The sequence below is a fragment of the Vicia villosa genome, linkage group LG1 (genome assembly GCF_029867415.1).
Source record: "Vicia villosa cultivar HV-30 ecotype Madison, WI linkage group LG1, Vvil1.0, whole genome shotgun sequence".
In the NCBI taxonomy this organism is placed as follows: domain Eukaryota; kingdom Viridiplantae; phylum Streptophyta; class Magnoliopsida; order Fabales; family Fabaceae; genus Vicia; species Vicia villosa.
The window spans coordinates 94,050,183-94,194,361 of record NC_081180.1 but is presented as its reverse complement, the minus strand read 5'-3'; the positions used below and the strand labels follow the sequence as shown (position 1 = coordinate 94,194,361).

At 34.7% G+C, this 144,179-nt stretch overlaps 11 protein-coding genes across 17 annotated transcripts; 5 read left to right on the top strand and 6 right to left on the bottom strand.

The window, feature by feature from the left end:
• The first annotated feature begins 48,909 nt into the window (after positions 1 to 48,909).
• On the top strand, positions 48,910 to 49,376 carry LOC131649468 (uncharacterized). Its single transcript, XM_058919231.1, has 2 exons — positions 48,910 to 49,059; positions 49,134 to 49,376. Exons 1-2 carry the CDS (start codon positions 48,910 to 48,912, stop codon positions 49,374 to 49,376), a joined length of 393 nt encoding a protein of 130 aa, XP_058775214.1.
• Positions 49,377 to 56,282: 6,906 nt separating this feature from the next.
• On the top strand, positions 56,283 to 59,124 carry LOC131612647 (protein DETOXIFICATION 35-like). The gene is made up of 7 exons (XM_058884413.1): positions 56,283 to 56,748; positions 56,904 to 57,529; positions 57,658 to 57,714; positions 57,934 to 58,172; positions 58,272 to 58,390; positions 58,571 to 58,657; positions 58,816 to 59,124. Exons 1-7 carry the CDS (start codon positions 56,461 to 56,463, stop codon positions 58,879 to 58,881), a joined length of 1,482 nt encoding a protein of 493 aa, XP_058740396.1. The 5' UTR covers positions 56,283 to 56,460; the 3' UTR covers positions 58,882 to 59,124.
• Positions 59,125 to 66,581: 7,457 nt separating this feature from the next.
• LOC131643577 (N6-adenosine-methyltransferase non-catalytic subunit MTB) lies at positions 66,582 to 75,377 on the top strand. Its single transcript, XM_058913837.1, has 7 exons — positions 66,582 to 66,703; positions 66,831 to 69,215; positions 69,313 to 69,396; positions 69,536 to 69,640; positions 69,768 to 69,876; positions 73,470 to 73,621; positions 74,846 to 75,377. The coding sequence occupies exons 2-7, from the start codon at positions 66,858 to 66,860 to the stop codon at positions 75,290 to 75,292; spliced, it is 3,255 nt and encodes a 1,084-aa protein (XP_058769820.1). The 5' UTR covers positions 66,582 to 66,703; positions 66,831 to 66,857; the 3' UTR covers positions 75,293 to 75,377.
• Positions 75,378 to 76,784: 1,407 nt separating this feature from the next.
• LOC131643578 (sec-independent protein translocase protein TATB, chloroplastic) lies at positions 76,785 to 79,819 on the bottom strand. The gene is made up of 6 exons (XM_058913838.1): positions 79,495 to 79,819; positions 79,278 to 79,399; positions 77,578 to 77,637; positions 77,285 to 77,477; positions 77,063 to 77,209; positions 76,785 to 76,968 (listed from the first exon to the last, which is right to left on the bottom strand). The coding sequence occupies exons 1-6, from the start codon at positions 79,715 to 79,717 to the stop codon at positions 76,898 to 76,900; spliced, it is 816 nt and encodes a 271-aa protein (XP_058769821.1). The 5' UTR covers positions 79,718 to 79,819; the 3' UTR covers positions 76,785 to 76,897.
• A 4,889-nt stretch (positions 79,820 to 84,708) lies between these two features.
• Positions 84,709 to 88,055, bottom strand: LOC131643576 (GPN-loop GTPase QQT2). Its single transcript, XM_058913836.1, has 6 exons — positions 87,814 to 88,055; positions 87,520 to 87,649; positions 87,187 to 87,413; positions 86,224 to 86,514; positions 85,217 to 85,422; positions 84,709 to 85,129 (listed from the first exon to the last, which is right to left on the bottom strand). The coding sequence occupies exons 1-6, from the start codon at positions 87,886 to 87,888 to the stop codon at positions 84,865 to 84,867; spliced, it is 1,194 nt and encodes a 397-aa protein (XP_058769819.1). The 5' UTR covers positions 87,889 to 88,055; the 3' UTR covers positions 84,709 to 84,864.
• A 4,932-nt stretch (positions 88,056 to 92,987) lies between these two features.
• LOC131643575 (mitogen-activated protein kinase kinase kinase YODA-like) lies at positions 92,988 to 98,989 on the top strand. Its single transcript, XM_058913835.1, has 12 exons — positions 92,988 to 93,282; positions 94,032 to 94,782; positions 94,917 to 95,657; positions 95,770 to 95,857; positions 95,977 to 96,039; positions 96,197 to 96,357; positions 96,473 to 96,548; positions 96,708 to 96,767; positions 96,863 to 96,970; positions 97,085 to 97,324; positions 97,556 to 97,647; positions 97,725 to 98,989. Exons 2-12 carry the CDS (start codon positions 94,229 to 94,231, stop codon positions 98,233 to 98,235), a joined length of 2,694 nt encoding a protein of 897 aa, XP_058769818.1. The 5' UTR covers positions 92,988 to 93,282; positions 94,032 to 94,228; the 3' UTR covers positions 98,236 to 98,989.
• Positions 98,990 to 101,506: 2,517 nt separating this feature from the next.
• LOC131649464 (uncharacterized) lies at positions 101,507 to 107,311 on the top strand. The gene is made up of 5 exons (XM_058919226.1): positions 101,507 to 101,594; positions 105,039 to 105,113; positions 105,176 to 105,708; positions 105,793 to 106,005; positions 106,919 to 107,311. The coding sequence occupies exons 1-5, from the start codon at positions 101,507 to 101,509 to the stop codon at positions 107,309 to 107,311; spliced, it is 1,302 nt and encodes a 433-aa protein (XP_058775209.1).
• Positions 107,312 to 110,794: 3,483 nt separating this feature from the next.
• On the bottom strand, positions 110,795 to 115,557 carry LOC131643572 (short-chain dehydrogenase TIC 32, chloroplastic). Of its 2 annotated transcripts, none has more exons than XM_058913831.1 (8): positions 115,315 to 115,557; positions 113,889 to 114,120; positions 113,585 to 113,664; positions 112,922 to 113,075; positions 112,739 to 112,817; positions 111,954 to 112,042; positions 111,464 to 111,510; positions 110,795 to 111,291 (listed from the first exon to the last, which is right to left on the bottom strand). In XM_058913831.1, exons 1-8 carry the CDS (start codon positions 115,421 to 115,423, stop codon positions 111,239 to 111,241), a joined length of 843 nt encoding a protein of 280 aa, XP_058769814.1. In that variant the 5' UTR covers positions 115,424 to 115,557; the 3' UTR covers positions 110,795 to 111,238. The 2 variants fall into 2 exon arrangements, with proteins under 2 accessions (XP_058769814.1, XP_058769813.1); XM_058913830.1 differs by having other exon boundaries at positions 111,958 to 112,042; positions 115,315 to 115,551.
• Positions 115,558 to 128,604: 13,047 nt separating this feature from the next.
• Positions 128,605 to 132,383, bottom strand: LOC131643573 (short-chain dehydrogenase TIC 32, chloroplastic-like). 2 transcript variants are annotated; one of them, XM_058913833.1, is made up of 8 exons: positions 132,223 to 132,383; positions 131,820 to 132,051; positions 131,578 to 131,657; positions 131,257 to 131,410; positions 130,573 to 130,651; positions 129,453 to 129,562; positions 129,199 to 129,239; positions 128,605 to 128,959 (listed from the first exon to the last, which is right to left on the bottom strand). In XM_058913833.1, the coding sequence occupies exons 1-8, from the start codon at positions 132,326 to 132,328 to the stop codon at positions 128,907 to 128,909; spliced, it is 855 nt and encodes a 284-aa protein (XP_058769816.1). In that variant the 5' UTR covers positions 132,329 to 132,383; the 3' UTR covers positions 128,605 to 128,906. The 2 variants fall into 2 exon arrangements, with proteins under 2 accessions (XP_058769816.1, XP_058769815.1); XM_058913832.1 differs by having other exon boundaries at positions 129,199 to 129,245; positions 129,478 to 129,562; positions 132,223 to 132,381.
• Positions 132,384 to 132,812: 429 nt separating this feature from the next.
• LOC131643574 (uncharacterized) lies at positions 132,813 to 133,942 on the bottom strand. The gene has a single exon (XM_058913834.1). It carries the CDS (start codon positions 133,719 to 133,721, stop codon positions 132,978 to 132,980), a length of 744 nt encoding a protein of 247 aa, XP_058769817.1. The 5' UTR covers positions 133,722 to 133,942; the 3' UTR covers positions 132,813 to 132,977.
• A 1,305-nt stretch (positions 133,943 to 135,247) lies between these two features.
• Positions 135,248 to 141,282, bottom strand: LOC131643571 (uncharacterized). 5 transcript variants are annotated; one of them, XM_058913826.1, is made up of 11 exons: positions 141,078 to 141,282; positions 140,906 to 140,962; positions 140,054 to 140,279; positions 139,681 to 139,817; positions 139,494 to 139,538; positions 139,353 to 139,406; positions 138,687 to 138,791; positions 138,384 to 138,587; positions 137,424 to 137,509; positions 135,890 to 136,932; positions 135,248 to 135,771 (listed from the first exon to the last, which is right to left on the bottom strand). In XM_058913826.1, exons 3-11 carry the CDS (start codon positions 140,235 to 140,237, stop codon positions 135,518 to 135,520), a joined length of 2,112 nt encoding a protein of 703 aa, XP_058769809.1. In that variant the 5' UTR covers positions 140,238 to 140,279; positions 140,906 to 140,962; positions 141,078 to 141,282; the 3' UTR covers positions 135,248 to 135,517. The 5 variants fall into 5 exon arrangements, with proteins under 5 accessions (XP_058769809.1, XP_058769808.1, XP_058769810.1 ...); XM_058913825.1 differs by lacking the exon at positions 140,906 to 140,962; XM_058913827.1 differs by lacking the exon at positions 140,906 to 140,962 and having other exon boundaries at positions 139,681 to 139,808.
• Between the last annotated feature and the right edge of the window lie 2,897 nt (positions 141,283 to 144,179).

Sequence of the window (144,179 nt, the reverse complement as noted above, 5' to 3'; positions counted from 1 at the left end):
ATATAAAAAGGTGTCCTTACAAACTCCGATTGATATCTGCTACTACATTACAAATCTCCTTATGCCACGGTGCCGATACCGGGTATCCTTAATCCCCAAAAGAAGTCTCATTTTCTCTCTCCAACAAGGATCGGATGCAATGTCTTTCTTCGTCAGAATCGTTGTCTCCGAGGTTATTTCCCGTGTGCTGCATGCAGATTAGAGCGTGAATGAGGGTGGGCATTCAACCCGTCTCATTTTTTCAATCGTTTGAATGATCATACTTGGTGTGTGGCAATTTGAACGATTGCCGCTCTTGAAGAGTTACACCCCGCCTTTGGCCCGAGGGATTAATGTAATTCTTATGCTTCGCAAGCATCAATATCTCCGTAATTCCCAGTGGTTACTTTCATCTTCTTGCCAAGTCTAGTCGTCACTAGTCTTGTCGTGGTTATTTCCCGTGTGCTGCGTGCAAATTAGAGTGCGAATGAGGGTGGGCATTCAACCCATCTCATTTTTCAATCGTTTGAATAACCATACTTGGTGTGTGGCAATTCGAACGATTGCCACTCTTGAAGAGTTACACCCCGCCTTTGGCCTGAGGGATTAATGTAATTCTTATGCTTCGCAAGCATCAACATCTTCGTGATTATGTCTTTTGATCGAGTCTAGTCGTTAACTAGTCTCCGTGGTCCCTTCCCCCGTACGGGAAAACTTTTCAGGTCCAACCCCCATGTTGTGAATCCTTTGCCTTCCAACCTTCGAACCTTTTCAAAGCCCAGTTTCCAACCTGGCAAACCTTTTCAAAGCCCAGTTTCCAACCTGGCAAACCCTTTTAAAGCCCAGTCCTAACCTGGCAAACCTTTTCAAAGCCCAGTTTCCAACCTGGCAAACCTTTTCAAAGCCCAGTTTCCAACCTGGCAAACCCTTTTAAACCCCAGTCCTAACCTGGCAAACCTTTTCAAAGCCCAGTTTCCAACCTGGCAAACCTTTTCAAAGCCCAGTTCCCAACCTGGCAAACCCTTTCAAAGCCCAGTTCCCAACCTGGCAAACCCTTTTAAAGCCCAGTTTCCAACCTGGCAAACCATTTCAAAACCAATTTCCTTCTCCAAACCCCGATGTTGAGTCGTAGATCGTAAGAGGTCTATTTCCTTTCTGTCCTGAAGATCGTACGAGATCCTCTCCTGGTGTCGAGTCGATGTTGATTCATAGATCGTAAGAGATCTTATTCTTTCAGTCCTGAAGATCATGCTTAGGTCTTCTCCTGGTGTCGAGTCGATGTTGAGTCATAGATCGTACAAGATCTTATTCTGTCAGTCCTGAAGATCATGCTTAGGTCTTCTCCTGGTGTCGAGTCGATGTTGAGTCATAGATCGTAAGAGATCTTATTCTTTCAGTCCTGAAGATCATGCTTAGGTCTTCTCCTGGTGTCGAGTCGATGTTGAGTCATAGATCGCTACGAGATCTTATCTTTTCAGTAATTGTTTCATACAACCATTCTCTTTGGAAACTCTGTATTGGCACCGTTACCACGTTACAAGCTATCACCATCCGACCACTACTCACTAGAAAAAGAAAAAACAATTCTCTTTCCCCAGCAGATATCAAAATAAAAAAATAAGGATAACATTTACACCATCTTCTCTTTGGGACAAATTTCTGGTACTGTGATATTTAATCTTCTTCTACCTTGAATGCTCGAAAGGCTAGCGCCAATCTCACCTTCAGGTTTAAGACGATTAAATAGGGGCAGCTGTCATACCCCAAATTTGTCCTACCCCTTTACTTCTAACTGGCTTAGGCTTTACATTCATGTACATACATCACTTAGGTCATAATCCATATCCATGCATTCATATCATTGGTACTATTCAAAAGACTAGCAAGAAAAAGCTTTCCTGGCAGAGGGTTTCCTACCAAATGTGTGGATCTGAGGTGTAATCATGTGGCTCTATGTTCATTGAAGACTTCTTGGATTAGGGTTTTCCCATTCTCAACTCGATGCATTGACGGGAGTGTACAAGCTTGTGATCCATCTGATCCTCTTAATCAGGGTTTCTTGGACCACAGTCAACCAGTTGACTTTCTGGTCAACATTCAATCAGGAGTGGACTCTATGAATGAGAAGCTCTCATACTGACTATGTGGATGTGTTTGTTTGACTGGATTTGACTGGAAGGGATTTAATCGGGAATTTCATCAATAGTCGGAAAAATCAGAACAGTTGACTTTTGGGTCAAAATCAGAAGAATTATTCAAATATTGACTTTTGGTGGAAAATTAATCAAGAAAAGTCGAAGAATGGATAAAATCGGGAGTTTGACAAAGAGTTGCCAAAATAGCAAAAAGACAAGTTTCCAACACTTAGAAAAATTTTTGGAACTTTAAATCTTGATGAGCAGTCCATTTCAGCACTAGATTACACGTGGCAAATGGCATTTTTTGAAGAAAATTCCAACATCAAAATTGTTCCTCTCATGGAGGAGAACAACTTTGTAGTTGGACACTTTTTCATTTGAAGCTTGTATGAAGAGGTAAAGTGGTGTGAAGTTTCTGAAAACTCATTCAAACCAAGTCATAATCCAGGTCACAAGTCAGGTCATGACCTGGCATTTTAACAAACACATGGCATGCCAAATCTCAAGCCAATTTTAGAGCTCTACAGAAGTGCCATGAGTTCAAACTTGGTATGCATCTCTTCCTTGCCATCTCCTCTATCCATTGAAACAAGAATTGAGTGAATTGGATGAATATTGAATAAATGGCAAGCCCCCAAAGTCATGTCCTCACACTGGCCAGAAGGCAGCATAAGGCTGGGCATAAAATTCCGGACACGCATGCATATCATCAAGCACATGGTGGGCTAGATTCAGATTCGATTTTCTTCCTCCACAAGTCTCCACATTGAACAAGCATGATCTCAAAGCACTCTTTGCTGTGTCCCCTATCCATTGAATCTAATCTCATCAATCTTGAGCATGTGTGGAGCTAGTAAGGGGCGTCCAAAGTCATGCACGCGAAGAGTATGTATTGGAGCTAGCAACTGGGCAGAAACCGAGTCACGTGCATGCAGCCATCATACATTTGTGTACCACCACATTTCAAGCATCATTGTCATCTGTCCAAGCATTATTTCAAGGGAGTTTCAACACATTAATTCATCACTTCCATCACCTCTCTACAAGGAGCTTAAATTTGAGCCAAATGGAGGTCTAGAATGATAGTTATGTGTCTGTAAAGTCGTGATCATGAGCTGTCTATCCCTGGCATAAAATGCTTTCCATGCAATGCTATATTGCCACATCAAGCCATGTAGCAGTGCTGATTCCAAAAAGCTCACAAAGAACCACACTACAAATAGCCCAAACTTGTGTATTAAGTGTTACCTCAAGTCCCACATCAAAGAAAATGAGAAATTTGTTGCCAATCACACTCCTAGGCTCCACACTCAAGAAATCATCATCATTCCTCAATCATTGGCTATATATAAGTGAGGCTACAGCGTCACTATTCAAGAACACACTTCACTCTTATTTTTTTCAGTTTCACATGTTCTCTTCCCCATTCTCTCATCTCTCTCCCCTCCCTCTTCACCCTCTTCTCTCTCTTCTTTCTCTCACCTCTATAACCTCCCTAACCACCACCTAACTAACTTTTCCGACCACCTCCAACCACCCTAACTAACTACCCCGATCCATAACTACCATTCTCAGTCACAGTTATCACCTTCCACTCTTCACTCTCCACTTCATCATCACCACTTTTCAATTCCATCATCATCATCATCAACCTCTAACCACCATTGCCACCATGTATGCGTCAACCTCACTCCCCTTCGATCATCCTCACCTTTAAGTATGGTTCAACACTAACAGCGACTCTACATCAGTTCTGCAACAACGCCATGGCCTCATCAATGATTTCATGAAGCAAGATTCCACCTCTATAGAGCTGCCGAGACCTGGACTAAAGCAAGATCCAAAGCTTCGCATCCTCGTTTTCAAGATCTTTAGCGCTGGTAGAAGTCTTTTTTGCTCTATCTCCTTGAATCAAGAAGCTAACAGGTAAGTCTCTGATTCCCTTGCATATTCTGATTGTATGTGGCATAATCAAATCTTGCATTCTTGTGATTCTCTGCTTCTGTGGTGCTATTTCCTCGGTCTGCGATTGTTTAACGCTTTTTACGCGAAGGCGAATAGTCTAGGAATGGTTGAATTCGTTTTAAGAGAGTTTGGTTATGTTAGGTTTTTTGCGTTTGGCTTCGGTTTGAGAGTTAGAGACAGAATCAGAAGAATCTAATGGCATATTCGAGCTCAGCTCAGAAATCCGAGTGTAATAGTGGTGGTTTGGCCGTTTTCTGGGCATTTCGTTCGTGGCGCCGGCGAGGGTGTATCGGGGAAGACGACCGGAGCACTGCTCCGGCGTCCGTGCATGGCCATGTGCTTCTCCACTGTTTGGCTTGCGTGTCGGCTCCTTATTGGCTCAGCTTCCCTACTCATTGGCTTTTTGGCTTTTACTAAATGATTGGATTGATGTGCTGGGAAGTTCTAATTGGCCCATGCATTGCGTTTTGTCCTATATGACTTAAAAATCACTTGCCCAATTGATATCTTACCCATACATTTTCATGTCACGTATATTTCACATGCAATAAACATTAATAAATGAAACAGAAAAAACATAAAATAAATAAATGAAATGAAAGTAGGAGAGTTGGTTAATGACTGGGCCACGCATTTGGGCTTTGCTTTATTTTTCAGAACTACACCCCTACTCTGCTGATACACCCTGCGCTACATGGATTGGGCTTTGACGCCCCAACTATCCCCACCCCCTGTATTAAGCCCTGTTTTTGCTGTTAACTTTTTTAGTTCACTTTTCAAATTACTTCTGCACCCCCCTGTTAATAACAAAAACAAATAATAAAATTGATGTTTCTCTTAGGTTTTTAATTCCTCTTTTTTGCAAATTAATATTTCCTTGTTCTTAAATAAAAGTGACAAAAAACATTTTTCCAACCAATTAGACTTTTAGAAATTTTATTTCCTTTGAGTGGATTTTTTTAATTGTTGTTTCTTTGATTTTTGATTGGTTGGTAAACCATGATAATAAAAATAAATAGTTTCTTTGTTAATTCAAATTAGTTTCTAACATGAATAAAAGTACAATTTTCTTGTGAATAATTTTCATGAATAGTTTAGACTTCAATTCTTTTCTTTTTGTGAATATTTTCCTATATTGTGAAATGCTTAAATAGATTTTTAGAATTAGAATAACATAGATTTAGAAATTAGGAATAGTTCCCTCTTTTCCATTCTTTTTCTTTTACAACATCAAAACACTTAATAAATACTCAAAATAAAATCCCATAAAAAATACAAAGAAAATACTTAAAACACTAATAATCAAAGTGAAAATCCTTAAAAAGGGAATGGAAGCTTGAACATCCCTTGCTTAAGGGAATGTTCGAGTGCTTGGATCTCCCTTGCTTAAGGGTCCCATTCAGGCGTAAGTCCCCAACTTCTAAAAGACACAAACCAAAGAGTAACTCGAGTTTCCCTTGCTTAAGGGATTTCCTCGAAACACTCAAACTCTCTCTCTTCTCTCTCCTTTCTTAAGGGCATTGTTATCTCCGCTCCATTGCATCCTAGGCTGTCCCCTTATGCAAGAGCGCGAGCGTTAACTCCGCCCAACTAAAAAACACAAAAACAAACAGAAAATATTGAGCCGAACTACGGCGCTCTGATTCCTGAAAAGGATACGTAGGCATCAAGTCGCGGGGCTTGAACGAGCACACTTGTAAATAATTCCTTCTTTTCCCCGTATTTCTTTTTCATTCATTCGCATTTAGGTTTAGACATAGATACACCCTTTAGATAGAAACAAACATAGGTGGATACCATCGAGTACGATGGGCGCGAGGGGTGCTAATACCTTCCCCTCGCGTAACCGACTCCCGTACCTAGATTCTCTGGTCGTAAGACCCTGTTCCTTCCCTTGTTAGGTTTCCTGATATTCCTTTCCCTTATGGGATAAATATATTGGTGGCGACTCTGTTCATTTTTCGCGAGCGTGCGACAAAGAGAAGTTTATCTCGTCCAATACGATCTCGTTTTCTATCAACAATAGATTAAGGGTGATCAAGTCCTCAATTTGTCAATAGACAGTCGAAAATCATAATGAAACATAAACCATCGTTACTAAACCATAATAGTGTTCCTTCACAACTCGCACTCGAAATTACTTAAAACCCCAAGATCCAAAATTCCTCTTAAGATTACAATTACTTGCTTCAACTCCAAACAATTTATACCAAAATTCTTATCAACTTGCTCTAACGAAAAAAAACAAATCAAATCAATTCCCAAAATCTCTACCAAAGATACTCAACAGACAATTCAAACACACATAAGAAGTAGAAACAAAACTCATAGCAGGCGTATCAATAGCCCTACTTCCACGCATATCAGATAACACAAGATTCAACCTCTTAGCACGGTTCAAAGAAATAAATGAATACATTGCAACACTATTAATAATAAAGCACGTACCTCATATTAGCTTATCCTTAGTAGTGGTCTTAGCACCAGACAACGTAAGTACTTTTCCCTTCGCTTGTTCCTTCTTCGGTTTGTCACACTTGGTACTAATGTGACCTTGCTCTCCACAATTGTAGCAAGTCACCCTCGAACCCGCTCTATAATTAGCAGCTATTTGGCCTGACCTGCTACATTTGAAACAAGTGGTAACGTCTTTCTTACACTCAGCAGTACAATGACCTTCAACACCACATCTGAAACACTTAAGTGGAGTAGGAGTCCCTCCCCCACTTAGCTTCTTGCCAAAACCAGATTGTTTCCTCTTGACATCATAAGGTCTCCCACTAGATTGTTCTCTTTCTCTTTTCAACTTTATAAACTCCACTTCTTTATTTTCACGCACATCTTCCGGAAAATAGTTTTCCAAAAATGTATCACGAAAAAGATTCCAAGTGACTTCAATACCTTCTCTTTCAAATCTCCGCACAGTATTACTCCACCAATCGTCAGCTCCTTTCGTCAGCATGTGAGTACCCAACTGCACCTTCTGTACATCCGTACAAATCATGAATTGAAAAATCTTTTCTATTTCTCTCATCCATGCATGTGCTTTGTCCGGTCCATACTTTCCTTCAAAAGTCGGCGGATTGCACCTTAGGAAGTCTCCAAAAGCACATAACTCATCTTTCCCTCCATAATCGGCATTCTCTTGCGGCACTTGTCCAATCGCACTAGTCCACCTCATCACCGCCTCAACATTAATGTCAACATTCCTTCCTGCAGCCATTGTCCTAAGACATCAAACGACCGACAAACAAACAGTATCGATCGTGTCAGATACACAAATCCAATACAAAAGGGATAGGAAAACATAAATGACATGGCCAACTGACCGACCAGGCTCTGATACCACTAATGTAACACCCCTTTTCTAACCCCAATATATCATACAATCAAACAGAGTAAGCATGCATAAAGGAAAAAGGGCGCCACATGTTGATTTTCACCAAAACGAAAATCCCAAAACAACATACATACAACATCCATAATACGCAAAGATCATATTGTAACACAATTGTAACCTCATGTTCTCATACATTATGCATAAACGCTTGCGGAAAACAATTCGAATTGCTATTAAAGATTTAAATGAATATATCCCATACTATATTCATCTACCAAATTCAAATAACATCAATATCTTTGTTACTTGAACATTACAATTCTAGGCTACAACGGCCTTTAATCAACATATCCAAAAGTTATCACATACATCCAATATTCAATAAAACATAGAAAATAGCAATATTCAAACATGAACATAAGTCTAAGAAAACCCCCAAGTGTTACATGATGAGAGCATATGACTCTCTACCTAATCAAAACGAAACCTTAGAGCTCTTCGGCTAAGCCACGAATCAAGCAACTACTCTTCTGAACCTGCACGTTATCAACCAAGGGTAACATTCAAACAGAAGGGAGAGAATTCAAATTCTAAATAGAAAATATAATAATGGGAAATATAAAATACAATAAGAATACATTTCAAGAATTCATCTCTCTTCCCATAAACATGCATCATATGCAATTAATAGAGATTCACATGTTCATGTCATACAACATAGCTCATTCAATTCTAAGTGATCAAACATGATTCACATATCCACATATATATACATATATCATTAATACATATAAATTCACATCTATATGACATATGTTCCAAATCACATATATCACATTCATAACACAACAACAATTCACATCAAATGAATCACCAAATCCACATATATGCATATCTATCAACATCATTCCACACAATTCATATCACATAAATCACACCAACAATAACATTTCACACCGACACGTGCGACTCAAGTGTGACTTAATGCGATATGCATGTGGATCCCTCCGTTATCATTTTTGGTCATGCCGATTGCCACTCTCTACGGACAAGATAACCACCTCAAAGCCCCATACTCGTTAAGCTTTCAAACCCCATACTCGTTAGGTTTGGGACAAGTAAATAACCTTCACGAGATTACCCAACATTTCCACTTTCAAAGACTCATGCTTGTGTACGTGTGCAACAAAACAAGACTCATGCATTTAAGACGATCTCTCTATCTCTTAAACTACACAATCACATCTTTACAACTTTGCATAACATTACACAACATGACTTCTCTTCCAAACAATGCATCAACTAACACACAACAATCAATCATATGTATTCAAGTATAGCATTATCATTTATTCAATCCACATCTCGATACATACACATTTAAATGATCATTATCAACAAGATACATTCAAATAGTACATATAAATGTATATTTATATTCATTCCAACATATCATGGATATCACATCACTTAACACATATATGAATATTAACCACAAGTCTTAATTCATGATACACACATAAGTAATCACATGTTATCCATATATTAACATCCAATTTAAACTATTCCACATCAACTAGCATTTAGAATTCAATCACATAATTCACGGTTATCATATCACATAATACATCCATGAACATTGACCATGCACAATTCATCCATAACATACACATATAGGTAAATGTTATTCCCAATTATCATCATAATTAATCAAACAAGTGTCAATCCATTCTATTCTATCATATAGACAATCTCATTAGCTTTCTAACGCTTCAAACGGCGCATAAAAAGGAGTTACGGATCAAAAGTTATGACATTTTAAAGTTTGGAAAATTCTGCCTACAGCAGGGTCCGCTCAGCGGCCATCTAGCGGGCTTAACAGTAACTTTCAGTCTTCGCAGCTCCGCTTAGCGGCCGTGCGATTATGCAGAAAAACTCAGCAACATACAGAACTGCGAAATCACACACCCACCACCTCCAATCACTTCCAAACATCAATAAACATCAAATACAACCAGTATTCATCATTATTGAACAACATATATCATCAAAATCATGTTTAATCATGTAAATCCATAGAAATAGCATAGAAATTAGGGTTCATACATTTCTCATGAAATAGCAAATAATGAAGAGATTCACACAACACAAACATTACCCAATCATAGATTCTACAAGAACTTGTATTCAAACCCTTACCTCTAACTCTTAAATCCACCCTCTTCAAGAAATCTACAATTCCTCTTCTCTTGTTCGTTCTCCTCTCTTCTCTTCTTTCTCTTCTTTTCCCCAAATTGTGTTATCTCTAAAACCCTAGTTTTCCTCTTCTTACTATCTTTCTCTTAATGGGCTTAGTTATGTTATTACCCACCCATCCAATTATTAATTAGGCCCAATACATAGTATACTACTAATAACCTAATTAAGCCATAAAACACAAATATGCCTATAATTAGATATTTCAATTAATTAGTAATACCACATAATAATTAAATAAACAAATAATTAATAAAACACAAATAATCTAATAAATAAAATATCTAATCAAATCGGGCTGTTACAACTCTCCCCCACTTAAAAGATTTTCGTCCTCGAAAATTCTCTTCAAGCACTAACCCCGAGTACAAATCCTTCATTCAACCTTCAAGTATCTTCTCCTCTAATCTCAAATCACTCCGCAAACCTCTTAAAAATTCAAAAGAAAACCTCGGAGTTTTATCCAAAACAATACTTGACGGAATACCATGCAAACACACAATCCTCTCGATGTACAACTTAGCAAGTCTTTCCATCAAATAATCCATCCTTATCAGAATAAAATGAACACATTTGTCTGTCTATCCATAATAATCCAAATCGCTTCACAATTACTCGACGTTCTCGGCAAACCTAAAACAAAATCCGTAGAAATATGATTCCTCTTCCACTCGGGAATAGATAACTGTTGTACCAACTAAATGGTTTCTGACAAGTCCAACTCAAATACACAATTCCGCTATATCCCCCTTCATACTTTACCACTAAACATTTTCCTCAAATCTTGTTACCTTTTAGTAGCATTATGATGTATACTCAAACCATTACGATGTCCTTCATTCAAAATTCTCTTTCTCAAATCCATAACTTCCGTAATACAAACTCGATCACGACATCTCAGGACTCTAATCTCGTCAATTCGAAAGTGATTACCTTTACCTTGATTAATCAATGTCATAATGTCAACCAATCTCAAATCCGATTTCTGACCTTCTCTAATCTCATCAAGAATACCACTCGTAAGCTCCAACATACCAAGCATAACACACGTAGTTGTCGCTTCACAAACCAAACTCAAATATCTAAATTGTTCCAACAATTCCAACTTTCGAATCATTAACATAGACATATGCAACGATTTCCTATTCAATGCATCGGCTACAACATTCACTTTTCCATGATGGTAGTTCAAACTAAAATCAGAATCTTTCAAGAATTCCAACCATCTTCGTTGCCTCATATTCAACTCTCTTTGATCAAACAAATACCTCAAACTCTTGTGATCACTATACACATCAAATCTTGATCCAAACAAGTAATGCCTCCAAAGTTTTCAAACAAACACAACGGCGGCCAACTCTAAATCATGCGTCGGATAATTCCTCTCATGAATTTTAAGTTGTCTTGAAGCATAAGCTACCACTTGCCCTTTTTGCATCAAAACGCCTCCCAAACCCAACAATGAAGCATCATAATACACAACAAACGGTTCCAACGGATCCGGCAAAATCAAAATAGGAGCAGAAGTCAACCCTCTCTTAAGCTCTTGAAAATTCGCTTCACATTGAGAAGTCCAAATGAAATCTTGACCCTTTCTAGTCAACAACGTCAACGGAAAAGATAACTTAGAAAATCCCTCAATGAACTTCCTATAATAACCAGCCAAACCAAGAAAACTTCTAATCACAGAAACAGACTTAGGAGCTTCCCATTGAGATATAGCTTCAATCTTCGACGGGTCAACAGAAATACCTCCACTAGAGATCACATGGCCAAGAAAACTCACTTCCTTTAACCAAAATTCTCACTTAGAAAGCTTATCAAACAACCTCATCTCTTTCAACACTGACAACAAAATTCTCAAATGCTCAGCATGATCATCGCCGCTCTTAGAATCAAAACATCCTAAAAACATTACCTCATGAGAACATTCCTTCTTCTTACTCGATAAAACAAGTGCAACTCTATGACCATACACTTAGACAAATGAACCTCTTCTCAACAACTCCTCAATTCGACTCTTCAACTTCTCCTTAGTTGCTTTACACAATACCAAGTTAGTAAGAGAAGTTTATCTCGTCCAATACGATCTCGTTTTCTATCAACAATAGATTAAGGGTGATCAAGTCCTCAATTTGTCAATAGACAGTCGAAAATCATAATGAAACATAAACCATCGTTACTAAACCATAATAGTTTTCCTTCAGAACTCGCACTCGAAATTACTTAAAACACCAAGATTCAAAATTCCTCTTAAGATTACAATTACTTGCTTCAACTCCAAACAATTTATACCAAAATTCTTATCAACTTGCTCTAACGAAAAAAAATAAATGAAATCAATTCCCAAAATCTCTACCAAAGATACTCAACAGACAATTCAAACACACATAAGAAGTAGAAACAAAACTCAGAGCAGGCATATCAATAACCATACTTCCACGCATATCAGATAACACAAGATTCAACCTCTTAGCACGATCCAAAGAAATAAATGAATACATTGCAACACTATCAATAATAAAGCACGTACCTCATAATAACTTATCCTTAGTAGTGGTCTTAGCACCAGACAACGTAAGTACTTTTCCCTTCGCTTGTTCCTTCTTCGGTTTGTCACACTTGGTACTAATGTGACCTTGCTCTCCACAATTGTAGCAAGTCACCCTCGAACCCGCTCTATAATTAGCAGCTATTTGGCCTGGCCTTCTACACTTGAAACAAGTGGTAACCTCTTTCTTACACTCAGCAGCACGATGACCTTCAACACCACATCTGAAACACTTAAGTGGAGTAGGAGTCCCTCCCCCACTTAGCTTCTTGCCAAAACCAGATTGTTTCCTCTTGACATCATAAGGTCTCCCACTAGATTGTTCTCTTTCTCGTTTCAACTTTATAAACTCCACTTCTTTATTTTCACGCACATCTTCTGGAAAATAGTTTTCCAAAAATGTATCACGAAAAAGATTCCAAGTGACTTCAATACCTTCTCTTTCAAATCTCCGCACAGTATTACTCCACCAATTGTCAGCTCCTTTCGTCAGCATGTGAGTACCCAACTGCACCTTCTGTACATCCGTACAAATCATGAATTGAAAAATCTTTTCTATTTCTCTCTCATCCATGCATGTGCTTTGTCCGGTCCATACTTTCCTTCAAAAGTCGGCGGATTGCACCTTAGGAAGTCTCCAAAAGCACATAACTCATCTTTCCCTCCATAACCGGCATTCTCTTGCGGCACTTGTCCAATCGCACCAGTCCACCTCATCACCGCCTCAACATTAATGTCAACATTCCTTCCTGCAGCCATTGTCCTAAGACATCAAACGACCGACAAACAAACAGTATCGATCGTGTCAGATACACAAATCCAATACAAAAGGGATAGGAAAACATAAATGACCTGGCCAACTGACCGACCAGGCTCTGATACCACTAATGTAACACCCCTTTTCTAACCCCAATATATCATACAATCAAACAGAGTAAGCATGCATAAAGGAAAAAGGGCGCCACATGTTGATTTTCACCAAAACGAAAATCCCAAAACAACATACATACAACATCCATAATACGCAAAGATCATATTGTAACACAATTGTAACCTCATGTTCTCATACATTATGCATAAACGCTTGCGGAAAACAATTCGAATTGCTATTAAAGATTTCAATGAATATATCCCATATTATACTCATCTACCAAATTCAAATAACATCAATATCTTTGTTACTTGAACAATACAATTCTAGGCTACAACGGCCTTTAATCAACATATCCAAAAGTTATCACATACATCCAATATTCAATAAAACATAGAAAATAGCAATATTCAAACATGAACATAAGTCTAAGAAAACCCTCAAGTGTTACATGATCAGAGCATATGACTCTCTACCTAATCAAAACGAAACCTCGGAGCTCTTCGGCTAAGCCACGAATCAAGCAACTACTCTTCTGAACCTGCACGTTACCAACCAAGGGTAACATTCAAACAGAAGGGAGAGAATTCAAATTCTAAATAGAAAATATAATAATGGGAAATGTAAAATACAATAAGAATACATTTCAAGAATTCATCTCTCTTCCCATAAACATGCATCATATGCAATTAATCAAGATTCACGTGTTCATGTCATACAACATAGCTCATTCAATTCTAAGTGATCAAACATGATTCACATATCCACATATATATACATATATCATTAATACATATAAATTCACATCTATATCACATATGTTCCAAATCACATATATCACATTCATAACACAACAACAATTCACATCAAATGAATCACCAAATCCACATATATGCATATCTATCAACATCATTCCACACAATTCATATCACATAAATCACACCAACAATAACATTTCACACCGACACGTGTGAATCAATTGTGACTTAATGCGATATGCATGTGGATCCCTCCGTTATCATTTTCGGTCATGCCAATTGCCACTCTCTACAGACAAGATAACCACCTCAAAGCCCCATACTCGTTAAGCTTTCAAACCCCATACTCGTTAGGTTTGGGACAAGTAAATAACCTTCGCGAGATTACCCAACATTGCCACTTTCAAAGACTCATGCTTGTGTACATGTGCAACAAAACAAGACTCATGCATTTAAGACGATCTCTCTATCTCTTAAACTACACAATCACATCTTTACAACTTTGCACAACATTCAACAACATGACTTCTCTTCCAAAGTTACGGATCAAAAGTTATGACATTTTAAAGTTTGGAAAATTCTACCTACAGCAGGGTCCGCTCAGCGGCCATCTAGCGGGCTTAACAGTAACTTTCAGTCTTCGCAGCTCCGCTTAGCGGCCGGGGTCCGCTTAGCGGCCGTGTGATTATGCAGAAAAACTCAGCAACATACAGAACTGCGAAATCACACACCCACCACCTCCAATCACTTCCAAACATCAATAAACATCAAATACAACCAGTATTCATCATTATTGAACAACATATATCATCAAAATCATGTTTAATCATGTAAATCCATAGAAATAGCATAGAAATTAAGGTTCATATATTTCTCATGAAATAGAAAACAATGAAGAGATTCACACAACACAAACATTACCCAATCATAGATTCTACAAGAACTTGTATTCAAACCCTTACCTCTAACTCTTAAATCCACCCTCTTCAAGAAATCTACAATTCCTCTTCTCTTGTTCTTTCTCCTCTCTTCTCTTCTTTCTCTTCTTTTCCCCAAATTGTGTTATCTCTAAAACCCTAGTTTTCCTCTTCTTACTATCTTTCTCTTAATGGGCTTAGTTATGTTATTACCCACCCATCCAATTATTAATTATGCCCAATACATAGTATACTACTAATAACCTAATTAAGCCATAAAACACAAATATGCCTATAATTAGATATTTAAATTAATTAGTAATACCACATAATAATTAAATCAACAAATAATTAATTAAACACAAATAAGCTAATAAATAAAATATCTAATAAAATCGGTCTGTTACATGGGTAGTCTATTTATTAAATGTATATCATGTTGAACACAGAAGTTCCACGTGGAAAAAGGTGTGTTAGAATGAAAATGAAGAGACCTATCAACATTGAGAATGTGCTGGTGTTTTCTCTCCACTACACCATTCTGTTGGGGGGTTTCAGGACATGATTTATGGTGTAGGATGCCTTTAGATTGGAGAAGGGGATAAGGATTAGGAATTAAGTCCCATTGTCAGATCTAAGGCATTTGAGAATTGTGTGAAATTGATTTTCAATGTAAGCTAAGAAGTTGGTAAGGCTGACTTTAGTTTGATCTTTTATTTTAAGGAAGACAACCCATGTGTATCGAGTAAAATCATCAACTAAAGTTAAGAAATATCTATGACTTAAAATGGAAGTAGTAGAGTATGGGCCCCATAAACTAGCATGTTGTGATTCAAACAGGGCTTGAGTAAAAGTATTGCTTAAAGGAAAAGATAAATGTTTTTGTTTTGGAGATTAGTTATACCAATCTTTAGCTTGGAATGATTCTACATAATATGACATGCATTAGCATGAAACAAGAGGTGACAATTAAAGTCAGTAGTTAATTTGGTGACAGACACAAGGTTAACAGTGAAGCGATGAATATATAACACATTGTGCTACTAGAAATGCAAGCAGTGATGTGTGATCCATTAGGTAGAGTAACATAAATGAGATTAATACTATGGTAAGTGATAAAACATGTGAGGCTATAAGTGATATGCTATGTGGCATCTATGTCAAGTATCCATAAAGTGGAAGACTTACCATTGGACATGGAAGAATTGGTGGTCATGGCAAGAGGTGTGATGGTGATGGAATTAGTTGCAGGTTGAATTTTGGACTGTTGGAAAAGCTTTATGATGTTGTTATAATGATCTTGTATATAACCAAAACTTGGAGTTGTTGAAGGATAGGGATGGCCCTGTGCAAGTGCAGGAAGTGCTAAAGCACATGGTCCCCAATTTTGAAAGGTCCAATTTTTTTCATAAATATTAATTTAAATAAACAAAATTTTATAATAAAAACCCAATAAATAAAAAAATATTACGATAAAAACTCAATATGTACAAAATTTGAAACAGATCAAAACGCAAAATAATTATAATTAAATATATTATTGATAAATATATAATTGTATTTTTATGTGTTTTTTTAATTATTATAATTTCATTTATTTTTTAAATTTGGGCCCGTTTTGAAATTATAACGAGGCTTCTTTATTGATTGGGCTGACCCTATTGAAGGAGGGGTCCCTTGTTCAGAAACATTGTTGGCAAATAAAGTATTTTTGGGCTTGTTCTTGAATCTAGGAGGGTACCCATGTTTGACAAAGCATGTGTGAGCAGTGTGGTTAGTGCGGCCACAGTTAGTGCATACCCGATTTGTCTTGGAGGAAGAAGATTTTCCTTTGAAATTAGGGTTCCAAGCTTCGTTATTTCCGTGAGATTGATTCGAATGAACCTGTAAAACAGTAGAAGAAGCAAGTGGATCTATAGAAGACAAGTCCAAAGAAAAGGGAGGATCCAGCTCACGTTCTTGTTGAATCACCAAAGCAAAAGCTTGGTCGATATCCAGTAATGGATGCATCATCATTATCTGGGATCTTGAAGTTGAGAATTTCTCATTAAGGCCTTTTAGAAAACGCATCACATAACCTTGTTCACAATACATTTTGACAGATAAAATTGCGTCATAGGTTCATGGAATCCCATACGAACAAGAGGGAATCGGACGATATAATTTCAATTCATCCCAAAATACTTTAAGCATAAAGAAGACTTGAATCTCATCTTATTCATTCAATGTGAATATGTTAGTACAAAAAATCTCAATATACTCTGCTATCTAAGGAACTTATATATCGTTTATTTAGGATCTTACATATAGATAACATAAAAGAAACAATATTAGCAAAGTATAATGGGTCTCACAATATGGGCCACAGAGAGGCCCAGATGACTTTGACAGTAACTCTCATATTTCAATATTTAAAATAATATTGAAGGACATGAAAAAATGTCTATTACTATATACTTGAGTTTAGTCATTTAAAATAAAAATAATAATTAATCTTGTAATAGCTATTATAAATATTTTTTTAGACTACAATCTTATAAAATACTCTATATTTTAATTATATATATTATTATTGTTAATTTAGTAATATAATTAAAAAATAAAAATTGAAAATTACAATTTTTAAAGTTTTAAAATATAGTTTACTTTTAATAGACTGAATGAAGGCATATGATGAATATTTTGATTAAACAAAATCTTTTTTTTTAACTTTAAACAATCAATGGATTTCATAATTTTTTTTAAGTTAATGTTTTATCACGCACACGCACATATATTATAGTCGAAAAACTTAAACACGTAAATTAATATAAAACATAAAGAAATTACATATAAGAAAGGAGGTGGGTACCGTAGAGAGAAAAGGCTATCCTAAATGTGTGAGCCCGTGTGAAAATTGCATAAAAATCCAACTCAACTAAGTATATGTTTGGTGACTTCGGTGGGTTACAGCCACCTTGCGTTTATGGGTCATTCTACCGTGATTTTCAAAATATAAGAATGCTAGCTTTTACCTAACGTGCGGCATCACGTAATTTCAAATTATTTGAACTCTTGGAATAATGAAACCTTAGAGTGGAGACTTGGAAGAATTCATTGATATTAAATTGGCAGTAAATAAAAACCAGTGTGAGCTAGAGTGTATACGGGTGAATTTGAAAAGTTCATTAAAGTCCCACATAAGTAGTGTTTATAAGTGGATAAATTGGGTTTCAAGTGGAAAAATTAGATTGGGCCTCAAGTGTACTCAATTTTGTGGATGGGTGAGAACACACAAGCATAAACCATAACACGCGTTCGCCCGCCGCCACCATTCGTCTTGCTGTATTGATGAAAATTAATTGTTAACTAATTAATTAGGTGGAAATTAATTATTATTAATTAATTAATTAAAAATAGTGGAAATTAATTACTCTCTCCGTTTCTTTTTAAGTGTCGTTTTAGCAAAAAGTTCTTCAACCAAGATAATAGATTGTTATAGTTATTTTTTCTATTATACTCTCTTTTATTTTCTCTTTTCAAATAAATTCTATCATACACTCTCTCTTTTTCCAATAATTAAATGAGAAAATAATTAATTTTATGGAAAATGTGAAGTGGAGTTATTGAAAAAGTAAGGGTATAATTGACAAATTATAACATTAAGCTATAAAAACAACACTTAAATATAAACAAAAAATTTCTTCTAAAACAACACTTAAAAAGAAACGGAGGGAGTAATATTTAATATTAATTAATTACAAAAATGGTGACGTGTCCGCCACACAAAAAAAACAATTCTTAACCTATTTTCTGACTAGTTTTCCTGCCCTCCAAGAGTCAAACTTATGACTTGCTGACCAAGTGAAAAACGGCTAGTTTTGACTTGGCCGGTTCCACTCTCTCCCACATTTTCCTCTCATTTGATTCAGATCAACGCTTATAAATAGAGGCTTCACAAACTCAGTTTTTCACTCCAAATTTCTGAACCTTTCAGAATCTCTCTTCTCCCTCTCATTCTCTTCATCTCAAACTATTTTTCTGTTCTATTTTCGAGTACCTTATTACGCCATTAACGATTGGATTATTTCTATATACAACTAGTGGTTTAAACACCATCTAGAGGTATATTTCTTCGAACAATTCATTGTAATGCAAGTGATAAACGTAACTTTGAATGGGTTATTGTATCCTGGAGACGTCGTCGAAACTCGACTACATTGCATAATTATTGGCAGTACGGAAAAACGTCCTAATGAAAGCAACCTAGTACGCGACTCGTCTCAATAATTTTCTTTGTGGCAATTTTTCAAATTTGAAAACAATAATTTAAAGACGTTTTTCCATGGCTAGGGAGGAAATTATCGGTACTATTGCGGCCACTGATGTCTCTAACAAACCGTTTAAGTTTGAGGGTTCTCACTTTAAACGTTTGCAAGCTAAGATGAAATTTTCTAACTTTAAAGAAGGTTGTCCATGTTCTGACTAAGGATATTATTGTTCCTCCTTTTGGATCAACCGAACAAACTAATGGTAACAACAATGTGAATTCAAATGAAGTTGTTAACTTAACTGAATTAGACTCTGCTGTAAAAGATAAAGCTGCAACAGATGAATTTGAAGGAGCGAAAAACACTTAGAAAGGGGGAGATTGAATAAGGGTTGTTTCTTTTTGACAGATAAAAATAATGAACATAATTATTTTTATCCTGGTTCGTTTGAACTCAAACTACCTCCAGTCCACCCTTACAGGTGATTTACCTCCACTGAGGATTTAATCCACTAATCAAAAATGATTACAATGGTTCTCCACTTAGATCAACCTCTAAGTCTACTTGGGTCTACAGATCACAACTTGATCACTCAAGGTGGTTTACAAAGTTATAATCAAATACAAGAGATTAAAGTTGCTTCTAATAAAGCTGTAATCACCAAGTGATTTTTCTCTTAAGCTTAAGTTCTAAATCTCACTAAGTATACAAAAGTATGTAAGCTTGAAAATGAAGATTGCTTCTTTGTTCTTGAGCTTTTAGCGTGAGAAAGGTTCAGAGTCAGATGATGAGAATGTGAAAAATGAACGTAGGCTTTCTAACATTTTTCCTTGCTGACATCTTCCTTTTATAGGCATGAGAATGTGACCGTTGAACAGTTCTGCATTTAATGCTTTGCATGTATAGTACAACGTTGCATTTAATGTTTCACACTTTTGTCAACTACCTCGAGCCTTGCAATAACTACTACTTCTAACGTTCCTTTTGTCAGACACACATACTAGTCTATTTAGTCTTTTCATCATTTGCTTTATTTTGGACTCAGACTTTATGTATAGCTTTGATCATCAGAGTTTCCAGCGTTTGGTGCATATCAGAACTTCAGCACTTCAGCCTTTGGAAGTTCTTCAGAGCGTGATACCTTTAGAGCTTCAGAACTTGCTTCTGCTTTTTGTGATCTGATGAGGCCATTCAGAACATCTGGGTCAGAGCATCTGAAGGATGAAATGTTGCATACTCTTTTATACTTTTCCTAAAATGGAAAACGCAATCTATTAGAGTATCACATTGCCTTATACAAAATTCATATCTAATGTTATCATCAAAACTAGAGAATATGATCAGAACATTTCATGTTCTAACAATCTCCCCCTTTTTGATGATGACAAAAACATATAGAATTGAAATGAATTTGTATCCAAAAAGAAGATGAAACAGATATAGCAATGTATACTAGTCAGAATGAATAGAATAATCTCCCCCTGAGATTAATAATCTCCCCCTGAAATTAATACCAGATGAATTTAATGTAGAAGACTTCCCTGAGTATTTTCCATTTCAGAAGAGACTTTGCAGTTGAGCTTTTTCTTAAGATGATTCAGAGCTTCCTTTCAGAGCTTCCTTTTGGACAGCATCAAAGCATTGAATTTTATTTAGAGAACCAGCGTACCAAAGCATCAACTTTTGTTTGCTTCAGATTTTTAGGATTTCATTCATTGCCCTTAAGATCTTAAGAACATCAAATTGCTTTTCTCCCTTAAACAAATAGAATATGTTTCTCCCTTTTTGAGATTTTCTGAGCATTATGTTCCTACAAAAACTTTCAGATACAGAGCTTTGCATTTCGTGTTAGAAAAAAATGTTGAGACTTAAGCCCAGCAACAGATATAATAAGATCAATTCAATTAATGCGTTTTCTCCCTCTTTTTTGTCAAGCATAAAAAAGAATAAAAAGATTCAGATGAACAAAAAAAACAAAAAATGAAAGGGAAAGAAAAAATTTCATTGATAAACAGAATGTTAACAAAACAGATGCAAGAAACGAAAGAAAACTCCTAAAGACATAAGACACAGACTAAGAAAGCTTATAAGCTAAGAGGGCTAGGATGTTCTTGATCTCAACGGTATCTTCTGCTTGCTTCTTAGAATTCTCCTCAGAATTCTGCATCCAAGTCTTGAACTCTTGGTTTGTATCATCTTGCTTAGCCAGACGATCAAAGACATCTTCTTAACTCTTCTGAAATTCCTTCAGAGTGTTCCACACTTCAGAAGATGAGGAACTAGCAACAAAAAAAGAAGGGGCTTGAACCATTGGTTGAGCAACTGAATTAGAGTCAAACCATGAGAACATAGTGTCCATGTCTCTAGTCAGAATTGCAAAATCCTTAGGAGCGAAAGGAAATTGTTGTGGCTTCCAGACCACCATGGGTAGAGGATTATCAAGATCCATTTCATCAGCCTCAAGCTCCATCTCATCAAACTCAGAGGTTGCAGCACCAGAAGATTCAGCTTGCAGAGTCTTCCATTTTCTGATTTCATGCAGAGTCTTCCAATGACCAAAGTCCAAAGCTAGACCAGCAGGACCAGGAGCTTCAGACACGCAGATATTCTGAAGATTCAGAACATCATCCTACAATTCTTTGGTGAATACATCCCAGAGTTTTCCAACAGCCACATGATCCAGCTTATTATCATGGACAGCCTTCAGAATTTCAAACCTATTATGTACCCTGTTGTTAAGTAACTGAAATTGAGTATCAACAGAGGGTAGAGTTGAGATGGGTCGGATGATGGTTATTGGCTCTTGGGGTTTGAGATGAGATAGGGTTCAGATGGTCTATCAGGAAGAAGATATGAACTGGTTGAGAGGGGTGAAGAGGTTTCTTCATGATCAGAGTCAACAATACTAATTTTTGGATTAGAAGAAGATGCTGGGTTACGAGGGTGTTGAAGGAGAGAATCAGAGGATGGAGAGGATGGGTCAGAAAAGTCACAGAAGACAGGAATGTCAACTGCTGGTTGGGGGTCAGATATTGGAGATGTTGGTTGAGGTTGAGGTTCAGAAGGTTGAGGTTGAGAGGTGGAGAAGATGTTTTCAGATGGAATTGTTGGGAATATAACAATGATAGGTGGAGGGTTCAAAATTTGTGGTTCAGAAGTTTGAACTGGTTGTTTTCCTTTTGAGGTGGTGGATGAAGAAGGAATTTCAGAAGATGGTTGGTTTTGTTGAGGGGGAAGTTCTGCATGAGAATCAGATTCTAGAAAAGAATCATCTACGCTATCTATATCATCTATCAACTTCCTAATGTCTTCAGATGATCTAGGGATTTTGAGAGAGAGAGAGGGAGAGAGAGAGAGAGTTTGGTGTTGATACTTTTTCAGGAATATTAACAGAGGAAGGTACAGAACTAGATATAGAAACACCTGAGCTTTTCTTCTTCTTCTTTAGAGAGTTGGAAGGGCCATCTACAGTAGACTTTCTCATGTTCTTCTACTTCTTCTTCTTTAAGTCATCCAGAGAGGGAAGACTTCTGCCTCGTAGCCAAGCTGGGTCAAACTCTGTGTTGTCTTTCAAGCATGACTCCAGATAGTAGAGGATAGACTGAGGATGTTCTTCCTTGAAGAACAGCTGAAAGTCATCAACTAGGTTTCTTCTGATCAGAATTTCATTGACCACTGTGGGTGGAGAAGTGACCTTGTTGATCAGCTTCATTTTCTTCAGACTATGGGCAGTCAGAGTACTCCCATAGATAGCTACCAGATCTTGAGCTGCGCCAGCTTCCTTCAGAGCATCTATTAGACCACTCTCTGTCAGAATGTCTGATATGAGCCTACCCATAGGGATGGTGTTCCTCTTGACCTTTGGATATTTTATCCTTTCCGGATCTCTTGAATCCTTCACATGGTTCCACAGATGATTGAACAGAATGTGAGGTAAATCAATCCTCTGACCCTTGCCAATGCAGTACAGAAGGAGCTGATGGTCTTGATTGATGTAGGTTGCAGAAACTGAAGATTTTCTATGGTTGATGCATCCTAGAATAATCTTTGCCCAAACTCTGTAGGGAGGCTTCAGATATTTGGCGTTGGCTGAACCTTGACTAAATGTAAAGATTTCTGGGTAAACTGCTTCCTAGTTTGTTCTTCCTGCAATTGCACCAGTTACTCCAATCCAATGAGACGATCAAAGTAGTTTGTCCATCCTTGAACCAACATATTTGCTTTGATGTTGAATCCATGTTCTTGGAGATTGTTGAAATCCACCATTAGCTCACAGAGAACTTCCAAATCTGCACACAGAATTAGACAAGTTCTTGTTGGTGGTATGTATGTTGGTTGTTGTTGTAGTTGAGATGATGAAGGGTTTGATGTTGAAGAAGCCATTGTTGAAGAGAAGTTGAGAATTCTGGGTTGTTTGGGTTTAGGGTTTTGATAGAGACGAAAGAGAGAACAAAAATACATAAACAAATAAGATAATGAAGGAGTTAAAAGAGAGAAAGTGAAGATGAAATGAAGTTATATAGACACGGATTTGAAATAAAATGCAATGAAGTTCTGAATGCAACAGTTACAGAAAATGCATTAATGATGAATGACGTTAATGAGGAGTAACATAAGATTTGAAAAGATTTGCATAGTTACCTAGGGCGGCGTCTCATCAACTGCACGCAGGCTTGTCCCTTCAGATTAGATGAACACGTGGTCATCATCTTGGGGTAGCTGGTGACAGCTGTTTTGCTTTAAAAGAAGTTATGAATCATACTAGGCACATGAAACGTCAGAGATAACAATTTCAGAGTGTCCTTATGAACAAACACAATCAGAACATCTGATAGTAAGAGTAAATAAATAAACTCATATTTTTCAGACTAAAGACATATCAGAGCTTCACAAACACTTCACTCTGGGCATAAGTTGTAACACCCTTCTAAACCCCGCGGAAATTAATAAAATAATTCAGAGTAAAACATGAAAACAAGGGTGCCACAATTCCAATTAAAACAAATTTATCATAACTTCATTTTCATGCTTTCACTAAGGAACAATTCATCATAATACATAAACATCTCATGTTAACACAGCGGAAAATTCATCATACGGATAAGCATAACATCATCTATGCAATATCCCACAGAATTAATACAATAACAACACGATAGAGTATCATCATAAACTCTAAACTAGCGTTCCCCCAGTGTTACAATATCAGAGCATGAAACCTGACGCTACACTAATACACTGACTTATGAGCTAATCCTCACCAAGTCGAAAGCAGCTATCCTCAATCTGAAAATGTCAACAGTAAGGGTGAGTCTCATCACAGTTAACAAATGTTATTGCATCTTAAATAACAACACACCATAGTTATATCATTCACCCAATTTCATCATATTCAGATTATCAGGAACGTCCATCATTTACACAAATGCCAACAGAACACATCTTTCAAACGAACAATCATACTTAACATTAATTCAACAAAACACGCAACCAACACATCATCAATATTTATAACACTGGAATACTTCCAATCATGTTATAAAAGTATGCATATGTATGAACTAACACTATGCATGTGGTACCAACCTCATCAAATGGGAATAACCCATGACCGATCCAACATCATCAAGATACGGCCCTGCCAGCACAGATTCCACACAATGGGAATCATGCCCTTCACTGATCCAACACACCCTTATGGATACAATATCATCAATGAACATGAATGAATGCAAACATACATGAACATACTTATACCATCGTCAAGTCTAATGAGTAACATCGTCAAATACTCATTTCATCATCATCATCAACATCATCATCATCAAAGTATGTTTATATACATTAGCATCATTCAAATACAATCAATCATCATCATCATCATTAAAGGACATACATGTGTCCACATCAATCATCATCATCAATAAGAAGAACACACATGTATCCACATCATTCCACAATAATCAATCATCATCATATAATTCTCAACAAATCATCACATCATAATGTTTTTCAAAACAACATCTTATATTGTCACATTTCATCATATATGTCAACAATACATCATCCAATTAAACAAGTCATCACATGATTAATATTTCAACATAGCATGTATTTAACACATCTCATCACATATATGTACAATACATCATTCACCAATAAATAAAAATCATATTTAAAAATATTTGGATTCACACTTCATTCCATCATTTAAACACGTAGACCATCTCGTAAGATTCATCGTGCTCGAAACGACACTAAAAACAGACCTACGGTTCGAAAGTTACACATCATTTAACTTTTCCAAGAAAACAACCATCGCTACAGCACGCGGCGCAACCAAGGTTCGCGGCGCGACCTGAACCATACAAACGAGTTCGCAGCGCAACATATGCACGCGGCGCGAAACGAGAAAATAAGTACGCCTTCGCGGCGCCAACACTGGAACGCGGCGCGAACTAGCGATTTCACATACTTTCGGGTCTGCGTCAAATCCTGCGATCTCGCCCAATTTGAGTCCAAAACTAACTCCAAACATCATATACAGGCAGTTAATCATAAATTGCATCATTATTCATCATCACACATCAAAACAACACATAAATCAATCAATAATCCATGCAATTTTCATTAATTCATAACCTCCCCAAACCTAACATATAATCCAATTGACTCAACAACATTCCTAATCAATATTATTATCTAAGAACACGATAATAGATGATAACCAGAGAGTCCCCCCTTACCTTAGCCAAAGATTCCTGATTGGTTCTTTTCCTCTTTGTTCCTCTTCACGTACCAGCTTTCCAGTCTCTCATCTCCTCTGCTCTGCTTTTCACGTTCCTTTTTCCTTTCTCCCAATTTTCCTTATTATTTATGAAAAATAACATTTTAATTAGTAAAGGGCTTTACTAACATAGCACCCCCTCTTTACTAACACCACACTTGGCCCAATAGCCCATCTCATAATTCTTTCTAAATAATTCCACAAAATACCGATTAATTCCAAATAATAATTTAATTTCTGATTAAATTAAAATTAGAAAATATGGGGTGTTACATAAGTCCATACCAATATTTTTCAGAACGAACTTAAACCTATCTTCAGCAAAGGGTTTTGTAAAGATATCAGCCCATTGATGGTCTGTATCTACAAAGTTTAAAGAAAGAACACCCTTCTGGATATAGTCCCTAATAAAATAATGTTTAATCTCTATATGCTTAGCTTTAGAATGTAAGATAAGATTTTTAGAAAGACAAATAGCAGAAGTATTGTCACAGAATATAGGAATGTTACTCTCATATATCTGATAGTCTTCTAGCTGACTTTTCATCCAGAGCATATGTGTACTATATCCAGCAGAGGCTACATATTCTGCTTCAGTTGTAGACAATGCAATTGTGGTTTGTTTCTTGCTGTACCAGGAGATCAGATTTCTTCCCAGAAACTGACAGCTTGCAGAAGTACTTTTTCTTTCAACTCTATCTCTAGCATAATCAGCATCACAATAACCTACTAAGTTGAATTCTTCAGACCTTCTTTAATAAAAACCAACATTAGTAGTACCTTTCAGATACCTAAGAATTCTCTTAACAGCAGTTAAGTGAGATTCTCTAGGATCTGATTGGAATCTAGCACACAAACCGACACTGAATAAAATGTCAGGCCTAGAAGCAGTCAGATAGAGAAGAGATCCTATCATGCCTCTGTAGATCTTCTGATCTACTTTCTTACTTACCTCATCCTTACCTAAAATGCATGTTGGGTGCATTGGGGTTTTTGCTTCCTTACTGTCTGATAATTTAAACTTCTTCAGAAGTTCTTTGACATACTTAGTCTGATGTATGTAAGTTCCTTCAGAGGTTTGGTTTATTTGAGTGCCTATAAAGTATTTTAGCTCTCCCATCATGCTTATTTTAAACTCTGACTGCATAGACTTAGCAAAATCCTTTCCTAGAGAGGCATTAGATGTTCCAAAAATAATATCATCAACAGAAATTTGACAAATTAAAATATCCTTTTTGAATGTTTTACAGAAGAGAGTTGTGTCTACTTTTCCTCTTGTGAAACCATTGTCTAGAAGGAAAGAACTTAATCTTTCATACCAAGCTCTGGGAGTTTGCTTTAGACCATATAATGATTTCTTAAGCTTGAAAACATGTTCTGGAGACTTAGAGTCTTCAAAACCAGGAGGTTGGTGAACATAAACTTCTACATCTATATAACCATTTAAAAAGGCACTCTTAACATCCATCTGATACAGAGTGGTGTTATTCTGAGTGGCAAAAGAGATTAATAATCTAATAGATTCTAACCTGGCAACCGGTGCAAAAGGTTCATTATAATCAATATCTTCTTGTTGACTATAACCTTGAGCAACCATATGGCCTTGTTTCTGGCTACTTCACCTTTTTCATTTAGCTTGTTTCTGAACACCCACTTTGTTCCAATAATGTTAAATCCTTTAGGTCTTGGAACCAGATCCCACACATCATTTCTTGTAAACTAATTTAGCTCTTCTTGCATAGCAATAATCCAATCAGTATCTTCTAGAGCTTAATCAATAGATGTTGGCTCAATCAGAGACATTAATCCAAATAGAGGCTCTGTGTTGTTCTTTAGAAATGATCTTGTTATGATGGGATCATCTTTCTTTCCAATAATGACATCCTCTGGATGAGCTGAGATGATTCTTAAGGATCTTCTGACTGTTGGTTCTTCAAATATTTTGAGGTTCTCTAAAGAAGTAACAACTTGATCTTCTGAATCATCATTTCCTCTGGTATCTTCATGATCTGGATCAGTGATCTCTATATATGCAATATTCTCATTCTGCTTTGGCTTTTCAATGCCAAGCTTATCATCAAATCTGACATGGATTGATTCCTCAACTATCAGAATTTCAGTATTGTATACTCTGTAGCCCTTAGAGCGTTCAGAATATCCAAGAAGGAAACACTTCTGAGCTTTGGAATCAAACTTGTTCAGATGATCCTTAGTATTCAGAATATAACAAATACATCCAAAAGGATGGAAATATGAAATGTTGGGTTTTCTGTTCTTCCACAATTCATAAGGAGTCTTATTTAGAATAGGTCTTATGGAGATTCTATTCTGAATATAACATGTTGTGTTAATTGCTTCTGCCCAGAAATGTTTAGCCATATTAGTCTCATTGATCATGGTTCTGGCCATTTCCTGAAGAGTCCTATTCTTTTGTTCTACAACTCCATTTTGTTGTGGAGTTCTAGGACAAGAGAAATCATGGGCAATACCATTTTCTTTGAAATAAATTTCAAATAATCTGTTCTCAAATTCACCACCATGATCACTTCTGACTTTTATGATTTCACATTCCTTTTCAAATTGAATTTGTTTGCAGAAATCAAAGAACACAGAATGTGACTCATCCTTGTGTTCTAAGAACTTTACCCATGTCCATCTGCTGTAATCATCTACAATGACCAATCCATATTTCTTGCCTCTGATTGATGCTATTTTGACTGGACCAAACATATCAATATGCAGAAGTTCTAAAGGCCTTGAAGAAGAAACAACGTTTTTAGACTTAAAAGCATATTTTGAAAACTTTCCTTTCTGACATGCTTCACAAAGAGCATCTAATTTATATTTCAGATTAGAGAGTCCTCTGACCAGATTGATTTTGTTAATCTGAGAAATTTTTCTCATGCTAACATGCCCCAGTCTTTGATGCCAAACCCACTACTCTTTGTTAACAAAAAGAAGGCAAGTAACCTGCTGGTTTTTAAGATCTGAAAGATCAATCTTATAAATGTTGTTCTTTCTTTTTCCTATAAATAGGATTGAGCCATCCTTTTTACTAACAACTCTACAAGACTTTTGATTAAAGATTATGTCATAACCATTGTCACTTAATTGACTTATGGACAATAAGTTATGAGCTAATCCATCTACTAGCAGAACATTAGTTATAGAGGGAGAGTTACCAATACCGATGGTTCCAGAGCCTATGATCTTGCCCTTCTGGTTCCCTCCAAACTTTACGTCTCCTCCAAATTTAACTTCCAGACTTTGGAACATAGACCTTTTTCCCGTCATGTGTCGTGAGCATCCAGAGTCCAGGTACCATGACATGTTTGTCTTTTGTGCTGTTAAGGAGATTTGCAACATGGATAATTTTATTCTTAGGTACCAACATTCTTTTGGGTCCTTTGAGGTTAGTTTTTCTCATGTTCTGATTGAACTGAGATTTAGCATGGGGAGTATCAGAATATGCAACATGATATTTCCTAGTGTGTGACATGGAAATTCTTAGGATGTGATGTGTATTTAATATCATATGAATGACCATACTTAAATTGTTTATATAGAGGTTTATATTCAATAACCATCTTGTCAACATTTCTAGTTTATATGGGATATCTCCCTTATATCCTATACCTATTCTCTTGTTTCCACTAACTCCATATATCATAGATGCCATCTGGCTTCTACCTATACTTCTGGATAGGAACTTTCTAAAACTCAAATCATATTCTTTAATAATATTATTAGTGCTTGGAATAGAAGCATCTGGACTAGAAGATGTTTTTAGACTTTCAACATCTTTTGTTAATTTTAAAACTTTTTCCTTGAGTCCAGAGTTTTCTATCTCAAGTTTCTTAGTTTCAAATGCAAAGGTCTTTTTGAGACTTTTGTATTTGATACTAAGTTTACTTTTGATTTCCAGAAGTTTTGAGAGACTAGAAACAAGTTCTTCTCTAGATAGTTCAGAAAATACCTCCTCAGAATTTGAGTCAGAGGTAGATTCTTCTTTACCATCTACAGTTGCCATGAATGATATATTTGCTTACTCATCTTCAGAGTCTAACTCTTGATCAGAGGAATCTGAGTCATCCCAAGTGGCCATCATACCTTTCTTCTTCTCAAATCTTTTCTTGGGCTTTTCTCTTTGAAGCTTAGGACATTCATTCTTGAAGTGTCCTAGTTTTTTGCATTCATAGCAGACTATGCTTTTCTTTCCAGATCTTCTGGGTCCAGAAGATTCTCCCTTTTCAGGTTTCTTGAAGCTTTTAAGTCTTCTTTTCTTGTTTTTCCAAAGTTGACTTACTCTTCTAGAAATAAGAGATAACTCATCTTCTTCTTCAGATTCTGAGTCATCAGATCTTTCTTCTCTAGCCTGAAAAACGTTAGTATGGTTTTTATTATTAGACTTTAAAGTAATAGATTTACCTTTCTTCTGAGGTTCATTTGCATCCAGTTCAATTTCATGACTTCTTAGAGCACTTATGAGCTCTTCAAGGGATACTTCATTCAGATTCTTGGCTATCTTGAAATCTGTAACCATTGGTCCCCATCTTCTGGGTAAACTTCTGATTATCTTCTTGACATGATCAACTTTAGTGTATCCTTTGTCTAGAACTCTCAGTCCAGCTGTCAGAGTCTGGAATCTAGAAAACATTGCTTCAATGTTTTCATCATCTTCCATCTTGAACGCTTCATACTTCTGGATTAGAGCCAGAGCTTTGGTTTCCTTGACTTGAGCATTCCCTTCATGAGTCATTTTCAATGATTCAAAAATATCATGAGCTGTTTCCCTGTTAGTTATCTTCTCATACTCAGTGTAATGCGGTGGGAGAACTGACTTTTTTAAATGTTGCGGATAGCAAGAGTCGCCACTGACTTTTATTTTATCCAATTGGAAAGGCTAAAAGAACAGAAAAAGACCTTTTAAAAGACTTTGAGTTCGGGGGGTAAGTTATACAAAGGGAAGGTGTAAGCACCCTTTGTATCCATGGTTATCCATGAGCTCTTAATTGCTTAGCTCACTTTTGTTTTCAAAATGTTTGAAGTGTAGTGTGTGAATAAGAAAATGTTTGAATAAGAACTTTAGCTTGTAAATAAGCGTAGCCTTTTTGAAAAGATTCTTTGGAAAGAAGTGGGAAAAGATTTTGAATTTTGAATTTGAATTTAAATAGAGCAAGCAATCAGGAGCACCTACCCTAAGTTTAAAATTTCTGTTCTTTCAGACTTCAATGGGAAAGGGCTATCCATACCATAAAGAGGGCAGGTAGTCTTTTCATTGGATTTAAAGGGTCATCGAGAAAAGTATCGTTCACCATAAAACTGTCCCTACCACATAGAGGGTAGGTAGTCTTTAGGGAAGGATAGAATAGTCATTTAGGCAACAGGAGAAGATACCTTAGCAATTGGGACAATCATCATTTACCGAGGCAACTTCGAGGGACAAGATCATTTACTGTTAAGGCAACTTCGAAGGGACTATGATCTTATGATGATGAATTGAGAGTAAAATTTGTTTTGCTTAGGTATCCTCGGAATCGAGGGACTTGACTATTTTAGAATCGTAATTAAAAAGGCAACGGGTAGCATAAGAAGGGTTACCCTAAAGGTGTGTGTGTGGCACAATCATGTGGTTCAATTCGAATATTTATCTTATAATTAGTGGGCTAATTTATTTTAAACAAGGCTTGCACTCCCTAGGATTACTAACCACGGCAATTAATATCATACAGAAATTAAAGGCAGAGAATATAAGTTCCTACGATATTACAATAAACACTTGTGGGCAGAAAAATAAAGGTGGAAAAGAAAACCTAAACTATTACAATAAAACCCTGAGGGTAACAGAAATTAAAGGCAAAAAAGTGGAAAACTTTTTACAAGGCTTTGGAGCAGATACATTATAGATCAAAAATTAAAATTGTAAATTGACAAGGCAAACAAAAAAAAACATATTGAAAAGGGATAAACCCTGATTTTTCTAAAAAAAAACTAAATTATATTATTAATCTAAAAACCTAAATTATATTATTAATCTAAAAACCTAAATTATAATATTAATCTAAAACCTAAATTATATTATTATATTATTAACCTAAGTTGAATTATATATAAAAAAAAGGTTTTAATAAGAAATACATAAAAACAAACAAACTAAATAAAGAACAAATAAATAAATAATAGAAAAAAAAAACCAGGGCTTTGATCAAGTGTGGCGAGGCTGAGGAATTAAGATATGCTCTCCTTGCTTTGGATTCGTATGATCCTGGAAGGTTACCATCCAACGGCGCTAGGGTCAGGGTGCATGATGTTCCTCCAAGACTAAGGCGCATGAGATCTGCAAGGAAAAATAATGAAAAAAATTGCAAGGGCCAGGGATCGAGCCCTCGACCCTTGGGTGAAACACCAAACGCCTTTTCCATCCCAGCCAGACACGCTTATTCATTAAACCAATACCACAATTAATTTATAAAAGAAACAAATAAATCAATGGAGAAGGGCGCGCGAAATTTGAATGGGCCTATGACATGAAGACATCACATCGTCTTCTTCATTACAACCTGCAAACACCTCTTTTTACACCGCTTTTTACCAGTAAGCTGTAAAAGCTCATAGTTATTACACCTGTCAATTGCTAAAACCTCATACAAGCATAGAAAATTAAAAGTGAGACCATGGCTACGCCCGTCTCGTCATCACGAACACGCCTGTACCAAAATCGAACCCTAATTCGAGCTAAAACGTAAAGCCCCAATTTCAAGAGCATCAACCCTAACATGGTGGATCCTCACACACACGCATAATAATCAAATTAAACACCCAGAACAGTGTTTTAAAAACCGGACCGGACCGGCCGGTTGGACCGGTCGAACTGGGAACCGGCCAGGTAACCGGTCTGGTTCAATAGTCGGATCGGGTATGCCATCAAACCGGTGGGAACCGGTGAAAACCGGAAAACCGACGGTTTAATTGGTTTTTTTTTTTTAACTTTTTTTTTTAATTTTTTTTTTAAACTTTTTTTTTTAACATTTCTTTTAAACTTTTTTTTAAATATATTTAGTAGTGTATTACTTAAATAGTATTCTCACATAGTTTTTTTCGTTAGTGGCAAATTAAAAACTTTATTGTCTATTTGTTATCTTTGCTAATAAATTTTCTTAAATAGCATAAACATATTGAATTTTATTTGATTTTCTTTTTAGGAGGATCCTATTTTGAATTAAATTTGGTACATATTGGAGTTATTTTGTTATAAACTATTCAATTAGATTATGTTGTAATTAGACTTTGTTTAGATTATGTTATAATTAGACTTTCTTTGCAATTAGACTTTGGTACCTTTGTTTAAAATTTGAATTTAAGTTATGAAATTGTGAATATATGATATGATATTTTTTAAAAATTTAAAAGCTAGTTATATTTTTTTAGAGACTGAATCATCCGGTTCGACCAGTTTTATACCTATATAATGACAGGTCTATTCAACCGAGTTATCCGGTTTAATCCGGTTTAGTGGTGTGGTTCGATCAGTGACCCAGTGGTTCGACCGATAAACCAGTGACCCAGTACCCTCACCGGTTCGATGACCGGTCCGGTTTTAAAAACACTGACCCAGAATCATTCAAGACATTGTAACAAACAAAAATATGCAATCAAAGCATGTAAATGATGCGTGAATTAGTGAAATCGAAGTTTAAAAAAAATGCAAACCGTAGGGGTTTTGTGAGCGTGTTCTTGATGCTTCAAGACTTGGCGAGGATCTGAACACGTTCAGTGATGCTCCAGGAATATGTTTGGATCTTCAAAACTCCTTGAATCGATCCCAAACACCAAGAACGAATTTAATTTTTTCTTGAATTTGTGAGCTCGGATTAGGGTTCTTGAGGCAGTGAAAACATGTGAAATGCATTTGAATAAGTTCACTACTTATAATAGTGTGAATTAGGTTAATAAAATTGAACAAAATCCACTTGAATCTTGGATTGCAAGTTATAAAAATTTGATTCATGAAATCTTTCAAAAACTAGCCAAATTTTGTTCCACTCATATCTATTCCAATTTGCACGAATTTCCTTTATTTATGGGGCATTGATGATGATTGGATTTGGTTATAAGTGAATCCCCAATCATATCTTTGATTTTTCTCCTTGATTTCCATGGTTTTCATTACTTTTTAAATGAATAAAAATTCATATAAAATTAAATAAATCATATAATTTCGTGGCAATTGAATTTTGAATCTTGGATATCATGAGGATGAAGATTGGATCTTGAAAACTTGGGCTCATTTGTAAAGAAATCCATTTTGAAGCCTTTTTGTTTCACATTTTTCTCTCAAAATTGTCCAACTTTGATAAGGCATATCTCTCTCAATTTTTAAGATATGGAATAGTTATAGGACTTTTTGGAAAGCCCAATATGTCTTCTACATGCCACTTTGGAACATTTTTTTCATTTGGAGATTTTATCGTGATGATATGGGCTTTGACAAAAAACTGCTTTTGGTTGACTTTCAAAAATGACCTATAATATTTTGATCCATATCTCTCAAATAAAGCATATTTAGCCTTGGCATGTGAGAGACAAATTTGTAGAGAATTAAATTTCCTTCAAGATAGGCTTTGGATGGAGAATTTATGATGTTCCATGTGAAAGTTATGGCTGGTCAAAATTTAGTTGACTTTTAAGTCAAAAACCCTAATTTATAAACTTTGAGTTTTGTTGATTTCCGAACTTTCCTTGATGAATCATGATCAATCCTTGATCAAATGATGAATGGTACTTAAAAATGAGGATATTGACCAAAAATCAGGAATTTTGACTGTACTTTGACCATAGTTGACTTTTAGGTCAAACTAGTCGACTGTTGACTATCTGAGCAATTGACTGAGCAATCATGGGACTTGGGGCTTGCATTTTGTCACAGGGATAGTTTGGAACATCATAAGTCATATGAAACCCTTTGGAGGCCTTTATTCATCAATTTCCTTCAGAGAATGCAAATCCCTAATTCAGGAAGTCCTTGATTAGGAGAGTATGCCTTAACTTAACCTTTGAGTCTTGCACCTATACATGAGCTTTGCAGATGAAATGAGATGGGAAAATTTTGGGGTATGACACTCAGCATGAGATATAGCATTTAACAATATGGTTCTTGCTTTATGATGATTTTTGAAATCTTTCTTTTGAGCATCACTCATAGCTTGTCTACTGGTTTTGACTCCACTAGTTTCTGGATGTTTGTAACCATCCAACACCAAGTCCCATAGGTCACCATCTTGACATAGAAAGTAGCTCTCTAGCCTATCTTTCCAATATTCAAAATTTTTACCATCAAATATTGGTGGTCTGTTGTATCCATTGAAACTATTACTACCATTGTTGTTTTGTTCATTAGGAGGTGGTATTGCAGCTGCCATTTGCGTGTTTTTCTCCTGAACCTTTTGTCTAACATTGTTAAGTTCTTGCACCTAGAACCAAGGCGCTCTGATGCCAATTGAAGGAGCGAAAAATACTTAGAAAGGGGGGGATTGAATAAGGGTTGTTTCTTTTTGGCGGATAAAAATAATGAACACAATTATTTTTATCCTGGTTCGTTTGAACTCAAACTACCTCCAGTCCACCCTCACAGGTGATTTACCTCTACTGAGGATTTAATCCACTAATCAAAAATGATTATAATGGTTCTCCACTTAGATCAACCTCTAAGTCTTCTTGAGTCTACAGATCACAACTTGATCACTCAAGGAATTTTGGTTTACAAAGTTATAATCAAATACAAGAGATTAAAGTTGCTTATAATAAAGCTGTAATAATCAAGTGATTTTTCTCTTAAGCTTAAGTTCTAAATCTCACTAAGTATACAAAAGTATGTGAGCTTGAATATGAAGATTGCTTCTTTGTTCTTGAGCTTTTAGCGTGAGAAAGGTTCAGAGTCAGATGATGAGAATGTGAAAAATGAACGTAGGCTTTCTAACATTTTTCTTTGCTCACATCTTCCTTTTATAGGCATGAGAATATGACCATTGAACAGTTCTGCATTTAATGCTTTGCGTGTACAGTACAATGTTGCATTTAATGTTTCACACTTTTGTCAACTACCTCGAGCCTTGCAATAACTGCTACTTCTGACTTTGCTTTTTGTAGCCACATTTCTAATGTTCCTTTTGTCAGACACACAGACTAGTCTATTTAGTCTTTTCATCATTTGCTTTCTTCTGGACTCAGACTTTATGTATAGCTTTGATCATCAGAGTTTCTAGCGTTGAGTGCATATCAGAACTTCAGCGCTTCAGCCTTTGGAAGTTCTTCAGAGCGTGATACCTTTAGAGCTTCAGAACTTGCTTCTGCTTTTTATGATCTGATGAGGCCATCCAGAACATCTGGGTCAGAGCATCTGAAGGATGAAATGTTGCATACTCTTTTATACTTTTCCTGAAATGGAAAACGTAATATATTAGAGTACCACATTGTCTTATACAAAATTCATATCTAATGTTATCCTCAAAACTAGAGAATATGATCAGAACATTTCATGTTCTAACAGAATTACAGCTCAGGAAAAAACCACCATATGGCAAGAGCATGACTATCTATACAAAAATCACATTTTGAACAATCTCGATGATGATCCGTATGATTGTTATAATAACTGTAAGACTGCTAAACAGGTATAGGAAGCTCTGTAGAAGAAATGTGATACTGAAGAAGTAGGTGCAAAGAAATATGATGTCATATGCTACTTGAACTATAAGATTGTGGATGAAAGGTCTATGGAAGCTCAAAGCCAATAATTTCAAAAAAAACTGCTCATGGAATCATAACTGAAGGTATGCCCCTTGATGAACAATTTCAAATTTTTATTATAATTGACAAACTGCCCCCGGGTTGGAGAGACTTCAAAAATTTGCTTCGACATAAAACTAAAGAATTTTCAATTGAGAGTCTGATTACTCGCCTCTGAATTGAAGAGGAATCTCAAAGACAAGATCTGAGGATGAAATCTTAGTTGTTGCAAACAACAAAAAGAAACCTGGTGCAGTTTGAAGCATACATGTAAACCATTAAATAATAAGAACCGTAATGTTGTGAACCAAATTAAGAATGAGAATCCCTCTAGGACCCCATCTGCTTCGATTCCTAGACATAAACCACCCCCCTAAGAAATGATGCTCTGGAATTCATCTATTATAATTGTGAAAAGTCGGTTCATGTGGCTAAGAGATGTAAGAGCAGGCCTAAACCTGCGGTTGGGTCTAATGCACAGGTTAACCTGATTGATGAGCAATTCATTGTTATGATCACCAAAGTCAACATGGTTGGTGGAACTGATGGTTGGTGGATAGACATTGGCGCATCCCATCATGTCAACTATGATCGTGCTATGTTCAAGACATACATGAATGCTGCAGATAAGAAAGTCATGTTGGGAGATGCTCACACCACTAATGTTTTTGGGATTAGAGACGTGGAGCTAAAATTTACCTCTAGAAAGACTTTGATCCTAAAGGATGTCATGCGCGTTCCTGAAATTAGGAAGAATCTTGTTTCTGGTTTTATTTTAAATAAGGCAGGGTTTACTTAAATTATAGGGGCAAATTTGTACACCATCACTAAGAATGGCACTTTTGCTGGGAAAGGGTACGCCACTGATGGCATGTTTACGTTGAATGTTTATTTGAATAAAATTTCTCCTTCTGTTTACTTTATGTGTGATTTTAATATTTGGCATGCTAGACTTTGCACATCTGCAAGCAACTTAGGCCTAATCCCTAAATTAAATGTCAATGATTCAAATGAATATGAATATTATAGTCAATCTAAAATAACTAAGAATTCACATAAATAAATTATTAAAGAATCTGATCCCCTAGATCTTATACATTCTGATATATGTGAATTAGATGGAACTTTAACTAGAAACAATAAACGTTATTTTATCACTTTTATTGATGATTGTTCTGATTATACTTATGTATACTTAATGAAGAATAAAAGTGAAATGCTTGACATGCTTAAGATATATGTAATTGAAATTAAGAATCAACTTAGTAAGAAGATTAAGAGACTTCATAGTGATAGGGGACTTGAATACGATTTTGGATTATATAGTGATTTTTATAAATAAAAAACATGGAATTGTACATGAAACAGATGCTCCATATTCTCCTAGAATGAATGGTAAAGCAGAAATAAAGAATAAGACTCTTATTGAACTTGTTCTTACAATTATGATGAATTATGGTTTTACAACTCAATATTGGGGGGAATTTTATTGACTGTTTGCTATGTCCTTAATAGAGTTCCCAAGTGAAAAAGCAAGATATCTCCTTATGAGATATGAAATAAAAGACAACCAAACTTGTCTTATTTGAGAACTTGAGGTTGTTTGGGTTATGTCAGAATTACGAATCCGAAACGAGTTAAACTCGCTAGTAGAGCATATGAATGTGTATTCATTAGGTATGTATCAAACAGTAAGGCATATAGGTTTTATGACCTAAATGCAAAAGTGATCATAGAATCAAAAGATGTCGAATTCTATGAAGACGAATTTCCTTTCAAATCGAGAAATAGTGGGGGCACTGAATTGAGTCACATTTCTTTGATAAGAAGCATAGAAAACAACGACAATGTAGAAATAGAACTTTGATGAAGTAAAAGAGTAAGAGTTGCTAAAGATAATGGACCCAATTATGCAGCTTATAATGTAGAAGAAGATCCAATAAATCTTCAAGAAGCCTTGTCATTTATGGATGCAAATTTAAGGCAAGAAGCTATTAATGATTAGATAGAATCTCTAGAATCTAACAAGAACTGGAACTTAGTAGACTTGCCTCTTGGTTGCAAATCAATTGGTTGTAAATGAGTTTTGAAAAAGAAACTAAAACCTGATGGAACTATTGAAAAATACAAGGCTCGCCTTGTAGCCAAGGGTTTTAGACAAAGAGAAAATATAGATTTCTTCGACACCTTCTCTCCACTCTCTATAATTACATCCATTGGGGTGCTTTTTCAATAGATGATATTTATAACTTAATAGTACTACATATGGATATAAAAAAAACTTTTTAAAAATGGTGACTTAGTAGAAGAAATCTATATGGAACAACTAGAAGGGTTTCTGATCCATGGACAAAAAAAAAGGTTTGTAAGTTACACAAATTTTTGTATGGACTAAAGCAAGCTCCTAAGCAATGACATGAAAAGTTTGATAACTTAATGATATGGAATGGGTACAAAGTGAATGAAAGTGACAAATGTGTTTATTACAAATATTAGAATCACATATGTACTATCATATGTCTCTATGTAGACGATCTACTCATATTTGAATCAAACATTTAGACCATTAATGGTATGAAATCATTATTGTGCAACAACTTTGATATGAAAGATCTTAGAGAAACAAGTTTGATCCTTGGTATCAAGATCACGAGATCTGAACAAGAAATTTCTTTAGATCGATCACACTTTGTGGCGATTGTACTGTTCAGAAACAAAGTCCATTCCCTCAATGCAAAACAATAAGCAAAGCAATACCAAATATAAACCAATCAAACAAACTCTCCAAAAGTAAACATCACCCCAACAGTTTGGAACAACACACGATTTCAAATAACAACATAAACATGAAGAAGTAAGATACATAATCAATGAAGAACTAAAGAAAAAGTGACGGATGTCGATACTAAAAGATGAAATGAGGCCAGAGTTTGGTGTTTCTATGTGAGTGTGAGTTATGTATGTGGCAGATCCGGCATTGTTTGGTTACTTATGCAATCGACTAGATTGATCCTAGGACGTATGTGTATAGTTTTTGTTTTAGGTTTTCTCAATACTAAGTTTTTTGATGGTACTAGTAAACTTAAAGATAATATAAAGACTATTTATCAAAGTAAAAGGCAAAGAATGTAACTTCGAGTGGAATGTAAATGGAATACAAAAATGACTTTAATGCAAGTAAATTGACATTGAAATAAAAGATGGTGTTTCATACGTACATATTCTCAAAAAGGCAAAATACTCTTTTTAGTCCCTTATGTTAACCTCGGGGTTCATTTTGGTCCCTTAACTTCAAAAAGTGTCATATTGGTCCCTTAACTCTTAAAAAAGTGTCATTTTAGTCCTTTTTGTCATATTAGCGACTGATTTAGCGACCGATTTTTGAGTTTTTTTGTCGCTAATGTGACAAAAAGGACTAAAATGACACATTTTGAAGAGTTAAGGGACCAATATGACACTTTTTGAAGTTAAGGGACCAAAATGAACCCCGAGGTTAACATAAGGGACTAAAAAAAGTATTTTGCCTCTCAAAAACTATTTTCTCAACAACACTTAGATACTTTGAGTGATTTTGAGTTTGGTACAACATTAAACTCACATAAATCTAATGTTAAGATCCCTATTTATACCATTTCGACAGTAACGGTAATGAACGGTCACTTCTCTAGAGGATGACACGTTCTCGTCTACATGTGTTTCGCCTTTCAAAAGTCTCCACGTGTCCTTTTAATAAACAGATAAGGCTAAAATACAGGTATCAACCTTATTTCAAATTCTCTTCGTCGAACTTATATTCGAATTATCCAAAAATCTTCTAAGTCCATAATTTCGCCAATAGGACCATCCTTTCGCTAGATTGTCCCCCTTTTTGCCAAGTCTAAGTCAAACTCATTCCAAATTTTTGTCGAAGTCAGCTTATTTACCTCAAATATTTTCTTAAGTTCTATTAGGACATCTCACATCTCCTTCTCCTTGAGCTTCAAAGTTTCGCAATTACAGCCGACACATAGATAATAGAAAATTTAGATGCACTATTTTATACAATTGATTGCATTCTCCTCTAAATTTTCTTAGTTTTGATTAATTTTTTGTTGGGATTTTGATGTAATTGGGTTGGAGTACATCTTGTACTTCTATTAATAAAATATTGTTTATAAAAAAATCATTAATTACTATTATAAATTATATATAAGGATGATTATTTTTTATACTACTGCTGCAATTTACAATTTAAATAAAATAAGTTATTTTAGAAAAAGAGTTGTGTTATTTATAGGAACCATTTTAATATTAGAAAAGAGTCTCATATTATATGATACCATCTGATTAAATTCTATATAAATTTCAGCTAATGAAAAATATGTATTAAAATGTGTAAGAGAGATGAGAGATCCATAACTTTCTAATGCTGGTGTTAAACTGTGTTCTAGTACTGCTTGGTCAAATTGTGAAAATTGGCAAGGCGGAGGTGTTCTTAATTCAAGAGTCCAAACTGGAAAATGTTGATTCAGGCATCATTAATAGCCTATGGCCTAAGGAAAAGGTGGGGTGGTCATTCTCTGGGTCCATGGGAGCCTCAGGGGGCATGATAACCATGTGGAAGGTTGACGTGTGTGAGGTTTTATTTTCTTTCAAAGGAGACGGATTTCTTGGGATCAAGGTTGTGTGGAAGGGGAGGAATTACTTCATCCTGAATGTTTATTCTCCCTGTTCGTTGCGGCTTAAGAGGAAGCTTTGGAAGGACCTTCTCGACTGCAAGCTGACATATAGAGGTGGGGAGTGGTGCCTGGGAGGAGATTTCAACGCTGTATCTAATGTTAGGGAGAGACATGGGCATGGTTCCAGAAGCAGAGCTTCAGAGATGAGGGAATTTAATTTATTCATTTCCGAGTCTAAGTTAATTGATGTGCAGTGTAAAGGAAAGCGTTTTAGTTGGTTTAGCGGGGATGGCAAGTCCATGAGCAGAATTGACTGGTTTTTGATTTCAGAGTGGGGCATCATTGGTCAGTTTATTGATAACCGCGAAATTTCCGACCACTGTCCAATTTGGTTGATTTCCAGTTTTGCTGACTGGGGCCCTAAGCCGTTCAGGATCAATGATAGCTGGTTTGAAGATAAGTCTTTTTTGCCGTTTGTTGAGAGGGAGTGGGGAAAGATGGAGATAGAGGGCAGGGGAGATTTTGTGATGAAAGAGAAGATGAAAATTCTGAAATCTTGTATCAGGGCTTGGAGTAAGGAACATTTCTGCTATTTAGATCTTGACATAGGAGAGGGGGTTCAGAAGATTAACTTTGCTGATGATTTGTTAGCTGTTTGTGGGGAGGACGTGCCGATCGAAGTCGTATCCAAAAGAAGCGCTGAGATCAGTAATTTGTGGAGGAACTTGTGCTTGAAAGAGAACCTTTTAAGGCAGAAGAGTAGGTTGAAATAGGACAATTATGGTGACCTGAACAGTAAGTTCTTTCACAGTGTCATGAAGGAGAGGTTCTTGAGGAATCACATTAGTCACTTAGTGGTGGGGGATCGCATGGTGGATTCTGTTAGGGACATGAAGGAGGAGACAAGGAATTTCTTTTCAACTTTGTACGAGGAACCAAATAACGATCGTCCTATTCTTTCTGGGATTCAATTCAGTGCTCTTCCCGCTTCTGACGCCGACTCTCTAGAATTACCGTTTAATGAGATGGAGATCAAGGAGGCAGTATGGGATTGTGAGGGATCAAAAAGCCCTGGTCCGGACGGATTGAACTTTAATTTTATTAAGAGATGCTGGAACTTTTTGAAGGAAGATTTCTTTAGATTATTCAGGGATTTTTTTCAGATATAGAGTGCTCTCTAAGGCTATTACGTCTTCCTTTCTCACCCTTATTCCGAAGAGAGAAAACCCGTTGGGCCTCGACGATTATAGACCTATTTGTCTTGTAGGATGTATCTACAAGGTTGTGGCGAAACTTTTAGCCTCGAGACTGAGAAAAGGTTATCGGTTCCATTGTTTCGGAGAATCAGAGTGCTTTTATCCCCGGAAGACAGATGCTTGACGGAATCCTTATTGCAAATGAGATAGTGGACCTTGCGAAGAAATCAAAGAGGAGCTGTTTTCTGTTTAAGGTGGACTTCGAGAAGGCATACGATTCCGTTAGTTGGAACTACCTTTCATACGTGATGAAAAGTATGGGTTTTGGTGACCGGTGGATGAGGTGGATGAAGGCAACAGTGTTTTCAAGTTGGATGTCTATCCTGGTGAATGGTAGCGCTACAGACGAGTTCAAGGTTGGCCGCGGTTTACTTCAGGGAGACCCATTGTCTCCTTTTCTGTTTGTTTTGGCCTCTGAGGGTTTAACTAGGTCATGAAGAAAGCTTCTTGCGAAGGTGTTTTCAGTGGATTTAAGGTGGGTGGGGATTGTGAGGTGGAGTTAATTCAGTTTGCAGATGATACGCTAATGGTGGGTACTGCCGCTTGGAATAACATTTGGGCAACAAAGGCTATTCTTCGTGCTTTTGAGGCAGCCTCGGGTCTTAGGGTGAATTATGAAAAGTGTAGGCTAATCGGGATCAACGTGGGGGATCATTTTGTCGCTGCCGCTGGCTGTTTTCTTTCGTGCAGGATCGATAAGTATCCTTTTATCTTTCTAGGAATTCCGATAGGTTGTAATCCCAGCATCTGTTCTACTTGGGCTCCTTTGGTTTCGAAGATGAAAGCTAAACTTTCAAACTGGAAGAATAGGACTTTAAGCATGGGGGCAGAATCACTTTGTTAAAATCTGTTTTGTCGAGTCTGGCTATTTTTCAGTTCTCCTTCTATCTGGCCCCTGCGCAGATCTGTAAGGAATTTCAGAGAATTCAGTCGAGTTTTCTGTGGGGAGAGAAGGATTTTAAGCGGAAGATCCATTGGGTTTCGTGGAAGTCGGTTTGTAGGCCTATGGAACAAGGTGGTTTAGGAATAAAAAACATAGGTGTTTTTAACAAATCTCTGCTGTTAAAATGGTGCTGGAGAATTCTTTTAGGAGGCAATGCGTTATGGTTGAAAGTTTTGGAAGCGAAGTACGGTAATTTGGCTCGGTGCTTAATCGAAGAAGGAGGTGGGAGGAATAATCGGTTTAAGTCAAAGTGGTGGAAAGACATTACGAATTTGGACGGAGGTAACACGAGTAAAGTCCTATCAGGTAACATTCGATACAACCTAGGGAGAGGGAACTTAATTCTATTATAGGAATCCTTATGGCTAGGCGATTCTGTTTTAAAGGAGGTTTATCCGGTGTTATATGAGGGCAGCACGAAGAAGGGGGCTAAGGTGTTCGGCATGGGTGCTTGGGAGGATGATATTTGGCGATGGGACGGTTTAGGGATTCAGCCGGTTTTGGCTCATCAGCATTTAATTTCTTTTCAGTCTCTGTTTGTTCAGTTAGGGACAGCAGCTCCGGTTCGGGATGTGGAGGACAGAGTGCGTTGGAGACTCAACAGGGATGAGGTATATACGACCAAAGGAGGGTATGATTGCGTGCTTGAACAACAAGAAGCAGTGGTTATTGATGCTAATTTCTCGAAGGCTTTAAAGACTCTTTGGTCTTCTGCAGTTCCCTTCAGCATCAAGGTTTTTATATGGCGTTGCTTTTTGAATAGACTTCCTACGATTGACCAACTAGCTCGAAGAGGTTTGATTTTTTCTAATACTGTTTCGAACTGTGTTCTCTGTTTTGGTGTTGCTGAATCTGTAGCACATGTCCTATTCATATGTCCGGTTTCTAAACTAGTTTGGAAAAACATTGCTAATTGGATCGGAGTTGATTCGGTTTTCAGAGGCAATGTTTGGGAAGATTTTCTGTTTTGGAGTGAGCATGGGAGAAAATCAAAAGTTAAAAGAAGGAAGGAAAACATCTTTTGGACGGCGGTGACAAGAGGTTTATGGTTAAAGAGGAATGAAATCATTTTCGATAACGGGGCTTGCAATGTCAATGATATCACATGGAACATTAAGATTAATGTGTAGAGATGGTTATCCATTGGCGAAATTACTCACTCCAAGTGTAACTTCTACGACTTTTATAAGAATCCTTTGGATTTTTTAGTGTAGATTTCAGTTGGTGTGTAATTTTCCGTTTCGAGCTTATTTAGCTCGTCTTTTGTAAGCGGGTTAGAGTACCCCTAGTACTCTTTTTTTATAAATCCTTGCTTATAAAAAAAAAAAAAAAGTACTGCTCAAGTTGGTTGGTGCTTCTGGGCAAACTAAAGTCTACTAGTACGTGTTACTTAGAAGTACTCTATATGTATGGCTGTTAACCTCATTCCTCGATCTCTCCGCATCATAGAGAATGGTTGCTGTTGAACGTTACGTAAAGAAAGTACAAAGGACATGCTAAATTGCCAAATGCAATAAATGAGATGAGATCATTACAACTTTGTTCTCACTCACCTCTGACCAGCTTCAAAGTCGTCGGATGCAAACAAAACATTTTAATAGTGTTTTCTGGGATTTTTTTACCCATATGTCACAAAAATGAAACAAATATACTAATATGTTACAAATTGAAAAAATAAAATTTTAATATGTCATCTTTTGAAGTAGGGGTTCGGCCAATAATTGGTTCACAATAGTTGGTTGAACACATGTATACATTTTTTCTACGTAAGGATCGGCCAACGGTTGATTGAATTTCATAGTTTTTTTTTCGTTTTCAAATTTGCATGAATTAATTTTTAATGTTTTTGATTTATTAATTAAATATTTTAATCATTAATTTAATTTAATGTAATATTTAATTCAAGTATTCAACATAATTAAGAGAACACAACCAACAAGATAAACAACATCGGAAGAATATCTACGTTATTTTTCACAGGTTTTTAAGAACGTTATACTACATTAAGATTAGACACTGTAACTTGCCTATCAATTCTCTTGATTTTTTCACCGTCCAAAATGTCTCCTTCTAACCAGCAGATCAAATATTTCTGAAATTGCTCAAAAGTTAACATATTCCAAAGTTTGATCTTCATCTAAGTTTTGTTGACAAAAAAATAGTAAAGAATCTCTCTTGATAAGTGAAAACGTTGGAAGGTGATTGAAGACATTTTTAAGAATGACCAAAGAATTTCAGTGGTAACTGATATGAGTATCAAAAAATCATGGACAATCTTTTTTATATTAAATATTTATTTTTATTAAATAATTAAAATATATATTAAATAATTAATTATTTAATAAATTAAAAAATATATATTTATAATATGAGAAGGAGGAAATAATAAATATGAAAAAGTTAGTGTTAGATTCACTTTTATTTCTTTACGATGAAATGGCACACAAAAAATAAGCATAATGTCGGTGTCATACTCCATTTCTTTATGAGAGGTAATGGCAAGATTTTTAAAAATACACAATCTAACTTATTCTTTTTTTTTTAAGTTAAAATTTATATAAAATCTACATAATTTAATTAGTTATATAGTAAATTTCAACAAACAAAAAATGAAGTATTAATTATGTTAATTCAAGAATGTCTTTTGAACAATGATATTTAGGCAACACAACACAAGAAAGCACGACAGCACATGGCAACAAAAAGTTACTAATTACACATTCTCAAAAAAGGAAGAAACAATACTAGTAGTGGGATCCCAATGGGAGTAGTAACCAACTTTTCATTACATTATACTCCATAAATTTCATATTATTTGTCATAATTAATCATTTTACATAAATTAAAAAATAGTAATAAATAAAAGAAAGAATAACGATTTTATCAAATTATTTTGATTAATTATTAGTATATTTAAATTAACATTAATGTTAAGTGAGAAAACAATAAATTAAAAGTATTTATTAGAGGTTAAAAGATTAAATATAAAATTATATTAACAGTCTAAAATGACAAGTATTTTGAAATAATTTTTTTATTTTAAATGTGTCACTTATTTTAAAATGGAGAGAGTATCATATATCACTGTTCTTTGTATTTTGATGAGAAAAAAAAAATGAATGTTTACCTATATTTGTCACTAAAGAGAAGATAAATTTTAAGTATGTGCTAATCTTCTTTGGAGAAATTTTCTAGTAATAAGAGTATTGTTAGGAAGTGTACCAAATAAAAAAAAAGTATTGTTAGGAAGTTCTATGCTAATTGAATTGTTTATATCTTTAGCTCTAAAATAGTAAGTAAAGGTTTCCTTTCTTTGCTTTTTTTCATGATTAATAATCAATTACAAAGTTTTTTTTTTGTTGATAAAAACACAAAAGTTTTAATCTAAATAATTATGTAACTTAATTTTTTTAATAAGTGTAATTTTTATTTTTATTTTATATATAATAGAACGATGGGAGTATGTAATAGCTATTTGCATTTTGGTTTTAATCTAAAATTTATATAAATATTACTACATTTATATAAAATATACATAATTAAATAGAAACGAAAAATAAAAAATAATGAATACGATCAATCTTTGTTTATATTATTCATTTAATAGTAGATATCTCCGGAACTATAAAGCAACTACAATTTTGTCTAATCATTAGAATTCGGTAGGATTATAGTGTTACAAGCTGTGTATGTAATATTGAGGCTTAATTTACAATAATATCCTTGACGTTCCTACACCCTCCACTCCAGTTACTTATCCACAATAATCTCCACAATATGAGTCTTACTCAACAATCTCCACCTTCGCGAATATCAAACTCTTATGAAGACTCCCTGCAAGATGATCACATCCTGAAAACTAGAAAGCTACACTTTCTGCTTAACACTAAAAAATTTGTAACAGGTTTAAGCAATGTATGAACTTGTCATTGATGACTGACTTGGTCAACATATCAGTTGTGTTCTTTGTAGTATGAACTTTTTCAAGCAATATATCTACAAATGCAAGTAACTTTTTAATCTAGTAAAACCTCACATCAATATGATTGGTCCTAGAATGACACACCTAATTTTTTTTCCAAATAAATGACACTTTGGCTATCACGATGCAACAGAAATCCACTTTGCTCAACACCCAATTCTCTCACAAATCCTGTAAGTCGTAAGGCTTCTTTGGCATCTTCACTTTATGTCAAGAACTCTGCTTTAGTTATCGACATGACAATTGTAGACCGAACCGATGATTTTTAACAAATATGTCTTCCTACTAAAGTAAATACATACTTTGTTGTAGGCCTTATATCGTCCATATCACCAACATAGTCTAAACAACATATCACACAACTGAAAGATCACAATGTTCACTGCTACATGATACCGTAATTCGTTGTACCCTTCAAGTACCTTAAAAACCACTTGACTACTTACCAATGACGTTTTTGTATTTGGACATAAACTTATAAAGTTGACTTACAACTTATGCAAAATCTAGTCTAGTGCAGACCATAACATTCATTAAAAAATCAACAACACTGACAGAGAAACCTTTGAGAGTTTAGAGCGATTCTCCAATGGAGTACTCACAACTTTCGAATTACTTATGTCAAACTTGTCTAACACCTTTTCGACATAGTTTTTCTAGTTGAGCCATAATTTTCTAGCACTCGCATCTAGGGGTGTAGGTGGGCTAATTTGGGTTGGGTTTGACTAAACCCAATACTCAATCCACATAGGAAACTTCGGTTTTTGTGAGGTAAAATAACCACACATAACACCAATGGACCGGTTTGGACAAACCCACTAAATTTCAGATTAAGTTGGGTTTAGTAGTGGGTTGCCTAAATAGTTTTTTTGTTTTATTACTTTTCAATGACTAAATGACGAGTCATCATATTTTTCATAAAAATTACTAAACATTTTCATCTTCTTAAAAAAATTAAATAACTTATTTTTACTATTTTTTAGCATCATAAAATAATATATGATAACATCAACTAATAAAAATTACGATAAAATACTAGCAACAAATTAAAGTTGCATGACATAAAACAGTATTAACATCAAAGTAACTAAAGAGAAAAACATCCAAAATTAGTTAAAATCAAGGTTCACTAAAATATTAAGGGTTAAATGCAATTCACCCCCTCTGCCATTAGGGTGTGTTTCAAATTTGCCCCCCTGTACCTTTTTTTTTTAAGAAGACACCCTTATAAAAGTGTAAAGCCAGTTTCACCACACCCTTTTACTACTAATGCTGACTGGGCTTTGACTGATTGGCTTACGTGGCAAAGGAATAATTGCTGACCGTGTCATCTTCTTAAAAATAAATAGAATTCTAGGGTTTTCCTTCTCCCCCAAACTGAATAATTGCTCGTACCATTCAATTCCATCCTCGTACCATACCCTGTGCTTACCCTGTTCTTCCTCGTCCATTCAATTCATTCCTCGCGGACTCATGGCTGGATGCAGTTCACGCGCGAGCACAGATGGTTCAGTATCATCGCATGATTTGCCCATATGTGGGTGTGGTACAACGATGAAGTTGTGGAGAGCCAACACAGTGCAAAACCCCAACCGAAAATTTTGGAAATGTCGAAGCGCTGGGGTGAGTATGTTTATCTCAGCATCTAATTTTGATTTTTCTATATGCTAACTCAGGTTGCAAATCATTTTGTGTAGACTGAGAATAGCTGTGAACTATTTCTATGGGATGATGAAATTGTTGAATTCAACAAAGGAGAAACTGTCATTTCACCATGTTGTAAGAAGTATGATATACTACAAATGAAACTGGAATCAATGTCAAACAAATTGGATAAAGTGAAGATGAAGGTTGAAGTTCAGAAAAGGAAAAATATGCAGCTTAAGATAGCACTTGTCTTGTGTTGTTTGATTCTTGGTTTTATTTACAATTTCATGTAATTTGTCTAATTTAGTTTGGGTTGAATGATGTAATTTTCGATGATGTGTAATATACTTGGAAACATGTTTTTAATGGAAGGAGTTTGATGATTTTGTCTAAAATTTGGAAAGAGTTTGCTGATTTTGTTAACAGTTTAATTTGGTTCAATTTGCTGAGGAACATGTATTGAGAAACACTACTGCATAATTGAGAAATAACCAAAAGCACAAATGTGCATAAATCAAAATCATATATAAATAACACTAATTCATACTTGATTCATTACCAATAGCACAAATGTGCATAATTCAGTTAATACAAAAAGCACAAATATGCATAATTCAGAAAACCACTTAAGCACCAAATGTGCATAACTCAGAAAACCACTTAAAGCACAAATGTGCATAATTCAGTCAATACAAAAAGCACCAAAGTGCATAATTCAGAAAACCATCAAAAGCACAAATGTGCATAACTAGTTTATTACAAAAAGCACCAGTGCAACAGACATAGTAACCTAGTAACACCAAATTACAAGTCATTGATAGACTTCTTTTTTGGGGTCTTCTTCAAATTCTTCTTAGGAGTAGTCTTCACCTTCCTTTGTGATGCATTGTTATCTTCTTCTTCTGTCAAGCATAATGGCTGTTCTGATGCAGACCCAGGACCTATGTAAGGTTTTGGTTTTTTAAACCAATTTTCCTTAATTCTCTCACTGACCCTCTTTCTCACTGGTTTCACCTGAGCCTTTACTTTGTTTTTGGCACTGACTTCAGCTGGAGTTGGTTTGGCTTTACTTGTCTTCACTTCACTTGGTTTGAATTTACTGATTTTGACTTCTCTTGGCTTGCCTTCACTTGGATTGCCCTGATCTCTTGCATTGCCTTCACTTGTGTTGACCTCACTTTTCTTGACCTCGTTTGGATTGACCTCATTTGTTTTGACCTCATTGACTTCATTTGTGTTGACTGCACTAGCACTTTGAGTGTCTGCACTTGCATTAGTAGCAGTTTTCAATTGTCCTTTTTTCTGCAACATAATTACATTATCAGTATATAATTTAAAGTAAAAAGCAATATCAATATCCATTAATGACATACCTTTCTTTTCAAGGCACTTGGATCTTGCACCTTGCTCTTGCATGACTTAATATTATGCCCAATCTTGTCACATTTAGTGCACCTGTAAGACACACCAGGTAGCCTCCTCCTAGCACCTTCCTCTCCAGTCTCCCTAATCCTCAATTTCCTTGGTCTACCAAGACCCTTTTTGAAGTCAGGAGGCAAGAGATCCTCACTTTCAACCATAGGCTACATGTCTTATCCATTTATAGGACTAATAGGAAAACCATAGCATAAAGCATATTTTTCCCTGCTATAACATTCATGAATAAACATTTCTGGATTTTGCTGTCTAAAGCCTAGGGCAACAACAACATGCCTACAGGGAATACCAACTAGCTGCCAAAAATTACATGAGCATGACCTTTTAGCTATGTCAACTATAAATTCTTGGCTGTTATAAGAATGTGTGACTTGAAATTTTTCCCCTATTGCCCAAGTTGGTAACCACTGCCCACTCATAGCTACCTCAGCATCTAATCTCCTCCTAGGGATTGGCATGATTTTGTGTGGCCATTTATCAAGTTTCAAAGTAGATTGGCTACACCTATTCATTAGATATTTCCTAATCCACTCACACATTGTCAATATGGGTTTATCTCTAGCACATAAGATTGTTTCATTAAAGGACACAGAGATATTATTCATCAAAATATCACACCTAGGATAAAAGCTAAAAGCATGCTTACACCAAGATTTAGTAGGCACTCCTATTAGCCGTGTCCAAGCTTGTGGATCTACTGCCTTTAATGCAGTCATCTTCTGCAAGAATGCTTGATGGTATGTTGCCTTGGCTGCTCCCATCATTAGATCTCTTATAAGTGCTCCTCCACCAAACTTTTTCTTGAAATTTGCATACAAATGCCTCAAGCAAAGTCTGTGCTCAATTCTCTCAAACATTTCTTCAAATACTGCCACAAAACCCTACAACAATGATAAATAACACATAATTAGTTTAAAAACAAAACTAAAAGTATATAATTAAATGTTGGAGACAATACATTTTGCTGGTCTAAGATAAATACATATATATTCTCTATTCCAATATCTTCCATTAACAGCTGTATAAACCACTTCCAAGATTCTTTTGTCTCTGTTTCAACAACCCCAAAGGCCAGTGGAAAATATTGATCATTGGGGTCCCTCCCCACTGCTATCAACAACTGACCTCCATATTTAGTCTTTAGATGACAGCCATCCACCCCAATAAAATGTCTACAACCATTTATGAACCCTTTTTTACATCCCTCAAAACAGAAATAGAAAGAACCAAACCTTGGTTGGATGGAAGGTGATGGTCTCTCAATATAGTGTTTCCAGCACTCACCCTATGCAATTCAGCTGCATACCTCCACAAATTTGAATATTGCTTGTCTGCATCCCCTTCTATCATTTGTCTTGCTATCATTTTTGCTTTCCATGCCCTGCCCACAGTGATACCCACTCCATAATTTTGCCTCATATCTTGAATAATATCACAGATCCTCGAGTTGTCACAAGTCTGCATTTTCTTTACCACAGCCTTGGCCACCCACGTTGAATTTGCAGTTTTGTTATCCAAAACCCTAGCACGTGTGTGGGTGTCCTTTATAGTCTTAATTGCATAAGTGTGCTTGTGGCCCACTTTGGAACAAAGCATTAAAAAACCACACTTGGCCTTACATTCAACTCTCACCCTATATCCCTCATTTTTTACAAATGTTATTTCCCTTCCATTTAAAACTGTCCACTCACGTATAGCCACCCTAAAGTCATCTAGGGAAGTGAACTCCATACCCCACTTAAACTTAAAATCCTTTGTAAGTTGTTCTTTCTTAAACTTTTCAAACTTGGGCTTTTTGTCATCTTCTGAGTTATCAGGGTCAGAACTATTAAGCTCTTCACTAAGGTACTCCTCCTCACCATCATCACATTTCTTCTTCTTTGGACATGGTAACAAACCTGCAATGACTGGATCCTCCCTGATTGGTACAGTGACATCAATACCATCAAGCTCATCAAACCCATCAACAATGGCAGTTGTCCTTTCATCCTCACTATAATTAAAACCTTCAACAACCTCTTCATCACTAACCTCTAAATCAGACACAAACTTAGGGGTGCTACCAACTACACTTGGATCATGTTCCACAAAAATTTCCCCATCCACTTGCATCGCACAACCATAGGCAGCAAAATCATAGGCATCCCCATCATTTCTAATCTGAAAGTAATTAGGGTCTATATCAACTATTTTGGTCCACAACCTAAAAGACCCTTCTAAGTACCCCCACCTAGTTACTAAGTTAAGAACATGATGCATTGTCCACTCATCTATATGTTCCCCAGAAATCAGAGTAGAAACACCACCCTTGTAAATCGTTTCACCATCATTATTATCAATAAACTCTCCTCCATGTCAAAACACAACATTAAACAGTACATTATTCTGAAATGTTAAACGTAATGTAAGAAAAAAGTTTACAAAACCATGGTAGAATCAAGTTACAGACAACGATTAAGGGAACTAACCTTTGAACATTCGACGTTGCCGTCCATTGATTCGTCTTCCTCCACTGCGTTGTGCTTTCAAGTCGTCTTCTCCAACCCAGAACTATGAAACCTAGCTTTTCAAATTCACGGGGGGTAAACCTAACATAAAGGATTCTTCACGAATTTTATTTTTAAAAATTATGCCTTTTCCACGTAAGCCAATCAGTCAAAGCCCAGTCAGCATTAGTTTACACTTTTATAAGGGTGTCTTCTTAAAAAAAAGGTTCAGGGGGGCAAATCTGAAACACGCCCTAATGGCAAGGGGTGAATTGCATTTGACCCAAATATTAAATGTTCAAGAGACTAAAATTGTAACAACTAAATTAATATTCATCAAAATCAATAAAATTTTAATAATAAATATTTGATTAGTGGGTCAATCGATTTTCTGGGTTCGAATCCAATTTTACCCAAAACCCGCATTTTTAGTGGGTTTTTTAGTTTTTAAACACATATCCATCCAATTACTTGACCCAATCCATTTTTTTGTGAGTTTGACTGAGTTTTGTGGGTTGACCCAACCCATGTACACTCCTACTCACATCCCCATAAATTTTCATACTAAGAATCTTCTTAGTAGCGCCTAGGTTTTTCATGTCAAAATCCTTTATCAACTTGATTTTTTGTTTATTTACAGCATATAAATTATTAACAACAATCAACATATCATTAAAATAAAAGAGACGCTACTACGGAAAACCCATTTAATAACAGTTAGCAAGTACATATAACCACGTGGGTTCAGTCGTTGTTATGTAGAGTGTTGTCGTAAATGTGTTACTTACAATCACGGTCCTGGGACCGTTGTTGTATTATAGAAAGCGCGCGCGATATCACAATGGTTAGCTATTCTAACCATTGTGATAGCCCTAATTGTCCCAGGTTCGATTCTCAACAACGACATTTTTTGAACATAAATTGTTATTCATCACGGTTATATTAGATAACCGTTGTGGTAAGTACCCATAATTTATTATATACTACGTAGATTGCTTGTTTTTTCATACACCTCATTAAAGAAATACAACCATTCAAATTGATGAAGAAGTATTTAATATGAAAATTAAACTATTCTTGAAAACCAGCTTAAAACAAACCATTGTCTTCCGAATTGCATGCCTCTCATCATTCATTTCCCGCTCTTTAACACATAAAATATGATTCAATAGTATGATTCATTTATTGCATTGATTCCTTCAATTCTAGTTTAATTTGAACAACATCAATATATTGGTTGGATCTACCTCATTGTCGTCACTTATCATCGTGATTGTTATAATGATAATATATCAATGTAATGAAGGAATCAGGTTATTGAATCACATTCTAAATGCTAAAGAGCGTGAAATAAATGATGAGAAGGATGCAATGCGGAGAACATTGATTTATATAAGTTAGTTTTCAAATACAACTTAATTTTCATATTATAAGTTTCTATGTTTCAATTTAAATGAATGTATTTTCAATGAAAGTTTAATGAAACAAACAATCTACATAGCATATAATAAACTATATTTCATCTACTGTCAATTTGTATAAGAATATATAGAACAAAATATTGGTAAGTCACAAGAAGTCTCTTTCTTGTGACTTAGCAATGTTTTATTCTTGTTTTGAGAACAATTGTCAACAACAATAACATACAACAACACAACAAATACACGCAACAACATAAAAAAAAACATTTCAGAAACAAAACACTAACATCATACAACACCATAAATATTAAATTGTTTCAAGAACGCACCTTTTATTGAAAATGATTGTGGAATTATTATAAATTATGAAGTTCATCTAGTTTGTGATGTTATGTAAAAAATACAAGGTGGATGAAGTTTCCACAATAATTTCATACTTCTTGTATTTTTTCCATAGCAACGCAAACCATATGTACAATAGCTACGCACGCGCTTTGTTAAGGTGGTGAAGACGAATATGAAAAAATCATGTCAACAAACATTTATCAACAACAATAGTAAAGCTAATGACGACGAAGAAGAGAAAAATCTTATGAAAATCATGTGAAACATAACAACAGCATTCACGAATACGAGAGTATAAGGAAGAAGAAGAATATCTCCATGTATGAAGAACAAGATCGATGGTTATTCTGTAGAATAGGAAAGCTAATGATGAAGAAGAGAAAAAATGGGTGCTAAGGTTTTGCTGTCAAGGATACGGTGATACTGTCCAGAAGCGAGAGTTTATTCGCTTATATATAGGTAAAATTGTCACAACGGTTTTGAGTACCAAGAGTTGTGATATCCTTTTATTTAATTTTTTAAAACTGAATAAAAAAGAAAAAGCGCGCCTTAACAGGAGTAAAAAATTTATGACGCTGAGGTTCGAACCCATGAAAGGTGAATTTTATCACCACGGTGAGCATAACAACCGTTATTATATCCTAACAAATTTTAATTTAAAAATAAAAACAAATGTTAATGCCTGAGAGTTGAGATGTCACTGCAGTGTTTGGAAGAACCGTGGTGACTTGGGCGTTGTTGTTTGCGCGTTTTGTAGTAGTGAGACATCACCAATGCTCTTAATATAAATGCAACACTCAGACTCACACCTTATATAGTTAATCTGAAACATGTATAAATTAAATTATTTGTACATTTGCTTCGGAGACTCCTTTAAATCATACAAAAACCTATTCAATTTACAAACTAGTCTTATGTGTTTAGTGTCACTGAATCCCTATGCCTGCTACATGTAAATTTGTAATCTTGATTATCGTGGAGAAATATTATCTTCACATCTATCTGCTCTAAATGCATGTCTCGGAAGACTACCAAGTCTAACATAGTCCTGATAAAAACATGACTGGAGAGAAAATCTCATCATACTCAATCTCCTTCTACTGTGAGTACCTATTTCCCTCAAGAAATCGAATAAGTGCCCATGTCTATTTTTTCTTCAAAGACTCCATCTCGTCCACCATTGTATTCATCCACTTATCTTTCTCTTGACTAGGAGAATACTCAAACAACTATAGGTGGATGAAGACCTAAAAAAATAAAAGAAAATATTAAAAAAGATTTCGAAATTAATAAATTGGATAAAAACACAATGTTGTATAGAACATTATGGCAAAATTTGATCATGTAATTAGCTGATGCCAAAATCTTAACCTCTTTTTAAAATACAATAAATAAATCTTGAAATTCTCTTAGATATTCTAACGAGAGTGCCGAAATAATCTCACTTAACAAAAAAGTAACCCACATTTTTCGCGTTTGTTTAAACGGAATACAAATTTTCTCTTACCTACCTCTACCCTAATAACTCCTGCATTAGTGCATGGAGTCTTTCAAAACAACACCAACAAAAAGCAAGTGTTATTAAATGATTCTTTTACGAACTTTCATTTCGTGACTACTGCAAAGCACCCACTCTCTACCTTCTACACCACCGTCAATCACCGCCATCCACGTGTCCGGTGATTGACATGGACGCTCACACTCCTCTCCTCAACGGCGCCGCCTCCTCGTCTCCGGCGTTGTTGGAGGAAGACGGCGATTACGCCGAAGTGAAAGGCTTTAAACAAGCCAGAAAGGTTTTCGCGATTGAAACAACGCGAATATGGACAATTGCACTGCCGATAGTTTTCAATATTCTGTGCCAGTACGGTGTTAACTCCATCACTAATATCTTCGTTGGTCATCTCGGTAATATTGAACTCTCTGCTATTTCGCTTATTAACTCTGTCATTGGCACTTTCGCTTTTGGCTTCATGGTTAGTCCTTTTTTTTTTCATTCACAATGCTTTTCAATAATAATCTATGAAGCACAGACACCAGAAACACTACTCATACACCAGAAACACGACACTGACAGGAAGATAACAATACCTTCATTAATATAATCAAGATTATTCTGTTAAACCTGTAGTTAGGTATGGGGAGTGCGACGGAGACGCTCTGTGGTCAAGCTTTTGGAGCTGGACAAGTTCAAATGCTTGGTGTTTACATGCAACGCTCGTGGATAATTTTATTTGTGACGAGTTTATTTTTGTTGCCGATATACATATTTGCTGCTCCGATTTTGAAACTTCTTGGCCAACAGAAAGATATGGCTGATCTTGCTGGAAGTTTTGCGCTTTTAGTAATTCCTCAGTTTCTCTCACTTTCCTTTAATTTTCCAACACAAAAGTTTCTTCAGTCTCAGAGTAAGGTTAGTGTGATTGCGTGGATTGGGTTGGTTGCTCTAATTTTGCATATTGGCTTGCTCTGGCTCTTGATTTATGTGTTAGAGTTAGGATTAACCGGTGCAGCGATTGCATTTGATGTTACGAGTTGGGGAATTACGTTGGCTCAACTTGTTTATGTGGTGGGTTGGTGTAAGGATGGATGGAATGGATTGTCGTGGTTGGCTTTTAAGGATATATGGTCCTTTGTTAGGCTATCGATTGCATCCGCTGTTATGCTTTGCCTTGAAGTTTGGTATATGATGAGTCTCATTGTTCTTGCTGGTCACCTTGATAATGCAGTGATTGCTGTCGATTCCATCTCTATATGGTAAGATCATGCTTTCGGGTCTTGTTTGGATAAACAGCTTAATGAAGCCATTGTAGTATAACTGCTTAAGTTCTTTTGTATAAGCGCTTATAGCATCTTTTGTTTATGCATTCAATGATGTTTTGTAGCATGAATTACAATGGATGGGAAGGCATGATCTTCATTGGAGTAAATGCAGCTATAAGGTATGCAGCCGGAAGTTATGTCTTACTCTTGTTAGTTATTCCAATTTATGATTGATCTAATTCCAAGGCACCTAGATGTCAAGTTCCTTGTTATGAGTCTAATCATGTTATGCGTCTACTTGTTAAATATGCATAACAACTTCACATTATTAGCAATGGATGCGTAACGTTTTTCTGTAGTCATGTTTGTTTCACCTTTGTAATTTTTCTTGTTTGCAGTGTCCGAGTTTCCAACGAACTTGGACTTCGACATCCAAGAGCTGCCAAATACTCCGTCTATGTGACGGTCATTCAATCTCTTTTCATGGGAATATTCTTCATGGGTGTTATTTTGCTAACCAAGGACTATTTCGCCATCATTTTTACCAATAGCGAGCCTTTGCAAGTGGCGGTTGCAAAACTAGGAGGCCTCCTTGCTGTGACAATGGTTCTAAACAGCGTTCAACCAGTGATTTCGGGTATGAATCTGTTGCCATTTTCGCTGTCTACTTCATGAAGGGTAATAGATCATCTCCTTGGTTTATCTCCAATTCACAAATTTGAAAATTTTCTTACAGGCGTTGCTGTTGGAGGTGGATGGCAGGCCTTGGTGGCTTACATCAACATAGGTTGTTATTACTTGTTTGGGCTTCCATTAGGGTACCTTCTTGGTTATGTTGCAGAATTGGGGGTTAAGGTAATGTATTAACTATTCATTATTCTATTTATATTTGTTTCTAAAAACTTCATAAATTTTGTAAAACATACACTTTTTCGATTTGGATCTGCAAAAACGAGAAATAAAGGAAAATATTAGAACCCGTTTCCTTCTAATTGTGTCCTGTTTCTAATGATTCTGATTTTTTTTTCTGTTTAGGGACTTTGGGGAGGTATGATATGTGGAATTCTCCTCCAGACATTGCTGCTATTGGGGATACTTTACAAAACCAATTGGAACAAAGAGGTAGGCATTACTTCTCATTCTAAGACTCATGTTGATATTGATCAGTTTTGAACTTCAAGGCAACATAGTCACCCTTTTTGTTTCTTATATCCATAACTAGCTTGATTGAATTTAGAGGCTTTCGTTGCTTTAAATTTCTTAACTCTTCTCAAATGTAGGTCGACGACACATCTGCACGCGTGCAGCAATGGGGTGGACAATCCGCTGAAGTTGACAAGACATAGCTTCTGCATAAAGTTGCATATATCTCCCACTTCCTATGTGTTCTAAGTAAAATTAGGAACAATGGTCTCAAAAGTCTTTTCTGACCATTTTGCACTGTAATCTAGTAGTTGATTTCTTTCAATTAGTTACATGACAATATCTGTCTTATGTTTTGTGTTGTTGCTGAGAAATGGTGAAGACATAAAAGAAAAGCATTCATATTTTTGCTGATTTATTTTCCATATTTAAGTTATATATCATCTTAGTGAAAAATTGGAACCATCAGGGCTTTTCTTTTACTCTTGCATGTCTATCTTATTATAATGTATGTGTATGCTTAGTTTTGATTAATATGGTGTAGGGTAAAGCTATTTTTTCAGTCAATAGGGAAAAAAACAGACCAAGAGGAAACTTAGTTCCAAGCCTGATACTCTTAAAACATCAACAATAATACAAACTGAGGAGGATAGTCACTCTGAATTTCATGTAAATAATCTGAAGAAGCACCTTGCTTGGCGAACCCATTGGGAGGATGCATGGATGGAAGCACCATCTTTGATTCCAAGATCTTTACACTAACATTCCAAGTATGAGATAAGCCATTGGTGATAACCAGTAACTCAGTAACAAGATTACCATCAATGCCACATAAGTCTGAAATCTATTCTCCATTATGATTTCAAAGCAATCCTCCATTGCTCAAACATGACCAATTTACCATGAATATTAACTTCGATTACTCCATTGAGAGGGGGATGCCAAGTGACCTCCCACACGTAAGATGAATAAGCATCAATGTCCAAGGTATGAAATGAATGATAGAATAGAATCATAGCTATGAAATGAAACTCTAAATTAAGGGTGTGTTAAGTTCATCATATATTTAAATTGCATATTACAAATAATTCAGTTAATTAAATTTAAATTAAAAATTGTTTAATTAATTATTTTAAAATATTATTTTAATTCTTTTTAGAAAATAAAATTATTCGGAAAATATATATATATATATATATATATATATATATATATATATCTTTTGAATAACAGGAAAAAAATTCATATATTTTTTAAACTAACTTTCAACCAAACAACAAACCAAGCTTAGAGCGCTTAGTCTCCAAACCAAGCATAGATTTTGCACTGACCGATCTCAAACCAAGACGAAGTTTTGAGTTTGCTATCCTCCGAATTGAAATAGATTTTTATACAAGCTAACCGTGAATTGAACCGAAATTTATTTGTGTTGATCTCGAACCTACTAAGTTTTTACACCAGGCTGAACTCAGAAATCAAGAGAGATTTTAACCGAGTTGGTCTCAGATTGATAAAGCTTTTAACTGGGCTGAGGTCAAGAACCATTATAGAGATTTTCATTGGCTGATCTTCACGAACGAAAAGAGAGATTTTTCTTCAATGGAGATACTCACGAACCAAACGAAGACTTCCTAATAAATCCCCTAATAGAAACAATAGCTTTTAAATGGTAATCTCACACCCAAAAATATCAACTTTCTATGAAAGAATCATTTACAAAAGAGAAAATACACTTTGGGTAAATTTACAACGTCGCCCTTTCCCTGGACAAATATCATCACTTAGACTCAAGAACACTCTCTAAACACTATGGCTAAAATATGTGAGAAAATATAAGAGATTTAGAGAGGTAGCGGAAGAAATGAAAAGTGAGGTTTTTCACGTTTCCTGGATATGAAAAAGGGATATAAAAGCTCTCTATTTATAGGCCAATACATGGTATAAATTTGGAAATAATCCATGGGCCTATTCAATCGATCAGGCTAATCCATTAGACAACCTAAATAATTGATTGTTAAGGCCACAAATAAAATGTTTTGATATAGAGTCATTACTAATCATTAATAGATTGTCCCAATCGATTTTAAACTTAACCAAGCATGATTTAATCAATTAGGTTTATGGTCTAATCAATTAAAGTCCCCAAATCAATTAGACATTCTCCTAATCAACAAACTAAGCCTTAAAAACAATTTTGTGGTGATTTAATTAAAACATAAGAGGCTTCTTAAGAGTTTTTTGCTTCAAGAATTTGGAAGGGCTAGTCTCGGTGAGGGCGTTCCCTTTGACACCCCTCTTGCCTCCTTTTGTGATTAGGCCGCCTTGGTAGCTTTTTGAACTATTAGTCTATTGCTCTTGACTTTCTGCCTTTTTTCTAGCACGACGGGCTTTCCTCTTAAATACTAAAACAAACACTACCTTTTTTGCACACAAAAAAAAAAAAGAAAAAAGAAAAAAGAAAAAGAATGCTATGAGTAACGGGGCAGGTAAATAATCCTAACATTTTGAGAATAATTGTGGATCTATGCGCTTACAGGTATGAAGAAGATGATCCTGCTGTAAAACCTTCCTAATATTTTGATGACGAAAACCTAATGATTGATGAAGTTGGTGGTGATAACTTTAAAAATTGTTGATGATGGAGATTAACTTGAAAACATATCAAGCCTCGTCAAGTGGAGACTCAAGGTTCCATTAACGTGTTTATATGATCGGTGTATCTAGAAAAGGAACTTCAAAGCCTCAGAGTTGTGAAAGAGAGGAAGTGTGAAAGCTTGTGTGGTCATGTCTGTCTGAATGACTAGAATCTTGTGAAAGTATGAGAGTAACTCCTAATACACTAAGGTCTCGCTCTCTCTCTCTCTCTCTCTCTCTCTCTCTCTCTCTCTCTCTCTCTCTCTCACACACACACACACAAAACATTTTAAAAACCTCATTCTTAACTAATAAAACACGTAAAAATACTTTAAAGCCTTAGCTTATTTATTAGAAAAGTTTCAGTTTCATTAAGAAAAATTGAACTACCTAACAGATTAAATGATTAGTTTGGGTCATGGATATTTTCCTTTTTTTAGCCAATTCTTCTCCTATATAAAGGAGGCGTTTCTTTTTCTTATTACACACCAGAATTCTGAATTTCTCTATTTCTCTGGAACTTCTCTCTCTCTCTCTCTCTGTATATATATATATATATATATATATATATATATATATATATATATATATATATATATATATATATATATATATATATATATATATATATATATATATATATATATATATATATATATCACCAAAGTTGCCTTAGTGTCTTGCGAGTGAAAAATACCTGTGAGGAATAATTTATATTGGTTTCATGCCATTGTTACTATTCTCTAAAGTGTGATACTCTTAGAAAATTGAGTTTGATTCTTGAGATTAACCAGTCTTAAAAATATTGTTTGGTTACAACTTAGCCTGAAAAAGTTCTATTTGGTTATTGAAATTAGCTTGGAAAATCTCTAATCACTTTGTTAGCTCAACCTGGATAAAAGATTTATTTTGGTTGGGGGACAAGCCATTGTAAAATATCTAGATTTTATCATTTCAAAGGTTCGTGTCATAACCTATAAAAGCTTAATTTTATGGTCAAAATCTCAAGAAGAACTTTTGGGGATAGGAGTGGGCCAGCATTCGACCGAACCTGGATAAATAAACAGTGTCATTTGTAACACCCTTCTAAACCCACATAAATTTTACAAATAATTTTATTTAAAATCACCACACAAGGGTGTCACACTTCATAAAAACATACACAGTTCTATCATGTTCCGTAACACGGGTTACATCAATAATAATAACTCTTCGTAGCCATACATATTCATGGTATTCATGCCACTTCAATAATTATTTAAAACATCGCAGCGGAATCATCATCATTTAAAATCCTCAAACTTTCAAACTCATGACATTTAGTCTCATAAAAGAGTTGAAAATAAAATTAATCCAACAATTAAATTCTTGCAAAATCATCACATAATAATGATATAAAAACTCAATCAAGTGTTCCCAACATGATGTTACATATCAGAGCAAGACACCTCTAAATTAACGGAAAACTAATAAATATTCCAAGGAGTTATCTTCCTTACTTCCGCAGCTACTCCTGAGTATCTGCGCGTTACCCACGTGGAGGCAAAATTCAAACAGAATGGGTGAGTAATCATAATTAATTATAAAAGATATAAGAGAAAAGTAAAATTTCACAAGTATAGTCTACAATTCAACAACATCAATACAAAGTATACTCACACATCCATTCATCATAAATAACACACATACAACTATCATCATAGAATTCATCATGTAAGCACTTAGCGGCTTAATATTCAGCACAACTCACATCATCAACAAGATTATGCTATGTCACATAAAATGTTATGCAATGACACTGACTCAATGCATGTGGTGCCAATTATGAACACCCGATTCATTTTCCTTCATGAACTCCACCACAATATCGATTCCTTCTTGGAACAGGAGCACATCACTAATCGCTACCATCGCCATAGTAACGCTTCACTAAAATCCCCTGACAAGAAATTCTAGTTACTCGCACTCGATCCATCACCATAGAAACAAGGCCACATCATAAAAAGAACCGAAGTTCCCTTATTATATATGTTTGGAATCTCAACATACAACAACAGCAACACACATATATTCGACCGCGGCTAGTCAAGTGTGTCCTCAACATCATATTCATCATTAATAATATTATATATATATATATATATATATATATATATATATATATATATTTAAAACATGTATCATCATCAAGGTATCATCTTAATATCATCGTAATAACATCATCGCAACATCATCAATTCGTCATAAAACAAGTTATCAAAAACACATATAACACACAACTGGGGATGGCAACGGGTCGGTGCGGGTTTTACACTATCCGAATCCTCACCCGAAATTGGCACCCGAACTCGTACACAAACCCAAAAGCTATTCGGGTGGCAAAATGACACCCACACCCACACCCACACCCGTTGGGTTCGGGTTTTTTCACCCAAACCCGAACCCGCAATAAAATATATAAAATACATTTTCCTACAATTTTTCTACATCTTTCCACAATTTATATATATATATATATATATATATATATATATATATAAACAAGTGTGATTTCGGGTTTCGGGTGCGGATTTTACACTACCCAAACCCGCACCCGAACCCAAACCCAGTCAACTCGGGTTTTCACCCGTTAACTCGGGTTCGGGTGGGCCCCGCGGGTTTAGGTTTGCTTGCCATCCCAAACACAACAATCCACATCCCTAAACAAATTAGGTACTGGAATAATACTCAAATAGTTAATCTAATTATATCATGGTATAGTTCTGTGTGTCGGCTTCCCAACTCTTTGAACGGTGCATCAAACAGAGTCACAAAACTCCAGTTACGATGTGTTCTGCCTTCGCTGCCTTCGCTACCAGTCTGCTCGCCCAACCATCGCCTTGAAAAGTTCGTCCTTTTGACCCTCTCTCGCCTGGAGACATAGTGGCAAAATCCTCACCTGGAACTCGCCCCAAGCTCGTTCGGCAAAATTCACGATTGTACTCCTTTCGCTGCTTTATTCGCTCGGTGAAGTGTCAGCCAAATCCTTGCCTCATGCCCGCCCGATGAATACGCGAGTCAACAACCTTTCAGGTGTGATTCGCTTCTGTCTCAGACCCCTAAGTCTCACCGCCTCACACTCTCCTGGCGACACACCGGCAAAATCATTGCCTCTGGCTCGCCCGACGAATCTGCTCGATTAGCAACTTCACAGTTAATTCGCCGCAGTTCCCGATCATTCCAGGGTCGATTTTCAGGTATCAAATTCACCAATTATACATCATAACCATCATAAATCACTGTTTAACACAAATTTATCGACACATACATATGCAGTTCAACTCATGGCATATCAACATCATTATCAACAATTATTCATACGCAATCATCATGAATCAATAGAATCAACAAAACATACATATACCACAATTACTCATCCTTTCCCTATTATTCCTAGCAATCGATCTCTCAAGGTCGAATGGTTGAACGTTATGCTTTGCCTTCTCTTGCCCTAGCACTCCTCTTAGGGTTCCTCCAATTTCACGTATGCTGTAAACTGATCACTCTTTTCCTTATTCTGGTTAAAATATTATTCCAATTTAGACTTTTTCTAATATGCCCTTCACATCTCTACTCTTCTAACTATTTCATTAGTAAACCACTTAAAAACTATTATTTAATAATTTTTAAATAATTGTCTAACAATCTCTAATTACTTTATTCACCTCACCACGTGGCCACACACCCCTACTCCCAAATTTATCTAATTTAATAATCAAATATAGTTAAATAAACACTAGAGAAATGTAATTAAATTAAGTAAAATAATTTCTAGAAAATGGAGTGTTACATCATCTTTCTAACCCTCATCTTTTATCTTTTTTTTTACTGCCTTAATGTTCTGTTTCTTTTTCACTCTAATATTAGTATTGACACTATTTACTTAATAAGTAACAAAAAGTAAAACTTAATAACGAATTTTGAATACCACAATTCATCCCCTCTTGTGCTTGAATTCACTTGTTCAACAAGTGGCATCAAAGCGTAACTCATGTTAAAGACTAATGTCTTGGGAGGAAAGATTACTTCAATCTATTCACTAAACAAACTCCATCCTTTAGTGGAGAAATGTACAGTTCATGGAAAGAGAAAATAAAGTTTTTTTAACATAGGAGAAAATGTCCATTTGCCACCCCCTAGGCAAAGAGCTAAAAAGTTTGAAAGGAGGAAAATAACTTTTTTCTGCAGAAAATGAATAAGAAGGAAGTGGAAAAGGTAGTCTGGCACAAGATATGGAAGTAAAGTGTCCGAAGATGCATATATGTACCACCCAGAATTGTTTGAATAAATGATATAACAAGAGATGCATCTTCGAACGCACCTGCAACTATTTGAATGAATGGTATATCCAGAGAAGCATATTCAGTCGCTTTTTTGTGTATACGAAGATGCATCTCCAGATTGATGTTTGGCCTAATAGAAGTGTCTCTTTAATTTGGTATGAGAAATGACTAAAATAGATGCATCAATGGATTGTATGGACAATCTAGACTTTTTATAACAACGTGGGATAAGACATAAAGGTGGAAAGAGCCATTCCCATCTCATAAGTTGGAGAAATTTCTCTTTCCACCCCGTCACCTTCTCCCACACCCTTGAGAATTCGAAAATAATGTCGGTAATTTTTGAAGATTCATCTTCGAACACACCTTTCATAAATCAAGCAGCAAATTAGTTCGAAGATGCATATTTGAAAGTTTCTAGAGTAAATTCGAAGATGCACATTCGAAAACACTCTTGAACCTATTTACTATGCATTTCATTGAAATTGGTGCCATTGTCGGGGACTCTCTTTGAATTTTAACCAATATTAAAGTTATAGAAATTGCATCCTCGCGTTCTGGCTCATGCGTCGCAACCTAACTTAAAAAACTCGGTTTTTGGAAAATCAACATGGATATTTTTGGATATGCTGTGCATATCCAAAAATACATTTTTTCGTAAAAAAAAGGTTTATTCGGAGATGCATATTCAAAAATATATTTTTAAAAAAAAGATTTATCTTGATATGCATCTTCGAAATAAAATTTTTCGTAAAAAATGAATGAGATATATCTCTGAAAATTAAGAGACATTTTTTATTTTTTTGTCAAAGACGAAGAAGAAATTAAATATTTTCTGAAAAATAAATTTGTTTGAAATATTTTATTTTTCGTCAAAGAATCTGAGGGAAGGTGACATGGTGCAAAGAGAAATTCTCTAAATCGGAGGAACCGGCCCAAAATATAGAATACACGGTTATAGGCCCAATTATATTTCGTAATTTTGGGATTGTGAAGCAGAGAAAAACCTCTCTTCTTCCTTCCCTCTCCGCCTGCGACACTGAGAGAACAACTCCATTTCTCTTTCCCGGTAAGCCTCCATCTCAATTTCACTTACAAAAAATCATTTTCATTATCGCTATTTATTTTCTTCTTAAATTATACATATTGCAAATCTACTGAGTGAGTAGTTTCTGTGAATTCGTGTTCGTCATAAGCAAACACATTTAGGTCTAACTTCCGATATGGATTCGGTCGAAAAGAGGGACGAAGAGGATTGGGAGTTTACCGATAAGAGGAAACAGAGGTCAAGGAAGCATGTGAACGGCGATGAGGCTGAAGGTGAGGTGGACGGTGAAGGCTCTGACGGAAGCGGAAGAAGGAAGCGTTCTGGGAAGGGGGATGGGGATGATTACGATTCACGGTCAAAGGCGGCGAAGAAGAGACTAGAGGAGAATACATTGGAGAAGTTGAGTAGTTTTTATGAGGATGGTGAGATGGATGGTGGAGAGAAGGGGAGGAATGCTCATAGAGGGAAGGAGGATTTTAGGTTATCGGAGAAGAGTGAAAGCGGAAGAGAGTCAAGAGAGTCGAGAGAGAAGAGCCGTGGGTCTTCTGAACAGGGTAAGAGTTCTAGAAGGAAGTGGGATGAAGTTGATGTTGTTAGTGTGAAGAAAGTACAGGATAGTGTTTCTGAGAAGAGTGATTTGAAGAGTTCTAAGGTTTCTGACGGTAAGCGAAGTGAGTCTAGGGAGAGGAGTGGATCTGGTAGAAATGAACATGGGGAGAGTAAAGTTTCTGGTAGTGATAGCAAGGTTGTTAAATCTGGGGGGAAAGAAGATAGAAGAAGTGATACTGAGAGAAGTAAGAGTAAAGGGAAGTTGGAAACGCCTGATGAAAGGATTGAGAAGCCTAGGCGTCATAGGACGCCGACTGGTTTTGATGTGGCTGAAACTGGGGACAAATTGGGGAATGCAGATGAAGATGGCAATGTGCGGGTTAGGGATAAAACTGTTAAAGAAACTGGGAATTCGACTAGATCTAGGACGCCTGAGAAGAGTGGAAAACGCCATCAAGATTCGGAGAGTTCGGAGATGGATTATGAAAAAAGTGGTAGTTTTAAAAGGAAAGAAATTGAGAGTGATAGTTATAAAGATGATAGGTCCAAAGGAAAAGATGAAAATTGGAGTGATAGGAGGAAAGATAGGGAAAGTTCGAAAGATAATTGGAAAAGGAGGCAGCAGGGTAATACTGACAGAGATTCAAAGAATGAGGATGGTGCTTTTGATCACAGCAGAGAATGGGAGTTGCCCAGACACGGTTATGATAGGATGGACAACGAAAGGCCTCACGGCCGGTTAGGTGGTAGAAAAGATGCACTCAGGGGGGAAGCTGTGAAAACAACAACTAAGTTTGGAATTTCAAATGATAATTATGATGTGATAGAGATACAGCCAAAGTTTGTTGACTACGGAAAAACAGACTCTGCATCCAACCTTAGCAAGAGAACTGAAGCTAATCAACAGTACAGTTCTAAATCAGGAGGTAATCATGAAGAACGGTCACATCATCCGGAAGAAAGAGGAAGAAAGAGTGATTTATCTGGTTCTGGGACACCTGGTGAAGATCAGAAGGAAAGATATGCTGATGATGACTATGATTCTTATGGGGGAAGAGGAAGAGGTCAGAAAAGTGTTGCAACTAATCGCAGTACCGGTGGCTCGCAGTCTCAATATGGAAATCTGGATTCTGGATCATTTAACAGAGGTGGTCCACAAGGAATAAAAGGGAACAGGGTTGGTAGAGGAGGAAGGATGAGACCTCTCGGGAGAGACAACCAGCAGGTTGGAATGCCATTGCCAATGATGGGATCACCCTATGGACCTCTTGGCATGCCTCCGCCTATGCAGACTCTTGCCCATGGTATGTCACCCGGTCCTCCAATGTCCCCTGGAGTCTTCATGTCACCATTTAACCCGGCTGGTTGGCCTGGACCCCGAGGTGTTGACATGAATATAATGGGTGTTCCACCTGCAGTGTCTCCTGTGCCTCCAGGCCCAAGATTTAATACTGCTAATATGGGGAACCCAACGAATTCTGCAATGTATTATAACCAATCAGGCCATGGAAGGGGGATTCCCCCAAGCATTTCCAGTCCTGGTTTCAATCATTCAGGACCAATGGGGAGAGGGGCACCACCTGACAAAACTCAAGGGGGATGGGCTCCACCTAAAAGTAGCGGAACTATGGGTAAAGCTCCTTCCAGAGGTGAGCAGAATGATTATTCTCAAAACTTTGTTGACACTGGTATGCGGCCTCAGAATTTCATCAGGGAGCTTGAGCTGACAAATGTTGTAGAGGACTATCCTAAGCTTAGGGAGCTTATACAGAAAAAGGATGAGATTGTGGAAAAATCTGCATCCACTCCCATGTATTACAAGTGTAATCTGAAAGAGTTTGAACTGGCTCCAGAGTTCTTTGGGACCAAGTTTGATGTCATTCTTGTGGATCCCCCATGGGAGGAGTATGCACATCGAGCCCCTGGTGTTGCTGAACACACAGAGTGCTGGACATTTGAAGAAATAATGAATCTCAAGATTGAGGTAAGCTATTATAATATTTTCACAACATTTTATTTTCTTAGTCTTATTATATTTTGAATTAGATTAGATATCTTATTTGTTCTGTTAATTTCTTAAGGCTATAGCAGATACTCCTTCTTTCATCTTCCTTTGGGTTGGTGACGGTGTAGGCCTTGAACAAGGCCGTCAATGTTTAAAAAAGGTACACTATCTGGTGCAATTGTTAATGGCATTTGACTTTAATAATTGGTTATGATTCATATATCCTATTTATTGTTTCTACTGATTCATCTCTATATATTTTGTTTTTCTTAACTGGGATTGGGACTGGGTTTCTACAGTGGGGATTTCGTAGGTGTGAAGATATATGTTGGGTGAAGACAAATAAAAGTACTGCAACTCCAGGGCTGCGGCATGATTCACATACTTTATTTCAACATTCAAAGGTTAGTTTAAATTTATTTTTTGTTGTTGTACACCCACAGGTCCCAGCTTCATTTCATCATTTGAGATTTTTGTTTTGACGTCAAATATAGTAGTATTCCTAAACTGTTTGATTTTGTTGTGGTCAAGGAACACTGCTTGATGGGCATTAAAGGAACAGTTCGTCGAAGTACTGATGGGCACATTATTCATGCCAACATTGACACGGATGTAATTATTGCCGAAGAACCTCCTTATGGTTAGTTTATCAACAGTGCCTAACTGATACCTTGCATGACTAAACCATGTTAGGCAATATTCTATCATCTTTTCCTCAGTAGGTGCTATTCCAAAATTAGTAGAAGCTCCAAAGCAATAAAATAAATATATTGCAAGATTCAAGAAATAAACAGCGAATACTTGTTATATATTACACTGTTTTGATCTGGTTTAATGATCAAATCTGAGTACAGGATCAACAGCACTCTCGCTCTAAGCTAAATAGAACAATTTGTAGTCTATGATAGCTCCTATACAACACACACCCTATTAATAGCAAATAGTAACTTCCACATATAAAAACATATTTGTCTCATAATTCTGTCTGCTTATGTGGCACTGTTAGATTAAGCCCACCTTTTTTTATTATTTATTATTATTATTATTATTATTATTATTATTACTATTATTATTATTAATTATTATTATTAATATAAACCCTTTTGACAGTTATAATTATAAACCTTTTCCACCTCCAAACACATCATAACTCTATCACTGTCAGCACAGAAGCAACCTTGTTCTCAAGGTTGAAATGTTTAAGCAAGCCCTTGTTGATCATCATTTGAACCATAGTTGTGAATCCCGGCCGAAAGCGACGCTATCCCAGGAGAGCAGAGTGGTGTTGAGGCTGGCCTCTATGAGAGCTGCCATAGCGACGCAGTTCAGCGCCCCAGCGTTCTAGGGCTTATCGAGGGTCGCGGGAGCAGAGCGGCTTCCTGGACCGGAGCGGGTTTTAACCCGCTTTTGTTAGTGTCAGAAAAACCCAAAACACCCTTAAAAATTAAACAGTTTTGAGGGTATTTTTGCCATTTTCTCTCTCTGAGCCCTAATTGCAGATGTGTCTTCCCCTCTCTCAGTGATTGTGCAGCTTGAAATAAACTTAGTTCTTCCACTTTCTTTCGTTTGATGTTCTCTTCCTCCCAACTCTATTGCCACCTTCTCTTCCTCCCAACGCCATTGTCATTCCTCCTTCTCTACGCCGTTCCAAGTTTCATCTTCCTCTTCTTTTTCCATCTTTCCCAATCCCCAGCCCAGCTTCATTTCTTTTCTTTCGTTTTCCTTTTTTTAATCATTTCGTTTCTCCCCATTTTTTCCCTTTATTTTTTCTCTATTTTCTCAGTTTCATTTCCTTTTCACTCTGGTCTTCTTCTTAAGACTTGTGGGATTTTGAAAGTTATTTTATTAAATCTTTTGCACAGATTTAGCGCACTGCTCAACATTACTAAAGAGTTTCACTAGATTATACTAGTGTGTATGCTGGTGTAAATCATGGTGTGTATGCTGGTGTGAATCAATGCAGGATATCAAGTCCTATGTTTCATTTATTTATTTATTTATTTTTACTTCAGGAAAATTATACTTAGATTTATGAGTGTTTTTGTGGGTTCTGACTTTAGTAAACTATAGTGGTATTTATATAATTTATCAAAAAAAATAAAATCAAGTATGCTATCGTACATTTAGAGTCGACCGCTCCGCTACGCTAATCGGGATTGACTGCTCTGCTTTGAACTTTATTCTGCCAATCCAGCTCTATCAATTTTCTTCGTGTCCTCAATCATCATCTCCATAATTTTAACACCCTCAATTTTCTCTTGTGAGACCTATGGAGTGGCCCTAGCCTCTAAATTGTTTTCCACATTGAAGATATTTTTCCTCTTCTTTCTTCCTATGTCTTAACATACTTAGTGACAGTGTAAGGTAGATGTTATTTTCCCCTATTCCTGAATTGTGAATTTGGTGTGTTGTTGACAACAGAACATATGCTAGAGGCAGCGGAATTTTTAATATTTTTTAAGAATTGAGTTGGGCCAGGTTGTGGGTCCTCTAGGTTTGTGCAAACCTGAAATGACTGGGGTATTCCCATAAACAATAACTGAGTAGATCCTATACACTCATGCCCAGAACTTGGCTTTTGAGCTTGATCTGAAACTGTCTCTCCATCCCTGTGCCAGAAGCAGGTCTTTGAATTATCCCTGGAAAAGAACCCCATGCTTTTTCCATATTCCTTCTGAACTAACCTAACCAAATGAATGGCCCTAGGTACAAATTGAAAGCCATGGATTATCACACGGTCCTTTTGATCACATCATTCAAGCCATTAATCCCAAAGCTAACACAACTGGTTATTCATTGAATTCCTTTTGATCACATCATTCAAACCATTAATCCCAAAGCAAACACATCTGGCTATTCATTTAATTGCGCCAATAATATTTAGAATTTTCCACCAGTGGGATTTCTCTTCGATAATTCTGCCTTTAAGTCTTCCTGTCTCATCTCTGGCCGTCCCTTCTTCAGATACCTAAACCAATGAACAATCATTGCTTTCATACAGATGAAAGTTGAAAGCTACTCTGGTTTGATATTTTGGATCTTCTGAAGAGCCACCCAGAAAAAACCTTGTCAAAAAACCAGCAAGGCCTCAGCTAGCCACCCAGCAGTATCACTTCCATCAGAGTTGGGCAATCCAACTTCCTGAATAGCCATTTTATGCTTATTTGAAACCTATATTTGATGAATGTACATTAAATTTAAAATCCCTTTATCACGTGGTTGATTAGTTCTATCATGATTAGAACCTTTTGCAGGGAAGCCTGCATTAACTGTCCCCCTTTGCTTATAGCCAATTCCTTCAACAAGAGTAGACTGGTGGTATCTAATCTGTAAGGGATTTCTTCCCATTTCTCTTACAAACAACTCTTAACTGTATAGCATCTCCCATTATTCATATTTTGTCCTTATGGTGAGAATTGGATGTCTACATGTTAGCAACATCTATGTCCTTATGGTGAGAAGTGGTGAGTCTTCTCCTTCCACTGCATTTATAAAACAACAATCCACAATTTCTGATAGCTTCTATTCTATGAAAAATCCTGTTGCCTATCTGGCGCTATTTTATCAACCTTTTTAAAAAAACTAAAACCATCAATGCTTTTTGGGCCATCTCTCTACAGACCCATCATAATTCAACCTATAAGAAGAAGCTCAGAGCAAGAACTGATGACAAATCTGATGATCTCATATTTCAACAACTTGAGATTAGTAAGGTGCAAGCATATAATTCATGTTATCATAGGGTTGAAATGAGGACTTTTAGATCCCACCGCTCTATTCATGCTGGACTAAACATACTCTCATTTCACAATCTAATATATTGCATTCATAAAACTAGTCATTACAGGACATTGTAGCCGGTTGACCCATTATACTTGTTGGCTGATAGCTTGGTTCAATGGATCAGCTTTTTCTTTGGCCTATGGAATCTTAGGAAATCCGATAGATAGCTCACTTCAAGCAACTCTGATTTCTTGTTCTTTCCTAGGCAATTTTTCATAAATCTTGTTTTCTTTGATCTTTAAGACAGACCAGAGCCACACCTTCTTTTGGCAAGGGTGCAAGCACCTTACTTAGCTTAAAAGGTTTTAAAATGATATACTTCAGTTCAGTTAGATGTTTATCATAAAATGCTTGTTTTTGTAATACACGCCTCAATGATTGCAATGTTTTTGCATGGAGGAATAAAATGGGCACCTGTTTAATTTCTTGCTCAATGCTCATATACTGCAGGTTCAACACAAAAGCCTGAAGATATGTATAGGATTGTTGAACACTTTGCTCTTGGAAGGAGAAGACTTGAACTATTTGGTGAAGACCATAATATCCGGTCCGGCTGGCTGACTCTTGGTAAAGAACTGTCGTCTTCAAATTTTAGTAAGGAGGTAAGAAATTTGAATGCTATACATCTGAACTGGGGCATCCTATCTACCGTTATTAATTAATTTTTGTTTCTTTAGAAGTCGGGTAAAATCTGCAGCCATTACTTGTTAGATGCAGTAAAATAAGCTAAAATTCATATATACTTCAAACATGCTTCTAGCCTCTGGCAATAGTTTCTTGATCTGATATAGAAGTTTTTGAAACCTATCTAACTCTTTTATTTATATATGTACAAATAAATTTGTTTTATCCAGAGATGTCATTCCCGGCCGCTATGGCCGCTATAGCGGCGCCCCGGAGCGGCGCGGCCCCCACCCGCGCGAGATGCAGGGTGCGGTGGCGGAGATGGTGTAGCGTCCGCTACAGCCGAGATCCCGGGTCGCGGATCGCGGGTCGTTCCCGGGCGGAGCGGCTTATCATGTTTTCTGTTTTTTTTTTTTGTTTTTTCTTCTGTATTTTGATAAGAAGAGGAGAAGAAATACAAGAAACAAGGTGAAAAAGTACAGGAAGCGGTGGCCAAAGAAAGAAGATGAAGGAGATACACACTTTCCAAAAAAAAGTTGAAAAGTAAAAAAGATAAATAATTTATTAAATATTGTACAGTACTACCAACAGCTATTTACAGCTGTAAAAGCTTGATGGACACTTTATTAAGCACTAGTCACAATCACAAGGCTGCGTAACTTTCCCTCACCTCTCTCTCATCTTTATTTTTCTTTTTCTTTAATTTTTAATTTCACAAACATAGGCTTAAAAATAACTAAAGTTACAAAGTCAGAGCAACTACTTCTAATACTTCTAATATAGCTGTAACTAATACCATTAATAATAAAAATAATAATAAAAAATAATAATAACAAATATCAGTTTATTCCATTATTATTTTATTAATTAGATTTTTATAAAAAATTTATGGAGTTGTGTAATTTGTATATATTATTTATTATAGATTATTATATAATTATTAATATATAAAAAAATTATCCCGCTATCCGGGATACCGCTATTCCCACTATTCCCATTCCCGGAGGTCGGCCGCTCCGCTCCGCTATCCGGGATTAACAACTCTGGTTTTATCTTCATTTTCTCCAACATCGAGATTTTCTTTTATCTTGTTTAGATAGGCACAACAGAGTTAGTGCTCATTAGTATCTTTGTTTCTTGATGCTGATCATCTGTGTTGTGTGGCTTGATTAATCACATTGAATGGATTTGGATAAATTTAGGCATATGTCAAGAACTTCGGTGACAAAGATGGGAAGGTTTGGCAGGGTGGTGGAGGAAGAAATCCACCTCCAGAGGCACCTCATTTGGTGGTGACTACTCCTGATATAGAGGCTCTTAGGCCAAAGTCCCCAATGAAGAACCAGCAACAAATGCAGCAGCAGCAGCAATCAGTATCCATTTCTTTGACGCCGGGTAACGCATCAAACAGAAGGCCCGGGAATTCACCGCAGAATCCAACTGCACTTGGTGTCAATCAAGACGCCTCTAGTTCAAACCCATCTACACCAGCTCCTTGGGCTTCTTCTCCTATGGAGAACTTTAAGGGACGTGAAGGCTCTGTATTGCCTTCAGATGATAAAGTATTTGATATGTATGGGGGGTTTAACGGACCACCACCACCAGGCTATCTAGATTTTGAATCATTCAGACAAATGAATATGTTGTAGCATAACTTTAAAGATAATGTTGCGTTATTATGTTTTGTACAATTTTTTTCCCTAAATATAAATGGGAAGAAAATTATTCGCTAAATGTCTGTTCATTCTTTTGGTAGCGCGCCCGCCATTGTGTTTTGTTAGGAGAATAAAGGAAAGCGATGGATTACTGTAAAATTGGTTACATTTTTATGTATTATTTTATCAAATGTTCTAAAGCAATAAGTTTAATAATCTACGGCCAAACCGGTAAATTGATTAAACAAATAAACATTGTTTAGGTAAAAAAAAAATACTATTCGGACATGAAAATTGAAACTATTTCATAATACATCAATAAAAAGTCATATATACCAAGATTAACTATGTAGTCACTTTGCAGAGAATCAAAACCTAATTTCTTGCATGTTGAATTTTGATTTTATTTTTATAAGTGATCGTATCTGATCAGACTGGATCATCAATGATCTTCAATAGTTGGGTTTCGAATGAATGGGGGATGTACCTGCAAGGTACTCCGATAGTTGGGCTTCGAATGAATGGGGGATGTGCCTGTAAGGTACTCCGATGCTAAAGTGAGAAGAGAGAACAATCAGTTATCTGACCGTCTAGTGAGAGAGAGTATTTATATCCCTGGTGTTGGGCCAAGATCTCCACTTCAGATTGACTGCTCAAGCCCAAAGTGGAGACTGCCAGAATTTACGTGAGTAATTGAGACCAGCACGTGGCCTTAGTCTTGGACCAACTACTCCGAAATATCAGGAGGGACGCGGTCTTTTCGAAAGTGCAAAGCTCCGTATTATTGAGTGTTGGGAGGTGGAGAACCCTACAGGAGGAGGGTCCTCGTTTACAACAGGCAAGTGGGGTAGCTTCCCTGCTGCTCCTGCCCGACACACTGCTCGGTGCGACGGTCACGACTTCATTGTTCCGAGTCAGGAATGACCTTGTCCTTTGTCGGGCAGGTGAGTATACAAAAGCGGGTTTTAAACACGTCTTTCCTTTGTCTTATGCTCGATTGGGCCTTCCAGTGTATTTGGGCTGAGTGTCGGCCCAGTACATAACAAGCTTAATGAAGAAAAGTATCCAATACTCCATAATTACAAGATGAGTTTAACATTTCTATCACCCCATTGGCATCATAATCTTTTTTCAGTGGTGGATGACATATGTTGCCAAATACAAAAGTTTCAATCTTCTAAAACACATCCAAGCGCCTATTTATACTCAAAACTGGCTGTATGAAATGTATGAATTTTCGAGAAATTTGAATGATAATAATATTTTGTATTCTAATTTTTCTAATTTGTTAATGTAACCATTATGTTGCAACTGCAAATCAGTATATTACTCTCTTTAACAAGCTTTGTCGATTAGTTAAGCAATGGTAATTCTTACAAACAAAAAGTGGTTCATTATTATTTTTTGATTTGGAGGCTCATAACTTTTGGAGTTTTGTAGTCCAGTTTTATTCTCATTATCAATAAGGAATAGAGAGGATCTCAACTTTAAACAAGTGATTAAACTACAATAAATTCATAAGCACACTACATGTTAAAAGCTTTCTTCTTTACTTTTTACACAATTTAAGTGACTATGAGGCAACAAAATTGGTTACACCTATGAATCCGAAGGTAACGATTCACTTTCTGGCTTCTGTGGTGATGACAGAGTTGCAGCAGTTTCATTAGCTGCATACAAAACATGTTCAAAGATGAAGATAAGAAACTAGCATGAAAAGATGGAAAGAAAGAAAAAGAGAGAAAGTGGTACAAAAAGACCAACCAGGAGGCTGAATTTGCTGTTCAATTTTTTCTTCTTTAGGAGAGGGTGTTTGCTCCTGCTGTTGTGCAGCAATTGCCTTTAGTTGCTCCTCTGTAATCTTAAGATACTCCTCAGAACTGTATGCTTTACTTTCATCTAGCTTCCCATCTGCATTTTCAGAAATATAATCATATTCGTGTGTTTCTTATGCGTAAAAGTCGAATTCTGTACTAGATAACTCACTAGGGTCAACCGCAGTCTGAGAACTATTGGTTATTTCAGTGGCTGACGGAGGAGAACTATTGGTAATTTCAGTGGCTGATGGAGTTGACGTGGTGTTGCGTACATTGGAAGAGTATGTGCTTTGTAATGGGTTTGTAATGTCATCAATACCAATCTCCCGTTCGAGCGTACTCTTAAATTCCCTTGAAACATCCTAAAGAAACAAAAATGGCAAGCACTGACATCAACACATCTAACGAGTGGCATATGCGTAACAAGTTTAATTTATTGACTCGATAGTATTTTGCACCAACCTGGATCTCTCTAATGGTGGGTTGAAATTCACGCAATGTTTTTCCCAGATTTCGAGCAACCTGCATTCAAAGAATACCATCATTCCCAATCACAACAACAACAAAAATTTTAGGCTACCTGCATCATAGTTCACATGGTATCACTATTCTCAACAAAGATTTAGACCAAGTATATCTATCTCTGATAAATTAATCCTGGTGATGTTTAAAATAGGATAAAACTAAGGTAGATCATGCACGTGAATTTATCTGTTGCTTAGCAGTAAAGAAGAGAAAATCTGAAGCAGAAGAGTTCCAATCCAAAAATGAAAAATATTAATTTTGCAGCAGATGGCTACATATTACAGGTAATCATCAACATCTGGCATTATTTTGCTTCTCGGAGGTTTTGCTTTTTATTAAAGATTTGACTATTTAGAATAGAGCAAGAATTATAGATCACTTCAAAACCCGTCTTTTGCAAACCACAGAACTAGTAAATATCAACAATGAAAACAACGACAGCCAAGTCTTATCCCACTAAGTGGGGTTGGCTACATGGATCAAATTCGGCCATAGTGTTCTATCCAATACCATGTTTTCATCCAATTCGTTTATCTTGAGATCTTTTTTAATAGTCTCTCTTATAGTTTTTCTAAGTTTTCTTCTACCTCTAGTTGTTTGACTCCTCTCCATCTGATATACTCTCCTTACAACAGAATTTGCAGGTCTTCTCTCTATATACCCAAATCACCTAAGTCTATTTCCACCATCTTTTCTGTTATAGGTTATAGGTGCTACCCCAATACTCTTTAATATTGTCATTTCCAATCTTATCCAGTCTAGTCTCACCACGCATCCAACGCAACATCCTAATCCCTGCTACACTTATTTTATTCTCGTGTTGATTCTTAACAACCCAACATTTTGTCCCATACAACATCACAGGTTTTATTGTTGTCCGGTAAAATCTGAATAAACGAAAGCAATTTATTATTTCTTTAGCATAAGAATGCAACATTGATACACAAACAAGCTATGAGAAAATTAATAGCTCTTCGTGTCTATGTTCATTGAAGGTGGGTAATGACATTTGATCAGCCATTCTTTCAAACATTCACCAACTGTTAATGTCTAGTCAATTGGAAGTTTACTTTACACAATCTATGATTGTTGGCATTTCTAATATCAATTTCATGAAATATCATGAGCCTTATATCCATCTTTTCCTTGCAAAGAAGGCGGAGGAACAAGTTGTCAAGAGTGTTAGAGATAAAATCATGAAACCACCCTTGGACCTCCCCTAGTTACTTAAGCTGTTAGATGACTGGCTCCTTGACTAGGTAATAAACTATGCAGCACCAACGCTTCAGGTTGAAGGTCCCGTGTCGAATGCTCACACATGAGTTTACATTCAATTGCTGATTTTTTCAAGCTACTAATAATGCGAATTGTGTCATTGTCATGTCTAGCGTTCATGTTTCGGGAATCATACTATCAAACCACTAAACAAATCAAGCTTTTAGAATAACCAAATCCTTAAAAAAGCGAAATACCATGCATTAACAGAATCGAAAGTCATCAAATATTCTTAAATTATTCACCATAAACATAATAAGCAAACTTCATTCAATCTAATATGAATTGCATAGAAAAAAGCATTCAAAATTGTAGTAAAGTAAACAACCAGAAGAAATGATGCCAAAGAAGATTAAACTAACCTCAGCAAGACCTTTAGGACCAAAAACCAACAAAGCCACAACCCCAATTACCAAAGCTTCAGGTGCTCCAACACCAAACAAAGACGCATAAACAACCTTACCCTTACACCGACCCTTTCTACCTACAAAAAGATTAAACAACAGTAAAGTAAAACAAAGTACAATTCATGAAAAACAAAACCGATAACAAAAGTTAATCGTTGATATTATATTATACCTATAAAATGAAAAAGGGGTTTTTTGGGATCAGTTGAGAAACCCAGTTGCTTCAAACCATTCCAAGGTGTGAAAAGGCGTTTACCCAATGAATAGAGATGAAAATGTTGGATTTTTGAATGTGAAGTTGGTGTACAAGTGGACAGAGACATTGAACATGTTCCTAGTTTGGGACATAACAACATGGTTGAAGATGAAGAAGCAATTGCCAGAGATGGTATCATTGGAGTTTATGAATGTTTGTGTTAGTCGAATGATGGTTGGATTTTGGTTCGGTCCTACAATCCTATCTCTAATCTAATCTAATGGCTAAACCGAAACTCTTCCCAAAATTTCAATTGGGTCTATAAATATAACCACTTTTTTTTTTAATTTAATTTTTCCATTTTTAAGTTTAAGCTTTTGAATAAAATAAGGCAATATCTCAACTAAATCCCCATGTTTTCGGAGATACACAACAAGAAGGATTTTTTTTTTTGTCTAAATTTAATTTTTTTTTGGAGCTACATTTACGAAAGTAGTTTAAAATGGTAAACGTTGAAAAAATTTAAATTAATTCAGTTTAGCGAATCTTCCGTAGATATAGTTTTCAAAAATCTTTAAAACAGAATGTTCCGTAGATGTACATAGGGGATATTATATTATATTATATTTTAAATCAACTATGTTTCACTCCAAAACTCCAATTTTTTTGTTCGACAGAATAATACAGCAAAAAAGAGTATATAAACTAGTGTAATGTCAAATCAATGTTATATAGTACATGAAATAATACATCATATACATCATTCAACGGGTGATATGTCATATACATAATCAAAATAAAGTACATCAATATAATAAAACTACAGACATCAAAATAATCAGCACGATCATTACTGTGTGTGCTGGACAACATCTGCATCTTCTCCTCTGCCTCTCGCGCCTAAGGGAAGAAAACACCCTTTATGCCTGCCTGCGCTATATCAACTATCTGACAACAGCGAGGAAGCACAACCTGAGTGTGGTCCAACTGAGACTGTTGCTCCTACAATAGCTCCTAATGTGCTGGTTTGGATGGTGATATTGAGAGACATGAAAAGGTAAGGTATGTATACCCTTGAGGCTGAGGTTATAAGTGGTTCAGCCGATGTGGTGTCCATAAAAAATGTGTCGAAGACTAAGCTATGGCACAAGAGACTTGGCTATGCCAGTGAAAGAGGCATGGTCGAATTGTCTAAACAAAATCAGCTACGTGGTGACAAGATCGAAAAGCTGGAGTTTTGCGAACCTTGTGTATTTGGTAAATCTTGTAAGGTGAAGTTTAACAAAGGTAAACAAAAAACACATGGATCTCTTGATTATATTCAGGATGATCTTTGGGGGTCTGCAAGGTGTTCTTCACATTCTGGTGCAAGGTATTTTCTATTCATAGTTGATGATTATTCAAGAAAGTTATGGGTATTCATTTAGAAAGCTAACGATGAAACTTTTGAAACTTTCAAAAGTTGGAAGACTCTGATTGAAAACCGAACTGGAAAGAAAGTCAAAAGGTAAAGAATAAACATTGGTATTGAATTTTGCAATGAGGTGTTCGACAGCTATTGTGTTATGTCAAATATTGCAAGGGACAAAACTACTACAAGTACTCCCCAGCAAAATGGTCTAGCTGAAAGGTTTAATCAAACCATTTTGAAAAGAATTAGATGCATGTTGGTTAGTGATGGAGGAAGAAGGTGTTTTGGGATGAGGCTGTTTCGACAGTAACGTATCTGATAAATAGATGTCCCTCGAATGCCTTAGGGGTGAAGACACCCGAAGAAGTTTGGTCGAGACATCCATATAATCTCGACAGACTTAAAGTATTTGGTTGTGTAGCCTCTGCTCACATTAGGTAAGATAATATCGAACCTAGAGCTCTAAGATGCATGTTCATGGAGTACCATGATAGTGTCAAAGCTTATAGGTTGTGATGCCTATAGCCAGGTAGCAGGAGGTGTGTCACAAGTTGAGATGTAGTTTTCAATGAAGCAGAAATGACGTTCAAGAAAATTAATAATGTTGGTCGAAATGTAGAAATATATGAAGAGGAGCTGGAACAGGAAGAGGTTCCTGTTGAGGTGGAGCAAAATGATACTGAATTGCATGACCCATATGAAGTCGAAGAAGAAGCAGAAGTTGTTGATGAAGATGAGAAAGCTGAATGACTACTTGTTGGCTAGATACTGGTCGAGAAGCGTCATTAAGCCACCTCAGAGACTTGGTTATGCAGATCTCATAGCTTTTTCCTTAATCTCTGCAAGTGAGATTCTTGATGAAGAACCTAGAGACGACAAGGAAGCTATAAGAAGTCGAAATAAGAATAAATGGTTAAAGGACATGGATGATGAGATGAAATCTCTTCATGATAACCACACTTGGTAGATGATTAAAAAACCTACAAGAGCCATGTTAGTCAATTGTAAGTGGATTTTCAAGGTTAAGGAAGGAATCGAATGAGTGATGTCGAAGAGTTACAAGGAAGGATTGGTTGGTATGGGTTCACTCAGAAAGAATGAGTCGACTTCAATGATGCGCTCTCACTTGTTGTGAAACATAGATCCATTAGAATATTGTTAGCCATGGGGGCAAAGTTTGACCTAGAACTTGAACAAATGGATGCGAAGACCGCTTTCTTGTATGGTGATCTAGATGAAACAATCTTGCTGAGGAAACCTGAAGGGTATGCAGAAAAGGAAAAGGAAGATTATATGTGCAAGCGTAATAGATCTTTATATGGACTGACACAATCTCCTAGACAATGGAATAGGAGATTCGACAAGTTCATGGCACACATAAGTTTCACTAGGAGCTAGTTCGACCACTGTGTGTATTTTATATTTCGATCTGGAAATTCACTTGTTATTTTGTTGCTTTATGTGGATGATATTCTCATAGCAAGCAACAATGTCGAGGATGTAATAAAGGTGAAACTTGAACTCAATAAGGAGTTCGACATGAAGGATCTGGTAGTTGCTTCTAGGATTCTTGGGATTAACATCCAGAGAGATTGAAAGCAGTCAAGATTATGCTTATCTCAAGAGACATACCTGAAGAAGATTCTCGATAAATTTGGTATGTCAAATTCAAAGTCTGTGTTGTAACACCAATTAATCCTCAGTTCAAGCTAAGTACGACTCAAAGTCCTGGTACTGAAACCGAAAGAGCCTATAGGAATAGCATTTCATATACTAGTATAGTAGGTTCTGTGATGTATGTTATGGTCTGTACAAGGCTAGACATAGCCTACGGAGTAAGCCTTGTAAGCAAGTATGTGGCCAATCCTGAGAAGGCATATTAGCAAGTGTTGAGATAGGTCTCTGAACAGAGTCCTAATTTATGTTAGAGCTTGTGATGATAGTAACAAAGTAAAAATCGAAGGATTTGTCGACTATGATTATGCAAGTTGTATGGATTCTAGAAAATCTATTTCTGAATATGTTTTCACTATGTTTGGCACAACAATCAGTTGGAAAGCGACACTTCAAAAGGTTGTCGCCTTATCAACCACTGAAGTGGAATATATTACCCTCGGTGAAGCTATGAAAGAAGCATTGTGGATTGAAGATTTTGCTAAGGAGCTGAAACTTCAAGGTCGAGTTATCACTATTAAATGTGATAGTCAAAGTGTCATAAATCTGTCGAAGAATTCAACCAATCTTGAACGAACCAAACACATCGATGCAAGGCTACATTTCGTCAGAGAGATAATCGAGCATGAAAAAGTCCAAGTGCTTAAGGTTTCGACAAATCCAATGTTGTTGATCTGATCACCAAGACATTGTCAAGCAGCAAGTTTTTCCACTGTATGTAGTTGATAAAGTTACATGAAGAATGCTAGTTTGTTTCCTTGATGTTGTAGAGTTTGTTCCAAGGTGAAGATTTGTAAGATTTTGGATCAAACTCTAGTGTAGACAGGGATAGCTTTTTTATTCAACAGAGTGTAAGTATGTTGTCGAAGTTTGTTCACATGTTGATGTTGAAGTCGTGTGTTGTAGTCGAATTATGTTCTAGCATGTAGTAGTCGATAATGCTAGATTTGTTAGCATGTCGAATTTAGTCTGTTTGTTTAACCAAATTGTTTAAGTTAGCTTAGTAGTCTATAAATAGACTAATTCTGTCAGGTTGTTGAGAGAAGTTGATTGTTGTTATTTACTTGTAATCAGTAAACTCTAATAGAGAAAATGAATAGAAAAAATAGTTACAACCAATCTTTATATTTTTCTTCTTCTCTTACATTCTCATTTGGTCTGACCATACCAATGACACCTACTCTACTAAGAATGGATATTCTTAGCTCCCACAAAACAAAGATGGACAACTTTTGATAACACATCACCTCGGCCTTGTGCTCCCATTATGGTCTAAAAGATGAGACCTGGTTTGTAGAATTGTTCATAAATCTATATAGCCAAACCACGAAATCTAAGTTACTGAACTGGACCAATTTATTAACTAAGCTTATTGAAATATCCGTATCTTTTTAACGCTGAAAAGCTAAATCTATACTGGCTAGAATTTCTCCACTGAGGAAATCCTTCGAATTATAGTTAGCTGCAATTTTACTGTTATTTTTAGTCTCCAATGAATCAAATCAACCCAAAAACAAATGGTATAAACATAAAAACAAACTAACACTTTTAATTACATTTATAAATCTTCAAAAGAAAAAATACTTGTTTATTGTATTTATTAAATGACTTGCATTTTTAACCTGCTTATTAGGATTACATCACTGTCACCTCCAGGGAACTAAAAATCTCAAGAATGATTAAAAAGACCAAAAGATTGAATTTAAAACCAAAAAAAAAAAACTCAAACTATCAAAACTAAAATAGGAAACCCAAGTGTATTTAAACATTAAAAAGTTGAATTAAAACATGTTTTGATATATTTGTAAGAACCAATATCGTATTTTAACTCTAATTTATATTGATAAAATGTTACTCAATTTGAGTGTGAGTATTGAAGTTACTATGCTAACAAATAGTCCAGAACATTTTTCAGATTGTGGATATGGATATGGATACTGTAGTATCTTACTTAGCCCTTAATCAAGCAAAACATAATATAATAGATATGCAGCTAACAAGTCCTCATATTAATCACTAGCCCTCAATTTGCACAAAAATTAAACTAGTAATAGTATAAATAGCATCAGGGAAAAACCTAGATAGGATAATGCTTTTAGAGTGTATGAAAATAAACTGGGCAATTAATTGGTAGTAAAACTATGACGGTCATTATGCATGTACCAAATGAAGTCAAGGTCTAGCTAGTCATCAAAAAATATGAAGTCAAGGTCCTATACAAGAGCTCGTTCCGATGCAATCCAAATGCTGATAAAATCACATCAGAAGGAAAACCTACCAACCTCTTCATCTTCGTCCTCATCTATAACATCCTCATCTTCGGAATATATCACTTCATCATCATCATCATCCATTTCCTCATCCTCTTCATCATCCTCATCTTCCTTTTTGTCTTTCAAACCAGTGCTCAAGACTACAGTTTCTCCTCCAGATTTCTCCATCTCCCTCCTCAGTTTATCCATGTTCTCCTTCCTGCGATTTTCCTCCAATCGCAGTTTCTCTTCACGCCTTTTATCAAGATCGGCCCTAAACATCGCATAAAAGAAGTTAATCACTAAGCCATTAATAAGAAGCTAGCTAACAAATGAAAAGTATGTCAAGAGTAGATAATACTTATAGCTTTCCATGTATTCCTCTGCACTGGCATCAACAGCTTTGAAGAAGCCTTCAATTCCTTCACCAGTAACTGCAGAAACTCCAGCTGATCTTAAATTACTGTAAAATTCATCTAGAGCCAAAGAAAGGCTCTGAGTTAAATTTGATGTGTATGACTGATCTGAACTTGCTGCTGCTTGGAACACCTCAAAATCTTTCATCCACTAGACAAATTCAACAAAAGGAAAAAAAAAAGAATATGAATTCAGTGCCAGATGTAAAAACAAGACAGAACACAAGTGCTGTCCCACAGAATTGACGGGGAATTGAACTGCGGATAGAATAATGTTTTAGTTTTCAGGGCAGAAACAAATACATTCAGCTCCAATATGCAAAAGAAGGAGCCCTTAAAACCCTGAATACCTCTAGAATAATAACTCCAATGTTTTAGTTTTCAGGGCAGAAACAAATACATTCAGCTCCAACATGCAAAAGAAGGAGCCCTTAAAACCCTGAATATCTCTAGAATAATAACTCCAACGTGGAAGGGGAAACTATTAACTAACGCAAATACTGCTTAAGGTGTTAGAGAAATCTTAACGACACATAAGAGAGAAATAAAAGGGAGGCATAAAAGCATACCTACGGGAGAAATAAATTATTTAAAACAGAACAATCAGGTCCAACTCTTAATTCGCAAGACAATTGAATGCCATGAACTTGAATGATGTTTTTAAGGTATTGGAGAAATCTTTGTGTAAGACAAAACCCCGTTACAGATACAGCCCAAATGTCATTATTAGCCACTTTAAAAATAGTTCAAAAAGGTACTTCAAAGGTAACACTAATTTGTAGTTTAAACAATTTCCGAGCTAAAACTATCAAACAGATCTTCCAGGTTTACCTCACCTGCTGACAGTGAGTTGGAAAACAAACACGTCCTATCATTTTTTTAAGCTTGCAAGGAGGTAATCTCAACAGCACATAACATAAAATTGAAGCTGAAGAAAGTTGATCAAAAATACCTCCAAGGCAAACTCATGTTTTGCTACATCGACCTTGTTGAATGCCAAGATGAGAGGTAATCTTGTCTTATAGAGGATACTGCAAGCATAAAGCATGTTGCTCATAAAAGTGGTGGGATTTTCCGCACGAGGTGTATCCACTACATAGGCAACTACAGTGGGAAATGTGGAGGCAAAAGCTTCTGTGATGATAGCACCAGAAGCAGACCAGGTGAATATCTCAATCTGACCAGGGGTATCCACGAGAACATAGTCAAGTTGATCTGCTCGCTTCTCAATAACAGAAACTACCTGAAATTGAAGAGGATAAATATTAGTTAAATTGCAATGGAATTAATGTGGGTGGGGACAGAACATATGGGCGGACAATCAAAAATATTGTTAGACAAACAACAAATAAGGACCTAAAGATGGGTCATTGACAATGAAAACCTACGAAACAACAGTATTATCTCAAATATTACAGCTATAGCTTAATTGGATGGGGAAAACATAAATCAAACAAGCCCAAGGAAAGCTCCCTGTCATAAGCATGTATAAAGGTTTGAAACTTTCTTCTTATTTGAATCTTTATGATAGGACCCAACCAAAATAAACATGAAACAGCGATCATGTTACTGGTATTAGTGATATTAATATGATTGAACACCCAGTGCATGCAAATATGTCCTTAATAGTAAAACTTAATTCAACCAAAATAAACACGAAACAGCGATCTTGTTACTGGTATTAGTGATATTAATATGACTGAACACCCACTGCAAACAAATATGTCCTTAATAGTAAAACTTAATTCAACCAAAATAAACACGAAACAGCGATCATGTTACTGGTATTAGTGATATTAATATGATTGAACACCCACTGCAAACAAATATGTACTTAATAGTTAATAGTAAGACTTAATTCAAAAGGCAATCAGTTGATATACTAGCAATACGTGTTGTAATAAGAAAAGTTTACCTCATCGAACTTGGTTGCAAACAAGTTAAGAGAAGTCAAAATTCCACCATTAGGGCCGAGGTTGAACTGCTTCATGACTTCTTTATACTTAACAGTATCTCTTATATCAATATTAGCACCATACGGAAGTGTCAAAACAGCGGGGTCGAGATTCATCACATAACCCCTAATGTTCGATACATGCGTATGCGCAACCAACCTATGAAGGAATGTAGTTTTCCCACTCCCTAAACACAGGTGAGTTAATTCCAACTCTTCATTCATAAAAACACAATCTTTACAAAGAAAACTAAGCTATTTCCTATACAGTATGAAAGTAAATACAATTCTTACCTGCCATTCCCACAACTATGATGATGACAGGTTTCCTTTTGAAGTTAGGTGATCCATTCCCAGAAGAAGAACCTTCAATGCCCAATTTCTTCATAGACTCGCTGAGCTCTTCTTTTTGTTCGTCTTTTTCCTTCAAAACAAAACCACACCATGATTCAGAATTTCAAATTAAACTCGCAAAAATACAAATAAAGACGTTTTTAGGGTTTGACATTTTCAGAAACAGTTAAACTATCATGGATTGTGATTAGGGTTATGAAAGTAGAAAGAGGGAAGCGAGTTTAGAGTGAGTACTTGAGAGTCATCGGTTTCCGTTTCCATGAGAGTGCTATTGACGTTAGGATCCTTTGAAGCGTTATCGATGTCCATTTGTGGATGAAAAAACCCTCGGAGAGTATTGTGGTGGGTGTTTGGAAAGAAGAAGAAGAGAATAAAATGAGAATGTAAAGAAAATATATTAGACGGAGGTGCGTTCGGAGAAAGATGAAAGAGTCATTTTGTTGGTTTTAAACGAAAGGGATGGGTCTAGTAGGGTTTTGTCAACAAAACAATATTAGGTTTAAGCATGCCACTCTCTCTTCTTTCATTTTTTTTTCTTCATAATAATAAAGTTAAATAATGTCTAAGTCCTCATAAGTATATATCATAATTAATTTTAGACTGTTAATTTTTTTTAAAAAATAATTCTTTTAATTTTGTTTTAAAATAATAATTCTTTTACACTTTTTTTTAAGGAGTATGGATCCGTTTTGTTAAAATGATTTAACGTTTGTCTACATGGAGGTTCAAATGAAACTTATTTTGACATGTTGATTTTTTTTTGTTTAATTATATTTCAATTGCAAAACCTTCGTTTTCGTTCTTCTTCTTCTTCTTCACTGTAAGTCGTATCATTCTTCCTATTCTTCACTGTAAGTCGTTCCATTATTCTTCTTCACTTTAAATCTTTCATAAATCCTGATCAAATGTTATCTTCATCAAAGCGAAGTAAAATCAGTTTCTTATCATTTCACTAGTGTGAGCAACCGTTCAGGAAGAAGGTGTGGTTGTAATGCTCGTAAGATATGATATCATTGCAAGAACGAACATAATAATAGGAGACTTGTTAGGTTTTGGTTTGTTGGATGCATTTTGGTAAAATAATAAGTTCAGCAATATGTTGGACAAGATGTCCAAACATATTACTACGACATTGCAGCCTGTGTTGTTTCTATTTCTGGAAGATTAGTTACTATTGTTCCAAAAGATTTGTTTTGTTACTTATTTTAACAATAGGACTTTCATAAACACGCATATTCGCCAATAGATTTGAATTGTGTGAAATTCAAGTCATCGTCGTTGTCTCTTTACTCTAGGTGATTTGTGAACTTGTGTGAATATGCATTATTTGATTTATCGCATGTTTTTACTTTGTCAATTGTATGAATTATTTGCATCATTGTTGTAATTCATTTGGAATATTTTGCATTCATTTGCTTCGGCTATAATTAGTGTTGTACCTTTGAGATCCTCTACATTTTATGTCTTAGTAGTTATATCTATGTTTTTGTCTCATTTTTTAGCCTATAAATTTGGTCTATATCAATGCATTAAGTATTGAGTGTATATATATATATATATATATACACATAATCTTTTTTTCATAAAGATGCGCTACCCATATAAAGGCAACATTCAAATAGAAGGAGTGAGTAATCATGATATATTATAAAAGACATAAACAACCAGAGTAGATTAAAAGAATCAAACTATAAGCACATGCCAGGAAAACATCATATCTATAAGTGATCATAAATCATCCACAATCACCATCATATACATTGGAGTATACAATGCAATTCTCTACATATTGACAACCAATATGCATACGGTACCGACTCAACATTTGGTTCTCCATACGAACGGGTCCTAATCAAACGCAAACCTCGAGCCTCAATCAACTGTGAGCTCCAAGCCCCAACACTGAGCTTGGGACAACCACACATCCCCAACACCAAGATTCATGACATGCCTCTTTAATCAACAACAACGACATATGATGCATAAATATATGTATGCATTATCACAACAACTCAACAACACAAGGACGATATCTCATTAAGCCGTTTAGTTCCTGCAGAACATCAATAGGGTAGTTTACACTCTGAAACCATACATCTCAACTCAAGCATCGACAGCATATGAACATTATAAAACCATGTATGAAATCCACAACATTACATTGTACAATGACCATATATTCACACAATGATAAAGGCGTATAAAGTCAACATAGCCTCGTGCTAATATTTATTTTAGCTCAAGCCTAATCTTAGCTCATAGTCATTATCTCACCTACAACTCAAGTTAATCAATGATAACAACAACGAATCAACACGGAAACATAACAGTTTCCTAAGTCGTTCAACTATGCGGTCATATAGACACTGCATCACGCACACAACCACAACCTAATTAAGTTCTTAACTTCTACCAGGAGATAGTTCAATGCGTTAACTTTCCAACGCTTCGAACAATACATTATTTGGAAATACAGATGAAAAGTTATGAGGTAAAGCGTCAAGATATGTCATAGTTCAAAACATGAAAATTTTCAAAAATTCAACTAATGTAATCGATTGCATTGGCACTGCAATCGATTGACATCAAATACATGTCGCCTTTGCCAAAACGAAAGTTTTACTTTCTTGACCATTCAATCGATTGCACCCATTCATTCTTCAAAAATTTAATTGATGCAATTGATCGTAGTTCTTGAAATTTTTGGATGTCATGTCTATAGTTCTGTTGCCAATAAATTGATCGCCCAACATCTTACAAGCTCTCTCAAGCATGGCCATATATCTCTGTTATGCATCTTGGAGAATTAACAGGTGCTGATCTGCCTGCAATACCATATTATTTTTTAATGATAAGCGCTCAACAATACATGTCCAAAACAATCTAAGGCGAGAGGTTCAACCATCTTTTCTACAATAGGTGCTACTTCAACTCTCTTTAAAGCAATCAACAATAATCTTACTTCATTTACAATTTTTAATATTGATCAAAATGGTCTACAATTAATATAACCAAAATAATAATACATTGGGCACCATGAAATGAAAATTTACCTCCACTAGTAAATGTAGCTTACTCTGCACTTCCATCTGGGCTCTTAAAACCTCATTGACTTCATGACCCATATACATGACATTGCAATTATCAATTAGGTCATGAAGTACCATTGCATAAATGGAGGAATAAATATTTTTGAAATAAACTATAAACTTCTTACTCGTTTGCATCAAAAGCTAGTAATTTAGGAGACTGGTTTTCAGTACCAGGGCTTTCTAGAAGATATGAACTTGATATTTCTTCCATAAAATTTCATTGTGTTAATTAAAAGCATATACTTTAAATAAAAAAAAAAAACCTTAACCAATCTATTGAAAATAATGCTGGTAGTTTTATAAACTAGAAAATTATAAATTAAGAAACTGTGATGAGTGGCATATAATTAAAATTATAGAGAGAAAAAGTACCATCTTTGCATCCCTCGTCAGAATCTTTTCCAGCTTGCTTACCAAGCTTGTACTTCTGCGATGCAATAAAAAATAATGTAATACAAAATAAATAAATAAATTATAAAGTATCTATTACAACTATAGTATCCACAAGAGGAAGACGATGAAGATGAAATCATGGAAATGATGCTATCAAAAGAAGAAACGGGGTCGGAGACTCTTGGTTTGAAGATGTGAAACTTATGCGTTTGGTTTTGTTCAAGTAATTGAAGATGGATGAAGTTTTTCTTCTCCGTATCCGTAATGAAGTTTTGTCTTCTATGAAGCTTTTGTTTCACATGGGTTTTAGGTATCTTTCTTCTTCGCTCAAGTTTTAGGGTTTCTTTTGAGAAAAAAGAGTGAAAATAAGATAATGAATTGTTTCAACTTGCATTCTTTTTAATTTTACAAACTTAAATCAATATATAATATAATAATTCCATGTCATATGATAAACACCCAGCTGGAGTGTCAGGCATGCACAAACTAACATAATTTCATAAAAAATAACAAACAGGATCAAAGTGGCTAACAGAAGTATACTTAAGAAACTTAAAACGAATGTTTAATAAATAAGGGGCTAAATTAAAATATGAAATTAAGTTAAGGGATCAGAGGATGCATTAGGCCATAAATATTTTATTTTTGATTTGAATCTTATTATGTATTTATGATTCGAGTCACACAAAGTATGATTTGAATCACAATTCATTTTGAAGAATATTTTGATTTCTATGATTCAAATCAAATATTATGTGATTCGAGTCAAGAAGTGTTTTCCTAATTCGAATCAAGGGAGCTGTGCCAAATTTTGAACTTCCAAGTAATAGTTTGATTCAAATCATAATATGTCTGATTCGAATCAAACTATACAAAAATCTTGATTTATGTATTATATCATGTGAATCAAACTACACTCAATATTTTGACTTATATCAAAATGCAAATGCTAAAAAGCACATTATCACAAGTCCAAATCCAGTAGATTAAACGTAGGGGTGTCTCAAGATACATATCTAAACAAATAAATGAAACAATCAACTTATAAACAAATTACAAATGAATTAGAAATACTCGGCAAATTTAATCTTACACACAAATCAAATTTAAACAAAATATCAAAATAAGACGATACTAACTGCAATACAATTTCATTCTTCTCAACTAAAAATAAATATCGAGTTAAAAGGTAAGAAACTACTACATGAATATATATTTGCAAGATAAGACAAAGAAGATGCAAAATCATGTACAACAAATTAAATGAACTCTCCTGAAAGAAGGTTGAATCTAGGGCTGTTATCGGTCCGATCCGGTCCAGATATTTGCTATCTCGAGAACCGGACCGAAATAGTAATCGGGTAAATCTGGACCGGACCGAAATAGTAATCGGGTAAATCTGGACCGGACCGAAACAGTGATGGATCATTTTTTGACCGAAACCAGACAGTTACTTCGGATATCCGACAAAAGTATCCAATAAATATCCAATATAGTATCCATTTTTTGTATCGAATAAAAAAATTATCCATTCCCGGATCGAGTAACATTTCGACCGGTCTATTGGTCCGGTTCTACTGGTCCGGTTCTCGGATCCAGAGGTCTAAAAACATCCATCAGACCAAGACAAATGCACACTTAAGAAAGAAATATTGAAAATTCAGTTTTAGACATATTTTAATTAAATTTCATTTTTGGGTAAAATTTCAACTAAAACTTTAATAGAAGCAAAGTAGAAGATAAAAATGTTTTTAGATATTTACTTACTTTCATTTTTTTGACAGAAGATATTTACTTACTTATAAAGCAAAATGTTTAAAATAATAAACAAAAAGCACCCTTGCAATAATTTTATAAGGTTCCAAGTGGTAATTACAAATTAGTATTCTAATAACTAAATTATCATTTTTATTATTAACAAGAAAACACTCATTGAGACAAAGACCCCTTATTCACTCTCTCTCTCTCTCTCCTCAACTCTCTCTCTCCAAGTCTCTCATTCTCTACGCGATCTCTTTCACTGTCTTTCAATTGCGAATATTTTCACCAAAACCACTACAAAATCCTTCCCCATTTCTCACATTTTCGGTTTTCCGTGTCTCTTCTGAGCCTCACTGGAGGAGCTCCGAACCAGTTCATCCTGTTTTTCTCCCTCAGATTTGAGCTCAAAATTGCACACTGGATTTTCACTTCAGATTCAATGATTTGATTAATTGAAGTAAGTTTCCTCCTTTTTAACATTTTGAGTTACCCTTTTGCGTGATTTCACTGTATGATCAACTGGGTAGTTGATTTAGCTGTTTTCTTTGCATAATCATGTGTTGGTGGATCTGTGTTTTTTGTTATGAGTTGGTACTTTAGCTTGGGATCCTAAGAAATTTGGTTTATTTAGAGTGATTGAATTTGAAATTTTTGATTTTTAGTCTAATATTTTCCTGGGTTTGTGGAATCTGAGTAGAGTATTGTAACTGAAACGCACAAAAAAAAAAGTAGTTTTTTTTTTTTAATTCATGATCTTGGTACGAATTTATGGTCAAATAATTTCATATTTTTTCACACCCTCTTTTGGGTTAGACTTAGGAGTTAGGATATGAAGTGGGTTTTGACTTTTGAAGTTGGAAAATAAGGAAATTTATATATTTATAAATTAGGGAAGTGAGAAACTATTATTATTAATTAACTAAAGTGACTCTTAGGGGATTTGAACTTAGTCCTTTGACTCTTATGTGTTTCTGGTAATACGCTCGGGGTTAGTGTGCATGACTATTAGTTGTGTAAAGTGTAAACTAAGTATATCATTGAGTTGTTAGCTTCTTCTATCAGAACAACTAACTGCAGTTTATCTATCAACCAAAACAACAATCGCAATTTATCACTTTAGGCAGTCTCGTGATGAATTACTGATTAAGATTCAATACATATGCTTATATTTTCCTGATTGAAAGTATACATTTTCCTCTGCTGCAGGTTTTTCTTCCATAATTTTCAATATCTGATTCCTTTCTCAGTCTAACACTGTTGCTTTTGGAAATTGTGAATCTCTTATGGCTGGATCATGGCTTTTAAGAATCTGTCTACTGATGTGAAATGATAGATTTTTTAAACTATTATCAGTATCCTTCCAAGAAACCTGCTTGTGAGATCTCAATTTATAAAGTACGAACATGCCTACATGGTGGGGAAAATCATCATCAAAAGAAACTAGGAAGAAAGCAGGTAAGGAAAGTATTATTGACACATTGCACCGAAAGTTTAAATTTCCATCTGACGGTAAATTAAGCACTAGATCTGGAGGATCTCGAAGACGAAGCAATGACACAATTTCAGAGAAAGGGGATCGGTCTCCATCCGAATCAAGATCTCCTTCACCTTCCAAAGTAGCAAGGTGTCAAAGTTTTGCTGAAAGGCCACATGCTCAACCACTTCCGCTTCCTGGTATGCACCCTTCAAGTGTAGGTCGAGTTGATTCTGAAATTAGTATATCAGCAAAATCAAGACTGGAAAAGTCCTCCAAGTCATCGTTGTTTCTCCCACTTCCGAAACCTTCATGCATACGCTGCGGGACAAATCCTGCAGATTTGGATGGAGATATGGTCAACACTTCAGTCTTCAGTGATTGCTCTGCTGATAGTGACGAGCCAGCAGACTCACGCAATCGTAGTCCTCTGGCAACTGACTCCGAAACTGGGACTAGAACTGCTGCTGGAAGTCCTTCCAGGTTGCATCTTCAAACCATAATAAACTTTCAGATAGTACATGTTTATGCATATGCATACCACAATTATCTGTAATTGATTGTATTAGAAAAATATATCTTTTCTACTTTACTAAAAAATTTCCTTGTTTCTGAAGCTTGATGCTCAAGGATCAATCGTCTGCTGCTGTTGCCCAACTGAATTCCAGAGAAGTGAAAACACCGACAAACATTCTAAGTAATCACACATCTTCTACTTCACCTAAGAGAAGGCCTTTACGACACCATGTTCCAAATCTCCAGGTTCCTCCTCACGGTGTCTTCTATAGTGGTCCCGACAGTTCCTTGTCAAGTCCATCAAGAAGTCCATTGAGGGCATTTGGTACAGATCAGGTGTTGAATTCTGCATTTTGGGCTGGAAAGCCATATCCAGAGATCAATTTCGTCGGATCTGGTCACTGCTCTAGTCCAGGTTCCGGTCACAATTCGGGGCATAATTCAATGGGAGGGGACATGTCGGGACCATTATTTTGGCAACCAAGTAGGGGTAGCCCTGAGTACTCTCCGGTACCTAGTCCTAGAATGACTAGCCCTGGTCCAAGCTCAAGAATCCAGAGTGGAGCTGTCACACCTATTCATCCTAGGGCAGCGGGAACATCAACCGAATCACAAACAGGATGGGTTGATGAGGGAAAACAACAGAGTCATCGCTTGCCTCTCCCTCCTTTAACGGTTACCAATACCTCACCATTCTCTCACTCTAATTCTGCAGCAACATCTCCATCTATGCCAAGAAGTCCAGCTAGAGCAGATAGTCCAATGAGCTCTGGTTCACGTTGGAAAAAAGGGAAGCTGCTTGGCAGAGGCACGTTTGGACATGTCTATATTGGCTTCAATAGGTATGTACTTTGGATTGAATGTTCACAATTTCAAAATGGTTCTTTTTAAAAAAAAATCCTAAATATGCGTCTTCACAATAATTATTTGGTTGAAAATGTTTGTCTCTTCTAGTGAAAGTGGTGAAATGTGTGCAATGAAGGAGGTTACTATGTTTACAGATGATGCCAAGTCTATGGAAAGTGCTAAGCAGTTAATGCAGGTACCTTTTAAATCTAGCAAAGTTTGGTAAATAATTAATTTTTTGTCGGGTGCCACATTATATTTTGTAGTTTTGAATTTAACACAGCTTTCAAAATCTAACTACAAGATTTCTCACAGGAAATTCATTTGTTGAGCCGTTTAAGACATCCAAATATTGTGCAGTATTATGGTTCTGAAACAGTAAGTTCTCTCCTTTTCCCGTGCATGATCTTCTACTAGTCACATGAATATTAGTTTCTGGAAGTTTACCTAACAATGGTCAATATAGTAAAAATTTGCTAGCAGTATTTGTTTCTACAAACTACTCACATAAGTTTTTGAATCATCCCTTGCACAGGTAGATGACAAGCTTTACATATACCTGGAGTATGTATCTGGAGGCTCCATACATAAACTTCTTCAAGAATATGGGCAATTTGGTGAACTAGCCATTCGTAGTTATACTCAACAAATTTTGTCGGGGCTTGCTTATTTACATGCTAAAAATACTCTTCACAGGTGAACTATGGCATCTATTCATAATTTCAATGTTTTAAATTTTGCTGCTGCCACGTAATGATTAGTTTTTTAAAAACTGATATATCTATCTCTGAAATTCTGTTTACATGTACAGGGACATCAAAGGAGCAAACATATTGGTAGATCCAAATGGTCGGGTCAAGGTTGCAGACTTTGGCATGGCAAAACATGTAAGCTTAGAGATGATAACTGTCTAGTATCCCTTATATCTGCATTTAAACTGAATGAGTTAGATATGGAAGTTAAATTCTATAGACCATACTCTATGTTGTCCAGAACGTTGCACGATTACTCCCGTTTGTTATACTTATTTATCACTTGATTTGCAGATAACAGGGCAATACTGTCCTTTGTCATTCAAAGGAAGTCCTTATTGGATGGCTCCTGAGGTTCTACTTTTGTTCTTCTTTGGTTCAGTTATTTAGATTTTAACTAATTTCATATTAGTTTTGTCACTCAGAATCTTTGCTTTTTGATGATTTAGGTTATAAAGAATTCCAAGGAATGCAGCCTTGGTGTGGATATATGGAGTCTTGGATGCACAGTTTTGGAAATGGCTACAACTAAGCCTCCTTGGTCTCAGTATGAAGGGGTTAGTAATTCATGTATATACCTGTGATTTTATATTTACCGAGACCCGAAACATGGCAACTTTTTAAAATTATTTCTTCTTAATGTTTGATGTATTTGCATGTTTCTATAACAGGTTGCTGCCATGTTCAAAATTGGTAATAGCAAGGAGCTCCCAACAATCCCGGAACATCTCTCAAATGAAGGAAAAGATTTTGTTAGGAAATGTCTACAACGTAATCCACGCGATCGCCCTTCGGCAAGTGAATTATTGGACCACCCTTTTGTTAAAGGTGCTGCACCTTTGGAAAGACCTATCATGGTTCCCGAAGCTTCAGACCCTATTTCTGGAATTACACACGGAACAAAAGCTCTGGTGCGTAAGCTATTTCCTTCGTTTGAAGCTCAGTTGTATGTGTGTAGTTGTCCATGTTACCATTTGGTGGTTGTTTGTTTGACTTCCATTGCATTTCAGTATCAAATTAGTTGCTTTATCTACACAATAGAACAAACTACGAAACAGTTCATGAAAATTCATGTGGACTTTCCATTATTCACATTTCTTACGGTTTTTAAATAATTGCGCATATCTTTTATCAATTCTCAGGGCATTGGACAAGGAAGAAATCTGTCTGCTTTGGATACAGATAAACTCTTCATTCATTCTTCCAGGGTTTTGAAAAGTAATCCTAATGAAAGGTACCTCTCTCTCACCCACTCACCCACAAATGCATGATATTGCCAATAGTAATCTAAATTATTTCATTAATTTCCAGTGAAACCCACATTCAAAGGAATATATCTTGCCCAGTCTCTCCCATTGGAAGCCCACTTTTGAGGTCAAGATCACCACATCAGAGAAGTGGGAGATTGTCTCCTTCTCCTATATCTAGCCCTCGGACTGCTTCTGGTGCATCCACACCTCTCACTGGCGGCGGCAGTGGTGCCATTCCGTTCAGTAATCACTTAAAACAGTCCGTTTACTTTCAAGAGTGTCTTGGAAGCATGCCAAAATCCTCAAACTACATTAACGGCTCCTCTCACCATGACAATATCGATATTTTTCGAGGAATGCAAATCGGGTCTCACATTAAATCAGAACTCGTTTCCCCCGAAAACGATGCACTCGCACAGTTTATAAGGTCTCCTCATCCAGAGCCATATGACTTTCAATCAGTCTTGGCTGATCGTGTTGGCCGGCAGCTGCTGGGAGATCATGTTAAGATTAACCCATCATTTGATCCAAATCCCAGCTCGTCTTTGCTCAACCGAACTAATGGTTTATGACATCAGGAATCTTCTACGGCCACTAATCTAATCAGCTTTTGAAGTTTCCGAGCTTACCCTTCCGTTACACAGATCCGTTCATTGTTATATTTGTAAGGATATAATAATACAATAAGGAGCCAAAGCACAAGAGTATCTGTGTAAATAAAATTGCATAGTCTTGTATGAGGCACAGAAGTGCATTTTTCATGGCTTCAGGCTTGGGCTTATGGAGTTAAATCCTTGCATAATCAAGTGCCAAACAATGTCACAACAAGAATCCTTTCCTCCTAAGAATCTGAGGGTTAAGACAAAACACGAAACTTTCTGATTTCAAGCAAATGCTGACTTGTTGGGCAGGAGGAATTTGTTTTTGCATGCTAATTTTCAAGATGCAGCATCAATCAACATTTGAGAAGCAAGGAGCATATATTTTTCTCATGTGCGAAAGATACTAGGAATGACAGAGTTAAACGCAATGAATGACAAATGCGATTTTTTGGAACACCATATAATGTCAGAAAAAGGAGATGAAATGACACTACTTTTAACATGTAGACTATTTTTTTTGGGAGGTAAGACATTGTTGTACAGAAGATGGAAACTTTATTGGTGGCAAGTCTAGAATTGGTAGAAGCTCATGCATTTTATATTTAATTGCTGGCTCAATTGTATGTTACTGTTATTGTATCTTTTCTGTACATTTCAACTGTAAAATTGAAGAAATATGATCTTGTGATCCTCTCATTGGTTTAATGTATTTGTTTGTTCCAAATTGGCTGACTTTTCAAGTTGCAACTAGAACTTGTGAGTTTCTAGTTATTGCATCATAGCAATTTAAACTGATGTATCAAAGTTTTCATTACATTTTTAATTTTAGGTTGAAATAATATTGATTAGGATAATTCTCTTGAATTAACAAAAATGTTTTGGGTGATTCATTTTTTCCCCCAAAGTTTTCTTAAAAGCAATGGTTAATCTGTTGGCATTCTGGCAACAACTTCCTATGTGGTTTGGTGTTTTGATGCTTAGTTAGACTAGAGAATGGCATTAGTGAAGTTCAATTCGGAGAAATTTACTTAAATGATGATTTTGGTATTTGGCTTCTTATTAGAAAGCGCAATAGATCTATTATTCATGATTACAAAATTCTGTTATTCTATTTTCATTTGGTTACAGATTATAGCATTGTACTGTATCTATACTTGTGCACGACACTTGTTAGTACTAATACCCCCCACCCCACAAACTCAAGGGGAGTTAATGACCTTGAGTTTGTGTCCGAGTTCCAGAAACTTGGATGAGGATAGAGGTTTTGTAAGGACATCAACTAACTGATTCACACCAGGAATGTGCATCACCTGCATTTGCTTGGTTAGGACTTTTTCCTTAACAAAAAAACAAATCAATCTCCATGTGCTTTGTCCTTGAGTGCGTGATGGGATTGTGAGCCAGCATAGCAGCTGATTGATTGTCACATAGAATGACAGGCTACTTTGTGGAGATGCTTAATTCTTAGAGCAGAGTCTACACTCATAGAAGACCAGCAGTGCCCTAAGCCAGACTTCTATATTCAGCCTCAGTGCTAGATCTGACCACCACAAGCTGCTTTTTGGACCACCAACTGATGAGATTGAAGCCAAAGAAGATAATAATGCCAGATGTACTTCTCTTATCATCTGGGTCTGATGTCCAATCAACATCACCGAAAACTTGAAGTGTAGGAGTAACAATGGAAGACAGAGGGGGACTGATGAAGTCCAAAGCCAAGGGTGCCTTTGAGGTACATAAGTATTCTCTTAACTGCAGCCTAATGTGCCTCAAGAGGATGAGACATGAATTAACACATTTTGTTAACTGAATAGCAATGTTAGGCATGGTTATGGTGGCATATTGAAGAGCCCCCACAACTGACTTGTACATGTAAGCATCAATTAGAGCAGGAGATCCATGCTTAGTGAGTTTGCAAGAGGATTGCATAGGGGTAGTGACATGAGATGATTCAACCATATTAGTTTTAAATAGCAAGTCTCTAATATATTTGGGCTGAGTCAAAACAAGGGATCCATTTGCTGCATTTTTGACTTCGATTTCAAGAAAATAATCAAGGTCCCCCAAATGCTTGAGAGAGAAGACAAAGTTGAGCTTGGAGATGATAATCTGCAGTAGATTATTAGAACTGCTAGTAATGATGATGTCATCTACGTACACCAGTAGATAAACACTATGTCCATTAGCACAATAAGTGAATAAGGAGGGATCACACTTACTAAGCTTGAATTGAAGTGTGATCAAGGCAGATTGAAGTCTTTCAAACCACTGTCTCGGGGCCTGTTTAAGGCCATACAAGGCTTTATTAAGTTTGCACACAAGAGAAGCATCAAAGTTGGTGAAACCTTGAGGCTGCTTCATATAGACTTCCTCCTCAAGAAGTCCATTGAAGAAGGCATTATTAACATCAAGTTGTTGTATAGACCATCCATGAGTTAGGGCAATGGTAAGAATGATCCTTATGGTAGTGAGTTGTTTCATTGAAGTCAAACCCAAGCTTTTGGTGAAAATTCTTTGCAACAAGTCTTGCCTTGTATCTATTCAGAGTGCCATCAAAATTCTCCTTGATCCTAAAGACCCATTTACAGCCTATTGCTTGTCTATTAGGAGGGACATGGACTAGAGTCCAAGTATTATTGTGCATGAGGGCATCATATTTTGCCTGCATAGCTGGCTTCCACTGCAAGTCAGCTAGTGCTTGCTTGGTGCTACACAACTCATGTGCTAGGAGAAGGATTTCTACCTCATCTAAATCAATAACACCAAACTTGCTTTCAACAACAGATACTACAGGTGCATAATCAACAGGTAGACCTTCAAGTATAACATCAATATGATGCGAAGCTGGAACAGAATCACCAACTGAAGTGACTGCATCAACAATAGTACAAATCTTGAGTAAATAGTCTTGCACAAACGAAAATTCTAACGTAGTCGCACGTAATTCAACTCGCAATTGGAATGCTCTAGTGCACATTTACTTTTGGGAGTAGCCGAACAATTGATCCTAGAAATGGTGCGAATGAGTGCACTAGAATTCGTGAAAGAATCTCATTCGAAAGTGTGGACTGAAGCACGACAACAACATTTGATCTTTTTGAATCCAAATCGAGTACGCAGAGTTAATCGTACAAGATATTCGAGCAACATTATCGATGAATTTAGGAGGAATGCGTGCATAAATGACGAATTCAGTGAGGTTGTGCGCAATGATGTACGACTCCACGTGTTGGCGCCATAGATGGAAGTTCTTCTCACAGAGCTTGTGTTCGATCTTGAGAGAGAAGTTGAGATGACGAAGATCGCCGTGAGAAGACGACGCTCATGGAGTTAGCGTGTTCAAAGTATTGGCGGAAGACAACGGCGATATCGCCGGCGGCGTCGCCGGCAGTGAGATAGTCATGGTCGGAGATCTGGTTAGCAATCTGACACCATATTAGAAAGTGCAATAGATCTGTTATTATGATAACAAAATTCTGATATTCTATTTTTCAATTGGTTACAAATTATAGCATTGCACTGTATTTATACTCTGCACAACAATGATCTACTATAGCAAATCACCCCTAGTGTGCTGACAAGTGTCAGATCTTATACAACTAGATTACAACTCTATTATATCTCTAACTATTACTATACATCTCTAACTATTACATCTCTAATACTTCTCAAGAAGCCACTGATAAATTCAAGAGGAAATAAAGTTAATCATATGTAATGAGGAAATATCATACTGCAATTAAAACTAATAAAATATATATGGTGGTTTTTAATTTATTGTCTGCATGCTGGGAAATGGGGTTTGCAATACCTGATAAAATATATATGATGGCTTTTAGTTTATTGTCTGCGTACTGGGAAGTGGGGTTTGCAATACCATATGATATATTTGTCTTGGAAAAATTTCTTTGACAATGACATGATATACATTCAACTTATGAAGTCATTTTGTGCTTCTTGTTCATTAATTTATCATTAGCGTACAGCATTAATTTATTAGATAAAATTTTAACATTTTTGAAAAAAAAAAATCTGTTTAGAATAATAAAATACTATTTATTATTAATATATTTTTAATTTTTGAAATATTATAATAAAAAAAATTATATTTGAACAATTAGTCTAATCTCTCTAAAATTCTCTTTCATACAAATTTTGAGTTCATCCAAATTAGATGGTTTTTGGTATTGTCAAGAAAAAAAAATCTTCCAAAACTCTTTCAACCAAAATATTTTTATTCTTTGCACCTAATCCTTCCTATTTTTTCAAAACCCTCTCCTCCCCTCCAAACTCCCAAACAAAATTTAAGGTGATAGACATATGAGTCCTCTCACTTATAAAGTGCTCAACCTCCACTTTTTAAAACAATGTGAGACTTAAAACTCACACTTGTTTTTCAATAGTTTCTCCCTCAAATGTGAGTCCATCCATTATTTTTTCCATCAAACAAAAACTCTTTCATCCACATGCTTGTAACACAGTTGATAGACACACTTACTTGTCATGGACACTACACTAGAACACGCCGCCTGACCACCAGATCAAGACGAATTTTGACACAAGGAGCCGATTCCTTATATGAATCGGACTATGATAGATCATCACAAACATCCAGTCCGTCATATTTTTTTATGGATAAGCGGGGTGACAAACGGGCATGCCTGTCCCGTTTAGGCTCGTCCCACAAAAGCCCGCAGGCGGGGTGACATTTTTGCTTTTTACGAGTTGTTTTTTCTTTCATTCTTTTAACACTAAGACAACTCTAGTGAAAAAAAAAGGAAATTTTCAGAAGAGAGTAGAAAGAGTGGGAGAAAAGTTTCTATATCGAAATCCGGTGTGAATTGAAATGAAATGGAAAGAAACCTCCTTTATATATGAAAAGGTTTAACTCGAAAAAAAATGATCCATGAATTTTTTATATGTTTTAATCATTAACTTTAACTGTTAATTGATTAACCAACTCAAATAAGAAAAGTTTAAGTTTTAATGTCGCCTAATTGATTAATATCGCATTTAATGGATTAAGAGATGTTATAAATGAATTAATCGATTAATCAATGTAAAATATTTTTCTATTTGATTAACTAAACTTCTAACCAATTAAGCGCATGCTCGTAAAGGTTTTTAAATATTTTATCAAAAGAGAAAAGAGGTTTGAAAATATTTTTGTGTGTATGTGCATTGACTTAATACCTCAAGATTTACTCTTGCCCCTTCTACAATAAATTGATCAATCTAAAGCGCTAAGTGCAAAATCAGACGAACTTTCACACTTTCTCACTTTCACAACTTTAAGACTTCAAGCTCCTATGCTTGATTCAATGTCGACTAACAATTAAATTGGAACTTGAATCATCTGATTGATGAGACTTAACATATATCTTCTTATTTATACGCCATCATTAGTTACCACTTACCACTAGCCATTTGTCATCAACTCCTCATTTGATAGTTATCACAAAAAGCTTTTGAAAAAGCTATCATCATCAGCACCCAAAATCATTTGGCTTATGGAGTTGTCATCTTTAAAATTACTTGACAATTGTCATCATCAAAGTCAATGACAATTATATATGCACAACACATAGATCCACAATATGCATCATAGAAAAAGTAAGAAATCAACATTGACCACAATCGAGGATCATCAAAATCTTTATTCCCTATTCAACTTCCCTCAAAAAGAACTTGTTCATCAGTTCAAAATATCCATTAGAGACATTCCACACCGAATTTAAAGAAGTTTTCCATGTAGTAGAAAGCTCTAGCATGAATCATACCGAGTCATCAAGATTAGGAAGATTTATCCTTATTTCACATCGGATATATACCGTGATACTTTCTAGTGAAAGCATTATAGATGGATGACTCATTTATTTGTTTGTTAGTAAGGCATAGCAAGGTTCATAGGAATGAAAGAACTTCGAGGGAAAATCACCTTTGTAATTGTTGGGGGAACCAAGCACATAAAAAGTCGCCATTCGAGGTGGAAATAACTCAAAGTGACCAACAAAGACTATAACCTAGCCTATTATGTAGCATACATCAGGCCTAGACAAGACTAGAATTTTTTTAATAAAAAAGCATTAGAAATCTTATAAGCTTGTTTAGTTAAAAAGATTAGATCGCATTTCATAAAAGAAGTTTTTTAAATTTATCAGACCAACTTTACTTAATAAAATATCAATAATTTTTTTTTATTAATATATTTATTATGTTATATTTTATATTTTAAATTAAATTATAAATCAATTATCATTTTCAGTAATTTAAACTTATAAACTTACTTTTTTAAACATGATATTTTGTACTTTGAATCGTATTCTATTTAAGCGGGAATTCAGAGTACTTCCACCTTTTCTTATTAGATTATTTCGGAGATGCATCTCTGGAAAAATCAAACGTGAAATTGTTAAAAACAGCCACATGCATGATCAAAGTTCATTTTCATTTTTTTCTTAAATTCTCTCCAAAAACTCATCAATTTTCAATCAAGTTTTTCACTCAAAATATCCATTCTTGTGTCTCATCAAATCAAAAAGAGCTAAAGGACTTGGGATTTAAGGTAAAATTCATTCATTCATTTCAACCTCATGGCTCACATTAATCTGGTTTTAAAGCAAAAAAAGTCACGTAGTAACCGAAAGTGTATTTCCGGATTCTCTATGAACTCATTCGGATATGCTTTTCAGAAAACAGTTTGTGTTGATTTTCCAGCAATCTGTTTCCTGTTATGGATGATTCTTAGTATTTTATGTTTTTGTTTTTATTAGGTATGGTGCATCTCAATGCTATCCCCAAACCTATTGTGTCTCCGGGTGCGCCACATGTAGTAGTGAATGTAGTAGGTATTGGGAACCATTTAAAAAATGAACAAGAGTATGAATTTCGTGATCACATGCTGCAATAGATTCGTACAGAGGCATCGATACTGGGGTTGATGTTGTGATCAAAAGGTCCGATAATGGTTTGGATAGAAGAAGTGCATTTGTGACATTGACATGCAAAAGAAGTGGGAAATATATACCTCCTCTATGGTATTTCAAACGAGAAGATACCGGTTCTAGAAAATGTGAGTGTCCATTTAAGTTGCGTGATTATCGGTTGAAAAATAATAAATGGAGATTTGATGTGATTTATGGTTTGCATAGGAAAGATTTAAGTGAAAAATTATACGGTCATCCAATTGCATGTCGCCTCTTGCGGGAAGAGAAGGAATGTGTTTCTGGCATGACATTGAATTTGGTGCAACTCAAAAACATACTTGCAACCTTGAAACGTAAAATACTAAAAAATATCGCAAATATCAAGCATGTGTACAACAGGCGCTATCAATACAAATTATCGCTTAGGTGGGATAGAACCGAAATGCAACACCTCTTGAAACTTCTAGATGATAATAATTATGTATCTATGCACCATAGATGCGAGGATGGAGCAACAGTAAGAGATATATTTTAGACTCATCTTGATTCCATAAAGTTGTTTAACATGTTTTCCAATATGCTTATAATTGACTCGTATAAGACCAACAAGTACAAGCTTCCATTATTGGAAATTATTGGTGTTACGTCTACTGGGAAGACTTATTCTGTCGGTTTTGCATTTCTAGAGTGCGAAAAAGAGGAAAACTTTACTTGGGCTTTAGAGGTGTGTCAGTCAATGTTGAAGGACCAAGAAGAAATGCCGAAAGTCAATGTTATCAATCACGATACCGCTTTAATGAATTCGGTAGCAAAGGTATTTCCTACTTCTTATGCATTACTTTGTAGGTATCACATTACAAAGTAGGGCTCGAAATGAGTCGAGTCGAACTCGTCTCAGCTCAGTTCGACTCGTTAAGAATTGGTCGAGTTCGAGTCCGAGTTCATGACGAACTTCTTCTTAAGCTCAAACCCGACTCGTTAAGAATTGGCCGAGTTTGAGTTCGAGTTCATCACAAACTTTTTTTAGCTCAAACTTGACTTGTTAGAAGTTTACGAATATCTCGGTTCAACTCGCTTATTTCACGGACTTAAAAGTAATTTTTTTAAAGTCTATTTATATATATATATATATATATATATATATATATATATATATATATATATATGACATTTTTAATTAATATTTTTATAAATATAAAATATAAAAATAAAATAAAAGTTATAAGATTGGAATTTATACGATGTTACACTTGAGAATATAAATTATCAATTAAAAACGTTAGATTAAAATAAAATATGATATTAAGATTTAGAGCAATTCTTTAAACCTACTCTTAAAGACAATATAATTTATCTTATATATAATCGAATTGACTCATGAACCTAACGAGTCTAACTATGTATATTTCAAGTTCAGCTCATTTAGTTAACGAACTTAATTTTTAACTCATACTCAGCTCATTTGGTTCATGAACCTAGTTCAACCATTTAATTTTTGAATCGAGTTTCAAACTATTTTTGAGTTAGTTTGGTTCATTGCCAGCCCTATTACAAAGAATGTGAAAAGTCGGGTTAAACCTGCGGTAGGGAAAAAGCAGATAGGGGTCGATGATGAAAAAATGGTCAAGGCGACCGTTATTGTATGGAAAATTATGGATGCATGGAATGTTATAATAAATACTTCTACAAAAGAGCTTTATATTGATGTTGTTATACATTTCATGAAGGTGTGCGAGAAATATCTCGCTTTATTGAAATATGTTGAAAGTATAATTTTGGACCAGGTAAAAGAGAAGATTGTCTGTGCTTGGACCGGTCAGGTTAGACACCTTGGAAATACAACAACAAACCGAGTTGAGTCTGATCATGCTTGTTTGAAGAATTGGTTGGGAAATAGCAAGGGTGATTTGTGTGCGGATTGGGATTCTGTGAACCGAATCATACAAAACAAGCATAATGAGATACAAACATCATTTGGTTGTAGTATCACAGTGTTGGAACACAAGTTCAAAGACAACACTATATATTCTCAATTGGTCAATAACATATCTCAATCAACTTTGAATTATATTTTTCACAAAACCAAACGAGCTGATAATTTAGGTTCCGCTAGCTCATAGTGTGGTTGCACACTTGTGAGAACCTATGGTATTCCATGTGCTTATGTTATATCTAAGAAGGTGAAACTTGATAGCGCGATACAAATATACGAAGTCTTCAGTCATTGGAAGAGGCTCGATTTTGATGATGATGGTGTCATGAAAGACGGTAAATCAAATATCTCCATCTTGAATGAATGGGAAGCGTAACAAGAATTTTTTTTGAAAGCCGATGACCACACGAAACTCCACATCAAAAGAGCAATTGAGGAAGATTGCATTTCCGGAGACCACATTCTTGAAACCACCCTCTCAACTGGTAAAAACAAAAGGAGCACCTAAGAATGTCAAACCTACACCAAGTGACAATTCTACAATGCGGAGTCCATCATATTTTGAACACATTGACAAACTTTTTCCTGATACACCAACTCTGAAATCTCAGAAAAGAGTTTTCAAAGGAGCTCGCATTAGAAAACCACCTCTTTCACCACCTCCAACAAAAATCCCATTCATTGAGGAGATGCCAATTTTTATGCACAATTACATTGAACGGATCGTCAATGTCAAGGGTGATGGTAATTGTGATTTTCAGGCTGTTTCAGCTTTACTCGGTAAATGAGAAGAGAATCACACACTTTTCCGCCATACTGTTATCCAAGAGTTGAGGAACAATAAAGAATTATACACACAAGTGTTCGGAAATAAAGAAAAAGTTGAAGAAATTTATCACTCTTTTACCTTGCATTAGTGAACCTGCACCAGAGGGTAAATGGATGCGATTCCCTAAAATAGGTTATCTCATAGCAAATGCGTATGAGAAAGTGTATATTGATCTTACAAGATACGATTTCTCAGAATTTTTTTCCATTGTGTATTGCTCCACCTACAAATCCAAATGATTGTATTATCTATGTTGGGTGAGTTTTAAACCCGTGACATTTTGTTCAAGTTTATTTGAAATCGCGATGCCTTATACCACTTACATCATTGGAGTGGACGACTCATTATACAACCAAAGACGAGACTTAGCCGGACCAATTTTTTGAAAGGATGCAAGAGTTCACCGAATTGAGCAAGATTGAAAGAGAAATAAATAAACAAAAGTCAAAGGGGGTACCACCAATAGCTATAAATTTGGTCGACGACAAGATAGGGTTTGTGAGGTCCATATTAGTCTCTCACTACTATAAATATAGATCACTTGTCATACTATTTTATACCGAACACAAAAAATCAGAATGAACATCATTTGACATGTTGGAAATGTTCACTTTATCGATGATACACCATCAAGAAAATTTAAGATCACTGAGTACACCCCTCTTGAAGATCTGCAATACACACTAGAGGAGATTCTACCATATGACGACAACCGCAAAATTGTGAAGATCGAGATCCTTTGACAAAGAAGGGAAGCTTAAGCTCAGCAATCATGAGATGAAAATGACCGTTGATTTAAGGGCTATGTGGAGAACTTTTTTTTGTTTAAAATCAAAAGTTCCGATCGATCTGAACGCGACTGTTTCGAGATCGATCAATGATATTATCAAAGATGTTACAACGTCCACCTGGATCTTGAAGTGTACTGTTTGATCTATGTTAAAATTTCTTATGTATTGCTGATTTTATGATATCAACGGTATTTTCATTTTGTCAAGTTGTTGTTTTTCCATTCTGTTTTTCTGCTTCTGCCTCGCAAGTTTCCGAAATTATAACTCCAAATGTGTTACACATATACATTTCTGGAATAATTTATATTTCAACTAAAATTTAATGCGTTCAAAAGTACATCTTCGAAATCTGAAATATTTTAATATTTTCGCGCGGTACGCTAGAAAATTATAGAATACATTAAAAAATTCTCTATTTTATATATTATGTATCAAGAAAGTCCATCTCTCAAAGGACTAAACATGCCCAATAACAAAGTCAAATGACAACATATATGAAGTTAGGGCTGGCAATGAACCAAACTAACTCGAAAATAGTTCGAAACTCGATTCGAAAATTAAATCGTTGAACTAGGTTCATGAACCAAATGAGCTGAGTATGAGCTAAAAATTAAGTTCGTTAACTAAATGAGCTGAACTTGAACTATACATAGTTCGACTCGTTAGGTTCATGAGTCAACTCGATTATATATGAGATAGATTATATTGTCTTTAAGAGTTGGTTTAAATATTTGCTCTAAATCTTAGTATCATATTTTATTTTAATCTAACGGTTTTAATTGATAATTTATATTCTCTAGTGAGCAAAATATTTCTACAAATAAAATTAACACCGTATGAATTTCAATCTTATAACTTTAATTATATTTCTATATTTTTTATTTAAAAAATATTAATTTAAAATGTCAAAAATATATATATATATATATATATATATATATATATATATATATATATATATATATATATATATATATATATATATATATATATATATATATATATATATATATATAATAGACTTTAAAAAATTACTTTTAAGTCCGTGAAATAAGCGAGTTGAACCTAACAAGATAAACCATAACGAGTTGAATCGAGATGTTCGAGAACTTCTAACAAGTCCAGTTTGACCTGAAAAAAAGTTCGAGATAAACTCGAACTCGAACTCAAACTCGGCCAATTCTTAATGAGTCGAGTTTGAGCTGAAAAAAAAGTTCGTCATGAGCTCGAACTCGAACTCGAACTCGGCCAATTCTTAACGAGTCAAACTGAGTTGAGGCGAGTTCGACTCGACTCGACTCATTTCCAGCCCTATATGAAGTGCTCACCTCGACATAAAAAATAGAACAACACATTACACAATAATAAATCTCAAAGTCATACCAAAAATTTAATAGACACCTATAAATCCATAATCTAGAAAGTACTAACATACTCTCACCATTCCAATATATGTGAATCATATACCACCTATCTTAAATTTAGTTTTGCAGTAACAAAATCATGTTTATTTATTAATGATTTTTCATTTTTTTTTTCATGTCTAAAATTGTTTTAAAAAATAAGATTACAAAGAAAAAAAATTAAAAGAGTTTTCAATTATTGATTTACAAAATAATATTTAAAAAAAAAAAATCTAAAACACAATGAAACAAACATACACAATGAAACAAACGTAAAGGCTTGTTTGAATGTCAAACATATAAGAAAAAGGATTATGATTAAATTTCAGTAAGTATAAAATAATTTTACACGAGACAATACACATCCATCAAACTCAATACACATCCACTAATCTCAACTTTATCGTTTGAGCTAACTTTTGAAAAAGTGTTCCTATCACATTTAACATAGACAAACTATCCAATAAACAATCAAAATACATTGAATTTAGTTTATGTATGAATTATGAATGGTCAGTTTAGTGCTTTTTTTATACTTTTAATCAATCATAACTAGGAAATCATAAAAAATAATTGACATTAATCACAATTACTTTTAAAATCACAAATATGACTTTTACACTAACATTATATAAAAAATCAAACACTTTTACTCACTGTAATACATACATTTACACTTCTTATATTACTTTTACCTTTCACAAATACTAATAAACTGTCATTCAAAGTAAGCTTGAAATTCATGTCTAAGCAATGTAGAACTCAGTCTCACTACAGAAAACTAGTAAGGATCCCATGGAGGAAAAAAACTGACAGAAAATAGATGTACTATAAAACTCCTTGTGCCATTACCAAATATTTTTCTTAGAATAGATAGAAATATGACAGAGTCATTCTATTGAAGCATTTTATTTGTAACAATCATATTATTGATGCATTTCATTTAGTGTATAGCATTGATCTCTAACACTTGATTCTTCTATTTCTGCTTGACCAAATTGATGCTGAAATCCCAGAGTTTCTTTGCCAAATCATCATCCTTCCCATGTGGGGTTGTCTTGTACACATTGCTGTCTGAAAAATATTCACCACTAACTCCCTTCACTTGTGGGTGCAATGCTACATAGCATGTTGTAGCTGCTCCCTACATTAAAATTGGACAACAGTTCACTATTTAATACTACAAGGAATCCACTTGTTTGTGCATTATTCAATGGCAGTGATTTTACAATAAATGTTTTTAACAACCAAAAATTATCTAACAATATAATGTCTCTGACATTTATAACCATATGACATATTGATTTATAACTAACCTGCTGGACATTTTTCATCACAAGTTTCCCAATCACATTTATTAGACCTGCGTCAAACAAACAAACAGATCCAGAAATTCATCTAGTGTCATTGTCTGCATATTAAAAAGAAAGCTAAATTTATAAGGTTCATGAGTTGATGTAGCAATTCAGTGCTATAAATTAAAATGGCTATTTCTGAGTGGTCATGTGAAAATGTGCCTCACAATAATACTTATCTTCCCCCATAATGGTTGATAATGCAGAATACATTGTTTGGTATACCAAATCCCATGACTTAAATAACTCCTTGAATACATGTCAAAGTAAAAATTTTATTTTTTGGATTCAAAGGTTCCTTCCGCTGGAAGCAATCGTGTAATGTGGGCACTAAAACTGAATTTACATGAATAAGAACCTCCACTGAAAGTAATCATGTTCAAGACATGGCCAGACACTAAATGCAGGCACTAAATAAAAGTGAATTTACTTGAATAACACATTGTGATACTTACCGTTCACCGCATTGTTATGACGGAAAAGATTGGTGGTAATTGTTCCTGGATGAAGAGAATTTGCAGTAATATTCACACCATCTTCCTGATCATGATGCAGACATAATATTAAATAGGGAATATACAAAGATAGTTAATTAACACATAAAAACCAAACTGATATCTTTACTAAACAAGAATGCGAAAGAAAGTAAAAACAATTATGACAATAATATTGGCATCACCAAGAATCACCTCCCTATTTTTTAAAAAGTCAACAATCATCTTCTCCGAAGATATGGTCAGTTTTAATCAATAGATAGTTAAGATGATCACAATACGAATTGTACATAATAAGCAATATTAAGACTTTGTTTGGATAAACAACTTAATTAAGTATTTATAGCACAAGCGCTTATCATATAAGTGCTTATGCATATGCTATTTCTTTAACAACATATAAAATAAAGTCAACCTATTTTCATATTAGCTATCTTGGAGAGGTTATGAAAATAAGCTGAAAACAGCTTATGTCATAGTAGTTTTCATTAACTCTCTCAAACAGTCTCACATGTGCTTATGCTAGTAGTTAAGCTCAAATATCAGTTCTTAATCAACTCATAAAAAGCTAATGAGACAACGAAAAAAACACAGACCTAAGGACATCCTCTTTATAATTAAAGTGAGACACAAACACAATAATGCCAAGTTGTATTGAATTATGATAAGAACACACCAATTATGAACTATTAAACCATATAACATGCAAAAAAACACCACTATATAGTAGAAGTAAGTGCACCTTGAGCTGTTTTGTAAGTTGGTTGGCATGTAAAATATTAGCAAGCTTGGATTGCCCATATGCACGCCAATTGTTATAACTGTACAAAGAGATAACATTTCCAAGTTTAATTCTTCATGCAACTAAGGCGAGCCAACTGTTTTAACTGTAATCAAGGAAGCCAACATAAGCACGTGGTGTTACCTTGATTGGTCATTAATTTTGTCAAAACGGATTCCTTCAGGATATGCGAACCTGTGAGCCTCTGAGGCAACATTAACAATTCTTCCTTCTTTCTTACTTTCACGTGTTGTTTTCTTCATAGTATCCAACAAAAGGTTTGTCAAAAGAAAATGGCCTGCGTAGTTAAAATAATTCATAATTAAAATCAAAAGGATTGCTTCTTCTCAGGCAATGGATTTAAAGAAACAGTAAAATTCTCAAAAAAAAGAAGAAAATAAACAGTAAAATAATTACTTGATGTTTTATATAGGTTGATTAAGACAGATCATAAGTGTAAATTGCACATAAATTTCATGTTCCAATGATTTACAAACCACTTTTCCAAGATAGAAAGAGAGGTTTCAAATTTGCATGTTGTATATAAACTATTATTTTCAGTAAAACACATGGCCCACACTCTCTATAAACTATTGTCAATGGCAAAGTGCTCTATCCTTTCCCCACTTTAATGCTGGAAAGTTTTGAATAATTCATATTATAAGAAGAATAAAACACTAGTAAATTGAATTCATGTTACTGCTACTCATCAAAAGAAGTTCCAAAAGGAAAAACATACAGTTGATTGGATCTTACTTGTGAGCAATGTTGTCAGAATCGAGATCTTACATAAGATTTACCACATACCTATGTGATTGGTGGCAAACTGCAGTTCAATGTTGTCTTTGGACAGCTTGAAAGGGCATGCCATAATTCCTGCATTATTTCTTACAATTACAAACAAACAAGAAAACATTAGTACTAATAATGTTTGGAATTGAATGATTATGACTAAGAAAGCACAATTGGAAGTTGGAACATAGACACTAGTACACAACACTCATATTCTAACAGAATGAGTAACTAACAACTTCAATTAAAACCTAAAGTAAACAGTAAAAAACAAATCTGATAAATTATATGACCAATGTGATGAATCTCCTTTTCTTACATCAAGATGTTCAGTGGACGGCCAGAGGACTTAAACTCTGATGCAAATTTCTTGACAGAGTCCAATGAGCTGAGATCTAACTCTATGGCATCAACTTTAGCTGAGGGAATGTCCTTGAGTATTGTATCTTTGACATCCTTGGCAGCAACCATATTTCTCACGCCCATAATTACATGAGCACCACGCAAAGCTAGCACACGAGTAGTCTCAACGCCAATGCCACTTGATGCTCCTGTAACCACGCCCATAATCACATACAAATAGTTACACATTCCAAGAATTCTTTATTAATAATTCGTTGTAGCATTCACGATTCTTGATGTTGTCAAAAACACTTGATGTGGCTGCTATTGAGGTTACACCGACTTTTCAAAAACCTTATGCATATGTAATGTAATCAAACAGATGATAAAGAGAGGGGAAAAAATTAATAAATAAATCATGAATAATCTAAAAAAGTGTTTAAATTTCAATATTATGAGACAGATGGTAGATCATTAGCACCACCATTAGTTGTTTTATCGAAAGTAAACCTTCTATTCAATCCCTAAACTATTATTCTCTCTTGTATTTGGTCCTCAAACTATAAAAATATAGTAACAAGTAGGCCCCCAAACAATTATTAATCCATCAAATTAGTCACTCAGTTGTTCAAAAAAATAGGATAAAGAATGAGAGTTTATGGACAAAGTTGATGGATTAAGAATAGTTGAAGCAACTAATTATATTCTATAGGGTAATTGCACATGCAAAATTGGATAGAGTCAGTTAGTGTATGTTAAGTTTTGTGGTGAAAAGAATTGATTTTGAATGAATTGTTCTAGTAAAATTGATTCTAGTTAAAAGTAAGTTGAAGGTACCAATCGTTAGTTGGTCCAACATGTAAAAAGTGAGTTCAACATGTAAAAATCACGTTTAAACCCAAAAACTACAAATTATAACTTCAAACCGAATCAATTCTACTTTAGAAGAATCAGACACCTGAAAGTCAAAATCAATTCTACATCTTTAGAATTTATAATTGCTTTTGCCTCTTCCAAAAGCTAAACTAAACATACACTTAGTCAAGTAAGGGGGTTTTGGATCTTGATCCAAAAAAATTCCTCCTAAAACCTATGCTTATATGCAATATATTGAAATCAAAACTTGTATTCAACCTAAGGATATGCAGGAATTTAAAAAAAAAAAAAAACTACTGTATAAGATTAATAAGGTCAAAAACTTTTCAGCAAGACTATGAAATACAAAATTTGCATTAAGATGTACGTATAAACAATGATATTTTGAATCAAACAGAAACATATTGGAATGATTGACGCTAAAGAAGAAGGAAAAAAAGCGTATTGTTTGCATGGAGAGATAAATAATTAGTAAAGTAAAAGATGAGAAAATGATAAAGAAAGAAAGAAAAAGAAAAAGGAAGAACCAGTGACAATGGCAGTGAGGCCAGTAGCGTCGATTCCATGAGTAACTTGTTCAGCAGTTGAACTCCATGAAAATCCAGAAAGCCCTTTCTTGGTGGTGAATGGCCACATGATGATGATGATGGAATGGATGAAACTGACGTGACGCTACGCTAGATATCTGGATGGATGAAATATCATGAATTTCTTCTCAATACAATTATTTTGCTTTTTATTGAAAAAAGACAGACAGAGAAATAAAACTGCATTAGGTGAAAATTAAATGTGTACTTTATTTCTGTTAAATTTAATTCCCTTCAAAACTGCATTCAGTATTTTACCAAATTTAGGCAATATCTAATATCTAAATAGAATAAAGTCGTTTGTTTTTATAACCAAAAACAGTTGGATTTTTTATCTCTAACAAGTGAAAAATAACCTTTTTTTTTTTGTATTGAAAAATAACTATTTTAACAATAAGGTTAGAAAGTTTTTCAACGCACTCCATGATTATTTTACACACCATGCAAAATTTGGTTTTTTCTGTAGATGCATCTACGGAAGCGTATAAAACATAGTAAAACTTCCGCAGATGCATATACGGAAGATTTCATGAACTTCTCTTTTTAACCCCTTCAATAGATACATCTACGAAAGATTTCATGAACTTAATTTATTTGAGATTTTCCCAATTAATTAAAAAATTAATTTGGGATTTTTTCAAATAATTTAAAATTTTCTCAATTAATTGAGAAAATCGCACGCGTTCGTATATATCATGAACTTAATTAATTTGGAATTTTCCCAATTAATTTGGAGTTTTTCCAAATAATTGGGAAAATCCAAAGAATTACTATGTTTTAAGGCTTCCGTGGATGCATCTACGAAAGAAAACAACGTTAAACAAAAAAATACTTCTGAAAATGCATAAGAAGGGTACAAGGTTGGTTGAGAAATTCTCAAAGATTAATGCTTTCTTTATTTAAATATTGCCCTATTTTCAAATGTATCTATGTTTATTTATTAATTGCACGAAACAAAATTAAACTTGAGGGAATGTTGTTCTATAGCTTCGAATATAAATTCAGACAATATTATAATTTAGATCATCTAAGTGTGTCTTTGAATTGACTTAATCAGAATTGATTTTGAAAAAATAAATTTGATAAAATTGATTTTAATAAAATATAATTTAACAAAAATTAATTTATGTTTAAATATATTTATATAAAAGTGAATCGAACACACAAGTGTGCTTGTGGCCCACTTCATAGCTTAAAGCTAAAAAATTACATTTAGTCTTACATTTTATCCTTATCATATAACTCTCATTTTACATAGAGATAATTTCTCTATCATTCAATGCTGACCACTCACAAATTACATCATTAGAATTAGCAAGAGAATTAAATTTCATACTTCACTTAAATGGACGGTCCTTATTAAGTTGTTATTTCCTAAATTTTCTAAACTTAGACCCTTTACCTTTATCATCATCAGACTCATTTGGGTCTGAGATACCTAATTCATCACTAACATATTCATCATCTTCAAAATTGTTTGGGAACTACAATTTAGTCCAACAAGAGAAACTATTTAGATCCTTTTTAGGTGGATTATCTTCAAATCTATGTGTAAGAGCACTAATTCTTTCATCCCTACTATCATCAAAGCATTCAACATCCTCATCTTCACTTTCTTGCATACTAGTAAAGGACCTGTGTGTTCGCACGGGTCGCGTAAAGTCGATATAAATATTAAATAAATATTATATAGTTATGGCTAAAAAAATTTATATGAATTAACAGAAGAAAAAAATTCTAATGTTGATTGTCATATAAATATTAATTTAATTTATCACAGGTCATACATAAATTTGGTAATTGCTATTAAACCAAATATATGGTGGAAAAACAGGTTTGGGCGTTTGGCCAGTCGGGCATGCCTATAATTTTATAATTTTTTATGATTTTAATTTTACAATTTCTATTAACAAATATTATAAAATAAAACATATTATACACCAAAAAAATATATTGGTTTAATAATTTAATTAGATTTAATTAATTGAATTATATTATGTTTGTTAAATTTGTGTAGTAATTTAGAAGTTATATGTTATGGTAATTCAAAAGTCATTAAACATATGATCTCTAATATATGTTCAATTTAACTAAATATTTTGTCGGCCCGTCAGAAAAATAGGTTCGGTCCGTCGGGCATTCCTATAATTTTTAAATTCTCCTTTATTATAAATTTATGGATTATTTTGATAATTGTTGAAAAATTTAAAAGAAAAAGTTTTTGAAAGATGGAATGTGATAAGTAAACTGTAAAAAAATAAAATAAAATAGAATTTAGTAAATAAATTAATTAATTAACGTTTTAATTTATATGATGATTTCATCCTTATTTTTATCCTGGTTCTTTTTGCGACTCTCTTAAATAACAAATTTAAATTTTTAATTTATTTATAAAAGGATAAGTAAAAGATCAATTGTTTATAGTCTTGCACTTTTGTTGACTCGTCGCAAAAATAGGTTCGGCCCGTCGGGTGTACCTATAATTTTTAAATTCTTCTGTATTGTAAATTTAAGGATGCTATTGATATTATATGATTTTATTATCTAATGAAAAATAAATTTAAGCACCGTTACATTTTATAACAAATCTCTGACAAATAACAATTGTTGGAAAATTTAAAAGAAAAAGTTCTTGAAAAATGGAATGTGATAAGTAAATTGTAAAAAATAAAATTAAATAGAGTTTGGTAAGTAAATTAATTAATTTTTATGTGAGAAAATTTTGACTTAGAGAAAATTTTAATCTCAATTTTAAACTGAAATTTTATCCTTCCATTTTTACGTGAAAAAAATTTAATCCCAATTTTAAACTTTTATGTCCCTAATTGTAATTTTAATTTCCTAATAATTTATAACTATTAAATACTTAATAATTCAAAAATGTTCTTTACTTAACCTTTTATGTCCCTAATTGTAATTTTAATTTCCTAACTTAACCTTTTACATTCCAAACTGAGGTGATAAAAAAACAGTTCCAACTTAACCTTTTTACTTAACCTTTTATGTTTTAACTTTTACGAATGAAAATGCACAAATTCTATGTATTATTTGATTACATAATATTTTTTATAGACTTAATTAATAATTTTATTATACTAAATAAGCAAAATTAAAGGGTTTAGGGTTTAGGTGATGCCAATAGTATTATTTTTTATCTAAATACTAATACTTTAATTAAATATAAATTACTCATGTATTTAATTTTTAAGAACAATGTAATATTCAAATGATTTTTTTATGAGATGAAGAGAATATTTATTTTTGATGATTTCTCCGTCAATAATTTTAAAATAATATTTATTCAAATCATGACTTCAAATAACAATTAAACTAATAATTTCAAATATTTAAAAATTTTCTTTAAATATTCTTTCTGAAATCTTCCCCTGCAAACAAACACATTAATTGTTAGTATATAATCTAATAAGTTGTTTATGAGTGATAAATATCTCTTATTTAACATATCAGTTTTGTTGGTTGGGTTGAATTAAATACAAGTTAAATTATAAGAAAAATTTTAATATATATTTTTTTATATAATAGTTTTAAAAAAGTGATAATCACGGCCTAATAAAATATGAATATAACATAAAATGATTTTCATCATTTGCTTATCAAAATTTCTCAATCACTCATTTTCTTGTATTTTATACAAATATTTAAATACACCAAATTGATTGAAAATAAGACTATTTTTTCTTTAGAGTATAACATTAATTGTGGTATAACCTAAACAGTTGTTTATAAGTGATAAATGTTCCTAAACAAATTAGGCAATTTTTTTTTAAACAAAAGAAAATATATTAAACCAAAAAAAAAAAGGATTACAGACACAAGAGGGGGACCGCACCAAAACCTCTTAAACACTAAGCCTTAGCCTAGAGGTACCATTCTTGTCAAGCAAGTAATCCTTAGTGATATCCTTATGCACATGGTTGAACCAAGAAAACCTTTTGCTATTAAAACCTATATTTGCCAGAAAATCCGCACAAAAATTGGCTTCGCGGTATATGTGAGTGATTCTAAAATCAATCCTAAGCGTGTAATCCCAACACGCAAGCCAACGAGATTTAACTTTCCACGGCACTAAGTTACAGTTAGAAAACGCAAGAACAACCAATTTACAATCAGTCTCGATCCAAACTTTCTTCCAATTCATTTGCTTAGCTTTTTCAAGAGCAACAATAGTGGCCATGAATTCAGCAACCACCGGCGAAAAATACCACCACAAGCTGCCAAGGAACCCTTGGCCATGGCATCCACATTGCATTTGATCCACCCGAATAATGGAGGGCACCAAAGAACATCGATCAGAGTAATAGAGTCACGGGGATTAATGGTGATGTTAAGACTTTTGAGAAAAGAGAAATTAAGCATAGAGTCGTTGGCTTTCTTCTTGGATAAGATACCAACCAATCTAGCCCTAGCCATAATACTACTCACACAAGATTTCCAGTTAGATTGCTTATGCTCGAACCTTGACAGATTCCTGGTTTGCCATATCAAATACAAAGCATGAAGCATCATAGACTTAACCACTGCCCTTGCTTGAGGACTCCAATTGTTCTCCACGATTCTGTAGCAGTCAGATATTGAAATGATGGGAGTAGGACTAGAAACAAAGGCACTCAGCCAGATCCAGATGTTGCGGGAAAATTGACAATCAAAAAACAGATGCAAGGTAGTTTCTTCCTGAGCACAGCAGAGAGAGCAAATTGAAGGCAAGGAGAATCCTCTGAGCCTTAAATTCTCATCCGTAGGTACCTTGTTGTGAAGAATTCTCCAGCATAGCATTGAATGAACCGGAGCTGAATCCGGATCCCAAAGGAAGTTGAACAAATTATCTTTAATAGGTGGCTTCAACAAATTGTAGGCATGCTTGATAGTTAAGACCCCATTCTCGATGTCTTTCCAAGCCAACAAGTCCTCCTTGCCCATATCAATGACAGAGTAACTAGCAATTGTGTCCATGATGTTGGGTCTGGCTTGCAGCACATTAGCAGGGAGGGACCACTGATTGTTCTTCCAATAATCAGCAACTTTTTGGATCAAGTTATCATGAAACTTTTCAGGGATCCTGAGTTGTCGAGCAAGGGGTTCACCTGCCCAATCATCCAGCCAGAAATTCACTTTTTTCCCATTTCCTAAAATCCAAACTGTATTGTCTTTGATCATGTTGAAATGCTCCTTGAAACCCTTCCACAAAGAAGACTTTATGGAATACTTTATCAATCTCCCATGTCTTAACACACGGGCTGCCAACACCTTAGACCACTCACTGCTAGAATTAAGGAATTTCCAGCAAGAGTAGAGGTTGGTGGCCTTGTTATACTGTTTCAAAGCAATGATTCCCAACCCACCCTCAGAAGTTTTCTTGCAGCACTTCTTCCAGGACACAGTGACCATCTTTCTGTTCTCCACATTACCACTCCAAATAAAGTTCCTTGACCAGGATTCTATGCTTTTGATGATGCTTATAGGCCAGTCATAGATAGTGATACTGTGAACCAGCATACTATGAATGACAGTTTTAACCAAGAGCACTCTTCCTGCCATAAATAAGAGCTTGGCCTTCCAAGATGCTAGCTTCATTTTAATTTTACCTGCAATAGATAGAAAATGAGATGCTTTAGGTTTCCCTATAAAAATAGGCACCCCCAAATACACAAAAGGGGAGGATGCTTTCTTAAAGCCAACAATGCCAGCAAGAATGGTATGTTTATCCAGAGACAGGCCACCAGCATAAATGAGGGATTTGTCTTTGTTGCAAAATTGGCCAGAGTTAGCAGCATACTCCTCAAGAAGATCAGAAATAGCCTTGAGTGATTTAGAATCACCCCTGCAAAAAACCATAATGTCATCTGCAAACAAGGTATGAGATGGCACATGACAATTTCTAGTAGCTCTGATAAGATTCATCTGGTTATTAGTCACTAACTGTGTAAGCCCTCTACTTAACACATCTTCTGCAATGCTGAAGAGGAGGGGTGAGAGAGGATCACCTTGCCTCACCCCATTGGTACACTTGAAATAACCTATGGCCTTACCATTGAGTCCTATAGACAAAGTAGCAGAGTTAAGAATCACTTTTATCCATTGAAAAAACTTACTGTTGAAGCCAAAACAATCTAAAGTATCAATGAGGAAATCCCAATTAATAGTATCAAAGGCTTTAGCAATGTCAATCTTAAGAGCAACATTGCCTTTGAAGCTTTTATTGCCAAGGATATTTATAACTTCAGAAGTGAGGCAAATACCTTCTTTAATGTTCCTCCTAGAGATAAAACCTTTTTGCTCAGGAGAAATGAGGGAGGGAAGGATGGATGCTAACCTGTCTGCTAGAATTTTGGATATGAGCTTGAATTTAAAATTGGCCATAGCAATAGGCCTAAACTGATCTATGCTATTAGCCTCTTGAGTTTTAGGAATCATAACCACACTATTAGCATTAAAGTTGGGCAGAATCCACCCCTGCAAAAAGAACTGAGAAACAGCATTTATAACATCAAATTTAATAACATTCCAATAGTGCATATAGAAATAAGCACCAAACCCATCCGGCCCAGGGGCAGAGTTGATGTTAAGGTTGGAAACAGCATTAAAGATCTTCTCAGGGGTAGGCAAACTAGTAAGCATGGCATTGGTTTCTTCATTAACCAATTTAGGAATCACTCTTTGAATAAGGTTAGAATTATGCCTCTCAAGATTGGAGTTGAAAAGCTTAAAGTAATGGTTCTCAATATGATCCTCCAAGGTTTTTTGGTCATACTCCAGCTTGTCATTAATTTTCAAACAAGAGATCAGGTTGTTCTTCCTTTTGATTTTGGCATAAGTGTGATAAAACTTGGTGTTTCTATCCCCATGGAGATGCCAATTAAGCTTGGCCTTCTCTTTCCGAAGTTCCTCCTCAATACTCAGGGCCAAATTTAATTCATGCTGGGCCTTGACCTCTTTTTCATGTAAACTGTCAGAGTAACCATGGTCCTCAATCTCTAATTGAATCTCCTTAAGATTATTCTCAGCTTGAGTGGTTTTTAAGTGCACATTACCAAAAGTATCCTTGTTCCAAGCCTTGAGTCTACTCTTTAGGAGCTTAAGTTTTTGATCAAGGATGTACATAGGACAACCATAGAAATTCTCATTCCAAGTATCCTTAACTAATCTATCACAGTCACTGTTCATAGTCCACATTTTATGAAATTTGAATTGGCTTTTGTAACACAGATTATCTCTCTTAATGGTGATAAGAATCGGGTAGTGGTCAGAATTGGTTTTAGTGAGAGTATTACAAACAATAGAAAAACAAGAGTCAATCAAAGCCATGTTGCAAATGGCTCTATCTAACATTTTTTCAGTCCTATGTCTCCCTCTTCTACCATTACACCAAGAGAAGGCATTACCTAGTGTAGGAATATGGATAAGGTTATTGTCATCAGTCCAACATTGAAAATCATGCATAGGGGCTTTGGCAGGGACATGGCTCCCACGATATTCAGATGTGTTCAAAATAGCATTAAAATCCCCCAAGAAAGTCCAAGGAATGTTAGGGAATCTATTATCTAAAGCTAACCAAAGATTCCTTCTATGCCTATAATTAGTAGAAGCATAAACAATAGAAAAACCAAAAACAGAATTATTGTCAAACAAGTTCAAAGTGAAAGAAACATGCTGATCATCAATTAGAACAATATCAGGGTTGTAGTTAGACTTACAGAAGCACCAAAGGTTAGGAAGAAGGGTGTTCCTATTATTAATAGCAAAAAGTTTTAGATCAAACCTGTCAAACCAGTGATGAGGAAAGTCTTCCCACTTCATCCACGGTTCAGAAATAAAAAGCAGCTCAGGAGAGTTATTGAGAATCGGCTTCTTAAGAGCCAGTCTAGAAGCCCTATTTGCTACCCCTCTTATGTTCCAAAAGAGGCAGTTCATAGGGTCAGGTTGGATTTACTAGACCTAGGCCTAGTTTTGATTGTGCTTGAACTTGAAGAGGCAGATTTCTTGTTCTTCCTTTTCTTGTTAAAAACTAATTGAAAGTCCTTGTCTGGGAACATATCCACTCCTTCATTATCTTGTCTTTCATTGTCTGCCATGTTATCCCAAGCTTCACTCAGAAAGTTTGTAACCTTAGCCTTAAAAGCAGGGTCAATCTGAGTTTCAGGAACAATTTCAACAGCTTGAGTTGCATCCACATATTCGCTATCTGATTTAGATCTTTCCTCAGAGCTTACCTGTATTATGGCATTACTAACCAGAATTCCATCTTTGGGAGTTTCTTCCCTTAATTCCTCAGCTATAGGAGTGGAAGATGGCTCACCAACCAAATTAACAACTTGATCTGAACTACTCCTTTCAGCACCAGTAGCTTGATTAATGTTAGACTTTCCCGCTTCTGTCTCAATCATAGGTGATTTCAATTTTTCCTTTTATGTACTATTCTCTGTGCCCTTGTTCATGTTTTTGCTAATTTCCTTTCTTTTACAATTACCAATTGAGTGTCCAATGCAGGAGCAGTGAGAGCAAAAGTCAGGAAGCTTCTCATACTCAATGTCAACAAAGAAGGCGAAACCAATTCTTTCGACTAAGATCTTATAGCTTAGTTCCCTGGTCATATCTAAGTCTACTAGCACACGCACAAAGTGGCCGAAAGGTCTTTCAAAGGCCGATTTGTTTGTTGCAGAGTCGATGCAAATCGGAGTGCCTATACTACTAGCAATGGCAAAAAGAATTTTTGGCCTCCAGTATTCTTGCGAGAGCCCATGAATTCTTATCCAGACTTGAGCTGATGTTTGCTTCAGAGTAGCAGGAGTGAAGTCCTTAGTCCAGGGGAAAAGTTTGAGAACTCCCTGAGGGAGATTCCACGCACTCACCGACCGAACACGTTGAATATCTTCAAGAGACAAGAAGGCAAACTCAAAGAAACCTTTTCCCAGAGAGGTGACACCCCATTTGCCAATCGAGGGCCAAAGCGTTAGGAGTTTCTCTTTCAAACTAACCACCGTGAGAGGCGAGGATCCCTTGGACCAGACCACTCTACCATGGAGATGGTGCTTGCAAGCTTCGACGCCTAGCTTATATTCTTCTTCTGGTATCGTAATGGCCAGTCTATCGCCTTTGATGCAAACCGGAGGAAATTGACTCAGCGGAATGTCACAGACATTGTTGGAAACCACATTTGCAAACGATTTGGGAGTGGGAAGTTTCTTACCAAGGTCAGGTTTACATCTTTATACCTATCTTTCTATATATATATATATATATATATATATATATATATATATATATATATATATATATATATATATATATATATATATATATATATATATATATATATATATATATATATATGGGAGCGTATCCGGTGAGAACTAATATTTATGTGAGAAACGAGAACTATTAATATAAATCGTTGGATTTCATTAACGTTTAAGATTTAAAATTTTTAATATGAAGATCACCTCATTGAATTTTATCTGTTATGCTCAATATTTAAACTTTTCATATGAAGAGATTTTTTACTTAAAATAATTCTACTTGATGAATTAATCATTATTAAAATGATTTTTTAAAAATATATTTAATTTTAGAATATAAATATAAAATATAGTTCAAATATATTTAGTATTTTTATTTGAAATTAAAATTATCTAAAACTATAGATAATTTTCAAGACTAAAAACATAATCCCAAAATGATTTTTGAAAAATAAAATTAATTTAAAAATAATCATAAACATAAATTGTATACTCATCTTACTAGTATTAAAATTACTTTTAAATAAATATGTTATAAATTTCTTTAAAAATCTTAACTCTTAAAATCTAGTTAAATAAAAAATTTATTTTAAGGTTATATCTTGCGTATTATAAAACTATATTTTTATAATTTATATTGCTAAATTAATTGTTGTAGACTTATTTTGAAAACCGAACAAGCCTCTGAATGTTTTAATAACAATTTAATCATCATAGCAAAATTTATTAAAATTTCTTTTACAACATTCACTTAGCTCATTCCTGAAATTATTCCAAAAGAAAAATTCTGAAAAATAAAATTAGTTTTAAAATAATCAAAAACATAAATTGTTTACTCATCTTAGTAGTATTTAAATTATTTTTAAACAAAACTATGTCATAAATTTCTTTAAAAATATTAACTCTTTAAAATTAGTTAAAATTATATATTGCATATTATAGAATTTTACTTTAATAATTTATTTTGATAAATTAATTTTTGTAAATATACTTTAAAACCAAACAAGTCTTCCAATATTTAATAACAATTTAATTATCGTAATAAAATTTACTAAAAAAAAATCTTACACTAATGACATATCTCATTCCTTAAATTATAATTTTTTTTAATTTCTTACTTCATAATATTTAGTAAATTTTATACGATGATTAAATTGGTATTAAAACATTGGGAGGTTTGTTTCATTTTCAAAGTAAGTCTACAACAATTAACTTATCAAAATAAATTATAAAAATATAATTTTATAATATGCTAGATTCAGCTTTAAAATAGTTTTTTTAATTTAATTAATTTTTAAAAGTTAAGATTTTTAAAGAAATTTATGACATATTTATTTAAAAATAATTTTAATACTAGTAAGATGAGTATACAATTTATGTTTATGATTATTTTAGAATTTATTTTATTTATTAAAAAATTATTTTTGGATTATGTTTTTAGTCTTGAAAAATATTTATAGTTTTAGATAATTTTAATTTCAAATAAAAATACTAAATATATTTGAACTATATTTTATATTTATTTCCTAAAATTAAGTATATTTATAAAAATTATTTTAATAATGATTAATTCATTAAGTAGAATTATTTTCAGTAAGAATCTCTTTGTATGGAAAGTTTAAATATTGAGCATAACAGATAAAATTCAGTGAGGTGATCTTCATATTAAAAATTTTAAATCTTAAACGTTAATGAAATCTAACAATTGATATTAATAGTTCTCGTTTCTCACATAAATATTAGTTCTCACCGGATACGCTCCCTATATATATATATATATATATATATATATATATATATATATATATATATATATATATATATATATATATATATATATATATATATATATATATTCCGGACACACACAATTTTATTTTGACATAATTACATTATGGTTCTTTAAATTATTTTGTTATAACAAGTTGATTTTATAAGTTTCTTTTTTTTAAGAATTTGATTATTTAAGTTTATTTTAATTAGGATATGATTTTATATTTTTTTGGATGTTACTTTATGTATTTAAGATGTTAATATATGCATTTCGTTGCAATTTTATGCACAAAATACATAAAGGATCCCTGGTATAATTATGTTTTTTTATTTTTTATTAAATTAAATTTGAAGATGCATCTTCAAATATTTTTAGAACTTAATTCAAAAATGTATCTCCGAAAATACAAATTGTTTTAATTGTCAAACTTATTCCAATTATCATCATTTTCTCAACATAAAAATGTTCCAATTCCATCAATTAAATTTTTTTATTCCACATAAATTCTCATTATTTATAGGAAGAATAATAATAATAATTAAAGGTATTATTTATAAGGAGAGAATAATTATTATTTGAATATAGAAAATAATAATAATAATTATAATTATACTGAATAATAAATAATATTAATTTTTATAGGAAAAATAGAAAAATTCTTTTTCAAAAATTGAATTAGTCAATAAATCAAAAATAAAAACAAGATGCATCTCCAAATTAAATTTTGACAAAAACTGAAATTTGAGACGTTCGAAGATACATTTTCAATTAAATCCAATAATATTTTGAGATTTGCAGAAATGCACTCCACTCTATAAGGGTGTAAAGAAAAATTGCCACAAATCAATTTTATTGAATTAAATTAAGTAGAAGTTTAAATTACAAAAAATGTGATTAATCATGACCTAAAAGCATTTGGAGGATTTTACATGCAAATGCCAAAGAAGAAAAAAAGGACTCCCTCCATCTTCTATGGTAAAATCTTCGATTAAGCATTTATAAATAGTAACTTTATCTCGATAATCTGCGTATTTAATGCCTTAAAAATTGAAATATTAAAAATTCTATAAAATGTTTTCTTTTTTAAAAATGCTTAACCATTGCCCTGTGGACACTGGTTAGCAAGACCCAATATTTAAATAAAAAATTGTAGTAATAATATATTTATAAAAAAATATGTTATTTTTACATAACCACCGTCTTTGTAATTAGGGGATAACTATATAGGGATCCCTAATTCATATAGAGTAATAGGTAAGTCCTATGATGAAGAATCATAGTTTCCTTAAAAATATGTCACATTCAGTTATGTTTTTAACTTCAAGGTACAAAGTTTTTAGTATGGGTTGCTGACTGTTTAAGTCTCTATGCAAAAGCTCGAAAAAATAAGATAAAGTTCTGTTTGTTCTAGTTTTAAAAAAATGAATTTTTTATATTTTTTAAAATAGATTTTATAAAACTATTTTTCAAAATATTAATATTATAAATCTTTTTATAAACACTTATTTTGACATCTTATAACATAAATATAAATTATTGAAAAATAAAACTTAGTCAAAATCGTAATTTTTTAAAAAAGTTTGTATTTTAAAAATGTTTTTTATGAAAATCTATTTGAAATAGCTTTAAATTAAGTGATTTTTTAAAATTTTAATATCCAATTTTTTAAGATGAAATACTAAAAAAATATATTTTAAGAATAGCTATTCAAATCAAATTTTTATTTGAAGTTTTTATAAAAAATTTCTTTATAAAATTTTTTTACATATGTAATACTATACAAATTATTTAAAAAAAAAAAACTAAAACAACCTGGCGCAAACTAGAGCCGACGTAATAAAGCGGACAGACCAAAAAACAGTGGGGCGTGACAAATTCGCCACCCCTAAAGCTTAAAATAGCAAAATTCAGCCCCGTCAAAAATTACAGGCTCCATGCATGTCCAATAGGCAGTATCCGTTTTTACAGTTAAAGTCTAATATAGTTTTTAAACTATCATTGGTGTCACTATTATTAAAGTATCTCCAATGAAAATATCTATAAAAAAATAGAGTGATGAAGTATTTCAATTTTTTTCACTATTCAAGAAACCATGATGTCACAGAATGGGTATCAAAGAAATAGTTGAAATGGCTTAAATAGACTATAGTGTTATATATTTAATAGTTAATTTTATCGATAAAAGTATGAATGCCTTAGAAGTTGCATAAGGATTGTATGAATATAACATAGCATGTAAGGACCATTTGTAATAGTGTATAAAATTCATTGAGTTTCACTAATGGACGTGCTGTTAATAACTATATCCTGTTAACCAATTCTTTAAAGAAAGTTATGGTTTTAATACATTACACAGACGTTGACAATGACTGCCATTCTAACACTTGGTTCTCTATTTCTCCTTAATCAAATCAATGCTAAAATCCCAAAGTTTCTTGGCCAAATCAGCATCCTTCCCATGTGAGGTTGTTTTGCACAAATTACTGTCTGAAAAATACTCACCACTAACTCCCTTCACTTGTGGGTGCAATGCTACATAGCATGTTGTAGCTGCTCCCTACATCCAAATATGAACATGCAACTAATAACTAAGTAAAAAAAAAGTTAAATATAAGAAACTCTTGAGGTTTAGTTAATGGTCCCTTTTTGGGTACTATACCCAGAAAAATATGTACATCATTTATTGAAAGGGTGATTTCATAATAAATGTTTTTTAACAACCAATATTTATGAGCTAAAAACAAACACTGTATGCCCCTCACATTTACAAATCATAGGTCATGTTTATTGACATACCTGCTGAGCATTTTTCATCACAAGTCTGCCAACCGCATTTACTATACCTGCAAAATCACAACACAAATCAATGACAGATAGATGAATGAGAGCTTGTCTCACTGTAAAATCCACCAAAATAATCTTTCGGACAAATGACATGAAGCTAAAATGAAGAAGCCAAGAAAGATAGGGTAACGACGGTAGATAATGAAGAACGATAATTCATAATGCTACATGCAGTACTTGTATAGTTCCTAGACAACATGTTTGGCATGAATAGTATAATATAATAGTTACCGTTGATTGCACTGGTATGACGATAAAGTTTGGTCACAATGGCTCCTGGATGAAGAGAATTTGCAGTGATATTCACTCCATCATCCTGATCAAGATGTAACAAGTAATGTTATTTAAATCAAAGATAATAATTTGCAAAGTTTGTCTGTTTCAGAGACCAAAATGGAGAGACTAAAACACAAACAACTAAAACATTTCCCAAATGTGATTCTGTTTGGATAAACAACCGGATTTGCAGTTTATAGCATAAATGCTTATCATGATAAGCTCTTCTATATAAGTTGTTTTTATAGCAAAGTTAAAATGTTTTCGTATAATATATCAACTGTTTTCATAAAGTATTTTGAAGAGCTTAAAAAAAGAAGTTGAAAACAGCTTATGACAAACTGTTTTCATAAGTTCTCAAAATTAGTTTTATAGGTGCTTACGCAAGTAAATAAGCTCAAAAAATCAATCCAGACAAACCCTAGATGGAATAGGAATTGAGGGGCTAAAACTCGACTAAAATTGGTGTTTAACAATATTTGGTCATTGATATTTTTTTAAAGCTTAGTATATGGTCTTGTGACCGATTAACTCAAGGAGCACACTCTCAGGACCCAAGCCTTCACCAACAGGCCAACCCCTGATGGTTTGGTCAATGATGTATATTGTAATTAAAAAAAGTCACGAATTGATAGGTAATTAAGAGAGCAGAGCAACTTTCTGTAAATGACCAGCAAGATAAATGGACTAAGTGTGAAGACAGGTGCTGTAAAAAACAAGCAATTATAAATCAAATTATGTCTTTCACTATGTTCACACTGCAGAAGAAAATTGTTTGACACAGTATAAATCTGCAAATCTAATGCTGCAATACTTCGAAAATAGTAAAAATAGAATTGGTGACATTGGAATCAAGGTTGAAATATGCAAGGGCTTCTATTTATTATTAATCAGCCAGAAGTTACGATAATGAAAGATAATAAGACTAACTTAAAATGTCTTCCGATGGCCAAATAAAATGCTGCATTATGGTTTAGAAAACACTATCAATAAACTATTTCACTAGATAACATTGTCAATTATACCAGTGTACAAGAGAAAGCAACATACTTTGAGACGTTTTGCAAGTTCATTGGCATGTAAGATGTTAGCAAGCTTTGACTGTCCATATGCACGCCAGTTGCTGTAACTGTATACAAGGAAGCAAACAAAATTAAATAAGAATTACATTTCTCTGGTCGACAAATACTACAAAAATACAATTTCGTCTCTTAGTTCTTCATGTAACAAAGGCGAGACAAATGTTTCAACTGTAAACATGGAATTGAACATAACTATATATACATAACACACCTTCTTTCGACAAGATGTCCATTGTTGGTTCTTGCTAGGAATCGGTTATAATTTCTAAACAATAATAAATACTATGCAAGTGGAGGAAATATAAGAGACATTTCAAGAGGTGAAATGAAGTAACTAGATTCTTAAGTGAAGCTACTTGAAAATTGATAACTAGTATTCACTATTATCAACAAAATCATATCAGCGGGTTTTTATTGAAAGTTTAAACTAGAATCTTCTCCAGGACTCGGAGCAAACCAAAAATACGTATCACAGACTTCATATTGAACTATATTTTCTTTTCAAAATCAAATCTATAGTAACATTGGTTACCCAACAAAATAAAAGTGATGTTTCCATTATAACTACTCTCTCACACACAAAATAAACTCTTCCATTTAAAAAAAATTTCAAGCATATCCCATCATGATTTGAAATGAGGTTACCTATTACCTTGATTGTTCGTTGATTTTGCCAAAACGGATTCCTTCAGAGTATGCAAATCTGTGAGCCTCTGAGGAGACATTAACAATCCTTCCTTCTTTGTTACTTTCATGGGCTGTTTTCTTCATCGTGTCCAACAAAAGATGCGTCAAGAGAAAATGACCTGTGGAATTACATTACAAAAAAAACAGAATGATCACATCTTCTCAGTCTAAGCATTAAAAGAATTAGTAAAATATAACCTAAATTAACAAAAGATTAATAAAGCTGAAGTAATGTCTTGCTATCGGTCATGAAATGAATTAAGAATCAAACATATTTCCCACATACCTAAGTGGTTAGTGGCAAATTGTTGTTCAATGTTGTCCTTGGACAACATGAAAGGGCACGCCATAACTCCTGCATTGTTTCTTACAAATACAAATAAACAAACAAGAAAACATTACTACTTCTGGTTTCTCAACACCGCCGTCTTTCTTAAAGATAAAAGACAAATTCGACACCAAAAAAATAAAAAGAATTTGTTTGAAACCTTAAATTGATATTGGGATCATGTGAATTCATTTTCTTACATCAAGATGTTCAATGGTAATCCAGAGGAAATAAATTCGGATGCAAATTTCTTGACAGATGCAATTGAACTAAGATCCAACTCCATGACATCAATTTTAGCTGAAGGAATCTCCTTAACTATTGCTTCTTTGACATCTTTAGCCGCACCCATATTTCTAACGGCCATAATCACATGAAGACCATGTAAAGCAAGAACACGCGTAGTCTCAACACCAATACCACTAGATGCTCCTATCATCACCATAACCAGAAACAGTTTATCACATCCAGTGGCAAGAATTTGACATAACAAACACAACATAATCACAGAATATAAACAAAAAATCCTGATTATGCAAATTTCAACAGCAATAATCTTGAACTAAATTATATAGAAAGGAAAGAAAAAGTTCAAGGATGAACCAGTGACAATAGCGGTGAAACCAGTAGCATCGATTCCATGAGTAACTTGCTCAGCAGTTGATGAACCAGAAAATCCAGAAACCCCTTTTCTGTTGAATGGCCACATCGTGATTATGGTGTAGTTGGATATTATCACATGATTTGATTCAACCAAGTATTTTATACTATAGTTTTTAAATCAAGTTTTAAATATGATTTATGCTTTTAGGTTAATTGGATATTTAAGAGATTTTTACTGTTATTCATATGTTTTATTTGAATTCATAGAAAATGAAATGTATGAAATCAAATATAATTAAATTTTTTTATTTAAATTCAAATATGGATATTTAACGTAATAAAATCTTTGCAATGTCATTTTTTTTAAAAGGTTAAAAATAAAACAGAATGGAAATTTAATAGTATTTTACATATTTTAAAATTTTAAAAAAATATTATTAAATTACTTCACAAATTTATTAAATATCTAAATTTAATGGTATATTATTGTCACATTGAGAAAGAAATGTGATTTTATAGTATATTATTGTCACATTGTCATAATGAGTGATCCCTTTATTAGGTCCTTGATTACTATTATAAGATAAGAATCATAACAACATAGTGTATATTTATATGGGCAAACATACTTAATTACAATACAAACATCATACACTAATCAACAAGAAAATCATGGTACAAGACCTTATACATCAAAACATACACACATATACATATACATAAACAACAACACTCTATAGCTACCTAATTATTCCTTAATTAACTTTTTGGCTAGAATAATAGGACTTAAAAACTCTAGGAAGATAAACAGGAACCAAAAACCCAAACAAATTAAAACACCAAAAAGCCATATTAGCCACAGCAAGTGCTCTTCCAGCATAAATCCTTCTATAAGAGCCACTATGTTCTTCATCAACCTTGTAAATCTCATCTCTCAACCAATCCACAATAGTAAAAATCCTTCTTGTATTATACATAACAGGAACAAAAGCTCTTATTGGAGACGAAAATCCATCGGAAAAAGCTATACCTTCCATGAAAACTTGACTAGCCAAAAGAAAAACATGCGGTGTAGCTGCGGCTATACCTTTCTTATCACCTTCGAATATTCCATGTAGAATATATGCTATAGGAGCGTAGAGTCCAATGATTGCTCCTAGGAGGACATAGAGTTTAAGGATTTTGTTTTGTCGGCTGAAAATCGGTTGTTCGTTGGAAGGGTGAAGAGATGGAAAAGCGGTTTTTGAGATGAAGTAGATGTAGAAGATTGAGAAGAGTACGAATGCGAAATCTTCGGGACTGACCATGCCACTGGCGGATAAGACAACAACAACGGCTAAACAATTGAGTTGTCGGAAGGAAAGGAAACTAGCTTTGTTTTGTGGTTTGGTGGTTGGTTTGTTCTTGAGAGTTTGGTCGTGTTGTTCTTTGTGAACGATTTCTTCTTGTTCTTTTGGTAGGCTGATGTCACAGCCGGTTGGTCCAACTCCACCAGACATGTTTTTGAGGTTGTGAGTCAAAGGAAAATGTTGTAGTTTTTTTTTTTCTTAGAGAGAATTGATGAGAAAGTTTGTGAGATGAAAGATTGAGAAGGGAATTAAGGGGAGAAGGAGAAAGATAAGGTCAGATTAGATTATGGGGTGGAAATGGTTTACAAATGTCATGTAAAGAAGTGAGGTTGGTGGCTTGAAAACTCACCTATGGTTTTTGGGTTTCGACAAATGTCATGTGAAGGGGTAAGGTTAGTGGCTTGATTAAATTGTGAATATTATGTTTGGTGGTGGTGGTTAGTTCTAAATTCAAAGCCTTGAAATTCGGTGTAACACTGATTAAAATTTTGGAATTAAAGGAGTGAGTGTTTGATTTTGATTTTGTAATGATTAAGGGTAGCCATGCAATGCCATTTCTTTTTTTGTGACTATACGTAAAACAAGTATGAGATATTTAAATTAGAATGTTTAATGTACGGTATAAGATTGACATTGACAAGTCCAAATTTACTACATGAGTTGAGCACTGTATCAGATCAATAATACAAATAAGCTACTGATTATTTATGGTATGATGTTGGTTTGCGTAGTGTTATTTTAAATAAAATGATGTACTCATTTTTAATTTTTAATTTTTTTCATTGGAACTTATATTTCTTTTAATTGTATAAATTTATATTGTTTGAGAAAAAAGTTATTTCTTTTAACTTTTATGAAATAATTTTTTGAAAATTCGACTAAAGAATAATCAACTAATTAAACCACAGCAACATATTCTTTGTCGATTTGTATTTTGAGAAATATTATATTCTATATTATTATTATTAGTCTACACAATTTAAACTCTGTAAATAAGCAATGTGCTTTTGATTTATTATTTTTTAAAATATGACATTTTAAACTCAAGGATTGAAGATATAACTTTTATTTTATCCATTAACGGCCAAAACAATTATTCATTATTTCCAAATTAGGTAAGAGGAATAAAATTAAAATAGTAAGATAAAGTGGTAAAAACTACTTAAATTAACTTATCAAAGTAAATATAAATCAATAAAAATAAAAATAAAATATACAAACTTTGATAAAATAATGTCGCCAAACAGATTTTCAAAGTCACAAACTATAATTTAAAAACTCAAAATGTAACATTTGACATTGCCAAACAGATCCTTAAAATTACTCTCCCATCCGATGAAGATTCTTAAAACCAAAACAATTTTTGGAGTTGGAAAGTTAGTTTAGGGAGTAACCCTGATTTTATACTAAAGAAGCTACAGATACGAGGTCACGAGGCCATGTCATTGACTCATCATAAGAACCCTAAACTCATAATTATTTTCTTCACAAGATCAGTTAACATGTTTAAGCAAACTTTCAAATGCATCAAAATAAAAACCTTAACAGGCTAGACATAGTAGATAAGAAAATAGTAGGGCAAGCATTAGGGAATCTCAACAATAGAGTACTCAGAAATTGATACTATTATATACCAAAGGGGAAGAAGACAGGCAAAACAAAACAAAACAAAAAAATGTCCATAAAAAATTATGCTCTTTTATAATATAACAGGACAAATTTATTACACAAAATTTTGGTAAAAAATGCCATGAGAAAAAAAAATGAACCTAATTCACAATCCCGGTTTAAAGGAAATGGACGGATCACAAAAATACTTTCCAGCAAAACCTACCTTCAATTTAATTGGAACCTCTACTGATAATTTAATTGACGAGAAATCAAATTGAGCATATCTGTCATAACTTTTAAAAAAAAAATCCCACTATTTTCTTTGTTTTTTCTATTTATGATGCAGCTTTTAGTTTTGGAATGTACTTTATCTTTATTCCCTTCTCCGACTTGATTCTGGATTTCGATTTAGCAACTCCAGAGGTTGCCGGCAACCAGTTCTCTGTATTTGCAAGAACGCTGCATCTCTCTGTATTAGAAGATCGACACGGCGCTGGCTCACATTCCATGACCGGCTGTAACCCAGGAAGTTCAGAATCAGGTGAAATAACCAACTCCACATGAGGTGATGAAATTGCTTCTTTCCATCCTGCATGAGAATTGTTGGTGATTTGATCAAAGTAGTTAAAGACCAAGCCATGCATACTTTCAATAATACAAAATAATAGGATGAAGAAATGCGAAATGCATAAATTGGTAAAGCTTACTTTTTGCAAGAAAGGCTTTTGCAGCATGGCTGGAAAAGTGAATATTTTCTATATCTGCTTTATCCCCAACATTAGATTTGTTGCCAGAACTAATATCACATCCATCTATATTACACGACCTTAAACTACTCTGAACAGACAAATTTTGATCATCTTTTCCATCAACTTCTGTCTCAACACTTTGGAGTGGCAGCGGATTTTTAGTTCCGTGCAGGTTAACCGGTCTCCAAAGCTTACTTCTTGATCGATTGTTGCCTCCCTGAAAGGAGTCCGGTTTAATTGGCTTCTCCTGAGCAATACTCTGGTCAGCCAAATTATCTACTAAGCTGTTTGCTTGGGACGTGACAAGATTACCCTCTGATTGGCTGCAATTGGCCAGTGTAACAGATACAGATCCTATCAAAACCTCATGATTCTTAATTTTGTCTGGCTCTTTATGCAGTCTGGCTTTCATAACCACTGCATCTGTTTCTGGTTTAGGCTTCCGGCTCCAAACTTTACCACCGTTAACTATAGGAGCAGCCCTCTGATCACGGTTGGTTCCATATTTTGGATTGACTCCAAACTTAGACTTCTGAGAGTTCGGGTTTGCATACAAACCATTGGCAATCGTACGTTGTGACTTAGGCAGCCCTTGCCGTCTAGCAGCTGCTGTGCGCCGAGGATTATGTCTGTGTAATGTCTGTCTCTCTAAATTCCGATCAGTGTCACAATCATAACCTGGTTGTGCATCCCTTTGGGATGTCCACTGCTCCACATTCTGATCAGTGTCACAATGAAATCCTGACTTTGTATCCAAGTCTACACATTCATTGGTATCTGGGCAGGGATAAGTTACAAGAGGTGAAGCATAATCGACAACTACATCTGCTCTATGTGCTTCAAAGTCACATGCAGCCAAAGATGCTTCCTCTGGTGATACATTATCTCCTGTGCTGCTAATGCTCTCTTTAATTTCTGTGTCATTTTCAGGTCGGCTCCGTGCCTTCTGTTCTTTGTGCCTAAGCTTTTTCTGGCGTTTTCTCTCCAAAATCTCGGCTTGTCTGTAAATAAAGATAACAATGAAATATAATTCATACATGACTAATTCACAACTATCACATGGGAGTACATTCTGACCAACATCTCAAGTACCTCATGATTTTGTTAAATGAGCAGGTTAAAGAACAATTATTATTTTATCAATTACTTAAATAATTAAAAAATGCAGTAATGATTCATTTATAATATCACAATTAAAAAATAAGTTAAAAAAGTGCTTGGAAAACTCAGATGAAATTAAAGAATAAGAAAATGTAAGTCAGCATATGAAACATGAGTTGATCAAGAGCACAAGAAGAAAATGCTGACTTACATTTTCTTCTTCTTTGGTGATACTATTTATAGAACAAGAACAAGAAGAAAATGCCCATGTAAGTCAGCATAGAAATTAAAGAACAAGAACTGATACCGTTTAAGGCACTAGAAGACAAGGATTGAGGAGAAGTCCAACAAATTAAGTTTAAAAATAAACTGGTTATAGCATTAAATGTACCTTCTCTGAGCAGCTTCCTCCTCCTCCATCAGCAGCTTCTGGCATCTCAATGCTTCAGCGTCCTTGTCTGCGAGCCATGCCTTTACCTATGATAAAGGAATTTGACATTTCATCAAAACAGTAGTTAAGAACTTCTCAAAAGAATCAGGTTTGATGTTTGAATATGAATGTACATAGAGGATGTGCTATGAACTTAGATTCCACTAGCACACTCTTTTCTTCTAAAGCAAATCACATGGCATGCTGTGCTGCATATTGGTTTTTATATTTAGCAGCCTCAAACGCTGGAATGTATTCCATATTAGTTTTCCTTTTCTACTCATTTCTCCCTTGTGTGATAGTGAAAATGGCATTTGCAAAAATGTCTACATGCGTAAACTCTCAATCAGGAAAGAACTGCCGATTGCTGATTGTACATATAAACTAATGTTTTAGATCCTTTTCATGATAATGAGAACTAATCTTATATCAATATGCCAATAATATAGAATGGAAATCTAGTTGGATAATTGTTTGTTTGTTCATGTTGAGATATCATATATATGATTATTATAAGTTAGCTATGAATGAAGAATATATTTGTACAAACTAGCCAATGAACCCTGCTATTTGGTGAAGCCACTTGAATGGCTTAGTCAGTCTTACTATCACTAGCATGCCCCCACGAAATATCATGCCAAGGTTTGAAAAAAAAATCAAATAAACCTAACTGACAGTTAAAGATACCCGAACAATAAAATCAGTGCTGCCCCCAAATTTTCCCAAATCAGAATTTAAGTATCATGCAAGATTTATCTGCATCCCAAGTATATCCTAGTGATGATCTATTCAATCTTATGAGACAGTGCATAAGAAACACATCTTTAACACCAAATTCTGAACACAACAGATGAGAGAGAGGAAAGAAAAATATTTTAACTGCAACAGGGTAAAGATTTTGAAGTTAGGAAAAACCATTACCAATTTCTGCTCTAGCAAGAAACTTGTGCAAGCAACTAGATTTTTGGGTTCAAGGCCAATTTTTCCAGCTTCTCCATCAAAAACATGTCTTTGCATTGACACTGCTGTTCCACACAAAAAAGTTTTTTCACTGGAATCATCAAGAATATCGAACAGCTTCTGTGAAGATATAGGGAAACTAGAAGGCCTGGATTGAACAATATCCTGTAACCAATGTAGATATATAATGCATTAATAAACTTAAGGAATGTATCCAGCAAAAAATAACTAGAACATTGATAAGTACGCAACAATATTTCTTACCAAAAGGGCAAAACCAGCTCTGAGGTAGCCATGTGGAAAAGAATAGAATCCTTGTTGTGTTCTAAGAGTTGAGAGAGCTTGCAAAACTGAAGACCCCGGAACCTCCTGGAAAGCATTTCCAGTGGGGGAAAGACAGCAATACAATATATTAGGATTAACTAGCGAGAGATAAGTAACAATAGAAAACAATAAAAGCTGAAGCAGGGAGCTACAAGAGACTGCTAAGTCTTTGTATCAGTAATCTGTCTTTGATAACTCTGAATTTCAAAAGTAAATGTATATGACTATTAATATTTCCAGACAAGAGGGATGGAGAACATGTTTAAACATCACATTCACATTGAAAAGGCACCTTCAACCTTTCAGCAAACAGATGATCGTTTTCCAACCCAATATGGCAGTTAGGAAGAACAAAAACAATCAAACAAAACACCATACAAGAGAGTATAGCATAAATGAAAGAAAGTGAAAGTGCCTTTGCAAAAAAAAAAAATTAAAATGTGAAAAAATAAAGTGAGTATGTGAAGAAGTGTATGAAAGAAGAAACCACTTTCATTTCTGCTAATCATAACTATTTGACATATGTCCATTATGTTCATGGCAAATCACATTAAAATAACTTCATATAGAAACAAACAGGCAAAGTAAGGATTAAAAAGGTTTTACCTCCAGCATTACATTCTTAAATGACACAACTTCCTTTGCCTCTTCTACAGAGAGCTACACAAATTATGAGGAAAAAAATCAGTACTTCAAAACAAAATGTATTCTTCATATATGTCAAGTTCACTATGATAAAAAGATTACCTTATCCCAATATGCCTGTAAAAGATCCCTATTTTTCTTAGAGTCCTACAATATATAAGAAGTGTTAGGTAAAATTGATGAAGACTAGAAAAAGCAATAAACATGAAAATATATTTGCAGCAAAAGTATGAACTGTGAACAACAATGTGGGAGATAACTGCATCCACTTATAAGATATAAAGATAACCTTATCAAGCTTTTTCAACCGATGGTGTACACGTTTATGTCTTCTATAATTAATTGGTGAGCAGAACTCTTTGGTACACTTGTCACACTTTAATATCTGAACCTTCGCAGGAGAAAACACAGGCCACCCTGGAATTTCTGCCAAATGATTAGACTATTATATCAGAAAATTTGGGTTGAGAATGAGATTCATCAGTGACCAGCTTAAAAGTTGTAGTTTTGTATACATCAATTACAAACGCAACTGTAGGCCAAAGATTCTAAATTACCGTTTTTTTATTTTTATTATTTTAATTTTATCGATTAAGGAAGGGTAATCACATGGCTAATACCCAAATTTGATGTTAACTAAATTTCTTAATGATTGCTAATACCTTGCTGCTGTTCTAAAGCATGAAACAATTGAATCCACTGTGCTGGTCTTTCACCAGCCCTAGGGTAGGAAAGGAAAGATTCTTTACCAATTGCTTGTCTGATTAACGCATCCAAAGAATCATTTCCATCTTCTGGTTTCATAAAATTGGGAGTACCTGAAGCAGTAAGTTTTGCAACTGGCATCTATTCAGCCCAACTCGCACCAATAAAGTTTATAAAAATCCACTGCATAAAATATAAAATAGTAAGCTCAAAAATTTAAATAAATTTAAAATCATAAGAGAAAGAAAGAACATGAACATTACACATATTCAACAAAAAATAAAATAAAACCAATGCCAAATTAGACAAAATTTGTTTATTTTTGTCAATTCATATTTGGAAATTTTAGGACGAATGGGACGAAAATTTCATTTCATATTTGGAAATTTTAGGACGGGATAAGGCAAATTCTTCATTCCGCCGAGATCAGAGGGAAAAAATATGGTGATAACGGATGGAATGGAATCTACACCAATCCATTTTGCTCCATCCGGTTTTAAGTAATTCAAACAATGAAACGCCACTACATTCCATCACATACCACTATGCTCCATCTGATTCCATCAATCCAAACAAAGCCGGCAAAAAAAAAAATATCGAAACTAAACAAGAGTGAAATAGATTGATAACTAAACTTCTATCCTATTAAATCTATTCATGAGCAAAGCAATTGAAACCAAATAACTGACAAACACTCAGCATAACCTTATCGATTAATTAACCAATATCATTATCAATTACCGTAAACACAAATTTTCAAATGCACATAATAAAAAAAAAGATAAAATTAAAAATAGAAAGCTACCTACATGTAACATGTTCAAACTTGTCTCTAATCATCAAAGCTATAGATACAATTTACAAACCTAAATTGATTATCAGAAAAAAATTATATATACAACAGAACAATCCCGAAAAGTGTGATCTAATATAGATCGAGTAAGAGAAAATTGAGTAGAGTGATATGAGATCATCGTGTACCAGAGGGAGGAATAGATCAGTTAGATGTGAGAGATCCTGTGAGAATGACGATCTGGAAAGAATTGATAGCGGCGAGTTAGGGATTGAGAAAGTTTGAGGGAAAGAGAAATGATAGAGAAATCGATCGAGAAAATGGCGTAGAAGTGAGAACCCTGTTTCGTTCGTTCTTGCACGCTGCAGCTTTTGTAGTAGGGCGAAATGCGTTTCTAACAAGAAAAAATAGATCCAATAAAATTAAAAAAAAATTAAAAATTAAAAAAAATTTAAAAATTAATTAATTATTAATTATTAAATAATGTGTTTTAGATATGTTTTAGATGGTTTTCTACTATGCGGGTTTCCATTACAACCTTCACGGTGTACCATTAGGGGTGGGAATAGGCCAGACCGGCCTACAGGGGCCTATAGCCTAGCCTACTTAAGGCCACATCAGGTCAGGCCTATTTGTTAAAATGGTCAGGCTTTAACTTTTTTAAAAGCCTATTTAATAAAATAGGTCAAGCCTAGGCTATTAAAAAAGTCTATAAAGCCTTGTAGGCCGACCTATATATATATATATATTAAAATTAGTCTAAATAGGTTGGTCTATATATGCATATATATTAAAAAAGTGTTAAATGGATTGGTCTATATATGCATATATATATATTAGAAAACATGCTAAATAGGTCGGTCTAAATGTTCATATATATGCGACCTATAAGGCATCTTAAGTAATATGACTTAATTGAAAACATTAATAAGAAAGAGGCTTTTAAATAGGCTTTCAGGCCAGGTCAGGCTTTTAAAAAGGTCAGGTCAGGCTGATAAAACGAGCCTATAGTAGGCCATAGGGCAGGCTCAGGCCTTGTATGTTTATCGTAGGCCAGGCCCAGGCCTTATAAAGCCTAGCCTAACCTAGCCTATTCCCACCCCTATGTACCATTAAAAACAAACGTAAAATTTATTCCATCAAATTCTTAAATCAAAACTAAACATGTGTTTGAAAAATAATGGTCTCAGAATTGTGAGATACTTTTCCCGAAAGTTCAACTTAAATCAAAACTCAATTTAGTCATTCGAGATTGCATCGTGTTTGTTAGTGTTTGTCATGTTCGCTATCCTTTACCATGTCAAATTAGCAATATATTATGGTGTTATCATCTTCTTCGAAACCATATTTTTCTTTTTATGCTTATGCAAAATAGAGTGGATTATAGAAATGGGATGAAAGTTATTTGCTCATGTTGTTTTATTATATTGCATGCTTGTGTTTTATAGTTATGAGTAAGTTTAAATACAAGACGGTTGAGTAGATGATTGTTCTAAAAGATTCTTTCGATGAAATTAGAGAGAAAGTCTCGTTAAAATCAATCCCTTCCTTTTGTTGCATATTATGATTTGGAACTCCATCAAATGAATGTCAAGACGATATTCTTTAATGGCAACGTTGATGAAACGATCTATATGATGCAACTAGAAAATTGTGTCAAGAGATTCGAAGAATATGGTTTTGCTAATTGACAAAATCTATTTATGGACTAAAGCAGACGTCTCGTCAGTGGCAACACAAGTCTCATGAAGTAATTCTTTCATTTGGTTTTAAGGTGAATCTAGTTGAAGATTGCGTGTATCACAAATTCAAGTGGAGCAAGTACATTTTTCTGGTCTTGTATGTTGATGACAAACTGCTTGTCGCCAATGATATAGGCATGATGCACGAAACTAAGAAATTTCTATCAAGAACATTCAAAATGAAAGATCTTGGTGACGCCTCATTTGTATTAGGAATTCAGATACATCGAGACCGGTCTCGAGGTATTTTAGGATTATCACAAAGGAGCTATATCAAAAAAGTACTTAAAAGGTTTGGCATACAGGAATGTAAATCAGGGGATATTCCAATTGCTAAGGGAGACCAATTTTGTCTCAGTCAGTGTCCAATAGAAAACTTAGAAATTCAAGAAATACAAAATATTCCTTACGCGTCAGTTGTAGGGAGTCTGATGTATACCCAAGTTTGTACGCGTCCGGATATTGCATTCATAGTTTGGATGTTAGGAAAATATTTGAGAAATCCAAGAATGGATCATTGGAAAGCAATCAAAAGGGTTATGAGGTATTTAAAGAGAACGAAAGATTATATGCTCACATATAGGACATCAGACCAGTTGGAGATCACTGGATACTCTGACTCTGATTTTGCTGGATGACAAGACAGTAAAAGATCCACTTCAGACTATATCTACATGTTGGTTGGTGGTGATGTTTCTTGGTGTAGTGCCAAGCAAACTCTTACGACTTCATCCACCACAGCAACAGAGTTTATAGCATATTATGAGGCATCCAACCATAAGATTTTGCAGAGGAACCTTGTCATTAGGCTACGAATTATGGAAGGAATTGAAAGACCACTTAAGTTATAATTGAAGGATAGAAAAACACTTAGAAAGGGGGATTTGAATAAGTGTGACTTTAAAAACTCTTAAGATAAAAACAAATAACACAGTTATTTTTATCCTGGTTCATTGTTAACGAAAATACTCCAGTCCACCCCCTTAGAGTGATTTACCTTAACTGAGGATTTAATCCACTAATCAATCTTGATTACAATGGTTGTCCACTTAGAAACACTCTAAGTCTTCTAGAGTATATTGATCACACCTTGATCACTCTAGGAAATCAACACTTAGAAACTTCTAAGTCTTCTAGAGTCTACTGATCTCACTGATCACTCTAGGAACCTTTTACAAATCAATGTAAAATAAATGTTTACAAGAGTATTTAAATGCTTCTTAGAAATCTATAATCACAACTGTGATATTTCTCTTAAGTTCTAAGCTTAAATCTCACTAAGATATTACAAGTGAAGTGAGGTTGAAGATGAAGTTTGGGAGCTTTTGAAATTGACAGCGTTTCTGTATTTTTGCGCAAGAGTTGTGTATTCAGCTTCTCATCAGAACTTCTATTTATAGGCGTCTGAGAAGATGAGCGTTGGGAGCATTTAATGCGTTGCGTGTTCCGCACAGCTCTACATTTAATGTTTCACTCTTTTGTCAACTACCTCGAGCCTTGCTTTTACTGCTTCTACTGACTTTACCTTTTGTAGCTTCTAACGTTCCT

Bases quoted from the DNA above. Each gene is read 5' to 3' on its own strand.
- LOC131643575 (XM_058913835.1), top strand. From the start codon at position 94,229: ATGCCTACATGGTGGGGAAAATCATCATCAAAAGAAACTAGGAAGAAA. The intron at 95,658-95,769 runs GTATGTACTTTG...TGTCTCTTCTAG, and splicing joins GTCTATATTGGCTTCAATAG to TGAAAGTGGTGAAATGTGTG. The intron at 97,325-97,555 runs GTGCGTAAGCTA...ATCAATTCTCAG, and splicing joins CACACGGAACAAAAGCTCTG to GGCATTGGACAAGGAAGAAA.
- LOC131643577 (XM_058913837.1), top strand. From the start codon at position 66,858: ATGGATTCGGTCGAAAAGAGGGACGAAGAGGATTGGGAGTTTACCGAT. The intron at 69,397-69,535 runs GTACACTATCTG...GGGTTTCTACAG, and splicing joins GCCGTCAATGTTTAAAAAAG to TGGGGATTTCGTAGGTGTGA. The intron at 73,622-74,845 runs GTAAGAAATTTG...GGATAAATTTAG, and splicing joins CTTCAAATTTTAGTAAGGAG to GCATATGTCAAGAACTTCGG.
- LOC131643574 (XM_058913834.1), bottom strand. From the start codon at position 133,721: ATGTCTGGTGGAGTTGGACCAACCGGCTGTGACATCAGCCTACCAAAA.
- LOC131643572 (XM_058913830.1), bottom strand. From the start codon at position 115,423: ATGTGGCCATTCACCACCAAGAAAGGGCTTTCTGGATTTTCATGGAGT. The intron at 112,818-112,921 runs GTAACACCACGT...CTCTTTGTACAG, and splicing joins AAAATTAATGACCAATCAAG to TTATAACAATTGGCGTGCAT. The intron at 111,511-111,957 runs GTAAGTATCACA...TGTTTGACGCAG, and splicing joins TCATAACAATGCGGTGAACG to GTCTAATAAATGTGATTGGG.
- LOC131643576 (XM_058913836.1), bottom strand. From the start codon at position 87,888: ATGGACATCGATAACGCTTCAAAGGATCCTAACGTCAATAGCACTCTC. The intron at 87,414-87,519 runs GTAAGAATTGTA...ACCTGTGTTTAG, and splicing joins CATAGTTGTGGGAATGGCAG to GGAGTGGGAAAACTACATTC. The intron at 86,515-87,186 runs GTAAACTTTTCT...CTTCAATTTCAG, and splicing joins TTGCAACCAAGTTCGATGAG to GTAGTTTCTGTTATTGAGAA.
- LOC131643573 (XM_058913832.1), bottom strand. From the start codon at position 132,328: ATGTGGCCATTCAACAGAAAAGGGGTTTCTGGATTTTCTGGTTCATCA. The intron at 131,411-131,577 runs GTATGTGGGAAA...GTAATTCCACAG, and splicing joins ATTTGCCACTAACCACTTAG to GTCATTTTCTCTTGACGCAT. The intron at 129,246-129,477 runs GTAACTATTATA...GTGATTTTGCAG, and splicing joins TCATACCAGTGCAATCAACG to GTATAGTAAATGCGGTTGGC.
- LOC131612647 (XM_058884413.1), top strand. From the start codon at position 56,461: ATGGACGCTCACACTCCTCTCCTCAACGGCGCCGCCTCCTCGTCTCCG. The intron at 57,715-57,933 runs GTATGCAGCCGG...TCTTGTTTGCAG, and splicing joins GGAGTAAATGCAGCTATAAG to TGTCCGAGTTTCCAACGAAC. The intron at 58,391-58,570 runs GTAATGTATTAA...TTTTCTGTTTAG, and splicing joins TTGCAGAATTGGGGGTTAAG to GGACTTTGGGGAGGTATGAT.
- LOC131643578 (XM_058913838.1), bottom strand. From the start codon at position 79,717: ATGATACCATCTCTGGCAATTGCTTCTTCATCTTCAACCATGTTGTTA. The intron at 79,400-79,494 runs GTATAATATAAT...ATCTTTTTGTAG, and splicing joins ACCCCTTTTTCATTTTATAG to GTAGAAAGGGTCGGTGTAAG. The intron at 77,210-77,284 runs GTGAGTTATCTA...CTGAAAATGCAG, and splicing joins TCAGACTGCGGTTGACCCTA to ATGGGAAGCTAGATGAAAGT.
- LOC131649464 (XM_058919226.1), top strand. From the start codon at position 101,507: ATGGAAGTTCTTCTCACAGAGCTTGTGTTCGATCTTGAGAGAGAAGTT. The intron at 101,595-105,038 runs GTTAGCGTGTTC...TGTTTTTATTAG, and splicing joins GAGAAGACGACGCTCATGGA to GTATGGTGCATCTCAATGCT. The intron at 106,006-106,918 runs GTATTTCCTACT...CATTTCATGAAG, and splicing joins TAATGAATTCGGTAGCAAAG to GTGTGCGAGAAATATCTCGC.
- LOC131649468 (XM_058919231.1), top strand. From the start codon at position 48,910: ATGGCTGGATGCAGTTCACGCGCGAGCACAGATGGTTCAGTATCATCG. The intron at 49,060-49,133 runs GTGAGTATGTTT...CATTTTGTGTAG, and splicing joins GGAAATGTCGAAGCGCTGGG to ACTGAGAATAGCTGTGAACT.
- LOC131643571 (XM_058913826.1), bottom strand. From the start codon at position 140,237: ATGCCAGTTGCAAAACTTACTGCTTCAGGTACTCCCAATTTTATGAAA. The intron at 139,539-139,680 runs GTTATCTTTATA...TATATATTGTAG, and splicing joins GGTTGAAAAAGCTTGATAAG to GACTCTAAGAAAAATAGGGA. The intron at 138,588-138,686 runs GTAAGAAATATT...CATTGGTTACAG, and splicing joins GAGCTGGTTTTGCCCTTTTG to GATATTGTTCAATCCAGGCC.